This window comes from Sturnus vulgaris, chromosome 3 (genome assembly GCF_052056855.1).
Source record: "Sturnus vulgaris isolate bStuVul1 chromosome 3, bStuVul1.hap1, whole genome shotgun sequence".
Taxonomy (NCBI): domain Eukaryota; kingdom Metazoa; phylum Chordata; class Aves; order Passeriformes; family Sturnidae; genus Sturnus; species Sturnus vulgaris.
The window spans coordinates 43898817-44042995 of record NC_142245.1 but is presented as its reverse complement, the minus strand read 5'-3'; the positions used below and the strand labels follow the sequence as shown (position 1 = coordinate 44042995).

The 144179-nt window shown below is 42.1% G+C and overlaps 4 protein-coding genes across 4 annotated transcripts; 1 reads left to right on the top strand and 3 right to left on the bottom strand.

The window, feature by feature from the left end:
- Nucleotides 1-52003: 52003 nt before the first annotated feature.
- On the top strand, nt 52004-70789 carry RAB4A (RAB4A, member RAS oncogene family). Its single transcript, XM_014875153.2, has 8 exons — nt 52004-52156; nt 60798-60878; nt 62026-62140; nt 63330-63392; nt 64591-64745; nt 65626-65721; nt 67198-67358; nt 68609-70789. The coding sequence occupies exons 1-7, from the start codon at nt 52126-52128 to the stop codon at nt 67311-67313; spliced, it is 657 nt and encodes a 218-aa protein (XP_014730639.1). The 5' UTR covers nt 52004-52125; the 3' UTR covers nt 67314-67358; nt 68609-70789.
- A 753-nt stretch (nt 70790-71542) lies between these two features.
- CCSAP (centriole, cilia and spindle associated protein) lies at nt 71543-85451 on the bottom strand. Its single transcript, XM_088161497.1, has 3 exons — nt 85120-85451; nt 77433-77716; nt 71543-75592 (listed from the first exon to the last, which is right to left on the bottom strand). The coding sequence occupies exons 1-3, from the start codon at nt 85421-85423 to the stop codon at nt 75419-75421; spliced, it is 762 nt and encodes a 253-aa protein (XP_088017623.1). The 5' UTR covers nt 85424-85451; the 3' UTR covers nt 71543-75418.
- Nucleotides 85452-105290: 19839 nt separating this feature from the next.
- Nucleotides 105291-107670, bottom strand: ACTA1 (actin alpha 1, skeletal muscle). Its single transcript, XM_014875165.2, has 7 exons — nt 107551-107670; nt 107328-107470; nt 106842-107166; nt 106537-106698; nt 106132-106323; nt 105840-106021; nt 105291-105708 (listed from the first exon to the last, which is right to left on the bottom strand). The coding sequence occupies exons 2-7, from the start codon at nt 107454-107456 to the stop codon at nt 105565-105567; spliced, it is 1134 nt and encodes a 377-aa protein (XP_014730651.1). The 5' UTR covers nt 107457-107470; nt 107551-107670; the 3' UTR covers nt 105291-105564.
- A 3892-nt stretch (nt 107671-111562) lies between these two features.
- Nucleotides 111563-141645, bottom strand: NUP133 (nucleoporin 133). Its single transcript, XM_014875179.2, has 26 exons — nt 141402-141645; nt 140122-140240; nt 139217-139320; nt 138081-138188; nt 136409-136540; nt 135849-136019; nt 135079-135234; nt 134912-134982; nt 134252-134399; nt 133259-133406; nt 132475-132632; nt 131646-131737; nt 129271-129434; nt 127713-127807; nt 127375-127599; nt 126261-126383; nt 125701-125800; nt 124495-124737; nt 123159-123292; nt 121411-121569; nt 119884-120019; nt 117958-118076; nt 116388-116468; nt 115288-115352; nt 112908-112996; nt 111563-111916 (listed from the first exon to the last, which is right to left on the bottom strand). The coding sequence occupies exons 1-26, from the start codon at nt 141584-141586 to the stop codon at nt 111780-111782; spliced, it is 3462 nt and encodes a 1153-aa protein (XP_014730665.1). The 5' UTR covers nt 141587-141645; the 3' UTR covers nt 111563-111779.
- Between the last annotated feature and the right edge of the window lie 2534 nt (nt 141646-144179).

Sequence of the window (144179 nt, the reverse complement as noted above, 5' to 3'; positions counted from 1 at the left end):
AAACATCTCTCTGCAAGAGCCTCCCGCAGCCCTGAATTCCAAGGGTTACAATGACAGTGCTGCCTGAAGCAGTATTTCCTTTTCCACTGTTCTGCATTTGCCAGCTGTTAACTTCATCAAGATCCTGTATTGTGAGAGTCTTAAAAAAGGGGGCAGCTCGGTTTTCTCCATAGCCTTTGTGTGAAGGCTGCCAGGCCAGATTCGACCCTGGAAACCAATGAATTCAATGGGGTGCCATGACATGGCAGGCAAGGCAGAGAAGAATTCTGCTGTAATCTTGAAAAAAAAATCTGCTCTCCGTTCAGGAAAAATTCCCAGTTGCTTCTGGCTTTTTAATGTCAGCTTTCCTGGTAAACAGAGAGAGTAGGTATCACCTCCTCCTTTCTGAAATAATGATCATTTGTCTTAAATATCAACAGCACTGGAAAAGCAGCATCAGGCAAGGTTGCTGGCCTGGATTTCACTGCTCTCCCGAGACAATAGTAGATCTATAGGACAGCCTTCGCCTGTGGGATGACTCAACTCACAACTATCCCTCCTACCCAGTCACAGAAGTGATAGCTTTGACCTTTTGCTCATGGAAGAAATGACAGGGAAGGAAGGTACTCCACATCTTTAGTACAAACTGCAGTGTCACTTTACCAGGGGGTAGCAAGGCTCTGGGAACAATTTGGGATAGGAAGTGAGGAGGGCCTTTGCATTGACTGGGATAGCAGGTGACATTTCAAAAAGGCAGGACAGGATTAAGCAAAGTGGAAGAGGGACAGGATGCAGGCATGAAGAGTTCTTTAATGTCATACATACCCTTAGAACATTTCGTATGCAGCACATCATAAAACTGGAGCATCCCTCTTTTGTCCCTTTCCTGGAGCAGTGGCTATTTGTGGAGCACCCCAAGTCTTCTGCTGTTTCCTAGGGTTCTCCTGTCTAGGTGTGCCCCAAAACTGACTTTGCTTCATGTAGGGAAGCAGATAGAACCTGTGCAGCTGCAGATCTTCCATGAGTTGCATTGGAATCCAAGATCACTGCCTTTTCCCATCATATCTGCTAAAGGATTTCAGAATGAAGGTAAGTTCTCTGAAGGTTTTTGCTCTGCTTGAAAGTGCCAGTACAACACCTGAATACCCTTGGTAAGAGCATAGTTAGGGCAAGGCTGAGCACTTGAAGATCCTGCCCCAAAACTATGAAAGGATCTTAATTTAATTAATAAGTCTAGTGTCATTTTGTTTTAGCTAATCCTTTTACTGGGAACACAGCCAACACACAGCAATTCCTCAGAGCTGTCAGGGTCCCCAGGCTACTGTTATTATGCAGACTCCCAAAGTGGGGGATCCACAAGTACTGATTCCAGGCCTGTGTATTCCCAGCTCTCCTGGATTTGATGTGAATCACATGTGAGCCCACGCAGGAGTGTTTCTATTGAATTAACTAGAGGATGCATCAAGTGTTTGTGTCTAGGTGCACTGCGTGCAGGTTTATTGCCTGCCAATCTGCCTTCCACTCCACTTCCCAGTGTTTGCTTTGTGGGAATCCTGTAGGTAGCTCCCCAAAGAGAGCATCTCTTTGTTTATCATCATCTGCAACCACTCCAGAAAAATAAATCAGCCAAAGTATGGTGTGGCACTAGGATGCCATTTTGGCAGCACAAGGGGTACACGCCTCCACGCAGCTCCATTTTCTGGAGGGCTTTGGCCAGGCTATGGTCCTGTGACAGGCAATGCACATGCCTACAAAAGGAATAAGGAATATGATTTTCTGATTACCAGAGGCCACACACATGGAGACAGAGCCCAGGTGGAACCAGAGGCAGCAAGTACATTGGCCACATGGGTAGCTGTCCTTTCTGCTGACACAGGTGTGAGGGTGTAAAGCCCATGGAGCACCCACATCCCTGCAAAAGCAATGCAGTGCTGGCAGGGATCCATCTCCAAAGTGTCTTCTCTAACACTTTTTCAATATCTGGTCTAGCAAGTTCCAAGAGCCATCTGTCTCTACAAAACTTGCCTGACCAAAGCTGTGTAGATAAGCCAGAGTGGCCATGGTTTTCAGCCTGTGTCAGTAGCATTGATATCTCTAACTCTGATGGAGAAGACAGAAACCACTATGAGAAAGAGGAAAGAGAACAGATCACCTACCTCCAGTACCTTTCCTGAAAGGACCAGAAGTGAAATTATCTATTCTCAAAAAAGCAGAGATGTGGAGTAACACACAAACTCCCAAAAGCTCTTGGGTTTATTTGGAACAGAACTTGATTCTGCAGAATACGGCCTCATCTTTAAGTCTATGTAAGTACAGATCCCTTTTCAACCATCTGGGCTTTTTATTGTTTAACTGGACAATGGCAAGCTTTTACCAGCCTTTATTTAGACTATTTCAGACAGCGTCCAGTGATGCAAGTTTTTCTCATAAAAACACACCTAACAATCACACAAGACAATTGGAGTCATACAAAGACATCTGAGGGGTCAAATGTGTAAAAAGAACAAAACAAACAAACAAAAAAAAAGAAGCATGCAGCTTTTCTCTTCCTTGTCTATTCTTTCTCTCAATTCTTACCTATCCTCTGTTCACATAACAGTGGGCAAATCTTCCTATCCTCTCATTCAGTCAGCAGGTTCCAGCCAATGTAGCCACACCTTCTAGGGAGTGTTAAAATCAGAGCTGCAAACGCCTAATTCTGACTTCCCCTGCATTTTATTGTTGTTCACACAGTTCCTGTCTGAGTATCACGATGTGCTGCTGCTCCTTTACACCTCTGCTGCCACAGGGGAAAGCCCTCAGCAGGTGGATGTCAGACCCTGTCAGTACATGAGAGGGTTGCAGAGATGAACTGTGTGGGATGGCAGCCTGCATAACCTCCTCGTCTTCACAGTGAGCAGGAACTGAAGAGCAGAGGAGGAAGGAAGGCTAGGGTGGATAAAGTGAGGTATTAAATAGCACTTGCTGGATCTCTGCTTGGCAGGGATTCACATGTCCCTCTTTCTAAATCTTCTCTTCCTGGGGAAGGCTAGAAATGAGGAAGCAGGAGCAAGCACAGATGAACTGGTGGGTGCAAAGTATGCAACACCTAACACAGGCTCCTGTGCCTCAATGCAGATGAGGGAATCTACAGAGCTCCCAGCAGGAAGAAAACTGGGCATCAGCACCTGGCCCAAATTCCTAGAAGACATGCATGCAATGATGGCATAAATATCCTGTCCAGGATCCCACCTACAACATTTGGGATCAGATGTACTGAAGAGCCCCACTAATCCCTTGCAATCCTTGGCACAGGGCAGCCCTCTCCCCTTGTCCAAGAGGGCTTTGCTTCTACCTTGTTTTCCTACAGGCAGTGGGAAAAAGGCTGATCTCCATCACCCTGCACTTCTCATCTTTGTAATGAATAAGGGAAGAAATAAAAATACATGGTGCCAGTCCTTATGCTCTCTAGGATTGTTGCTAGAGCAAAGAGTATTTCCTTCTGCAGGGAATTACTGGCTGAAATGCTGTGGTCTGCATTATAACAGCAGCCATTCCAGACAGCAAAGTTGGAATTAGAAAGGTCCCAGGATAAGCTCAGTCTACCACAACCACAGGAAGATGGTTAGTCCTGACTGGTTTCCAGAGCACCCACCCCACAGCCTGTGGCCACAAAATGCTCCCCAGGGCTCTGTAATAAGCCTGAGACCAACAGCAGAGAACAAAAGCCACAGCTTTTGTGTGTCACAGGAAGAGAGCAGCAGCAATCACAGGCAGCCCCAGTGTCCTCAGTGCCTGCTGTAAAACTCCCAGATGAGCTTTGAAAATTGGCCAGGCCTCACATTACAAAGAGTAAAGGGAAAAACCCAGTGTCCCGTGGTACCTCCCCACTTGACCTAAAGAGGCAATTGCAAAGGTCAGCTTGATCCCAGGAGCATGAACAAGATGCACAACACAGGACGACGTAAAGACCATCCTGCCACTAAGACAACCTTCTCCTTTGGTTTAGCCACTATTCTGAGCTTCTACTGATGAGGAAGGGAGACCTGGGGGACAAATTGTCCTGTAGGTTGGGGGAAAAAATCTTTATCAGCTTTTTTTTGCCTTTCTTTCTGGCCTTAGAAAGAGTCTATGTCTGACGGAGGCCTGTTTATTTGCCAAGGAATTAGGGAGTTTTGTGCCTCCCTTTATTCTTATGAAAAGATAATGGCCTTCTTCTGGGAAGATCCAAGCATTGCCAAGAAATATGTTTTGGAAGCTTTTCAGAGTCAATGAGTTAGAGGCAAACTGATTCCCTGGAGAATAAAGGGGCAGATGGAGCTATACGACCCTGGACTTCAGTTTAGGCTTGACAAATTCTTTGGATCTGTGAATCTGTATCATAATCAGGGGCGTTTGCCTCCTATTTGAGAGAAATTAGCAGCAAGGACACCACAGCACCAGCCATGTAGTGGGGTGTGTCTGAAAGGCATCACTGTATTTTGTACATGCATCCTCAGCTGGAGTTGTTGCCTTTTTCCCAACCTGGAAATGAAACTTGAGATAATTTTAGTAAGGAGGTAATATAAAAGGGATCTTTATTTGAAGGCCTTTAGAGGCAATTATGGAAAGATGTCCACAAAATCCCATCCCCCCAGGGATGAGTACATTTTCATAGATTTTAGGAAATTAGCATAATTTATAAAAAGTACCAATTAGGAGGACAAGTGGTGATGCAATTCCCCCCCAGGTCAAGCCCCTCCTCTGGAGCCCCCCTTCTGCACCAGTTGTACTTTGTCCATGAGAGTTGTTCTCGACCTTGGTTCCCAGGTGGAACCAAGATAGCACTGGAGTCTTGTACCCCCCGGGACTTGGAGCTCTGGAATTTGTTGTCTTTCTGCTTAAGGAAAGACCATGGAAAAGTACTGGGAAAACCAGTCACTAACACAATAAGTGACAGAGTTACATATGTGTGAAGAATACAGAGAACATATAAAAGGGAAAATAAAAGACAAAATCCAAACAACATCAGAGTGAAATTAGCTCAGGCACTCCTATACCTGGCAACATGGCTCCAAGCCAGCTGCAAAACTCACACAGAAGCTCATTGGTGCCTGGCTATCACTGAGCTCTGCCTTGCTGTGACTCCCAGGTAGTTCACACACAGCCTCCACATGGCTCCGTGAGCTGTGGGCACACCTTTCCACTGTTGCACAGGCACAGCTTGCCAACACCTTACAGTCAGTCACCCTGGCCCGGGGGAGTTCACAGAGTGCCTGAGACTGGCTGGGCTTTCTGCTGCTCCTCACCATCCTCAGGAGGTCCTGCTCAGATCCTAGTTCAAGGTCCATCTCTGGATGCAAGAGTTGCCAAGAGATTCATGTATTGTTCCCCCATCGGGACCGTGAACTTATATTTAAATGGTAAGAGGCATCTGTTTCCCCATCAGCACTCATGGTTGACATTTTCACTCCTGCCAGTTTCCCAAGTGCAGCTGAGAGCAAGGGTAATCACAATGGACAATGGTTCTCTCTTTAACAGACCGTGACCTGGGCTGCTTCCTGGAGGAGCATATGGCTCAGCACGCTCCTGCTTCCAGGGATCCCCAGAGATCCCAGAGAGCTGCTGGAAATGTCAGTCATTCCCTGAAATTCAGCCTGCAGGCTTCACCACAGGAAGTGAAGTTATTTTGCTCAGCCCTCATGCATCTTTATCCAGCAATTTCACATGGAAGTACAGGACAGTTGGTGATGGACTTACCCCCTGCCTTTGGTCAAAGAACAAAGGCCAAGCAAGTACCAGGTTACTGCAGTGAGTGACACATAATCAGCTGTAAAGAGGTGTAAGGATTATATCCTGAGACACCTGGGCTGCCTCAGCTCTAACCAATTGCTTTCACTCATAGCCCATTTTAAAAGCTTTACAAGCTCTCAGCAGTCACAGATCAGTTAGCTAAACTCTGTTTTCTGAACTTTTCCTGCTATTTTTGGACACCTGGGTCTGTGAAATTGCCTATTAACAGAGAAATTCTGCTAATCTCAGAAGAGTACATGTGAATCTAATGGCCAGATATAATGCCTTGACAGATCAATAAGGCACATTCCAACTTCACAGAGTCTAGCCTTCCTGGGGCTGGGTGGAGGGATTTTTATAGTTGCCAAAAAGTTATGCCTGTGCTTGTGCAAGAGGGAAAGGAGAGAAGCAGAGAAAGGGTGATGTATTCAGCCACAAAATATTTTGAAGAGCCTTGAAGAAGTTTTGGGTTGGATGGAGAGATCCTAGATAGCCCAGTGTAATTGCTTCTCCTCTCTAATTTCAGAGGAGCTATACTTCTGTGGAGCAGAAAGGCTTTCTAGATCCAGGCTGAGTGGGTACAGGAATCTGGACATACCTGTGCATAAGCCTGTGTTGCAAGCACCTAGGCATGCATGCCACACTGTGGGGGGGCTTGCTGTAAGCACAGGTGACAACATTTGGACTCACTGATGTCCCTGGGACAAAGGGGCATGCAGAGGTAGCTGCATGCTGTGATCGATTGATGATTCAGAGATGGCTGATGGACACCTGCATCACCTGTGTGTACTTCAGCAGAGAAGAGAGGCCATAACACACTGACTGGCACCTCTATTGTCACTCTGCTGCCTATCCCAGCAATGTGACTGCTCTCAAAGAGCATGCCCATTTCTGTAAATAAACTCTGGCAAGGGCCTAGCCCACAGCTGGTGTAACAGAAGACCATGCAGCGGTGCTAATTTGCAGCAGCTGAGAATTCGCCTCAATGTCTCCCAGCCCAAAACAAAACTCTATTAAAAGATGGTTTCTCAAGTTCAAGTGTAGTGCAAAAAGCCCTGTTCCTATAAGAGGTGGCTAACTGGGTGACTTGCAGCAGCAATGCTCCTGCTGATGTGCTCAAGAGATGGTATCAGCCTGCAGTCCAGCCTTCTCCCCCCTCTCCTCTCCCAGAGTCCAGGTGCAGCTGACCATGACATGCTGATGGTAATTCTGGCAGCACTTTGACCCAATGGATTTGCTCTGGCCAACCCTGAAAAAAAATGAGTCTGAGAAATTCTCTGCATACAGAAAGCTCTCCCTGCAGACATCTGAAAGCTGTGTCCTCCTTGTAATATCTTCTGTTTTCCTCGCCTCCCTCTCTTGTTACCATCATATTTGCCCAGAGGTTTGCCACAATGTACAGCAGAAGATGATATGCCACTTCGTGGTAGAAAACCCTGGCAGCTCCACTGCCTACAGGAAGCTTGGTTTGGTCTATCACTACCTGGGCACAAATCACTTATTTGCTCTGCTTCTGCAGACCCTGCAAAGCTTCATGCTTTACCCTCCAAGTCACTCGGTGTACACTTAGCAGCAGGGATGAAAGAGGCTTCAGGAAATAGCATGCTGAGAAGTGAGGCCTCCCAGGACTCCAATCAACCCCCCTGAAGGGGAAAAGCCTAGGGCTAGAGAGCAAATTCTAATTATAACAACAGACCTGCAGTCATTCCCAATTATGTCAAGCTCTTCAATGAGGAATTAAACAAGTTATAAAATGGGTGCACTGTCTTATTCTTCCCTCTAGCATTAGCAGTGTTATGTTGTAAAAAAACCTGTCCATATCTAAACAACATGTGAAGGGACCATTAACGTGGCATATGACTGACAGAAAAAAACAATATTAGTGTGATAGACACATCCTTTCTTGCTCCACAGACATGATTTACTACTGAATTACAGTAGGTTTAAGCTACAATAACACCTCAGACTGAAGTGGGGATAATTCTTACATGAAGCCAACAAAAGCCTAACAAAATCTGATTGCTTGAATCTGGAAAACTGCAAACATCACAATGTGAAGTAAAATAATTTGTGCTGAAGAGCAAGAATCACTGATTATGTTACCAGCAAGCAAGTAGGTCAATTTGCATCTTTGAATCAAGGCTGAGGAACTTTCCAGGATGCAGAACTTGAAAGTGTACCTCAAACACAATTTTCATGCTCAGAATCAAAACTGCTGCGAAAAAAACAGTGACAGCTAAATTATAATAAAATCATAGTTATCCATTGCAGGCTGAGAATTCATTAAACCAGTAAAGAATTAGCACCACAGAGGTGAAATGAGACAGGTCATAATTGCATGAGCACGGATTGAGTCCTGCAGTCTCAACAGCTGTTTCTCCAGAAGCCTTTGCTAGCACTTTCACATCTGCACATCTCGGTGTGAAGGTCTTCGGGTTAACTATACACGGGTGATACCTCCCTCCCTGTAGCCTGATTCCTTCACTGCCTTCCCCATTACATGCAGTAATTTCCACCCATGCAAAGTGGGTGGCATTTTACACTTATTTCACTTTCTCTTCGGTCAGGTGTAAATGGCTGCAAGAAGTGAAAAACAGAGTAGAGCTGGGGGATGATTAAGAAAAATAGGCTGTGAGAAGATTATCTCTCTCCATAAAATCTGCATCTTGCCTCTAGCATTGTAGTTGGAATATGACTGAGAAAGTGAATACTCCTTGAATTCTATAGGAATATTTCTACTAGTTCAATATGTTTTCGTACAGTATCTAGCACAGTAGAATGGTAATAAACAATATTTGTAACACTGTATCCATAAGATCCTCTGAATGTGGTTTGTAAAGTGATACTAATTCAAAAAGGCAAATAATTCAGGCTGAGGAAAATGTCTCAAATGTGTGCAAAACACAGAGCATGGGATTACAATGGAAAAAATTGCAGTATTTTAACTGCAGTAGCAACAGCAAAATGCAAAGGATGGAGCACTTTGCTTAACATACATCAATTCTTTTTGCAGTTAACCTCTTTTACCAACTGTCGATTGAAGGGATTTGTCACCTCTGCTCACATATCCATTTCACATAATCTTCCCTCTCAGGCACTTTTTACCATGCAAAGTATTTCACAGAGCTGTGCAACTGACAACATACAAGTTTGCAGTGAATATTTTTCTTTTTTGAATGTCTCAAAAAGCCAGTAAAGCATTTCTTTTTAGTATCTCAAGCGGGAGCAGACAAACCTTGACAACACACTATATGAGTGAGCATTACTCTACCTGCATTCCTGAGTGACTGAGATATCCAGGGGGCTGCACTGACATACTGTGCCTTCTGCAGCTTCCTCCAGAACACAAAATGAGTCAGAATGTGGCCCACTGGGTCTGCACTGCCCGTCACCATCATCTGTTCTCCCCCTGCCTGCTCCAGATGCATGCATGGGACTCATTGTTCCTTCTACTTCCCCTTTTTTACTGTCTAATAGATGTCCAAAGGAATCAAAGTGTTTGAGATGCTTTGGTCTTGATATTGGGGCAGATTCTTATGCTGCAGTGCAACTGGAAGGGTGCCTTTAAAACATTTCTTACCCAGACAAGAGGTTGCACTGAATAAGGAGTTACTTGGGGGCAAAAGGGTCTGCAATGACAGCTTAATCAAACTGAGACCTGTCCCTAGCTGCCCTTCCTTCCCAGGAGACTCACAGGGATTATGGGGTGGATTCAGTATTTTATCCATGAATTACTCCCTGGAGCCAGCTTAGGGCAGCTTATATGCAGAGTCAGGCCCCCTGTGCCTGCAGGAGCTCGACCCCCCTCACTTGGGCTGTGTGTGATGGGTGACACTGAGTGAGGGGCACACACACCTGCCTGCCTCCAGGGGCTCACCCAGCCAGCTGGGAGCACTGCCTTTATTTTCACAGGAAATAAAAAATATAAATGTATTTATCTATAGAACCTGTACAAGACCAGATTTATCTCTCAGGTTTGCATGGCCTACGAATTAAGGCCAGAAGGGACTATCAGACAGAGTGGTCTGGCACCTTGGGTATCTATCACAGGTCATTGAATTTTAGCCACTTTTCCCTGCACTGAACCCAAGAGCTTGCGTATTTAAAAGACAGTTCAGCCTTGATCTGAGCCATTAAAACACGGAGAATTCATCACATTCGTCAGCCATCCTCTCTTTTAAAAATGTGAGCCTTCTGTCAGGTGCATTGCTCTGCCTTTAATTCCCAGCCACTCTTTCTCATTTTGTTCTGCACTGCCAGGATAAGTAAGCCTTTAGGGTCTGCCATTTTAGCCCTGTAAATTTACTTATAAATTTTAATTCAGGCACTATTCCATCTCTTTTCTGACAAGCTAACCTCCAAGTTTTCTTCCTTCAAGGCATTTCCTCCAGCCTAGAAATATTTTCAAGCTGCTTTCTCCACACTCCAATTTTAAAACATTAATTTTAAAACTTGGACACTAGAAGTATACACTTTTCTGTTTGCATTTCCCACATGTTAAGAGGTATGAATTATACTCCCCTGCTTCCTCTGTTCTTATCACCTGAATCACATATCAGCTTTTCCATTCTTTCACTCCAGCCAAATGTCAGGCTAAGCAGCACCAAGAAACACAACTCATCCATTCCTCTTTTCAAGGCTACTGGCATAAAAGTGGCCTTTGTCCTGTTTCACAGGGGACTTCCAGGTAATGGAAATTGCTCAGCATTGATACCGATGGGCCTTGTGACCCCTGCAGCTAGGTCCTTTATAGTCCTGGCCTGTACCTTCCCTGAAGATAAGAATATAAATTTCCTTTTCTCTCTTGAAAGTTTTTCAACAGTGGCTCTGCTTACTAATGGAAACTATTTTCTCATTTAAAACAAGGATATAACTGATTTGTTTCCAACTGCAAAACAGAAATGTTTATCCAACACATCTGTCTTCTCCCGTCACTGATGATTTCCTCATCCCACCTAATAAGATATCCCATCACCAGAGGCTCTCTTCTTTCCGTAGGAGCAAACTGTTTTGATTTTAATGATCTTTTTTTCCTTTATATTTTTCATTACCATAAGCAACCTCCTGCATTTCATGCCTCTCAGTTACTATTTCTTGAAGTCTCTCTCCTTGTTTTTCCACTTGTTATACACCAGAGAGAAGAGAATACTTCTACACATGGCTTTTACCTCACCTCTGATCCAGCATTTGAGGTCTTTTCACATCTTCCGGAGTTCAAAATGTTCAGACACAAAGAATCATGAGTAAAAAGAATAATATTCTGTTCAGAAGACTACAGAGGATATAAATCATAATCAGACTGATTATTAACATTCAATTACTTCTGTTATTTAGTTACACTATTGCTTGCTGGTTTTTAATCATTTGATGTTGAATAATTTTACACTGCAGCTCAGTATTTTCATTTTTCTCCTCAGTACTTTCATTTTTCTCAGCTGAACCTTGACTTTCTGAAGTAGTTAATTCTAGCTCCAAGTGCCACTCTGTCAATTTTGGTCACACCCCCTGTTAACGCCCAATTACCCACGGGCTAGAACAAACTTGTCACCCTTGTTGACGGGAATAAAACCTCCTCAATCAGTGAAATAAGGCTGTCAGTGGCACACCCATGTACCGAGGAGATGCTCAGATGAGGAGTGTTTTCCTCTTAGGGCTCTGAGGATGCTGTGAAGCCAGGGAAGCTCCCCATGGGTGTCCATTAGGAGAGAGCTTGGCACAGAGGGCATGGACAGGAGCAGGCCAGCCAGACACACCAGGGCACCCCAGCCATGGGCATGGGCCAGGCAGAGCAGGGCTGTGGGCAGCTGGAGCCCAGCATTGCTGGGGCTGACATGGACTCCTGGAATCTGAGCAAGGTGGGACACATAGCCTGCCCAGAAGACAATTTTATTTTTTTATAATAACAGTTGATTACAGCAATGAGCAGAGCATTGCTTCCCCACAGGCTGGATCACGGAGTGGCAGATCACACTGCAACAGCAGTGATGCCAGTGGTGCCATGGCAAGCTGTGCTAGCCTGGGCTGGGAGAGCTTCACAGAGCCTCCCTGGCAACACCCAAACATCAAGTTGCTTAATTTTCACTGGAGTGAGTTAAAAATGGTTCAGTAGATTCCTGGTAGATGAGAGTGTTTATTTTTAGCTTGGATGACCAAGCCTCAATAGTCAAGATGCCTTAGCCAATCTTTCCGAAACAGCGGGGAATTTCAGGCTTGAGGGTTTTGCTTAGAGTCATCTCTGGTGCTCCCTGTTTTCAGAAATTTCTGCTCAGTCACTCCTGTGAGGAAAAGCTGGGGCAGCCAAGTACTTTTTCAGGAATAAACCAGCCATTATCACAACACATGACAGGCAAGCCCTGAGGCCACAGGGCTTTGTTATGAAATCAGAAATGAAATAGGCACATTTTTTGATTAAATTAAAAACCAAAACAAAACACATACACAAACCCCAAATTTCCACATCAGTAAATTATTCATTCCTTATTTATAAAAGAAGCTTTTCTGAAAACTCATGGAGATGATTCTGTTTCAGCATAATTTTGTTTAATCAGGCTTTGAATTAATTAACATAATTAGTCACTATGCGGGGATAACTCAGACTGATTTTATGGAGCCTTTTGTTGTGCTGGTTCAGGTCTTACAGCTTGATTTAAACACGGCTGGAGGGGCTTATTAACATGAGTGATTAACGCTGCATAAAATTGATTGCAAACTAATTTTAGCCTCAAAACCACATTTCTGCAAACTTTCATCATGAGTAACTACGATGACTTTGGACTAAAACCAATTTGGCTGAGGTTGAACGGCAGCAGTGGCACTGGTGGCCTGAAGGTCTCACCACCAGGAATGGCAGAATCCACCCTGGCTCACACTGCTAGAAAGCCTTGAGCCAAACTGGCTTCACTGTGAGGGAACAGCATCTTCCCTGCAGATGGGAATAGAAAAATCAAGCAAAACCTGTTCAGCACTGAGAAATCAGCGTGTAGTTTTAATCATGGAATCATAGAATGGCTAGGGTTGAAATGGACCTTAAAGGTCATCTGGTTCCCACCCCTGCTGCCATGGGGACATGGACACTTCCCTCTAGAGCAGGTTACTCAGAGCTCCATCCAGCTTGAACATGTCCATGTATGAAGGATCCACAGCTTCTCTGGACAGCCTGTTTTATTTAGTTGACTTTTCTACTTAAGCATCTGTTCACTGCTACAGCACTAAACACAGAAAAGGCCTAGCTTTGAAAATTCCCACTCTTAACTTTCCTTATAAATAAAGTCAAAACGATTTCAAACATTGGCAGGGTGCTGAGCTGTCATGGGAATGTAAGTGCATGCAGAATGCATTTATATATGCGTGCAATGGTTGGAAAGAATGTGACAGATCCTACCACAATAAGTAGTACCTGAACCTACAAAAGGTCCCTGCCAATGGGCCTATTTCAGAAACAAGCAACTATGTAAAGTGTCTGGCACTCTGCATTGATCTTTTAGATTATTTATATTTTTCTATTAATAATAATACCATCAAAATACAATAAAAATCTAATTTTGATAGTCTGGCCCTGAGTACTGTTTAATAAAGCAGATGTGAAGTTTCTAAACAAGATATCCTTGAGGTTTGGCTTTGAAAAAAAGGAAGACGTTTCACACAGCCAATGACATGTGATTTTTTCAAAGGCTTACCTCGACACTTCCAAGAAAAACGGTTCTTTCAGATGAAAGGCTGCACAAAAAGAAATGTCATGTGGAAAGGAAGAGTTTGGATTAGTTTGAGGTTTATTTTCATTAAAAGGAAAAAGCAAGGATGTTGGAAAGAAACAAAAAAAATCAAACTTAAAAATTAGAAATATATAGCATGCCTTCATAATGTCTGGCATAAAATTACTACTCATCCATGTCCCTGAAATCAGCTCCTCCAGAAAATACAATACTCCTCCTTTTCCAATAAATTATTTGTAATCCTGCAACCTTCTTGTCTAATAAAAGAGGGTGAGTTGTTGTTTTTTTTTATTTTTCCGTCCATTTATGCTAATTCAAGACAATGGGCATTGCTGCCGCACAATTCAAGTGCAAAGTAATGGGAAAAGTGCTGGCATTCTGCACTGGTAGAGCTTCTGCCCTGACACCCAGAACTACCTACACACAAGAAAGTAAGTGAGGAGCTGGCAAGAAGCTTGTGAGCCAGCAGGCTCCCTTGGTGCCAGCATGCTGGATATCTGCCTCTGGCTGTGGGAATGTGTGTGCAAGTGTGGGGAGCCCAGCCAGGTCACTCACATCGGTACCAACAGGAAAGAAACTCTGTACATTTATTTGTACTGGGGGAGAAGGAGGCAAAGCTGGAAGGATCAGCTCCCTAAGCACTTGCCAAGCTGTCCATGTGTGCCATGTGCTGTCTGCCTTTCTCATTAGGTCGATTAAAACTAGGGCTGGATGAATATTATTTGCCAAATGCATTATTTAGCAAATGTTGATCTTCCGTACTGAGTATACTATCTGACTGATCATTTCTGCAGTAGCCTATGAGCTCTAGCACCATTCAAATACTATTAGTTGAATAATTTATGAGATGAACAAAGACAAAATGCATTGAATAATTTATTCAAAGAAAAATTGCTTCCAGTATTTGGTTAGCTCTAATTAGATCCTCTTTTCGGCTACATTACACACATACATGCACTTGCTTAGGCAGACACACACACAGGCACATGGTCACAGACTCAAGAGAGCCAGATTTGGGAGGCACAGCAGATTAGCACCACTTTACTTCACTGATTTTATTGCTTGAGGCCCACTGGCATAGTCCAGATCAGAACAAAGCCTCATAAATAGACTGAAACACTGAGTCCAGAAATTCTGAATGTGAAACTGAATTCTCCCTGCAAAATGCAGGGTGATATACAATGGGTCAGGACAAAAGGAGCTGGTGATTCATCTAGCAGTTGATTTTAGGATAATTTGAGAAGCAAGAACAAAAAAAATTCTGTCTCAAGTCTCCCATCTTTGACAGAATGCATGCAAAGAAAGAGATGTTGAATGTGTTGCTTTGCATGAACATGAACTTTCCTATTTCACAGTCAAGTGTTGACAGAGAGGGAGATCAGAAGGGAGAGACAGCACGTATTTTATGGCAACTGGAAAAAAGACCCCTGCACCATGATATTAAGACCTATGGAGCAGCAGGCAGTCCCCAGCCATCAAGAGGCCCAGACCATGTTCATATTCTGCAGCACAGCTTTTCCCTTCCACCTTCCTGAAATACTTCCAGATATTCCCTTATAAGTGCAGTTTTTCTTTTCTTTACGACATGTTATGCACGAGTTCCCAGGGCAAGGAGAAGCTTCACTGACCACAGTGAGCTGCTAGACAAAGACATACTGTCATCTTCTGCTGGCTACCTGATTTTTCACAGCTAATTTGGGGGCAGGTATTTCAGGTAAAGTGTCAGCTTTAATTCACAGCCCCTTCAAAGCAACTTTCATATGAAGCCATGTAACCTCTCAGAGTCTGGTACCTCCAGGTCAGGGTTGAGGGCAGCAGAAAGATTGTACTGACAGTGCAGCTGTTTGCACCATAACTAACCACATGGATAAACAAAGAGCCATAATTTAGCTAAGATAACCTCTGCGATAACCTTACAAATGCTGACATAAACCATATGCACTGCCCAAACCCAGGCAAAGACAAACCTTACATAAACTCACAAACTTCATAAAATTTACATGGTGGCATGTCCAGAGCCATTTATAACAGAGAAGGATCCCACATTCAGGCCTAGGTTTTAAAATCTCTGTAGCACAGAGAATAGAAGGTCATCTCCAATAACATGAGATGTGTATTAAATGAGAAAAGTAGCCAAAGCAGACTTGAAGGCATTGTGTACCTCAATGAAGAAAAGCTTTCCTGTTTGTTGTCTGCATCTGCTGTTTAGATAGCTGGACAAGATAAATGCAAGCAAATAAAAAATGCAAAGATGAAACGGAAACCTTTAGTTGGTTGCCTTGAAGGACAAAGCTGCATCTTCCATTGTTAATTTACTCCCAATTATTTTTTTCTCCTGGTTCTATTTTTGTAGAACTCCCAGAGCTGCTCTAATGGTAGAGAAAGAGTAACAGAGATAATTGGGAACATCCTGAATAACCTAATTCCAGAGTCCTTATGGCATGACAAGACACCTAAGGGATGTGTCCAGGACAATGTCAGCCAGCATGAAAGGCTGCAGCAAAGGCATTAGAGTGAGGTGACTCTGTTTAAAAGCTTGTTGGCACTTTCAGTTAATAAAAGCCACTTGGGAAGTATTTTCTTTTATGTCTGACAGGTTTCTCTTTTCACCCTTTATGTATGATGTGTTACCATGAGTGCAGTTCATCCACTGATTAATCATCCTGTCTGTTCTGTTCATGGTGCACGGATAGCATCGTTTTTGTACACAGGACTCAAAGACCTGGGTTTCAGAGAATATCAGTGTCCACAGGCAAGGCTCTGGAGTGGAAAGATGACACCATAGTTAGGCATCTTGCTTAGGAGTTGGCATGTGAGGCTTCTGCTCCTCCTGCAGCACAGGTATATGGACAAAGCAGGAACACACAATTGAGTGCAGTCATAGCCAGGGATGCCAGCTGAAGCATATCACATCGAAGTGCATGGAGAGTGGTGTGGTGAGCCACAGGGAAGTGGGCTGTGGGCATACTATAGTTGTCATCTGTTGTGTATCCAGTACCACTTTATCCCAGTGACTCCCTTGGAGACGAACAGGATTTCATTTTGCTGGGTGCTTTCTGAAAGTAAACACTGACACAGATGTGAAGTGCCTGGATCCACTTCAATGGGGGAACATACCAGTTAATAACAGCAATCTGAGATGACAAATGGTCAGCCCAGGCTGTCCTCAAAGCATGGTCCTAACTGTCTCATCGGGGTGCTCAGTTCTGAAAACCAGCACAAATAAACTAAAGGAAATAGCATTAATTTTAAATTACTGACCTGAAAAGCAGATACTAAAGCCACAGGCTGCTATTACCGTCAGTACCTGCAGGAATTGACAATAACAAACATGTTCAGAGAATATAGGGGCAGGAAAGTTTATTTCTTCAGTAAAGTCTTCTGGCTAGTGTCCTCTTGCAGCACTGAGCAAGGACAGTGCTGTGTCAGCTCCAGGGTAAGATACTCCCTTTTGTCACAGTTCCCTGACCTTGCTAGAGTACAGCATGTTGCCTGGACCCCTTCTTTAACAAATGTTTTCAGTTCTACAGATGAGCACATGTACTTCAGTGCATCACTGTGAGGATTGCCAAGTCAGGTCAGAACTTGACATTTGAATATTTTGTCATAAAGCAAAAGCACTAAAAATTTTAGGCTTGGGTAACTAATCACTGCCCTTTTTTAAAGGAATTTTTTTAAACGAGCATCAAAATGAAAGTGACAGCAGTGGCAGCAAGTAAATTACTGCTGCCTAATTGGACCCAAAGAGAGCTGGGGGCCTAAAATGTCCCTTCACTTAGATTGGCAGAGAAACAAGAAGTGTACTAGACACATGCATATTGACTTTATGAGTCTTTAAATTTCTTTGTTTTCAGCTAGTCTCTGAAGTACAAAAAGTATTACATTTTTCCCTGCTTCTGTTCCCATGTTCACAACTTCATAAAGATTTGCAACAGCAGACCTTCATTCACCATTAAATTGGAAAACAAATTTGACAGGAGCTCTTTGTTGAGTTTGTTGAGTTCCTGTTCTCTCCCCCACCCAGGACCGTGGAGCCAGCCCACTAATTCTGCTACTCTGTGTCTCCTAGGCAATCCTGCTCAGTGCTGACCAACTCCTTGTAAAAAGAGCTGCAAAAATGCCAAGTACCAGCTGCTGCACTTTCAAGTATACCTTGTTCCTTCACACAGGGAGCCGAAAATTTTACAGGGGATCTTGTATATCCTTGCAGAACTGTCCTTCAACTGTCAAGTACAGCCCTTTGATAACGTGCTTTTGGCATCAAAATCAACAAAATAAAATGCCTTTAATTATTTCACTAAGAAAGCAAAGCTGTCTTCAGCTGCAAGGTAGGGAGAGGATCACCAGGAAATTGTTTTATCTGGGCTATTAAAAATCTAAATTTCCATGGCTTTGAGAATGTGGTCAATAACATTTTAGATCACTGTAATCAATAATGCCTTAAGAATGAACTTCCTTAAGTTAACAATTGAGGGTTCTGTATGTCTCAAAAGATTTGGTTCTAATTTCAGTTTCTTTGGGTTTTTTACGAGATAAGTAGAGATAATTCCCCAAAAATCCTCAATGTAAGAAGGTCTGGGGCTGTCCCATAAGCAGAGTGTGCTCAGGAGCTAGAAGGGGGGAGCAGCAGGCTGACTGCAATGGTCCAGCTAGGTCAGCCCCAGGCAGGGAGTCAGAGCCCCATGGGCAGGGACCCTCACTGTGTCAGCCTCACTGTGGGGCCAAAGTGAGCAAGTGCACTCATATGAATGTCCCTCACCCTCTTTATCCATTCTTGCTTAAAGAAAGACATCTAATTTTCACAAAAAAAACGCTTCACAATAAAAGGTGTGCATTTAAAATATGGAGAAGGAAAAATACAAACCCAGCCACTATATTGGATAAGAATATGAGGCCAAAAAGTATGAGGCCATAGTGGCAGCAAAATTTATCTTACAAGATTCAAAATAGAGAAAATCCATGTCAGGCTCCTATGTTTAAAAAAGCCATGTGGCTGAATTACATGAAAAAAACCCCAATTACAGTAAAAAGTTGAGTTAGCTTAACAGAGAAGCTGTCACTTTTAAAGACATAGAGAGCTGCAAGATCAGATTTGTCATCAGAAGCCAAACTGGTGACACTTGACTTGCTCACTAGCAAAATAGAATATTAAGCATCATTCAAAAGAGAAGCTTTAGAGAAATGCATAATCCTCTTTCTATGGAATTTTATTTCAGAAAAGAGCAATTCTGCACATAATCTGTTAATAAATTTGTTAAGTCTGAGGAGGTGGAGTCCCATATGGTCCCAAATTCAGATAGCATGATATGCAGCTGTGAGATCTGTTAATATGCAGTAGAGATACAACACAATTACATCAAGTCTTTTCTGAAGGATTGCAAATCCAGTAAGAATGGTCAACTTCAATCTTTTGTTAACTCTGGTTACTGATTTCTCTGGCATTTTAAATGGAAGGGGAGAACCAGAAGCAATGTGTGATAGAAAGCTTGTTTACTCAAAACTGAATTTAATCCCAAAATCCTATTGATGTTGGTGAGTTTGGAGTACAGATCAAATGGAGGAAATTCCCAGCACCCACAAAATCAGGCTTTGAGGTAAAGACTGTAGAGCTGAAAAAAGCAAGACAATACTTGCACTTACTTACTGAAACCTATGATCTGGCATAACACCTACAATATTTGGGCTGTTTTTCACCACGAGTTTTGCAGGGTACAGGGACTCCCGTGTGTGTTTTAACAGAAATCTGTGACCTGTACCTGACCTACTCTCACATTACCTCCAGCATGCATAGAGAGCAAGTGACCTTCTCTGCTGCTCCAGTGAAAATTGTTAAAGATTATTGTTGTCTCTGGGGAAGTCTTCAGGCATGCTTTGCTATGCCTAGTGAAATATGCTGTGGCTTTACCATTGATCACCAGAGGGCAAAAAGGAAAATTTCATCCCTCTGGAAAGAACTGCTCTCCTGCAATTTTCTTTTTTTTTATTTATAGGTGTATGTTCTTTCATCTAATTTACTGAAATAATTCTGGTTTTCTTTGTGAAATGCTTTTACTCAATAAAATTTAATTCCCTTTCAGCTGCTTTTCTGTTTGCTTGGCCTTGATTTTATTGCTGTGCTGGCTGGCAGCAGGGTCTGAACTCCCTTAGCAGTCTCTCACTGTGCAGTGAAACACTCAAACATACACTTCGAGGTATTGTGGCATAATACTGCTTGGGCTTGACAAGGACATCCTGTGCTGAGCTGAGAGGCTGGGTCAGGTATCTGTTGGATTTAGCAAGGTTAATTCACCAAAAGCATTACAGGCAAAGGAGGCATCTCCTAGCTCAGCTAAGCATATAAAATAAATATGCTCTGAAGATGATGAAAATGGTTTTACACACCAGCTCACACCCTGCAGAGCAGAGAAATCCTGGGCCAAGGCAGAGGCACAGCCAGCCCCATATCCTCGCCATGAGCTGTCCAGGTGTGCAAGCACCTTGGGGAGACGTGAAGGATGCACTCAATCCATGCAGGCAACATCTCCAGGCTACAGCCACAGTGACTGCAGGATTTACTGAGCTGGTGGTTACATCCAAGCCATTGTGCATCCAGCATTCTCCCAGAGAAACTGGATGGTGATGGCTTGAAAGGGTGCACACGTTGCTGGGTAGAAAATTGGCTGAACAGCTGGGCCCAGAGACTGGTGGTGAATTTAAATCCAGCTGGTGGCTGGTCACCAGTGGTGTCCCCAGGGCTCAGTATTGGAGCCAGGCCTGGTTTTTTAATCTTACAAGATTCAAAACAGAGAAAGTCCATGTCAGGTTCCTATGTTTAAAAAAGCCTCGTGACTGAATTGCATGAAAAAAATATTCGATCACAATAGAAGGTTGAGTTAGTTTAACAGAGAAGCTCTCACTTTTTAAGATATAGTGGGTTTCAACTTCAGATTTGGCATCGGAAGCCGAACTATGAGGAGTGGCTGAGGGAGCTGTAGGTGTTTAGCCTGGAGAAAAGGAGAATCACAGTGGACCTTAATTCTGCTATAGCTTCTGAAAGGAAGGTGTAGCCAGGTGTGGGTTGTTCTCTTCTCCAAAGTCACAAATGGTATGATAAGAGGAAATAGCCTCAAGTTGCATCAGGGAGCTTTAGCCTGGGTATTAGGAAAAATTTCTTCTGAAAGTGCAGTCAATAATTGGAACAAACTGCCCAGGGAAGGAGTGGAATCACCATCTCTGAAACTGTTTGAAAGGCATGTGTATGTGGTTTAATGGTGAACATGCTTAATGGCTGGGCTAGATAATCTTGAATGTCTATTCCAGCCTAAATGATTCTACTATTCTCTGTTTAATAAGCACAGCCTGAACATTAATCATGTTGCCCTGTTTCAGGCAGGGTGCTACATGTGGGCCTCTCATAGTTAATCTTCTTGTGCTGCTATAGGAAAGGGAACGCGTGCTTGACACCAACAGTGGAGCCCTTGGGTGCAATTAAACATCAGGAATTACTCAAATGTTTGTAAGGTTTCCTTTTTATGCACATCTGTTTGTTGACCTTTGGGAGAGAGACCCTTTCGTGGCCAGTTTTCAGTGATAAGAAGCTGCTATCACAAAAAGCCACTGTCACAGCTGGCACAACACCAAGACAGAGCAGGGACACTGAATTTTTGCTGGAAGGGGTTTGTCCCAGCCTGCATGGGGCAACGTGGGGAAGTTTGCTCTCCCGTCACCCTTGTTTTATCTGTTCAGTGGATAAATAAAGGGCTTCAGTCTCTGCAGCTGCAAGCTCAGCAGCTTTCTCCACCACACATCATTCACTCAAAGATAAAAACAATTGTGGAGAGTCCCAGATCTCTGGTGCAAGCTGTTATTTGATTTATTTATTGGCACTAGGTTCTAAGACACGGTAGGTGCTTTTCTGCAGACAGGAGGAGACAATTCCCAGGCTTTGAAGGGCTGACAGGAAAGATGCAGCATCCATAAATACACTAATACAGAAACAGAGAGACAGAAAGAAAAGTTGCAACATTAAATTAAGTGATTGTTTCTGGTTGTTACACAAGTTTTGGCTGTTTAGACACAGAGTTGCATAGGCACATGTATTCCTTATGCACATACCCATTTACTGAATATCTCATACGTATAAACAATGAAATCAAGACTCACAGATTTATCCAAGTGAAATTAGGAAAAAATCCAGCATTTCCTGGCCAAGGTGCCAGATGTACTCATGTCTTTAAACAATTATAGTGCTCAAAATACTATAAAGGGCTGCAATAGTCTCTGTAGAAAGCAATTGGAGTGCAAGGGACTGAACAGGCACTGCTCTAAATAAAAAACTGTCTTCCATTCTCCCATGAACAGTGTCTGCATGGGAAAGAGCAAATCACTGCTCAGGGAGCAGACTCGTGCAGGGAAGGTGTGCAAAGCTCCAGCTGACTGCAGTCACTGCTGGCTGAGTTACTTCTGATGAAACTTCTGCTCTGTAGACAGTCCCTTTTTGAAGCAGAGACTTTACCACAACTGGCTCACCTGCATGATCTCAACCAGCTCCTCTACTAAGTCTGGTTATGACTCAGTGCATTGGCTGCCTGATTTTAATCCCTGCCCAGCACTGCAACAGCAAAGGGTGTCCTCCTTCCTCTCTCCCTGGGAGAAGTTGCCATGGTGGATGTGAACTTTTCCTGATGCAAGAGTATTTTGTCAAGAGTTTCTTCTGGCCTGTACTTTGTTTAGTTACATTTTAGAATGGTGTATGTTCTCTTTAATTAAAAAAAAAAAAAAAAAGGCAAGAAATTAATAATATTATATAAAGAGATGTAAAATAATTAAATGGGTACCCTGTTTCTCATCTAAGTGGACCAGTGGTGTCAAAGAGGTGTTTGAGGTTATTTCTCAAGGGTCATGACATTAGCTGCAATCACTGAGAAGGCAGTCTGAGTTACAGGCTATTATTTAAGACTTTGGACCATGTAATTGTTTCCTTTCTTCCTGAGATTAAAGATAGAAAAGCAATACTGTCTTTTTAGACAAGACTAATCACATTCAAAGCCTTTTCTGACACTTGGGCAGAAAAGCCAGACTTTTAATGACTAGATCCTATAAGTGAGTGAGAAGAGATGCTGTTCTGCCCTGTCAAAATGCCACAGTCATAGCACTGCTGACCATTTGCAGCATATGGACTAAGTGACTGAACATGAGCTAACGATGGCAAATCCTAAGGTAAGAGGGCAGCCATACAAAGTCACCTTTGTGGTTTGCTCAAGTGAAAGCCTTAGAGATGTCTCTGGAGTTTGTGGCTTTTGTCTGACAGCAAATGCACATTCGTCACTTTGACTTAATATTCAAGCTGGGTTTGCTCTTTCTCCCCCACTGCCCCTTCCTTCCCTGGAGGCTGAGGTCACACAGCAAGCAGTGACTCCCGGTGCCTGACACCAGGGAGCACCTTGCACTGACTCAGCCAGGAGCAGCTCCAACTGCAACTCCAGGGCAGAGGGGAAATCTGCAGGGAGGGTGAGAGGCACTCTTCCAGCACTATTCAGCACTACCATCTTTCATCAGCCGAGCACTCCTCTTCCTCCCCCTTGCAGTGAACTCTTGGGTGCCAGTGAAGTCAGAGGGAGCTGTGCCTGTAGCCTCAGTGGAGAACAGGATTTGGCCTGAAGCTGCAATACTGCCAACTGAAATTTTAACCAAAGGTAAATATACCCAGCCCTCCAGTAGCTTAGTTTCCCTCTAACTTCTGACATCTTCTTGTTGATATCAACTGACACCCAGCCTGGCCACCACTGGACCCCTGAACCTCCTCCTCACCACCTTCCCTCCTGGTCCTTTCACATCCCTCCTGCAAACAGCAGAGCCTGCACTCCCTGCCAGACCCACAGGTCAGGGCCAGGCTCAGGGCTTTGTGATAGCACACACACCCTTTTTCCAGACCATATCAAGGATTTAACCTTTGCTTTCTTCTCTCATTCCCAGATTTTTCTCCAAAACTTTGTCATTTGGAGTCTGGATTACCTCTGCACCCCTGTTTCCCAGGAGCAGTAGCCTTTTCTGCTGCAAGTTGTCTTAGAAGGTCTTTGTCCTGCCTTACCCCACTTTGGATGTCACGCCTCTGTGTCACCAAAGGCTGGAAATAACGTGGCTGTGTGTCAGTGCTTTGGTATGACTGACCTCCATCTTTGTTGCACACATGGCCATGTTTTCTTCTAAGTAGCTTCCCTCACATTCATCATTTTATTTATATTTATTTCTATTTCTCTTTTTCAGAGAAGGAGAAATGAAGACAGAGGAGTTTCCATAACAACTTGGCCTTGTGCTTCTGCAGTGCTCCCTGGACTGGAGGTCCTACCTGCTGGACATGGGAAGGCACGAGGTGAGCAGTGTCCCACTGCTCTCAGTGCAAAGCTCAGTGCTGCCCCACTCCTTCATCTTGACACATACAGGCATCTGTACGACCTCTCTTCACAGCACATCCCAGTGTGGTTTTGCAGGGGCTGTACTTTCTTTCCCACCCCACATTCATCACACCCTGTAGAATGCACATTCTGGACCTCGTGTTGCTGGGGCAGCTGTACAGCAGCACAGCCCCCTTTCCCTGAACTACACTGGCACTGTACCCACCTCTGGACCTGGCACAGTATCCACAGAGACTCTCAATCACTTCTGACTCTTCCCAACACCATTTCTCACGTGGCAGAGTCACTAGCTCTGCAAGAAAATCACTCCAATGATTTCCCAGCATGTGCTCAGGTGCCCAAGGAGCACGGCTCTCCTGAACTCATTTCCCTCTTGTATTTTACCTTGCTGCCACATGTTCTCTTTATCCATCATCCATTTTTGCACTTTGCCCTTATTACCTCAGCTCCTTCAGCCCTCTCCATCTATCCTGATCATGTGATGGGTGTATAACATTACTAAAGGGTTCGTTTCCTTTTGCAGATAACCTGTCCATAGTTCATCTGAGTCAAATTTAGGCATGACAGTGAGGACTTCGTCAAAGCCTGGAGAAAAAGACCTGGAGGAAAAACAGGTCATGACCAACAGTCTACTGTCAGTCCTCAGACATTTTTATGAGCTTCACTGGAGGTTAAATGCCCTATGCAGATATGCCTTTCTATAGATGTTTCTTACAGCACAATATTTTTAAATTTAAAAAGAAAAATACTGCCCTGAAGAAAATAACCCTTCATGTGGCACAAAATAGAATTCTGAGCAACAACCAGATCTACATACATTTGATACTTTTGCACAATGTCTTATGTCACCTTCCTCCCTTCTCTAGAAAATGCACAATGAAATACAAGCTAGTATATATGTTTTATTTTTGTTGTGAAACACTTCATCTCATGAGAGATAGAAAACCCAGAGAGTATTTCAGACTCTCTTTTATAGTTCCTGTAGCTATAAGTAAACACGTTTTCAACATAAATCAGAGTGATATAACTATTTACACATCTTATACACTGCCTTTTTGTTCTTCCTATGCAAAATTCTCACAGGATCCAAAGGAAATTACTCTTTTCCATTCAGCTTCACATTCGCATTTATAGCAAACGTTCTCATTTCTTGGGGGAAAAAAAAAAGAACAGATGATGAAGAAGGAAGCTGGGAGATTTAGGGTATTTGGGAGTTTTCCCTCTGTGCAACACACCCATTTTGGGGAGGTTGTGAAACCATTTCATTACAAGGTGCCAACGGAAGTGCGTGTTCCAGATTTACCCAGCTGGGTCACTGGAAGCCAGGGTGCAAATCCCCAGGTTATACTGCAGAGACTTTGGCATGAGCCTGGTGAAGCCTGCTCCCATTGCTGTGAAGGGAGAAAGGGCTGGCAACTCAGATGTTGCAGGAAGGAGAAGCAGAAGTCATTGAAGAGTCTCTCTGATCAACTTTGCTGCACTACCCAGGGACCCTGTTCTCTCCAGCTGAGTGATAAGGGAGGCAGGTTTTGGAAAAGGTGGCTGTGATGGTACAAACACCCTCTGACTGCTCCTTTCACTGCAGGGGTGAAACCTCACTGCAAGCAGACACAGCCACAGTGAGAAAGGGGAGTGTAGGGGCCACACAACCTGGGCTTGGGGCAGAGGAGCTGACTCCTGTAACAGGCACTGAGAGTGGGATTGTCCCACGAAGCTGAAGCACAGCACTGCCTGGAAATGCATGACCACAAGGTGAACTGGGAGGAGCTGTCAGCAACAAGAATGGCAAGAGGAGGTGGGGCTGTTTGACTTGGCTCTGGGATACTACAAACAGAAGGAAATGTCAGCAAATGTAAAAATGTCACTCCTGTAGCAGTAATGGACATTGTTGCTCCCTCTTTCACCAGAAATCCCAAACACTTGGAGGAGTGATAGGATGAACATTGTTTAACCCACCAGGAGCAGGCGGACAATTGTGAAACAACAGCATAGGAAGTCTGGACACAGAAACATTTTGGCTATCAGTGCAGAGCCCACAAGAAAACACTAGAAACACCAGTCTCACCTTCATTTTCAACAACCAGCAGCAGGATAGTTTGAGACATGCAAAAAGGCAGAATGCAATTTTGGGTCTAGCCCAAAAGAGTCTCTTCAGAGAAAAAGGATCAAGAATTTTATTATTGGTTTTTGTGAGGCAATAAGAACATAACCTTGTCCAATCCATCCACATTTAATGTGAAACAGTGTTTTTCTATCACTAGCTGATGAAATTGCACATCAACAGAACAACAATCACCTGTGCTAAAGGTTTTGTTTCCTTGCTTTTTAGGCCATATTGATCCTTTTCCCAAAATCGTACTGTCATATTTGACTGCTGCACATGGTGAAAGCTACAGCATGGCAATGTCAAAAGTGTCTCTGTGAAAGACCTGTTCTGAAATGATGCCTGGGCACCATTTTAGCAGCAAGTGCCAGTCACACCCACAGAGCTGCCAGGACACCTGGGGACAGTGGCACTAACAGGGCAGTGTGCCATGGCACAGCTGCTCCTGTCCCCTGGCCTGCAGCACATTCTGCATTTGGCTGCCCTCTGTGTGGAAGCAAAAACCTTCTGAGCACCCTCAGTTTGCTGTACCCAGAAGGAAGACTTCCTGCATTGTGGGCGCTCAGCAATTCTAAAAAACAAATGCACAGCCAGGAAAGTACCTACATTGTTTTTCATGTGTTTTTTCCCCTCAGACAGGTCCTCTGGATGTTTCAGGTCCAGTAGATGTGACACTTTATGACAGGACCAGAACTGAGAGGTACAGCTAGCATGCACTTGTTAGAGATAGCCATACTTCTGGCCCTGTGTAAGTGCTAATATTCAGAGCTATTATTCTGAGCAGTCAGCACAGAGGCAGCTTGCACCTCTGAGAGATACTCTTAGACAGCAAGGAGTTTATAGGCTGCTTACACTTGAAAGGATTTTCTTTGCAACCTCCACAGATACAAGCCTGCATATGTATGAAAGGTTGAGAAGTAGCTGTATGAATCTTCAATGATGAAAGACACTAGGCCAGCAGGCTCTGAAGTTTGCCAGCCAAACTCAGTCAGGCCTTTTTCTTCCTTTGTTCCTGCTCCCCACATATCTTGCACTGCATGATTTATTTATTAAGAATATTATGTTTCATTCAGTATATACACAGAGAGTGCTGAAAAAGGGGAAGGCTGCTCCCCCCTGTTGTGTCTGCAGATTGCTATTAGGACAAATGCATGTAAGAAGAAAAGCTCTGTGAGCAGTGTCAAACAATAAAGTTCTATTAGAGCGAAAGCAATGCCACTGTGCACATTGAAATCAATGTTAATAGCTTCCTTGGAAGGAGCTTGCAAGGTAAATGTTCCTGAGAAGTGCCTAGCAGACATCCTGACTCACAGGAGCAGGCTGAATGCTTTATGACTCCCAGGTACTTATTGATAATACTTGGATGAGACAAGCAGAGGTTTATTGTTTACTGAGCTAAATATTCGTTCCAAAGTTTTCAGTGCTCACAATTTAGTTCTGAATCTTACAATATATTTTTCCCTCCCTTAAAACCCATTCACTTGTAGTCCTGGGAACATATCAGAGGCAAGGCTTTCCTTTCTTGCAAGGAGGAAGTTTGCAGTTCTCATGTTTTATGGGGGAAATCTTTAAAAGATAACCCATCAGCTAAAACCCCCAATCAAACAAAACCCAAACAAGTGCACCAAACAAATCAAGTAAAGTCCAATAATCACTTTCATCTGACAAGACTGAAGCTGTATACACACACCTTTTTGTCTATATGAAACAACTGATAGAGCTCTGATCTGAACATCACAATCACTCTGGTTCAGAGTAGCAAAAACGATCTGAATTTGTGGAAAAGATTACTCCAAACTTTTCTTTTGCTTCAGCCCATTTTCCCATTGAACATCTAGGTGAAATTTGAGGTTTTGTCTCCTGCACCTCCCCTCCAGCCTGCTAAGGTTTCCCTGGTGCTGACCTGCAGCAGCCTGGTCCTCCCCTTGCTGTTCTGGTACTGCTCCCACTGCTGTCTCCCAGCTGGATGTACTGGCAGCTGTACCCAGGGATGGTCCTCTCCAAGACAGGGAAAGCTGAAAGAGGAGTGCCAAGCCTGGCAGAGCAACAAAATGTCAAGGGGCCCAAATTCATTCCTCTCAGGCATAGAACACCTAGCCCTCTGATTGGCATCTTTAAAAACGTCCTGCACAATTACACTCCCAGGAACCAAAGCATCTGATGGAGGCACATGAAGGATGTCACCACCCTGTGCCTTTTAACTTCTTCAAGGTTCCCTAAAACACAACAGAAACATCCTTCTAAGTGCAGCAGCAAAGTTTTCTTTGGTCCTACTCTAGGACCGAAGGGACTCGAGACTTCACAAATTTATTATCTTACTTTCATACACTCTTAATTTTTAGTAGAATAGAGATTCTGGAAAAAAAGCACAAAAGCACTACTACATATTCTGAAAAGATGGTTTTGTATGCTGGGAGTGGGCTTAGTGCAGCAACCGTCTCTGGTGCCCTGTGAGCATGGCTCCTGGTGCTCTGGAAATTTGGATATACTAAAAAATGAGGATTTTGACACACTGGTCTGCACAGTCTCATCGAAAAACTTGTTCTCTGCCTAGGTCTTTCATGTCAAAGGAAGCTATCTTTTCCTCAGGGACCATGAGAATAGGCCCAGCTCTGTCTCCTAGTCCTTTGGGTATGATTCATGACAGCTTCCCTGGGTAATCATCAAGAGCATTTAATTTTTCTTCTCTGGTGACATCATATCCCATTGCTTGGAAAATTATTGTTTCTGATGGATTAAGGCAGTTAGACATCTAAGAGCAGAGAGCTGTGCTCTGTCACTTTGTAGCACCAGCAGAATTTTGCATTGTGAGTTAGAACTATGTCTCCACTCAAGGACTAAGGAATTGTCTTAAGGACAATACAGGAATACCTGAAAAATTCTGGAGTCTGCACATAATGCAGGTCCCAGGGGCCTTGTTATCCTCATCAGAGTGAGGTTTGCTAAAACACATCATCTGCTGCTGGTGGACAGACAGCAATGGCAAAAAAAGTGGAGTCCCACTCCAGCTGCTTGACTCAAAAGTTTGGGAGCAGGAATTGTAGCAACACCATTTAGCCTTTAGCCACTACCTGCTGAACTACTGGCTGATGCCAAAGACTGTCATCCAGAAAAATAAAAACAACATAGCAGTGTATTACTCAGTTGGTGTTAATGAGCCTTGAATAATCAAAATTTTCAAGTTAATTAGGCTGTCTCCATCTCTGGGCTTGTACCACAGCATCCTGCCACTACAAAACTGAAATACAGTCTTGTCCTGTGTTACCCATGGGATTCCCAGCTTATTTTGTAAAGACACCAACAACGGGACAGGAGAGAAATCTCTGTGATTCCTATTTACATAGTGCTATGTTCCTAAGTTATGGTCATCAGGTCCATATCCAGACTAGTAAACAAAGAGATCAAGGACTGCTCTCTGGCACTGAGGACAGGGCCCAATGCAGCCCATGCTTTCCTGGCCAAACTCCCTTTTCCAGGACAGCAGAAGAGCTGCCTCCAAATTTCCTGTTGGGAATGACCTGGGACACACAGCATTTAATTATGCCTCCTTTTTTCTAACAAGCCTCTTGGATCTAAATCCCCTTTCATAATGGTGTAAACTGATACCTTAGAGCATGAACAGAGGAAACAATGAATAAAGCCTTGTTCTCTTATGGCAAAAGCCAGTTTGTCTTCTTCAGGAAAAAGATTTTTATTTCATTTTGACTTCTTCTCAATTCTTTTTTCAGTTTTGCAATTAGCAAAAATCATTAGCATTATTAAAATGCAATGCACAGAGTGCTTTCAAATGAGTGATGACTGGTTGTATATGTATCCACCCTAACATCGTGCCCTTGCTTTCTGTTACAAGACAGCATAAATCAGCAAAATCACTATATAAAACCAGTGTGAGATCAGAATCGAGTCTGTGTGTGGGGAACATTATTAAAGGGGTAAGAGTTTAAAAAAAAATCTTCCTTCCCATCATATCACACAACATCATTTGCCAAACAGCATGCCATGCTGCCTTCAGGCATATGATGAATGCCAATGCAGTTCCAATAAAGCTTACAAAGCGCACAGCCCGGGTCTCCCTGGAGAGTTAACAACAACAACGAGTAAAGCCTAAATGATGCTGTTCTTCATTTTTCAGTCACCAGAGACTTCCAGCCTTTTCCTCATTTCTGAGCATTAATCTTTATTTCTTTTCCAGAGCAATGATATTTCTCAGCAGTGCATAATTTTATCAGCTGGCTATATCCACAAGGCACAGAGTATTGATATCAGCTGTCCTATTGAAAGGATTTTGCCTTGAAGTGCCACTTCCATTTCCTTTTTTTCAAATTGCTTATTGTCTTATTTGCATATTGTTTTACAATTTGTTGTGGTCTGGGTTTGCTCCTTTGCTGGAGCTAAGGGCTTTGTTTCAAAGTTGTCTAAGGTGTTCTAAGGTGTGTGTCTTTCATGCACAGCACTAGGTGTAAGTCCCTTTGTTTCTGGGATAGCAACTAATCAGGGTTAGAACCCTGAAACATTCATTTTCAATACAGAGAGGAGCAAGAGTGAGCCTAAATGTATATTGAAACACGGGTTAGATTCAAATACTTTAACAGTGACAGAACTCCCAGGGCCCAAATTCTCAGTACAATGGATGTAATTGTAATGTCTCTGAAGTCTGAAGGACAAGAAGTAAAAAAATGTATTTTCCCTCTGAATTTTTGGGGGGTGTGTGAGGGCATTAATAATATGCTTTCTTTGAGTCAATGAAATATGTTTCAATAACCATTGACTAAATCATGTGTGGCTTTTCTTGTTTTTTTACCCGTTCTTCAACATGCTTATAAGAAAACACTCATGACCTTGCAAGAAGTGGTTCTTACAAAGGCTTCTAATAAAAATCTCCTAGCTGTTCTTTCCTGGGGAGCCCTGGAGACCAGTGAAGAACCAGGTACTTAAATCTTTGGTGGTACAGCTCCATGGAAATTAATACAAATTCAGTATGTTTTGTACTGTCAGCAAGATCTGACTTGATGCAAGACACTGGAAGTGCAGTGAAGCTTAATGCGTTAGGGCATTAATTGAGCATATGCAGGTGGTGAGACAAATATCCTTGTTTCACAGGATACATTAATTTTAAAAGAGCAAGTGAACTGCTGTTTTTTACAGTACTATTCACTGTCCATCCCTAGAGGCAGAAAACAAGATGTGATGAGCCAAAAGTCTGATCTGGGGTGACAGATCCATCTTTACCATGGGAAAAACAGACACTTCACTATGAAATGACATCATCTTTAATAGCGTGGGATCTGTCACCAGCAGTTGTAAACAGAAAATGATTTACAAGTTAAACAGCCTCCTCAGCCAGCAAGACTTGATTCACATTTGCAATCCTAGACCGTTTTAGAAGAGATCTTACAGTACCCTGACTTTTTGCTCCTCCTTTACTCAAGGCTACCCAGCAAAGAACTTCTGCATACTCAGCATATGTGACCTCCTCACCAGGAGATTTCTACTTTAAAATAAGTTACTTAAGAAAATTTCCCTGATGCTGGGGTCTTTAAAATGAAGGATCACAAGGTGGGGGCCAGTCCTTCAGCACCTAAGGCTCCTGCTCATTGCAAGCTATGCCATATGTAGGACTATAGCATGACCCTGTAACACGTGGTGACAAATTTTGAACCGTGAGCACAGATTTGAGTTCCAGCAGTTGAAGTCTGTGCTGTGGACTCGGGCCTCACACCTCCCTGGGGCTGGGAGCACAGCTTACACATTCAGTGCCCGTGACACAGCCTCTCTCCAGCTGCAGGGCTCTGCTGTCAGGCTGTGCTGACGTGGTCTGCCAACCCCTGGTGTCTCTGCTGCACAGTCACAAAGGGAGAGACCAACAGGGATGCTGCCTTGCAATTACAAGGACTGCCCCATAAATTATCCTACGAGTCATCCTGAAAATCACCCTACAAGCCAGCTTGCCCCCAAGGGGCCACCAAGAGCTATTGGCCCTTTGAACCGGAGCTGTCTGATGTATCTCCCGCTGTGATGCCCCATACACTGCTATCTCACAGAGCACCGAGGGTGATGCTCAAGACAAATGTGTTACAGCATCTCTCTGAGAATGTGGCAGTGTGCAGATATGAGAAAATTTTTGTCATAAGACAAGCTGCCGATTATATCAATGTTTTATTGTACTGGAGCCTTCCAACTGAGAAATCATAGTGCTGTAGGAGTGGCTTTATTTGTCTTAGCTTAAGTTCCTCTAAATTTGACATGAGAAAAAACAGCATAGGCCTTCTTATATTAAAATAGCTTACATTACTAGACTACCATAAACTTTCACCTGAAATTATAGCAAATATATTTACATTAAAAGAAGACTCCATAATCAGATATTTTTAGAGACTATTCCCACAAAGAGGCTTATTAAATAAACTCGAAGGAAAACCAGAAGGCAGATGACCCTTTACAGAAGGTTGTTACTGATGATCTCTACCCGATAGGAGGATACAAGTGGAGAGCTCGAGCAGTGCTGGTGCTGCAGTTGAATTTTGAAATACTGCCACCTCATGTTAGTTTAGTAAGAAGGTACAACCCAGACCAGCTTCCCAGTGCTTTTCCCTCTGCTGTTTGCCTGGCAGCATAAAGTAGAGCAGCCTCACTCCCAGAGGCACTGTTGTCCACATTATTGCTGTTATTCTTTAATTGAAATTTAACTTTATGTTCTTAACACTAGCGGCAACGTTAGTTTATGCTCACTTTAGGATGTATAATTCCCTCTTCACCTTATGTAGTCACCTGCTTGGTTCAGTGTTCAGGCTCTCTGAGACAGCCTGGCGCCTGCAGAGCCCACAAACCTGACATGCAAGGAGAACAGAGAGCCCTGAAGTGTTTCTCTGGCTGCTGTGAGCAGTGGGGACACCTCCTTTGCTGGCTGGCTCATTCCCTGCCCTGGGGACAGCAGCAATGCCCAAGTGCCAGCCCATTGCACGTAAACAGTAAGTGGCTCGTGGGTACAGGAACAGAGAAATCCATCCAAAGAGAAATGGGCAAAGTATCGGTAAATAAAACCTGCAGGAGGCATGAGACAGCTCTGGGAAACAGCACAGCACACAGAAAAGTCGGCAGAGCAGGATGTAATCTAAAAAAACAACCTCAGGCTCTGTCCCAGACCTAACATCCCTAACTAGGCAACAAACCCAGAATAAAAGTGTACATAAACAGCCTTGAAAGTTTTGTCAACAAAAGGTTGACATTAAGGTTGACAAAAGATGGGCATTAAGGGGAAAGCAGCATCTTAATGCTGAAGAGAGAGGTTTTTTTAAACTGCCTTAAATTAGAAAGATGGTTATACAATTCCAAGATCAGGTACTGGACAGCCTCACCTCACTTTTCAGAGGGTCCCCATAGATGGGACTCCCTCACTCTCAGACTGATGGAGACTCCTGCATGAAATGGTAAGTCTAGCTGAAGGTGATTCTCTGCTGTCTTTTTGACAGTAGATGGTCAGAAAAAGCAGAACAAAAACTAAAACCTAACTACCAGAATGGTGGCTTGTGGATACTCACATTTGAAATCCTATGGCTGCATATATATTTAGGTGTAGTTAATACCTTGCCTGGACAAACAGGTTTCCCTGCTGTAAAGAAACAGGCCTCCCGTGCAGGTGTGTAGAAATTCCTTTTGTACAGTGGAAACATCTGGTAGTAGGTGTATTAATTATGCCAGAAACTGAGCTGGGAGGAGAGGAAGGAGACAAGCATAGGAAGGAAACAAAGCCAGCAATTAGGCCCAGAGAGATGAAGTGGGAGGAGAGGGAATGAAACTGTTTGTTTGGATTGTCACAAAGAAGAGAAAATAGAAGCCATGGCAGAGGGGGAAGGACAATACATATAGATGAGTTAAAGTAGTCTGTGTACCAGTTTTGAGATTGAAAAAGCTCATGTCAGACATATCATAACTTCTCTATCAAGTCATCATGGTGCCATCCTATTTTCAAAGACAGGAGAAGAGTGATAATCCCTGCTTCAAGGTGAGTCCTGGTGCTCTGTTGGCTGTGCATACACATCTGTGTGCACCATGCACACACAAGGGCACAACAAACACACACAGGCACATCCTGTGATGGGAAAATGGTCAGAATTGCATCCAGCACTTCAAGGAACCAAGGGATTACAGACTCAACTGTGAAAATGAACCTGTACAGCCTGCACTGGCAGCCACCAGTCCTTGCTACTGCATACCAAGCAGAGGTGCTGTATATTTACCTGCTCAATTGCAATTCTGCTCACCTTAAGTTTGGGACAAGCAGCAAACGTCACCAGAATGAGAAGCTGACAGCAACAATACAACAATATGCTGTGGGAGAAGAAAAAGGGAAAGGTAAGGGATTTCCAAAAGAGATCAAGACATGATGTTGGTGTTATCACACCACAGGGTGAGGACTGAAATCATACAACTTATTTCATTTAAAAACCTAAGGTTCATTCACATTTCCATACACAAAGGTAAGCAGGCAATTTTCTTTCTCCACAAATAATTCAGCTTTGCTGTGTATTTACTATTGCATATATCCTCTCCACCTTAGTGTGTAACAGTTCATTTGGGGCAATATTTCCTAAACATTCTGTAAAATATATTTCTCTTTCCATTACAAAACATTTGCAAATTTCTTAGGTTTCTAGATCAAAGCTGTTGGAGTGAGTCCAGGAAAACTGTGGCTTTTTTTTTAGCCAGTGGCTGTATATCCATCAGCAGGTTACCAGAGGTTTCTGAATGAAATGTTATCGCTGCTTGGGAGGACATCCATAAGTAATCAAACATTTCAGCACAGGAAGAAGGAAGCAAAGAGTGACTCAAATCAAATTCAGGATTCCTTGTTTTTAGTAAGAGAGAACCAAATTTCTTCACAACTTTGCCAAAACCCTTGACTGAAGGCACATGGCAACACATGTCATAGCTTAATGTAAGCTGTCCCTGAAGTCCATGAAGACATCCTCGTAAGGTGTTTGTGGTCTTTGGCTTAGACACAAAACCCATACAAATCCACACTGATCAGAAAAAAATACTGTGCAGAATTCAATAGAGAAATTAAACCCTACCAGGGCAGGATAATAGGTCAGTCAAGCTAAACTGGGTGCAAAATTCTTCAAAATGTAGATTGAAGGGAAGTTTTTTCTTAAAGAAAAAGGCTCTGAAAACTTTGGGGCCAGGTCCAACTTACCTCAACATTTGTGAGACATTTGTGTTTAGGATTCTGTCTCACATCATCCTAAGTAGAAGTAAGGGAAGTACCAAGAGAAAGAGTCCTTTCAGTAGTCTAGTCAGTGATGCTGAGCACAACTTAAAGCAAACTAGAAATGTGAACCAAATAGCACATTTTGTGTTCAAGCTTGAAATTAAATTTCTCCCATGCTAAGTTTTAGCATCCAGATCTTCACAGTGTGAAATAAACTAAATTAACCGAACCAAGAAATCCAAAAGAAGATGCCCTTCTCCTGCCAGGCTGGTACTGACAATATGAGAAATTGGTTGCATAGAACACCTTTGCTTTGTACACTCTCTGCAACTAATAGAATAAAGGCCTAGCTATACCAGCATTTGAGGTAAAATTCCCAAAGCTGTAGTTGAAGAATGTCTTTCTCTTTTTATGGTAGGTCTAAGTTGGCCTTATAGAAACCAAGCTGGAACTTGTTGGAACTCCATCTATGACCGGACCCAAATGCTTTTCCCCCACCCAGTTCATAGGAGTTCAGATAAGAATCTGCTCTTTCTGTCTTTAAGCCTAGAGCTGACTGCTGTCAGTCTCATTAAATGTGCAACATGCTTGGGAACTTGTTCAGGGCAGAGTTTTGCCATAGGGGAAAATCTGGACAAGGGTATAAAAGCTCCAAACATCCAGGGCAGGGGAAAGCAGGCCTTGTGGTGAGGGAGCCCTGAAAGCAGTAATGAAAAGGTAATCTTCCTTCCTTCCTTCCTTCCTTCCTTCCTTCCTTCCTTCCTTCCTTCCTTCCTTCCTTCCTTCCTTCCTTCCTTCCTTCCTTCCTTCCTTCCTTCCTTCCTTCCTTCCTTCCTTCCTTCCTTCCTTCCTTCCTTCCTTCCTTCCTTCCTTCCTTCCTTCCTTCCTTCCTTCCTTCCTTCCTTCCTTCCTTCCTTCCCATAAAATAAAACAATAAATGGTATCCGCAGTGCTGACAGAACTTGCTGTTTGCCAAGGCTGAGATGTAGCCACTGGCTGTTTATCTAATGCAGATAAATAATCAGATATCAGATTAAGGTCAATGAAGTATTTGTCCTCTCCCTAAATTACACAAGAGTGTGTCCTCAAGCAGATCAATGTCGTTTGTGTCTTAGCTCATTCCTTTCATCCCAGAAGTGAACATTCCTGTTTTTGACATGTAGGGTAGTGAATAAAGTTCAAGTGGAGCTGCACAGAGGGAGAGCTCCCTAATGTTGTCATGGGAAAAGGGCTGCTGGCCAAAACAGTGGTGTCAGCAGCATGTGTGCATATTCCAAAAGTACATTTTACAAATCTGTGGGTTTGTATTCAGAGAATGTCAGAAAGCAAACACAGAAAACCCCTCCACAGAGTTCACTCAAATATGTGGCCTGGCATACTCCAGGAGGAGGGAGAGCTGGGAAGGAGGAGATTTACGTGACTGAAAAAGTTTGGTTTTTTTCATTTTGTGGCCATACGAAATACAAAAATAATGAGTAAGAGGCATGGGAAAATATGAAGAAATCCCTTTGGAGCAGTTAGAGGTCAAACCCTGTTTCTTTGGACACAAATCCAAATGCAGGATGCACACGAGTGAACATGCATGTGGATGTGGTCCCCTGGCTCTGCATCAGCCAGGACAAATGTGGCTGGGCACAAATTCCAGTGTGTCACTCACACCTCTTTGAGAGTCCTCGTGGGCTACCACAGCACATTGCTCTGTTTCTTCTTCACATCACAGGGAAGGCTTCTGGGAATATCCCTACATTGATAGGACATGGAAAAACTTGTTCTTAGTTTTTATTTGACAAGTGTCATTGTGCCCTGAGGTCTGACTTGCAGCTGGAGCTCTGCCATGCAAAGCATCACGCCACATAGAACAAATACCCATTCTGGCTTCTGGCATCACTCTCTACCTCGGAGGAAGAGTCCCTCCCAGACTCTCATGCTCCCCCTGCTCAAGATGAGAGGCCTCAGGAAGGCTCAGCACTCCAGCACAAGCCCTGCTCCAGGACATGTATTTGTGACCCTATATTTTGGATTTGCCTCTTCTCTGTTCAGCATCTGTGACTTCCCAGGCCCTTATCAAAAAACGAAGAGTAGCTGCTTCTTGCCTCACTGACTTTACGCAGTGAATTTCCTCCTGCAACTGGCTCCATTCCTTGTATTACATCACTAGAAGGCGGGATAATACAAGAATAGTCTATCTTCATGTGCTGTAAAGACATTTGGAACAGTTTTCCAAACCTCCTCCACTCATCTTTAGGAACTCCAAGCCTTGGAAAATCAGATGCTCAGGTGTATAATTCAGGCACAAGGCTGCTGCAGTGAATTAAAATCAGTGCAGGAAAGAATCCTGACTCTTATTACAATGAATGAGAGAAAGCTGAAAACTGTGGCTCAAATCCTCAAGCATTTGTGCTCTGATATAACTGAAACCTCGTAGGACATTCTGGATCAAAATAGAAGAAATAGATAATTTATGGCATTCCTGACATGTCCACATCCTCCCACAGCACATACTTGTCATTTATATTTGTTGTGGACTTTACTCAGACAAATAATTTTTCCTTACAAGATGCTATGATGCTTTCTTTTTCTTTGCATGAGAAATAAGGATACACCCAACAATAGAAATATCAGATAGGAATTGATAGAGACAAAAATAGAATTCATTAAAAGTGATTATGTACTCACAGCAAGAAATTATCACAGACCAATAACTTCAGCTAGGGTGAAAATGGTAGAGCAGTTACATGTGCCAGCTGAACAGATGTAGTTGTTCTAAGAACCAAAATCTGCAAGACACACCAGAACCGTTAAAATAACACCTTCTGACAACTAACAGTGTTCTCCCCTAAGAAAGAAGATGAGAAATCACATGGTACTTTTTTCTGTAAAAGGTCCTACTACAGAAACACCCACATTTCAGAGGCATTCTGGTGGCATCAGGCCAGCAGGATCTGCAGGTGTCAGGCGATGTCTGTGTGGTGGATGCACTAAGGTGCTGTGTTCTTCCAGCAGCTGGGATGCTCAGCATGTGCCGTGGTCAAGAAAATACAACTTCCATCAGAAAACAAGTGTGTAAAGTGAGGAGCTTGCCCTTTCTGCCTGTCTGACCCACGCCCAGATCTTGAAACAGTTATCTGTCAAAAGCCACAGCGCTTCTTCCTCTGCTTTGCTGCAAATGACCCATCCTCTGCCTCAAGTATCTGCTTGGATTATTCAGATCGCTTACAGTGCCCAAGAGTGCCCAGTATCCCAAAGATGGCCTTGTTGTGCCCCAGCAGTACCTCTTGCAGGCTCTTGTGAGAGCAAGTCATCCCTCAGTCCCCAAAGAGGAAGGCTGTGCTCATGGGCTGTCAGGAACACATCTCTCATACAGCAGAGCAGAAAATAACCCGCTAGAAAATCACAGCTTTTGTTTTACCAATTAATACTTCCCACTATAGCTGATACGAGACAATTGCTGAGTTATTTGTGGAAGTTTTTTTTTAATCTCTGCACTGTGGCAGCTGCCGCTTCTTTACTTTTTCCAAGTCTGATTTCTGGTCCCCATTCATCAGCTGCCCAGCCAAGGAGTGGGGAGATGCTGGAGGAGCAGGTTTCATGTGCTTTGCCACAGCCTCACTTCTGAAGAATTACTAGCATTGACTAAATACAAACACTTTGTGGATTTCACAGATACATATTCTGTATATGCTTTCACAAAGGCTAAAAAGATTTACTCCTAGGAATCTCACAACTTTCTCTTAATTAGTAAAATTGCATGCAAGAAGAGGTAGATAGTAGTTCAAGGTTTTCTTCCGTTTGCACATGAAGAAGTTATTAATTAGGTACAATCAAAAAATATCTTTACATTTCTTAAGTTTCCATATACCTTTCAGAAAGCAAGACCCAGCAGGTTTGTGAAGGACATTCTGTTTCAGACACTTATATTTAACAAGAGATTGAGGTAGCAGAATTTTTATAATGTTGCTTAAGATGCATTTTTGTAATGCTTGTTAATAAATGTGATGTCATTAGATATTTTTCAGTTCATTAGGATGCTAATGAAGTTTTACTAAGTTGATCATATACTTACAATTTTTCTTCTTGAAAATGAAGTGTTGTCAGAAGAGATGCATAATTACATGCATCCACACAGGGAGTTCTGTATGTTTTATACATAGACAAGGCAAGCCTGGCCTTTAAAAGCACCTTCTGGCCATAGTGAAGGCATTGTTGGAACAAAAGCTTGGGAGCATTTTTAGGGGTATTTGAGGAACTTAACTTTAGGGGTGACAATAATGATTCCTGATTCTCACCACAGTGACCAGAGGCCTGAAACTACTGGAAGCCCGGTATAAATTATTTGTTTTCTATGAACCTTATTTTTCCAAAGGATGGATCAAATTAATCATATTATTCAAATAATGGTGAGGAAACAAATGACTGCAAGCACAGGGTATTGGTCCAGGGACAGTGAGATGATTAATTGCAGTTGCTATAATCTGACTTGAGCACACCTGCTAAACCTGAGAAGCCAAAGCAATATTTATTTTGACATATTTTTGTGGAGGAATGCTTGGAAAGCTAAGGATTTGTAACATTACCAGTTTATGTAGTTTGATATATGAAATATCCACAAATTATTGAATTTCACTGAGTTAATACATGAGACATACATGTATCCAATTAAGGCTATTAGAAGTAAGCCTTATGGATATAGTTTCCAGTGTTAATTAATTGAAATAGTATCAGTTGGAGAATGCCCCTCTCAGAAGCTGCCTCAGCCAGCCCAGCCCCTATGCACTATGATTTATAGCCACTTGGCCTAGAGGTGTGGAAATTTTGAAGAGTGAATTACTGCTGCAAACTTATTTTTTAGCAGTGAAATGAGACTATAATTTTATACAATTTGTTAGGAATGAAATAAAGAAATATTTTTCTTTTAATAATGATGTTGGTTTAGAATGTTGTAAGGAGTTGCAAGTTGAAGCCCAAAGGATTTCTGTGATGATTACTTGAAGCAATCAGTGGGTAGCCTAAGTTTATTTAATCATAGAATAGCTTGGGTTGGAAGGGACTTTTGAATATTATCTAGTCCAACTCCCTTGTTCAATAATTGCTGCTAAGATCAAAGTCTTCACAGTCCCAAGGGGAAAAAAAAAGAATCTAGACTTTGGAATGTACATGTTCAGCATGAGCTGGGGCAAGGGATGGGCTTCCTACATTTTGCCAAATACAAAGAATATGTATTAAGAGCCTACACATTGTGAAATACTTGAAAGAGCCTGAAATAGGAAAAAGATGCTCATTATTGGAAAACCTGAGGGGCAGGTTTTCTTTTAACCCTACAGAAGTTTTGAGGCAAAACCTCCAAGACATCCAGTAGGTGCTCTTTGAACACAATTCTCCTTTTAGATTGGTTTTGAGTTATACAATCCACTTATCTGAAAATATTTTTAGATAGGAGAACCTGTTGCATACATTTCTGTTCAAGAAGAACCTTTCCTGGAAATTATTCAGCAAAGTTTTATGTGTAAAATATCTTAGTCACTAAAGACTGTAATGGATTCCGTTTATAATACACCATCTGAATAATGAAAGGAGATTGGAATAATTACTCAGCCAAATATAAATGGACAGGGAAATAAATCATTTACTTAGTTGATAGTAGCTAAGATAACTTACTAAAGTTTTACAACTTAAGAATGAAAGATTGTTTTCTAATTTTATTATTTATTTGAATAATTTAAAATTTAAAATGTAATTTTAAAAATGTAATTACACTCACACAGTTTTATTATCGGCCATGTTGTTGCAGCTCATAATTTTAGAATTATTTGCATTTTGGCAACCCTTCTACTTTATACAAACATGATTCTTGCTGTTGGGACAAGAAGATCCTGTCTGTGATGTTCTGGAGTTTCTACGTGTTCATGAGATGCTGACAATTATGCATAATCATCCATTTATGGTCGTTTTGAAACCAGCCTATTTAAGACCAAGGACTAATCCAATGCCTCTCTTTTAAGTGAATAGCAGGAAGATACAAGCATTGCTCTCCAGCTTGAATTTTACATAAATGTACTGGGTTTTGAGGGGCAACTAAAAGACAAGCTGTTCAAGCTAAGAGAAAAACAACAATAAGAAAATTTAATTTCTTACTTAAGAAGAGTTCTGGTCAACAGTGTGTGATATACCTCCCAAAAAAAGCTGGTAAAGAAAAAGACCCAAAAAAAGATGCCATTAGAATACTTGTTTAAAATACAGAAAAGCCCAACAGAAAGGTTCAGCAATTGCTATAAGTTTTCACTGAAATTTTTAGTAACCCCTAAGTGTACTGTGCCTGCAGAAGTTATGATTTAAATTGGAATATTAACAACAGGTTGAATAGAAATACTGTGGTAATAGAGATTAATAGTGACATGCCACTAGAAAATATGATTACTATTACAGGACTGAAGTTATTACCAACAGTATCAAAGATGTACTGAAGATGTACTAAAATTTAATTCCAAATAAAGGTTGCCTATCAGTGTGCAATCTTATTATCAGCCTAGCCAAGAATCTCACAACCCTGAAGGAATATTCTGATTTTTCAGAAATGCAAGTTGGTAATATTCGGAGTTGAGACATTAACCTAATCTCAGTGAATTTTAATGCAAAGTGTGCAAGTATGTTACTCAGAAAAGTCAAAAGAAACCATTTCCCTAGCTAAGAAGGAAAATTCATAGGTGCTGGTCTTACAGGTTTACTGGAATTCCTTTTGATTAGTCACAAAGACAAGATAATATGAAAATACGGTCATGATTTATATTTTGTGGAAACCATTTGGAGAGCGATAAGGCATTAATCACCTTGACTGATGTTAATTTGAAAGGAGCAGTGTAAAATCAAGAAAGCAGGGCCTAAACATATTTAGGAGCAGGGGTCTTTTAAACCCTCCTAACAATGACACTTCTGAACTGCTCGGCACTGCCTGGTTGCATTGGAGTAGCCCAGGCAAACAAACACCTTGCAAATAGCAATAAAGAATATAAAGAACTCTATATTTGCATTTTAATGAATCCTAGAAGTTTCTCTAATAATTTTTCAGTGATGAATCAGAAATTAAGCTGGCAAAGGCAAGACATGTTAATTGGCTGGGTTTTTAATCTGAGAATGATCCAGTGCAATTTTTGCTAATGTATCCAACAGAGAAAGCTTCAGTATCCTGGCTCTGGACTTCTGCCTGATTTTTGTCTGGAATTTTTAAAGTATCTACAAATTGTTTATTCAGATGCAAGACCTTTTCCTATCACTATGGACCATGAGCATCATTTGAGTTATCATATTAGATCACAGCTGGAAGTCCAGACTAAGAACTTAAATCTTGTTAGAAGCTTTTCAATATAATTTTAGTGTTGACAGGCTATAGGCAAATCTCCGAAAATCTCCTTTTACAATATCAGATGGAGTGACATTTTAACTACTACTAGCAGAAATATTCTGAGCCCTTCTGCAGAGGAAAGGTACCCAATCATGCACAAGATGCAAAAGATGAAAGAACACAGTATAAAGCATCCCAGCTGTGGAGATTTCCCCCATGAGAAACAAGAGCAAGCTTGTACTATGTACCCTTATCCCATCATGCAAACTATCTTCTTATATGTATGCAGCAGAAACGACCTAGGAGAGTGTCCAAAACAACTTTGCATTGGTCTCCAAAGGAGGGATTGAAATCAGCCTTCTGTCTGATTCACTGTGAATCTCCTTGATGTACAAGGTGCTTAAACACTGCTGTAAAGGACACATTACAAAATATAAAGTCAAGTATGCTGGATCAACTGTAGCTTCTGTACAGCTAACCCTTGTTACTGCTTCAGGAAATAAATCCACTGGATTTATGCATTTATAGGATTTCTATTAAGTCCTATGCTGTTTATGTTAGTTTTAGATTTAAGGACCTTATACAGACCTAAATCTGATTTCTGGAACTGAGAGAGGGATTGTAAATTTCAGCAGCAGTAAAATTTAATCCTGAGCCAAAATATTAAGCAAAGTCAGTGATATGTAGAGCATGGGCATCACCCCATCAGCAAAGTAATGTCAGAAAATTATCCTCTTTGGTCTCCCAGAAGAAGCTGACCTACCTTGCTTCTGTTACATTGACTTGTTTTAATTGGCTTTTTCCATCTAGACACTGTTGAAATCAAGACACAGAGCTTTCATGCCTTAACAGGCAGAGGCCTGCAAATACTTATTTGTATAGCTTTAAAGGATGATGATGTTCCTGTAGACAATCAATTGCAATTGGTATTTTCAGGTGTGATTAAATTTTTTTCCATTCCATTTCTTTTTCGTTTTACTTTCCAGCACAGAAAACCTCTTCTGTTCTTTTGCTTATGGACAAGAACATCTATATTCTCGGGCAACAATTCATCCTCACAGCAATCCAAGAGTTCCATTTGTGCTTTCAACTCAGCATGATTCTCTCCTTTTGGTTTTTAAAGTAACTGTTTTCCTGTTGCTGTGGACTGACAGTGGCATGAACCTTCCTTGGAAAGGCCCAAGGCCTTTACTGGCAAATGCTACCTGTCCCTTAAAAAATAAAGCTTGTGAGAGTTTTCAAGCTGCCTACTGCAAGGTAATGCATGGATCTGGCAAATGGCCCATCAGTACTCACTGCAGGGGAGGTCAGGGAAAGCGTGGTCAGGAGTGAAAAGACATTGTTCAGATAGGAATGTGGTAGCTGTTTGAGGAGTCACTTGCCTGGTTACGGAGGTCAGGTACCAAACACCACGTCTGGCACAGCAGCAGCACCCACGAAGAGGATCCAGCTGTTCTGGGCTCGCTGCCATCCTGCCAGATGGGCACATGTGCAAGTATCCAAGCAGATGTAGGCAGGTATATGTTTTGGGAGGCCTTAATGGGAATCTGGTCTGAATTTCTTTGCTCATAACTGAACGAAAGCACCACTCCTGATCCCACATGGTGTACAGCTGCAGAAAAACTACAAGCTGAATTCTGGACTCTGAGTTTTACACCTATGCTTGCTTCCAGAATAATCATATTTCCAGAGTGATCCAAAAGGACCTTAATACAAAAGAATCAGGCTTAAACACATGATTTTAAGCAGAAGGAAAGACTGCAGAATATACCTGCCCCCATGGCTGTAAGGGTTTAGTCCCAGCCAACCACCAAGCACCACACAGCCACTCACTCACTCCCCAACCAGTGAGACTGGGGAGAGAACAGGAAGGGTAAAAGCTGGAAAACTCATAGGTTGAGATAAAGACAATTTATTAGGGAAAGCAAAAAGTGCAAAAGCACACAAGCAAAGCAAAACAAGGAATTAATTCCCTGCTTCTCATGGCCAGGCAGGTGTTGAGCCATCCCCAGCAGAGCAGGACCCCATCACACATAGCAGTTGTGTGGGAAGGCAAATGCCATCAACCCAAACATCCCCTCACCTTCCTCTTCTTCCCCTCACTTTATATACTGAGCAGGATGTCACATGGTCTGGAATATTCCTTTAGTCATTTGGGGTCACCTGCCCTGGACATGTCTCCTCCCAGACTCTCAGGCACCGCCTCCCTCACTAGCGTCACAGCATGAAAAGTAGAAAACTTGGCTCTGTGTAAGCCCTGCTCAGCAACAACAAAACATCTTGATATTATCAACCCTGTGTTCAGCACAAAGCCAAAACACAGCCCCATACCAGCCACTGTGAAGAAAATTAACTCTACCCCAGCAAAAACTAGTACAGCCCTTCTGGGGCACTGGTACCAGCAAGAGTCATTTGTGAAGAGCTGGTGCCTCTGATGTACCCGTTTGTAGGCATTGCTGTAGATAAAACGCACTTGAAAGACTACAGGGAACAAAAACATTGAGCTGACTTTGAAAGAGAAACACAGTGAGGGTCAAGTCTCAAGACAGACTTAAAAATTCTGTAGCATCTGCTGAAAAACGTATCTGTCTCGTTTGTCTTCAAACTCTCCTCTAACTGGTGATAACAGATCTGTGTGGTTTTTGTGTGACAGCAACAACCTAGAAGCTAGACAAGATCATGAAACACCTTTTATATAAGCCATCAATAGCAATATTCAGCCACTAGCACTGGTAGGCTGATGGAAATCCATGCCCATTCATTTCAATCAACGTGTCAGAATTTCTTTTCTTAAAAAAAAAGAAGAAATTAAAGAAGTGTCTTCATAAGACACAAATATTTTCAAATGTTTATTTTCAAAAAAGTACTATGGAAAAGAATAACTACAAGGGAAAACTAGCTACAAGGTTATCTACAAGTGAAAGTAAACCAGGCAGAAACACAGTCATGAAAAATGACATGCAGTACCAGGGACAGAATTGCATTTTGGGAACTGAGACTCATTTCCTACACAGATATCATTATATTTGGGCACAAATTCTTCCTTAAGACACTCATGAACATGTCTGGTGGTCCTTTTTGTAGCACAAGGGAGTTTGCACACCTCATTCATATGGAGCAGCTCAATTACTTCTGTCCTAGTAAATGCAAGGTGAATACATTTATTTTATGCAAAAATTGTTGTGTATAAAAAATCCACTTTAGACCTCAGGTATTCTGAATTTTATGTGTGCCTAAAAAATAAATAATACAAAGTCTGATCCAACAAAATGTATCAGTTACTAAGAGGTTTTTTTTGTAGTGGAAAGCTTTACAAGTATATAACAGTAACTTGGAAAACTTTGATCTTGTTTTGCAGCTTTTGGAACAGAAATATTCTGTGGCTTTGGAGAAATTTATCACATATTTAGCAATGAAAGCCTTAACACTGCACTGCAGACTAGTCTTCTCAAACCACCTTGGCACAGATCACATCTTCAGGCTCAGGAAAAACCACAGCAAATTTTTGGCCATAGGGACATCCCCTCACACACGACTGCCTTCTCTTCTTCCAGCCCCCTCCCAGCTGCTGAGCTCTCCTTACATCCATGACAGATGTGCAGTGTGGCATTCTTTGGCCTCTTTACATGGAAGCTGGCCTGTCCCAAGATGCATGGCTGCTTTCATGGCTGCATATCACTACCCCCAGGAGAGGGAGCAGTATCAGGAAAGCATTACATGCAGTTGCAAGTTATTTTAATAACACTGAGGCTGAAAAGCACAGAAACTTGTGACCAGAAAACTCTTTTGCTGGTCAGAGAGCTCTCTCCACTGAGCACAGTTTAGCACTGCCAGCCTGTGTCCCACCGGGTCTCCCTCTAATCACATCTATGCACAAAACAAAACAAACATATTCCAAGAGCTTCACAGTCTGTTTAGATTGTTTAATGAAAACAGCTTTCACAGGCAAGGATGCCTCTACATGCTGCATATATCATGGAATGTAACAGTTTAGAGAGGAAGATAAGCATATTGAAATTTGGCTTTACTCACCAAACCTGAACAAAAGGTTGCCCATTTTAATCCCAACGGAATGATGAACTGCCAGTAGCAAGCCTAAAAGCTGCAAAAGAATGCAACATCTGTCAAATAAACACACTTCCTGGCTGCTTCCAAAACCAGGTGCAAGCAGAAGATGCTGAGAGCATGTTGGCAGCAATGGGCCACCAGGGAGGCAGAAAGGCAGGGGACAGACAAAGGGCACAGCTCATGAAATTCCATGGGTCTTCCCCTCCAGTCTGGTGCCCCATCACTGGGCTTTCTCCATTGGCACAAGCAAGGCCTGGAGAAAGGAAGATGAAATCAAACCCCCTGGGGTAGGGTTTGATAGTTCCTACTTTTAGGTGTCTGTGTTAGTTTTCCAAAGCTTGCATTGGGCTCCCACTTGAAAAAGAGGCAGTGGAGAGAAGGTGCTCCATTCTATCCTCAGACTGAGAATGGTGATCCTTGGGCTGAAGACATCTCCAGAGGTGCCTCCCATTCTGCACTGATACAGATGGTGCCCAGAAAGCTTTGACTGCTTCCTGGTGCTGCATCCCATGAGACCAAAGAGTCAGAATTGAATCCAGACTGCTGTCTTGTGTCTTCAAGGATATTCACCTGAGAAACAGGTGAAACCCAAATGAGAGACCTTTTCCTTATATAGGAGCTCTTCTGAACAGGGAGAACCAATTTGAGCATGAAAGGGAGAACATGAGCATGACCTCATGTGTCCCTGAGAAATCTGTTAAAACATCTTCTAGTTCAAGTGCATGGTATTAAAAATATCAAACCTCTCAGCCATTTCCTATTGCTAAAAGTGAACATATGAAGCCAATTATATTCCATTATCATCATTTCACCAACAGAGAAGTTAATTGGTGAAACCATGAGGCTAACTTCATAAAACATGCGTGTCAAATCAATCTGCCTGTATTCTAGACACTGCCAACAACTTATGTAAGCTAATAACATGTCCCAAATTTCTGTTGTCTTCATTTCCCTGTACATCCCTTGACAGGTTGAAATAAGAATTTAGGCCTTTTCACTCTATTTGTGTGATTCTTGAAAAATTAAATCACTAACTGTTTTTAAAAGCTGTGGCCTATAGTCTGATTTGCTGTATTTTTTTTTTCCTATTTTGTGCATTTCTTTTCTAAATATAGCATATCTATATAGCTTTATGTTAGTAAAAGTGCCTCCCTGGACATAACACCTAAAGCAGGGTTCTGCATGAAAAGAAAAGACATAGTATTCATTCCAACATCAGGGCAAATTTGTAAATCTGTGCTATAGCATAAAGCTATCCTAAAATGAGCTTATCTCATCTTGTGGTAATTTTTCACAATATCGGGTTGCACAGTGTGGCTCCTCCTACCTACACCTACTGGTGAAAAGAGCATGGTGAAAGAATAAAGCAGATGTTTAGCACGCAGCATGGCATTCTATAGCTGCCACCAACTTCCAGTAGCTTGTGGTCTTCATATTTATTCTTGGAAAAGTTCACCACAGAGCAAGATAAAGGAGTTCAATTACAGAACCACTATACCTTTGCAGTCTCCTTCATCAGTTCTCATCTCTCTGGGCTATCAGTGGAGGGATGAGCCCATGATTTTAGAAGTATCCAACTCATAAATTTCCATACATAACTACAATTATATATTTCTCTGGCTGTGATATTTCTAGTGGTGTAACATGGAGTACATGTAAGTCTTTAAAGACTGCCCTGGTAACCCCAGCAGGGTGATTTCCTGGTATCAGATTGGTTTGATAGTTCCCTTCTTGTGCCTCGGGATGGCCATGAGCAGGTGACAGCCTTGGTACAATGGGAGGTGAGCCTCTCCCTGGTGAGGTGCAGAACCTTGTCCCTTCAGCACTGCTGTGGCAATTGGGACTGAACCAGTTTACACCTTTTAGGTGCTTGATCCCTTGAGGATCCTCAGACTCTCCTTGGATCCCTGAGGAACAGGAATTCAGATTACCTACACACCATGTGCAGTGGGTTGAGGTCCTTCTAAAAGCAAGGTTCTAATCTAACAAGAAAGACTGCTACATCTCTTTTTATTTAAAATAGATATATGTCACTTTTGTATTGAAAGAGAGTGCTGCAATGTCTGCCTAATGCTGATTTCAGTGCTAGTAGTTCTTAGGTGTGAGCTGCATATGCTCACACTGACAAACGTTCACAGATGGAGAGACGTTCCTGCGGAGGCTGAAGATGACAATGTTCAGATGATCCCAGCTGTTTTCAGATGAAGTCAGCTGGCCAATAGCACTGTGTACAAGGAAGTCGTGGCAGTCTCAGAGGGTCCTCAGAGTATCAATCACTTGTCTTCAGATTTCTTTTGGGTTGCTGGAGTCTCATTCATTGCTGCTTCAGATGAAGCTGAAGCCAGTGTCTTCCACGTATGCTGGGTTGCTTTCCATGCTCAGCTTGCAAGGAGCAGGGAAGAGCAGCAGAATACATCATTCCCCGTTTTACCTGAGCGTGCCAGGTTGGACTTTGTGCCACACAGCCCAACTAACAGAGACAGCAGCAGCGCTCAGCCGCTGCAGAGCCCTCCACACACAGCCTTGGAGTGCCACCTGCAGCCCAGAGCGAGGCATCCCTACCACTCCCGCAAGGAAAAGCCCATCCCACCTGCAGCTGCGCTCCGGTCCCAGAAAGCAGCGTACAGTGAAGACAAAACCAGCCCAGATTCAATTACAAACTGAACTTTGTTCCCTTATATTAAAAGAGAAAGGAAAGGCAAAAGAAAACAAAAGGATCTGGCCCCTTGTGGTGCTAGGTCATAAAAAGCTGTGTCCAAATCCTCAAAGTCCTGAGTACTGTTATTTTATCTTGGCAGAGATTTCACAGAATACCCCACCCTGAGTCTGGCTCCCATGAGATCTTGTAGGTCCTCTTCCACTCCTATTATGGTACACTGGTTAGTAAAAAATAGTAAAAAATGAGATTAGCACATTTAGAGAAACCTTAACATGACCTCCTGAGCAGCAATTTTACAACCACAACCAGTTATAGGCACAATAACTGTGGTGAAAGTAATTTGAGGAAGTGCATGATGTGCAGATCCAGTTTGACATAATACATCTTTTTTTACATAAGCCAAAAGTTTCTAACAGATGTAATCAACAGAAATCATAAATCAAGTGAATTAAACATTTGGCTTTGGGGTTTTTTTTCACCTTTGTATTTAAGATAGACACTGGTAAGGCCAATGCTGGCTAGTTATTGTTTATTACTCAGAAAGAATGGTTTTATTAACATACAGGCCTGAGGTGTCAGCATATATTTTCTAGCCTAGTGCAGTCTTTATTATCTCTGAATTTTACTATTTGTTCTAATTTATTCTTCAAGGCAAAATTTCTAAAACACCAAATCCTATTCATCTCTCACATTATCCTGTCTTTGCTTTAACATTCTTCCAACCTCCACCTTCCTCTTCACTACTAAACTAATAGCTTTTATGGAAACATTTACAGCTTCAATGTACTTTATTGGTAGGTGCATGTAAACTTATCAGGAGTGACTGGAAGCAAAGGAATGTGGTATTAACACAATGATACATTTATCAAATATAAACTCCATAAAACAAAGTCACCTTGCAAAATACACAGAATAAAAAACCAAGACTACTTTACCCTTTAACCTAAAGTTTATACAGTGCAAGAGGTCTAAATCTCCTTGTTCTCGCACATACCATGGATATAATATGACATATTTTTAATAATCTAGTAAAATCTGTTTACTTCAGTATCTTTGGGGATTGTTTTGGTTAAAACATTCAGTTTGTTTTTTGGGTTTGGTGGGGGGTTTTATGATTTGTTGGGTTTGTTTTCTGGGAGTGGGGACGGGGAGGTTGAGCAAAAATAACCAACATCTATCAGGGATTTGTTGATGTTAGACCAAATTTCTTTAAAGCCCAACCTGAGCCTCAGAATGTACCATTTTGGGGGACAGCTTTCAGAGACAAAGCTCACATCTGTGACATTCTGGGGTCCGTGCAGCTCATATGAAGGCTCTTCAGCTCTCCATAGCATTTTGGAGAGCAGATGCCCCAGAGAAACGTTCACATGTGACATTTTTAAGCCTCAATATCCTTTGTGCACCAGGGCAGTGCTAGCTTTGGGGACCTGTTTATACAACCTCCAATTACTGTTAATAATATGTACTCATTAAAGGGTTGGTTTTTGTAAACGGTGTCAAGTTTCTTTGTCTGTATGTACCCACAACAAGAATAATAATCAGCAGATTCTCTGAGGGGTTTTTGGTGCTGGCTCAGCACATGTTGTTCCACGAATTAGAGATGGAAACTTCAAACAAAGCTGACCTCTGACCCGCTAAGGACTTCGCAAGGAGGTGGCTGGGACAGGCAGAGGCAGTTTTTCCTACAGCTTGGGAGATGAAGGAGAAGTGGAAAGGATGGGAAGCTGTGAGTAACAAGATTAAAAAAAAAAAAAAAAAAAAAACAAAGCCAGAAATAATAGAAGAGGAAATAAAAGGAATATTTTTAAGGACTGAAAGAAAGGAGAAAGTGGAGGATACACAGGAAGTATCATTTAGGAATGGCATAGATGGAAAGGCTGTTGTGGTGGGAGCTGTAGTGCCCTTTGCTGCCAGACTAACTAGGATTGGCAGGGGACTTGAGATATCCAGTAAAGAATAATACAAGCCAGGCACTGTTGGCACCGAGACCCCGGAGATTTGCAGACTTAAAGTTGCAAACTTTGCAACTTTATTTGTTGTTATCAGTAGCTATAGCTGCACAGTTACGATTAAGCAATTGCACTACGAACATTGTATGCTCGGCTAATCTTTTATTATAAGGAAAAGGGAAGACTATCCCAGGATAGACGACAGCCGCCAGGAGTGAAGTCAGGAGGACTGAGCAGCAGCTGGGGAAAGGTAATTCGGGCAGTGGGAGATCCCGACCACCGACTCATCGAGCACCTACTCACAACGGACCCCAGACTGGGAAGGAAAGCAGAACTGCGCCTGCAGAATAATTACCATGAGAAAGGAGAGGAATGACGAGCAAACAGGGGTTTGAGCACTAATTAAAAGAAAAGTAGTTTGTAACCAAGGGATGCTGCCACCTTTGTTTGTTAAAATGTAAAAAAGGCGTAGCGTTTTGGTGTCCGAGGAGCCAGCCTTTGGCGGGCCACCGCCCAGCTCACTACTTGGCGCGACATGGAGTAAAACGATGGGAGCTGCGGGAATAGCGCCCCGGTGCATGAATTGGCACCGCTCTCGGGATAAGGAGCCCGCATTCGGGCAACCTCGGGCAACCTCGGGCACCCACCGGCACCACCGTAGGCGCTGGGAGCGCAGTCCAGCCGCTGCCTTCCCAGGGGCGGGAGCGGGGCGGGAGCAGCCCCGGCACGTGCGCCTTGTTTGGAGGGCGGGGCCTCCGGGGGGCGGGGCCGCAGCCGCGAGCAGCCGCGCCTGCGCGGGGAGGTGCCTGCGCGCGGGGTCCTGGCGCGCCTGCGCGGCGGCGCGGGGCGGGGCGGGGCTGGGCTGAACCGAACCGGGCCCGGGCGGCGGGGCCTGTTCGGTTCCCTCCGCCGTCAGCGGGCGGGACGGGCGGCGAGCAGCGGCGGCGGGGGTCACCCCTCCCGGGATGTCGCAGAGTGCCATGTCCGAGACCTACGGTAAGATCCGGGGGCGGGGTGAGGGGATCCCACTCTCCCACCTCCCCGCCGAGGGAGCGGGCCCGGGGCCGGGCAGTGCCCCCCGAAGAGCGGGGAAGGAGCGGGTCTGACGTGAGGGTTCCCCGGGCTCGGGCGGGTCCCTCTGCCGCCGCTGCCCTGAGCTGCCAGCGCCTGCCCCGCCCTTGGCTGCCCGGCCCGCCCGGCGGGAGCGCTCCGAGTTATCCTTCAGGGTGAACAGGGACCGGCTTGGACGCTGCTTGCTGTGGTCCGGGGAGTCCAGAAGGAAACTTGCAGTGCATGTCCGCTGGGAGAAGCTGCCCGTTCCTTTACTTGGAAATGGTGGGTGCTTCTGCGGGTCGAGTTAAGGTTTCGGTCCTGTTGTCTTAGACGTGCAGGCGTGAAAAAGAGTTGACTGTGAGAGTGCGTTGGGGGGAAAAAGGTCGGTGAGTATGTTCGTATGTCCCTGTGTTGGCTCGGGTGTCTGACTGCTAATGGTAGGAAAACATCCGATGGAGTAAGTCGGAGTGCAGGCACTGACAGGGTGTGTCCGTGCGCCGCTGGGAAGCATCAAAGAGACGTGAGGAGTCAAAGAGGCAAGCAGAGCTGGTACTGCTGGATAGGTGGAGATGAGAAGCAACTGAATAGTACTAATTTCTTTTCTTTATCGTTTTACTTGGAATTCTGCTTTGAATAGATTTCTTTTCTACCTTTTTCATACCATACTGTTCTGAAATATTTTCCAATATACAGATGCTGTTGTACATATAAACGTATTCTAAAGCCATGTAATAGGTTCATATTCATAGTTCGCGAGAGCAGGATCAGAATTGAATACGGAATAACTGAATAATTAAAGCAAAATTGGACCAAACAACTCTGGAAACTGTTCTGGAGGCTGGGATGCCATCAGGAGTAGGCCAAGTGATCTGATTGTTTCCACTGTGTGAGTCCTCTTATTTTCTGTGATCATCAGTGCTTGATGTTCTGTCCTACTGGTCCCTGCTTCAGTGTACAGCAAATGCACGGAACTACAGGGCAAAACGAGGCAAGAGTGTGGGGCAGCCTTTGAAGTGTCGACATTAGGAGACTCAGACCCTGCTTCTTTTGTCGATCTGTTCTAGAAACACGTAAAACTTGCATGTAGAAACCAGAGAGGTGTGCTTTGTCCATCTATATTTGAGTTTAATCAAATTCTTCATGCTCTGTACTCCTGTGATCTAGAACTGGGATCACTTTGGCTATGCTTATGGTGGTCTCTGAGCAAAAGAGTTGGTAGAAAACCAGAGATGACAGCATTTCAGTGGTGCTCTTCCTTTGATGCTGTAATACTAGGGAAGGCAAATAGATGATTGGTATCTTAAGCCAAGACATTTAAACATTTTTTACGTTGTTCCAGTGATGCAGAATAGGGACAGTAAGCCCACTGGAGTTGTTAATACTTTCTGATTATTTTGGTATCCTAAAAAAATAGCCCTTGAAATGGAAGGGCGTTGTAGCTGTAGGTTGTTCCTGTTATTTGTTTCATTCTTGTTTGATATGTTAGCTTTTGGAGTTTCTGTGTTTGTCCTATGCGCACGCACCGGCTACAAAATCAGAGCTAGAATGCTTCATTGTCAAGTTCTAGAGAATACAGAAGAATAAAAGCTAAGTTATAGCATAAAATTTAACTAATGGCTCTACAATCTCTACATAACAGTAGTCAGTAACTAATTTTGCAGTGTCCTGTCCACGTATGTAACAGCCCCATTGACAGATCAAAGTTAACAGTACCATGTAATTAAATTATGGATCTTCTATGCTTGATGAACTCTCTGGGTTTAATGTGCTCACTGTCCTAACAAAGAGTGGTGTGTTGCTGACCAGCTGTTACAATGACCATGGAGGATGGGAGAAGGATTAGTTGAGTTTCCCCCTGGTGACTGAGACTAGGGGGTCACTGTATCCCCCTCCTGGGATCCCTATGGCTTATAAATGCTTAGTCATTAATTATATTTTTCTTGTCACCTGAATTATGACCCATTCCAGTTATGTAACCTCAAGTTTTTTATCCCATACAGATAGGCTCAGGTGGTTGGGTTGGTGTTTTTCTTCCCAATGTCATTTTCCTGTCTGATTTTTATATGACTTTAATTTTGCTGTGAGGTGTCAACTTCTCTTTCTGTTGAAAGGGGGGTTATTTTTTTCAATATTTTTCTCAATCCATAGGGAATAAAGAGCCTTTCCTCTGGCCACCACTGTTCATTTCATGCCTCTTGGGTTTTTTCCTCCCTTAGTTTCTCCCTCCATGTCAAATTCTGTGTTCTTTGCAGGCTTTCTGTTCACTCACTTTCCACAACTCCTTCTGTCCGTTATTGAGATTCTTTTTTCTTCCCTCTTTTCAAACAAAGTTCTTCAATTTCTCAGTCTTGACACTAGATTTTGCTTGCAATTCATATTTTCACTCCTGCAGATCTATTACATCAGCTGTGTATCTTCTGTTCTTAGCTTTCTTATCTGTTCAATTATTTATGTATTCAATTCAATATCTATTCAATTCTTATGTGTTTTCAATTTATTTCCTGTAGAAAGTGCCAAAACCAAACAAAACACAAGTACTAGATAACACCATGAATTTTGAGACTAGGTTTAGAAAGGACATTTTCCTGCTGCTTTTGGGAGAAAAGGGTCATTCTTTTAGAAGTTTGACATTTAACTTTGGAAACAGATCTCTTATTCATAGGAAAACTCTTTTAACTCAAGTTTTCTGAGATGTAATGGCCTTTCTATAGATAATTGCCATATGACAACACATGCATGTTTTAGTTTGCTTCCCAGTGCAAAAATACTTTTCTTTTTTTTTTGGTGGTACATACAGCCTGACAGAAAGTCACTTATCCTTAATAAATCAATGCAAAACAACCTTTGGAATTCAAATGTTAAGAAGATGGGAGTTATACAAGCATTTAATAAATGCAATGTGTAAGATTCAAGTCAAATCTCTTCACTCCTTAGTTTTTTCCACCAGCATCTACAAATCCCAATCTGGTCACGTAAATTTACCAATCTCTGTCATTGGATAGTCTTTCCATCCATTTGAAAATGGATTCTTTTTGGTCTGGACGATTTGATTCATCCTTTTCTCGCCATCCCATCCCCTGCCATTTATCTGATGGTATTTGCATTTATCACCCTGCTCTTTAGTTTGTTTCAAATCTGATTTTATTTCTTAGAGAGCATAGCTCTTTTGCTTGTAAGGAAGCAGAATTTCCCTCTTAGGAGCATTCTTTCTGCAGATTGGAATAGAGCCAGGTTGATCTGTTCTACCTGTTTATCTTGTTAACTTTCTGCTAGAGAAAGGAGTAAGCAGTGGGAACAGCTCCTCCTCTCATTTAGAGGCAGGATGTGCCAGTAGGAATTCTTCAGAGCACTCTTTCCTCCTGCCTTATACCATGAATGAGAGAATTTCCAAAGGGTCAGGATTATTGAATATAAATTCTGCTCTATAGCAAGGAGTTGAGAGGATTTCATACTGAGATTGGGGATATAATTTGGTCTCTCCCCTACCCTACTGTATTAGCAGTGTAAAGGAAACAATGTAGTTCTCATTGCATTTTAAAGACTAAGCTACAGCATCTCAGAAGCTGCTTGACTATTTCTTCGCCTAGAGCAGACTTCAGTGAAAGGAGGAGGTTGGATGTCTGGGGGTGGTTGCCACATCAACCATCTGTTTTTGCTGGTGCTTGAGTCAAAGCCCACAATTGTCTCTCTTCTTTCCCCTCAGCTCACACTGCACCACCACCCCCAAAAGAAAAAAACAAACACAAAAGACATGATTAATTTATGTAGTTTAGCAGCTTGTGCTGCTGGTTATCTTTAGGGTGAAGCCACAATTTTATTCATTTTTCCCTGTGCTAGAAAATAAGTTTTATTTTCCTGTATCCCCTACTCAGTTTGGGATCAGGTGATGCATGCAGCTCTCAGAGGGGAGTAAGCTGATTCTTTATGTCTTATTTCGTTAAACAGCCATGCTATGCTGCATTTCATCTCATTATTTCAGTAGTGCATATTTTGTAACCTTTTTTCCCTTTAGCAAAGAGTTCAGTTTTGATCCTAAATCCCTTCTTATAAAGATTATAAAGACGATCTTATATAAAGGCAAAGTGCTTTAACTTTTCTAGACCTTTTCAGTAGCCAGCATGACAGCAAGCATTTTTAACATCTGAATGATGTTGCTTTTCAACTTTTCTATGAAGGAGGAACAACAGAATTCAAAAGAAGAGTTTCTCTAGGGTGACAGCATTGGCAGCTGACTGGAATGCTGGAGCTGTGAACTTCTTTGTCAATTGGAGAAAAAAAAAAAAGCTATGAAATGAAGTGAACTAACTCTTCTGGGAAGAAGACACCAAAAAGAAAAACTAGAGCAATTAAGCAGTAGTGCAAACACTAGAATGTCAGTTGCATTTGCTGAAGTTGCTAAGAACGAATATATAAAGTTTGAGTCCACAGTGGTGGTCTAAAAGAAGCTATCTGCCCAATCTCATATAACTTCTTTGCTTCCAAACTGTGCTAAATTTTACATAAATCTGTACATAATCAGCTTAATCCGTTGGGATTGTTTATGGGTTTATATCTTCAAAAGCAGTTGTTGATTGCTGTAAAGTTGTTTACTGTAAAGGCACATCCATCTCAAAAGGCAGAGTCCAAGGCTATAAAGTCCATGTTAAAGCTTTCTGGCCATAAAGTCCCCATTAAAGCAGAAGCAGCTCTCTGGTACAAGAGGTAGAAGCTGCAGCCTGGTGCAGAGTCTCGGGAGGCAGATGCTCCCTGGCCTTTCTTCTGTTCTTTTCTTGTTCTTCCTCTTCTTCTTTCATGTGGTGGTAGTGATGATGATGGTGGAGGAAGAGAGGGAGCAAGCTAGCTCTCACTCCAATACACAGATTTTTATTTACAAATTACCCAACGAGCTAAAAACATGAACCTGAAGCATTTCTTCTAAACTTACTAGAATTCTGATTCTGTAATGCGAAAGTTTATGTGTAATTTGCACATAAAACCTATCTGTTCTATCTGAAGAATGTAAGCAAGATTCCTACTACATTTTTATTATGTCTAGAGCTATGTTTTTGAGCTCTCATTGCAGCTTGTTTTCGAAACTTGTTTCCTACACTAGATTCTAAGACTTTTGCTCTTTAAGGCACTTAAAATGTATTTTTACTTACTTAAAACTAAGATTTATACGGCTACTTCATATCTATGCAACTTAATAATATTTCTACTTACTTAAATGTAAAGGTAACAACTCTATTTCATGTCTATGTGGCTTAATATATTTTAATTTCTCCAAAAGCTTTAATTCAAACCCTGCATTTTGATCTCTCTCTGAGGAACTCAGAGAGGCCTCTGTTTTCACACTCCAACATGAAAACATTTCATGTCCTAAATCACGTGCTAAAATAAGTAATAAAAATGTAGTTGATGTGGTACCAGTTGTTATACAGAATGACATTTTAAGAAAGAAGTTGCAGAAGAACAAGATGAAAAATGTTCTCCCTGTTCTTACCTGGTATTACCCTATTTGTTAATATGATAGGCTGTGAACTTAAAAGTTTGTTATATCTTGGTTTTTTTAACATTTGGTATTGGCAAAGCCCTTTTCTAGTCCTTCCTTGCAGTTGATTTAATTATGCAGAGTATTCCATATTTCCTGAACCATGTTATCTAGTGCTCACGGATAAACTGATAATGTAAGTCTAAAAGCTTTTTGGTAGTTTGAATAATTTACATAAAATTGGAGTTTAAAATCATAGAAGCATGGTTATATTTGTGGGTGTAACAGTGTCTTTGAGTCTACATGTGTTTGGAAACCTTGCTGCCTCTGGTGCAAAAAGGTTTTAACTTTTTTGTTAGACTGACATTTTCACTTTATGAAGTGGACTAAAAGACATTTCTCTTACTTTCATATTGTGGAAAAAGTGAATTGTAACTAGTTTCAGGTTTCATCTTAAAAAGCCCATTTGCTGCTTTGTCAGATGAAAATTTATTTTTTGTCTTCTAAGTAAGCAGGCATTGAACTGGCATCTGAGTGATTTATTTGTAGGAGAGATTCCCTTTTGTCTAGCACAATAGAATCTCGATAGGAATTAGGAGTCTATTATGAAGTCTGCTAGAATATATTATCAATTTAAAGACATGAATATAAAATCACCAAATAGTACTGTTGCTTTCAGAGCAGAATATAAAGCACCTCAAGTTAAAACACCTCAGGGGAAAATACTGTGCTGTTCTGGTGCTCTTCCAGATCAATCTCTGGCAGTGACTTGGTTGTCCCAAGGCCTGACTGGCCAGCAGCCTGTCTGTGCAGAAGGGAGCAGTGTGTTAAATTCGCTGCTCAGTGGGTTTGTGGGTTGCACAGACATGCCTGCATGAGCCACATTTGACAACCAGTGCTTGCAGTTACAGTGCAAATTAGTGGGGGAATAGAGTTTTGGTTTTAGTCTTTCCCTGGTTTAGGTTTGTAGTTGTACTACTGTCAATAACAAGAGTCTTCTGTGGGGAAAAAAAGGGAGGTAAACTTGAATTTTATAATTGTTTTTAAGGAGAAAATCTGACAAACAGCATTCACCAGATACAAAGTAGAATCAGTTTTAATTGGATTTCAGATTTATGTTTGGAAAAACGACAGAATCAGAAACAGATTATTTTAATTGTGTCTATGTGTATATCTTGCATTTTGAGGTACCCTAAAAGTGATATTATACCAGTGAGATTATACACACACAGAGAGTAGTTTAAATATACAGAATTGTGTAAAAGGCAGCTAACCAGTGATATTTGATCCATAAAAGTTGAAACTTGGCTTTCTTTGAAATGAATTTTTTCTTAACCTAACACTTTGTGCTATTTAGGATATCTACAATTTCATACTAACAGTGAAGACTTAATAGAGTGAAGGGTTCTCTGCTTCAGCATGTTTTGCAGTTGAGATGACATGAAGGGCCCTTCTTTAGAGGAGTTAACATAAAATTTTCACAACCTGAAGGAAAATCCTTTTTGTATCGAATTTTTTTTTAATCCAGAAAGCATGAGCAGTTGGATGGGGGCGTGACAAATGAGAGTATTTTGGAACAGAAAGTCTTGAGCATGTAAATGGTCATATTTGTGAGCAAGAAACAGCCATCTTCTGAGATGGGTAGACTTCAGAATCTATTCCAAGCCTGCTACAGTATTTGAAACAAGAAGGGCAAAATGTAAAAAGGCAAAAATCTTTAGTAAAAAAATCACCTCATTTTAAATATGAATAAAATCCAAAAGACAGGTGAAGAGAAAGAAGAGTAGGCATTTCCAGGACTCATAGCCCTGTCTTTTTAACGGTGGGAATCTTCTTATCATTTGCGAAACTTGCTCGTTGTTTTTGTCCTTGCTAGGGAGTGTTTATGATATACCGTAAGGAGTAACTCCTTCATGAAATGGAATGAGCACACAGACTTGTGTGCATCTGAAATTCGATTTCTGAAGCTAAGTACTTAAATGAGGTCCTGGTAGAGGATTTTATCAGTTCTTTGACTTACTTAGCATAACTTAGTTTTCTTTTTATTCTGCCATTCCCTGGGGCAATACCCACATAGCCCACTTGACAGCTTTGAACACTCCTCACAAAATTAATGTTTTTATTTTTGTTACTATTGCAAACTTAACAATTTTCCTTGCATGCTTACCAGATGTCTTCTCGGGACCTGCTCTGTTTCTTAGAGAAGTTGTGCAATAAAGAGTGAAAAATCTGCTGCTGGTAGAAAAATAAATAGGGACTCTTGCATGAGCTGTAAAGGTTGCCTTGGTGGCAGTGTATTAGGGGAAGCAGTTGTAAGCTTTCTAATCAGTTTATCATTTTTGAAAGCAGTAAAACAGGGAAGCTTTCTTTGGTCTTTAGCAAAACTGAAAGGAGATTTGTGGTGGTAGCACTAAAACATTTTATGTAACTGTTGAAACAATAGAAATGGGCCATAAACCTTGAAAATGTGTATTACCAATGAACATTCATATAAATGGCTCATAAATAGGGAACAGAAATACATGTATATTAATTTAACTTGTGGAGAAAATGTGAAACTAGGCATCCCAGAATAAAAAACTATTTATTCCCTCTAAATTTTGCAGAGAAATACTGTGGTTGTCCCAGCTGTACGAGGATTAAAAACAAAGTATGAGTATTAAACTGTTAATAGAGAAGTTGAAATTAATGTAAATTTTAAACCAACAAAAAACCAAACAAACCAAAACAACCGCCTCTGTCTGGAATTGTAGATTTTGAGAAATTGTATCATTATATATTTGTGTTGACTATAGTTAATAGCTTGCACATTCTTAAAACACATTACTGGAATACAAGCCAACCATTTACCTGTGATTTAGCCTATTTTAACTGAACTCAGATTCAGCTATTTCTGTTTTGTCTTTCTTGCCTGAATTCTTAGTTCTTGCTGTGTAACATCACTATTGCAGACACTGGATAATTCTTCAGATTTATTGCTATTTTGCTAATTTTGTCATCTATTCCCTTAAATAACACCTACATGAGAATACAATGCCTGTGAGCTTGGTCTTGTAACAAAAATGTGAGTCCATACCACAATTTAGCAATTTTCCTTTTTCTTTCAATCTTCAGATTTCCTGTTTAAGTTCTTGGTCATAGGAAATGCTGGAACTGGAAAATCCTGTTTGCTACACCAATTTATTGAAAAGAAATGTAAGTACGTGTGAAGGACAGTAAGAGTTCTCCACTGCCTTGAACGACAGGTAAAGGCTCTGCCTACATGAGTACCTGTTATTGGTATGGAAGCTCCCCTAATTCTCTTATTTGTGTAGGTGAGGATTTTAGTAAAGAAATACGTTCAGAACAGTGCTGTAAAGTCTTCTTGCTCACTGTTTGTCTTTAATCTAAAGCCTAATATGGAGCATTATTTTCTGTTACTCTCAAATAAATATAACTGAATGTTGGTGAAAATTCAGACTTACTTTATATGAGAGATATAATTTGCAACTACAAGATTCCCTAGATACACAGTAGAGACTTGAATCTTTTAGAAAAAATAATGACAGAAAAGTTGAATTGCTTGAGTAGATTTAGAAAGCTTGTAGTATCTTTCAAAATAAATAGTAACTCTGTTTTTTTTAAGTACTGTGGTCTGTGATAAATACTGATAGAGATTCAATTGTGAATGTTACTCAGAGATGAGCAGATAACATAAAAGAAAAGTTTCTGATGGATTGTACATTTGGCATTGAGATTAAACAAAAATAGTGTGCATTTAGAAACTTTTGTAAATCTAAGGTGATTATTGTCTTTCTCAGCCAAAGAGTAATTCACCTTATCTCTTGAGCAAGAGCACTAAGGAACATGGCTTGATTCTGAGTGAACTTGAAACAAGCCCTTGCTTATAGTAAGGGGAGCTGTAAATTGCTGAGGTTCTGTGATGTCAACAGCATACATAGAGCAAGTACTTTGTGCATTAAAGAAGAATTGGCTGTTGCATATTCATGGTCAAGACTGTGTGCATTCTCATTCATTTTAGTTTTAAGTGGTATCAAAATATTAGAAAATACAGTTGGAAAAAGTGTACAAAAAGTATCTTGCTACTTATGAAAGTGAACTGGAAATTATTTAAAGCAGGCCTTTCTAGTAGTAAGTTTGAATTGATTGAACTGTCAAAAATTGTAAGAGCATTCATTTCTGTGTGGTGGCAGTGGCCTTATGACCAGCACTGAATTTTATGGTTCAGGAAGTTTGTGATTTGAACAATGAGGAGTTTTGATAATACCTAATATGTTTTATATAAAAACTATTCACTCTAAATATTCTTTAAATAACTTTTGTTTTCTTTCTATTTTTGTAGTCAAAGATGACTCAAATCATACCATAGGAGTGGAATTCGGTTCAAAGATCATAAATGTTGGTGGGAAATATGTAAAATTGCAGATATGGGATACAGCAGGACAAGAGCGGTTCAGGTACGCTTTTCAGCCACTTTATTAAGTGTTATTATAATTGCTGCTGTGGGTGGTGGATATTATTTATCTCTGCTTGTAAGTAGGCAAAGCTTTTTGGTCAGTGGAATTGTTTGTCTGTAATTGTTTTTCACATTAACCTTCCAACCTGGACACAGTGACACAGATCCATCAACTTCGGTTGAGCAGCAATGCATTGCAGGATCCGAGTTTCTGCCCTTTCTTTCATTTGGTGTTTTCTGTTAAGGTATATGAGTGGAATAGGTGGCTAAAATCTTGCTCATCAGCCAAATTCATAATGGTTTTTTAACCAAGAGTATGCACTTAACTCTATGTTTAGAAGACCTTCTATTGGTTGGAATAAGTAAATGTCAGGAAGCTATAAGCTGGTCAAAATATGCATGAAAACAATTGCACAGCATAATTACATACAGTTTCATTAGAGAAGAAAAAAATCAGTCAAATTCATTGGCATAAATGTATCTCTAGGAAGACTGAGATATCTTAAGTTTCTTAGAGAAAAAGCAACCAATTTGTCAGCTTATAATAATCAGTGTACTTTTAATGCTGTATTTTAACAGTGTTCTACATCTGAGGCATAGATCAAACTCAGTAAAATTATAATGGATTCCTGGGTGCATTCACCATCAAATAGGACATCCTTTTTTTTTTATATATTTTAGCAGGGATGGAGTATGTGTCTGAGGTTTTCCTTGTTTTGGGAGAGGGGTTGGTTAACAAAGGTCAGTATGATGGTAGAAGTCTGAGTAATGGGCAGCAATCCAGGTAAATGTCTTCTATGAGACAAGTCCTTTGGATGTACTTCTGACTAAATAAAGCTGGGCTGTGATATGTAGTCTTCATTAACGAGGTCTCTTCAGTGTGTTGGCCAGATATCAGCCTCCAGTTCTGTGTCTGGTCATGTATTATGATGATTTGTATACCTTCAGCACCACGTGGGTCATAATGGACTTTGAGAATCCTTGTACAGCTATATTTAATCAAAGTGTTTCACCAAAATCCTAGTTGTAATTAGTCTGCTGCTGCACAGCTGATAACATTGTCTAAAAAACATGTTTTGTTTTAAATATGTAAGTAAGAATTCTGTTTCATAATGCAGATTGTGTTATATTAACCCAGATTTTAAGCAGTGAAGGCACCACAGAAATGTATAATTGTAATTCTATTTCAGGTCTGTAACAAGGAGTTACTACAGAGGGGCTGCAGGTGCTTTGCTGGTCTATGATATAACCAGGTAAGAAAGCCAGCAGCTCTTTTGCTCATAGACTGACAGACCCAATTAATGCATAATGATTCCTCCCCAAGTACCTCATGCTCTAATTGAGATTGGGCAGGAAGAAAAGAAAGTAAGTATAAGTACTTCTGTTTCAGTGCATACTTAAGCTTTGGAACTCGCTTACATGAGATATTGTGAATGCCACATGTGAGCAATCCTAAAGGGTTGCACAAATTTGTGGGGATTGGCCCCCTAGTTGCCGATCTAATAATGGTGGACTACGCGTAGCCACTGGCTCAGCAAGCCTTGCCACAGAAACAAGAGCAGACTTCAGCCACCCTTAAGCAAGGTGGTGCACCCTTATCTTGTGGAAACTGCTCATTAGTGTGCTGGGATAGAAGATCATCCTCTGGAGAATCTAGCTCTGCCTACACATTCTTTAACTGTAGGCCAAAATTCTGTTAATCTGTCTCTTTCAATATTTCAATATTCTAAGCAGCCAATAAAACACCTTACCATTACACATGTTCACATTTTTCCTGCCACCATTGGCTGATATTAGTCAGATGAGTTTTGGGTTGGTTAACAGTGATTTACTAGGTTGTTGCTTGTTGTTCTGTGAGTGAAGGGTTCTCTCAGCAGGCTTTGAAATCTATGTTCTGTATTTAAGGTCAGCTGGAGTCATCTGTCAGTCTTACTGCTTGAAAGCTTTCTCCCTGGCCACTGCTACAACGGCAAGTGGTGTGTGTAGGGTGACTGCCTGCAGTGTAGGTCTCACACCAGTGTGAAAGTTCAGGCATGCACATCTACACAAGCCTTGTAAATTCTTACAATCCTACTGGTAATTTAGGTATTGGTTGAATTCCAGCTGGAACAATATCTCATTCTGTTATCCTAAAATGTCATGCACAAAAGGTTGAAACTATATAAGAGCTTAAAATTTTAGCTTTTCACATTAACATGGTATTTTATAATTGTGTTTATATAGTGTGATTAATTTAATTTTGATTTTTTAAAATTCAAGCATTTAAATAATTTCATGAAGGAATTTGATACTCTTCCCAGTTCATCACTGACACACTGAGATGTGTAGGTGCCTTGCCTGATACCAGCAGTTTGTTTGCCACAAAAACAGATTTGCTGTTGGCATTTTGGTTCAGTGATCTGTTCACGAGAAATGAGTGTGTCCTAATAAAGGATTTTATTTCCTGCTCAGCCGGGAAACCTACAATGCACTTACTAATTGGTTGACGGATGCAAGAATGTTAGCAAGTCAAAATATTGTGATAATACTGTGTGGAAACAAAAAGGATCTTGATGCAGATCGTGAAGTCACTTTTTTAGAAGCATCCCGGTTTGCACAGGAAAATGGTAAGTAGTACAAAACCTTCATGTAACATTCAAAGAAGCATAATACTTCAAATCATTTACATTTTTGTGCAGTTAGGCTGTACTTTGTACCCTGTCTACAGAAGAGAGTTCTGTCAGTACTTGAAGCCCAGAGAGGTAGTGCCTGCATTGAAAATTACATGTACTACTTAAGTGTCATTACCAGTGGTTCTTCTACTCACAGCTGCTCCTTTAAGAGCACCCTCGATGTGGAGATATATTCTGTAGGAAATGTAATACAACTTCAGGTGTTGTCTTGCCTCCAAACAGCTAGGCAGGAAACGAAGGACATGAATTCCCATTTTTCAGCATCTTAAAGACTCTGTAGATAATAGACAAAGTTGTATGGGGTGTGCTGCAGTTTGAAGCAATGAGTTTTACTTATTGAAAACTGAGTCCAGTGCAGGGCATGGACCCAGACAACTATTACCTGGTCTGTAATACTCAGAATTTCCAGTCTGAGGACATGATTGTGTGTCAGCTAATGCCAGTCTTGGTCTGAGCTTCTGTGCTGCAGTCCTGCCATCAGCAAAATCTGGGTTTGGTTTTATAAATCAGTTAAAGTCTTTCTACCAACTCTAGTTATTGGCTTTTGCATATAACCTCTATTAATAGGAAGCTGTATGAAGTTTGGTTTCAAGCGCAGTTTTGCATGCACAGCCCGGGTTATCTTTGGTTTCTAGTCTTCTACGGTCCCTAAGTAAATTTTAGAGGATGTTTTTTGTGGTTTTGCCATCAAAAGTTAGTTTTTCATGCTTTTTGACTGTAAAAGTATTTTTATTGCTCCTAAATTTCATGCTTTGAATTACTATACTTGGTATTCCAGACTCATATTGATGATGTTTTTTTATATCAAATGCAGAGCTGATGTTCTTGGAGACAAGTGCTCTAACGGGGGAAAATGTTGAGGAGGCCTTTGTACAATGTGCAAGGAAAATACTCAATAAAATTGAATCAGGTAAATTAAGCTTTATATTTATAAAATTTTTTTTCTTTTACCTGAAAACTAATAAAAGTGCACATGGAAATATCACCATTCAAAGTCCTCTAATAGAATAAAAAAATAATTTCATTTTGGTAAAACAACATATTTGTTTTATAGCTCCTTCTCATATAGTTTAATAGGAATGGATGTCTAAGTGAGATCTGTATATCCAAAAAGGGTTGGAACTGTGGGTTGCTGTATCCCTACAAATACCGAGCCTGACATTGGCCAGTTTTTGTAGTCCAGAACAAAAACCTAATATCAAGTCAGTCATAACTTTAAATTCTGCTTCTCATATGTAACAGGAAATACAGTCAAGAGAGTATGAACAGTAATACTAAAAATTTCAGGGATGTTTCCTAGCAACTGTTTCTCAGAAGTGACCTTCCTGCCTCTCAGCTGAAATCATTTTTACTTTTGCAGATCTAGAAATATACCAGAAGCTTCTTAACACAAGTGGGCAGGTTTCTGCAGGAGACAGGCTCCTGTGTGTTAGATGTCATTACAGCTAATTTGCATTCCAATTTTTTCTCTTTTTCTAGCTGCTTGCTATCTTTATAGCTTTAAGTACTGGCCATATTGAAAAGTCTGTCTCGGATTCTAATTACATGTTTCCAATGCCAAACACAAATTTTTAGATGAAAATAATATGATATTTTCATAGGAAGTTTTTGATTACTGCATCAAGTCAATGCCAAACAGCAACTTTCATTTTAAACAAACAAACAAACAAAACGAACCTAAACACACCCAAAACCCAAATGAAAAAACAATGTATAGCTGGTTTCTCATGATACTGTAGTTTGATGACTGCTTTAAAGAGGCGCTGCTACCACAGAATTAAGTATTATTTTCTGTGAACTGCTCCTGACTTTTTCTGTGCCAGCACACATCCATTGAATCATGTGAAAATGGAGACTGTAAGGAGCTTAGGGAAGTCTCTCTTGGCCACACCACCATACAGCCATAAGAAAAGTTCTGAAGGCAGAGGGTATGAAGTAGGCAGAAATGGATACCAGAAGTTGGAAAGGTTGATCGTTTTCCCTGGGGGGCAGTTCTTTTTGGAATCCTTTTATCAGATTGATTCATTTTTGTTTGGCTTGGTATCTACAGTACTATTTTCTTTGCTTATGAGCCTCTGAAAGCAGGAAGTTTTTAACTGTATTTGCAAAAAACATTTTAGACCTTTCTTTTGTTCAAAGTAGTGCACATGCATTTCTTGTTTGTGGCCTAACTCTGGGGCAAATTGCTTTGTCATCATGATCAAGGGCATATGGTTAAATTAGAGGGTAAAATGATTCAGATTTGAAATTGAGAATTGAGATAATCTCTCCATAAATAGATCAGAATATAATTATGCATTTTTTTAAAATCTAATGTTTATGGTTAATTTGGAATATATTATTTGCACATGATCTATGTTCTTGTGACCTTTGTGTTTCTCATCAGGAGAACTGGATCCAGAAAGAATGGGCTCAGGTATTCAGTATGGAGATGCTGCCTTGAGACAGCTGAGGTCACCACGCAGAGCACAAGCACAAAGTGCTCAAGAATGTGGGTGTTAGAGAAACAAAACACAAGATCCCAAATACTTACTTTAGATACAGAAGGTAAGGCTACAAAAATCTTGGGGTGGTGGGCAAATTAGCATATTTCATGAATGTACTGTATTGGGTGCTTGGCTTTTTCACAGTTAGCCTGTAAAGTTACAGAGAATCGCTTGAAGTAATGCACATCTGCTGGGGAGACTAGTGCGAACTGAAGTATTTCTAAATCTTAGCTTATTCTGAGTAATGCTGTGGAAAACATTTTAAAATTCTCTATTCCTGAGATGCATTATAGGCCTAATAGCTGCCTAATGCACTGTAGAGAAAGTGAATCAGTTCTGTTGCATTGGAAACAAACATTAGTAGAAGTAAGCATTCACAAAATGTATGGTACAGTATCTTGTCCTAAGCTATTAAAAAGTCTTGTGTGAAACTGAGGGTTAAACACTGAGATTTGAAAATTAAAGATAACACTGAATTTCAAACTTCCACTGACTTTTTTGCCCCTACTTAAAAGGACTCTGAAGTGATTCTGATTCCTGTCTGCCATTACCAGAAATGTAAACAAGAGAATAGCAGTATTTGCTGCTTAAGCGGTGTTGCCATCCAAAGTAGTTCTTCTGGGGCTGTTCCAGCCTAGGAAATAGGTGTGCAGTGTTCTAAAGTTATTTTAAAGATGTTGTTCAGAGAAAATGAGGAAAGAATTTTTCCCTTTAGCAGTTGTAGGGGAAGAGAAATAAAAGTCACATAATCTCCTAGGAACAGCTCAGTGGTTAGTCTTTCTTATAAACAGTTGTCCTTAAGACACTTCTCAACAGTCACTGGATTTCACATCACTCCTTGCAGCATGCAGTGGCTTTCAGGACAGTCTTTTCTCCCTGTGCAGTTAATTATTCTTCTATAATGAATCCTTTTTTCTCTAATACAAGGACAGTGATAGCAAGTACTGCAGGCATAGTTACTGCATCACTTTTACTGTATTCATTCATCAGCTTGAGCAGTGCACACAGCAGAAGCTTCATGGAACATTAAATAAGGCAACACATAATTCTACATTCTGATATTTTTTCCTATGATCTAAGAGCTTAGCTCCAAATTAAAGCCCAGAGTTTTAATAATGAATAGGAATCCTTGAACTGCTTTCCTCCTATAAAATGCCATTCTTCAACTAATAGACTGCTAGAAAAAGGCTTTAATTTAGTTCAGCTTTGTATGACTCTACAGAAATGAATATTTATTGATCTTATTTCAAGAGCTCAGTTTTCAGATTGATCAGATATGGATAATTAATGGAGTTCTTACATATTTTACAGCTGTCCTTGCAAATGGTGTTTGAAGAAACAGAAAAGCTTGAAGGCTATGCAGTTTTTAAAAACATCTTTCCACTATCTAAAGACAGAGCTGACCACTGCTGACAGAAAGGTGTCCTGTGATAGGGAGCAGGAATATGCACAACACACAAGTCTGCAAAGTGAACTGGATAGTTTGTGGACAATATTAAGGCTCATACCTGTATGTAAATGTTTTCCATTACCTGTTTTTGTTCTTTCACCTCTAGTTTAAAGCATTGCAATGTACTGTAAATAATGTAACAGTAAATTTACAAAGCATGGTATACTTATGTATGCTATTAGAATGTTGCACTATAAGCAGTTTAATATTTTATTTTTTTATTGTATAAACGAATTTAACTGAAGTAGGCTTTGTCACGTTTGTTTGTTGCATAATAGTTTGTATTTACAACCTGAGTTATAAAACCACTGGCAACTGTCAGTGAGAGGTTGTTGGTTTATTTTTTCCTATTCAGTTGCCACATTCTAACAAACTGTTGACAGGATCAATTCTTAATGTGTGGTTATGACCCATAGTTCTGTATCCTGATATGTCAAGTTGGAAAAGGCAAGTTAAAGCACAAGAGCAGAGCAAGAATGCTACACTGAGCTATATCATCTTTCATGAAATTAGAGTTCTGTTTATTCCCTTTGTCCTGACATTTTTGGTTCAAATGGATGCTTATCTGAAAAGTATGCACTTTAGGTTATCTCTGAATTAAATGGAATTAAGCATGCTTTGTACTTGAAAAGCCTGGGTTTAGGTTTAAAAAGGCTGTTGGGTCCAAAAATTTTCATGTTATGTCACTCCTCTCTGATTGTTGTATTTAGGATTGGATTTGTTGCAGAACTGATAACAATTATTCCCAATGCTATTCTCTTCCTGGTAAGAGTGTGAAGTGTTTTTTGAAGCAGCATAACTGTATTTTCAAGAACATCAGAGAACTCCAAAGAAACTTACCTGTCTTAATCCTTGTTCAGTTCAGTTTGGCTGTCAGAACTGCAAAATGCTTACCAGATCTCTGGAGTAGGACGTTGGATGGAGCTGTCTCCTCCACCAGTCCACATAGCCAGTTATTAACTGGGACATGTTATCTGCCAGAGCTGCAGAGAGTGTTGGTTCCAAAACCGCAAACCAGTTCTGGAATGCTGGGAAAAGATGTGGTACTGGGTAGTCTGTTCCACCACACACCATTCCACAACCCAATCAGGACAAAAGCTGAGCACTGACACAGCACAAGCAGAACTAAAGGTTGCTCTCCTGGCACTGTTAGAGTGGTGGAAGAGGTGTTGGCTATTGATCAAAACCTCTTTCCCATATTACAGAAGCAGTTGGAAGGAGGAGAGGACTGTTGCTTATAAATAGAAATTTCAGGGGTTTCACAGGGATTTTCTTCTACTTCTTTCTGTCTCTTTTACATACAAGGCCTCTTTTATACTTGGTTCTTACGATCATTTTGGTCAAGTGTCTCTGGTTTAAAAAGCAGTAAGCAATTTTATTCTTTCAGTAACTGTCTTAAAGCTGTCTCCTTCCTCTCTGGAAGGAAAGAATAGTGTCATTATAATGAGTTTGGACATTTTTTTACCATTTTCTAATGTATACTCTCACTGTATACACATTAACCTGGTTAATGTGCATGTTTTGTAGTATCTCAGCCTTTTATGCTGCATATTTTGCTGACATTCTAAAAAAATTTTCTAAAATTGCAACTCCTTAGAGAAATACTGTTGGAAGCAATAGCTCTCAGCAGTGCAAACTCTTATTGTTTACTATTGCTCCTCTGAGGGTCTTTTATTTCTAAAAATAAACATCATGCCAATATCAGCCCTGGAGCAGATTTCCTTTAGCATTATAGTTGACACAGCAAATCAAACCTAGCTCACCTGAACAGTAAGTCATAAATAGGCTATGTATGTTTCTAGGGTAAAATTCTTACTTTACCAAAGCAAGAGTGGTGGGAGTTTTACATGAAATACCACCAGGTACCTATATCTGAGGTTTCATTAGATGTGGAGCTTTAGCTGTTCAGCCCATTAAGAAATTTAAATGTCTTATTAAAGCCTGTGTCTTGCCTTTTAATGAGTCTATTGGCCTACACTATTTCATTTAATGCTTGTATCTAGCACCAAATAAAGATTCTTCCTTGATTTTCTTCCAGCAAATCCTGTTTACTTGTGCAAGTTTTGTCCGTTAAGTGAAGTCGATAACATGACTATTCAGCAACTCACACAGAATTCACAGTTGCCTCATCTTATCCATTCTTTGTATTCAAATAGGTATGCAGTATGGCTCAAGAGTTCCCTTAAGACCTATAAAAAGTGAATGCCATAGAAAAACCTGATTAGACTGTGCACCTCATTTCCATTAGATTTTATGTACTGGAAGAATCAACGCTATAAAAATCTCAAGAAATACATTATAAATTCAGAGTAAAAATAGTCTCATTCCTTTACTGAAGAACCCATAGCATAGAGAACTTCAGTGCAGCCAGCTTTTAAAAGCTTAATTTTTCCTGTTTGCATGAGTATACATGTTATTAGTGATACAGCTTCCTGTTTTTTCTCTGTTATCCTTTTCCATCCAAAGCTTTACATTTATATTCTCAAAGGCATAGCATTTCAGATAGCTAATAGAGCTGGGTTTTTTCTTATCATAGTAGGGAGAAAAAAGTGATTTGAGTTGGAAAAGGATGTTGAGAATCTCAGAGTTACAAGAGGAACATAAGAGGCTGGAATGGTAACTCTAATCTTAAGTTCATACCCAACCTTAGTCATTACAGAAGTCTGTCACATTCCAGGAGAGAATTATCTGGGACAAGTAGAAGCCATAGTTTGCATGCAGGGACTAAAGTACCCAGTAAGTGGGGAAAAAAAAAAAATCTGAGATCCCAAAAAGCACAGTACAAGCAGTCCAGGCACTTTGTGTCACTCATTTTATTCACATATACAAGTTGACACTACACTATTAATAATAGACAATACAGAAGCATTAAAAACAAATACTGTTTAAAAACTTTAAAAAAACACATATTGCTTCAAGCTTAGATGGTATTTCCCTACTGTTTTTAAAGTGAATTCAGTGCTAACAATAGCTGAGGCAGCTTCCCATTCACTTGTACCCCTAATTTCATGGGGCTGCTTGTCAAGGTGTTGAGTCAGCCTCCATTTATGGCTTTGCTGCTGAGTGCACTAACTGAGCTGGAAAAGAAACTGGAACATCCAGGTTACCACACATTAGGCCCTCAGATTGCTAGCATTTGGTCCCTATCACAGTAAAAAAAAAAAAAAAAAAAGTAGTCAGAGAGGCCTTTATAATTCAGTGGCACTACATTATACCATAAAAAATGAGTACAGATACACTACCCTATGTGTTAAAAATCCAATTTAAATTTCCATGTGCTACCTGGATAAAATTCTTACCAGAAACTGTCCCTCGTTTTTGTTAAGGTTGGCTCTAAGTTTAGCTATCACCTTGACTTCTATCTCAGCTTCCTGTGAAAAAGTTTGTATTTCATAGTTGCAAAGATGTGACAGCAGTGACTGAACAGGCATGCTACTGTATTTTACAGTACATTCTTAAGCAGTTTTCATGGTAACATTTTACACTGTAAACACTAGTCTTCACAACACTATAGTTAAACTGCAGCATTACACATTGTAAAACTCTTGCTTCACTTAGCTAAGTACTTTCAGAAACAAAAGAAGAAACAGTCATTTTAATGAAGACTTTGGACAATTAAGTATTTACTGTGTTCCTACCAAAGAATTTTACTTCTAAAACAGGAGTGAGAAGTGTTCACCACTTGGCTAAATTCAAGAGTCCATGCAAGACAAAGTTTAGAAATTCCTTAATTGATAGGGAGACATTCACTAGCTTTTCTACTTTTCAGTGAGTCCAATTTGAAGGAAATGGCCACCTCCTGTAGTAATCTATAGAATACACTTAAAGCTTTTACATCTGAAAAGTTCCGCTTTACAATTTAATTGGTAACTTCAAAACCCAGCAGTTTTCCAGACCAAATACTTTTCGCATAGAGCTTGCAGTGATCAGAACTATACTACTTCATGTAGTCTATGCAAAATAGTAGCTTTTTAGTCAAGTAATGCCCAAATGCAGGAAGGCTACCTGATTTGCAGAATAATTTACCCTCACTTCAGGCATTGTAATTACTTAAACCCAGATAGTACCAACATAGCACCCAGGATTGTTTTGGCTACAGACCATTTGAAAAAGCACAACAATGACTCACAAGACCTTGTTAGTGTCTCTGCTGTCTCTAGCAAGTGGTCTTTGTGGGGAACAGCTCTTGACCAGACAAGGATTAGGACTAGACAATTTCCTCAGTATACAGCAGCCTTGATGCTGTAGAAAAGTCTCATTTGATCACCTGAACAGGCCTGTTGGAGATGGTTTAAGTTTGGTTCCCCTATCCAAGGCAGAAGACACTTAGGCCTCCTATAATTACTGAAAACATCAACACCTAATGGGAGATACATCTTATCCAAACACAGGTACTTAAGACAGGCACATAGTCATCCTGGCTCCTCCATTCCCTGTGGGAAGAGAGAACTGTAGAAGCTATCTTCAAAAGCATGGCAAGATGAATCCTGCCCTGCACAGTCAAGGGAACTGTTGAATGTGACAAAATACACTGAGGGCACAATCCATCTGCTGTGGTTACATAAAGCCTACAAAGCCTGGGGGCGACAGGAACAGGCAAGTTTTTATTGAATAAGGCTGTTAAACACTACTGAGCTGGTGCTTTGACACTGTTGTGCAAAGCTTGGGTGGCTTCTGGAATTGCAACAGCATCAGAAGCAAGCTAAGCATATTTACAGCAGTTATTTAAAGAGGAAAACACAGCATAAAAGGAAATCAAAATAATCTCATATGGAGTAAAGGCATTCCCTGGAGTAGTTTTTGGGCACTGTTCTAAAGTTTCAGGAAGTTCTAGCCTGTCGTTTACTTATAAGTTGAAATACAGTGATTTTGCTGCATATGAAACAATCATGCTGTGCTTTCCCAGACTTAAAAGCTGTAAGATCTTAAATAGGTAGCCTTCAGCAAGAGTTGTCTGTATTTTTATAGCTTTATGCTTAAAAGGCTGGTTAAAAAAATATCATGATTTCATGGATTCTAGGATATTTTAACAAAATTTAAATTGTGTGTGATGAAACCTTTAGTGATGTAATAGACACTAGGAGGCAGCAGTGCTTGGACCCTTTGTGCAATTACTTTCTTCAAGAACACAATCAGACTTTTCGCTAAGCAGTGTACTCTGTTGCAATAGTAATTCTAGAGTCCTCCTTACTCACTGAGATTGTGGAATGAAGCTAAAACTAGTGCAGGTTTCTGCTGCAGAAGTGCAAGTATGCTTCCTGTGGGAATGTGTCCAACCTGTAAAACACAAGCTTCAAAACAATTAAACTGGGATAACCAACATATGTAACTAAAACACAACATATCTGAACAAAACTTTGAAGCTCACAACTACAGCAATCATCTGCCTAAAGCATAGTTAGCAAACTGAAAAAAAGATAATTTACAGCCACCTGAGGGAAACAAAACCACCAAGGATATCACAATGACTGTCTTACTATCTAGAAGTAGGACCTACAAAACAAAAACGTTCAAACTTCATTATATGTTCTTGTTTACTAAAGGATGCATTCCTTTCCCCAGCCCTTACCCCCTCCCCATCCCCCCATAAATGAGGGGTTCTGCACCAATTTCAAGAGGCAGCAAGTTTCTCAGGATGTCATCTACAAGTTCTATCAATACAATTTTCAAGTTTAAACCCTTTAACAATATACTTGTACAATACCTCCAAGCGGAATGCATATTGCACTCTGACCCCCGCTGAGCATTAATAGATACTCTGAAGTGTTAAAAATAGACCTCACCAGAAAGGAGCCAGCCCTCTCCTTCAATAAATGCATTTACATGATTAAGTACAGACTAAGTGTGACCACGAGATTAGTACAGTGGTACAACTCTATATTTGTAGAACAAGTAACTGCTTATTGAGTGGCAGCTATCAGATAATGATTGTCTACATTAGTTATTTGGTACAACAGGAACAGCTACAGCAAAACAATCCTGTAGCTGTTTCTTGCCCTGAAAATGACCGATTTATTCTAATGACTTTAGAAACAGTGACAAAAGTTAGCATCAGCAGGTTCACTAACCAAACAAGGTTGTTTTTGTTTGGGGTCTTTTGCTGCTATTTTTAAAGTTTCTGTGTACAGACAATACTTGGTATTTGCCTGCCTAAAGCATCAACATTTATTAGTGCTAATTACCAGGCACACTGGCTTCCTGTTGCCTGTCTTCATATGCTTATTTTCACAGAAGTGTTAAATATTTTTATAAATACAAAGGCACCTCCATCAGTCCTTTAAAGTCTTTCCCCAATACCATCTCCCCATGACTTGAACTTTAAATAAGGGAAAACAGATTACTTGTAACCCTGATTTAAAAAGTGTTTGCTTTGACACCATATATGCTAAGGTTCTCCCTCCCACCCTCAAAACAAACTAACTGAAGCATTAGAAAAATTCCCAAAAGGGGAATTGTTTAAAAGTTTGGGTAGTTATATCTAAAAGCCTCTTCAATGTTATGGCTCCAAGGATACACCCCACTGTGAGGTAGGTAGCCAAGATAAAAACATTGTAACAAATATTTTAACAGCTGGAAACTCTCTATAAAAACCTTGCATAAGTGGTTTGGTTCCTTGCACCAGTGTCCTGATATGCGTAACTTCTTCTGAGGATGCCTGTGGGAATCCAGGTTCAGAGAGCTCTTGCTGAGTAGCATCTCATGTACTCTGTCATCCAGGGGTTGTCTGCTGGGGAGGGCTTTGTTCGCCAGGTGTTTTCTGCCTCTGCTGACCGCACTCGCCTCTGAGAAAGCTTCCTCTTCTCCACCTGTCTCCTGTTCTTTGCTCGCAGAGCAGATTCGTGGATCTAAAAAGACCAGAGTTAGTACTATGGCAGAACAGCCTAGGAACCCCTCAGGAATGACAAGGAACATTTTTTATGTGTCCCAGTCCCCATCCTGAAGGAACAGGGATTGTGAGCAAGGTTAAATTTTCTTCTCTAATTCGTACCACTAACTGAACATAGATTTCTTTTTCTTCATGGAAAGTGCTTCAAATTCTATTCTGCATTGTCTTTCACACTCCCAACTATTAAATGATTTCAAAAGTCTTGAATGTTTCATAGTCTTACTCAGATATATTCTAAAAACTTCCGTTTTCTATTTCTATAATTTAAAATCCTAAACACCCCTCAATATGCCCAAGCATCCCTTAAAACCTAAGCCATATTAGCAACACCAAACACTTTAGGATTCCTTAGAGACCTAAGATCTTAATTTTGAGCAATGTGCTGAACACACTATTACATACTTTTTATATTAATAAATTATTATATTTCCCCCAAAATTTAATATTAAGAACCAGTTTCTATGTTTGTTTGCTTTTCTGTCCAGATTGAAAACTATCTCCCATCTCAGTTCAGGGAAAGTAACACCTTTCAAACATTCGAAAAAAAGTAACTTCAGCAGATAGTAAATAGTCAGTTGCTACATAAAGAAACATCCTCAGCAACAAAACACTACATAGTTGGCATTGTTTCAGAAATGTCCTGCCTGTTCAGTCCAAATTCAGTACCCGAGCTGAGGTGTTCCATCACTGTTTCTTCCATAAGAAATGTTAGAAGTCTAAGATGAAGTATAATTATATCTGCTCAAATCAGGCTTCAGCCTCTTCTAGGCTTCAAAAAAAAAGCACCAGTCAACTATTTTGAGCTTATCAATTCATCATTAATGTTCATTATCAGGAAAGGCAGCTTCTTTCCAAATCTGTATGGCCCAAGTTCCTCCTTTTGCTCAAAGGTTTGAGCTATCCAGGAAGAAAAAGCCTGGGCTTCACACCCCTTCCAAAACAGCCCATCAAAGGCCAGCTTCATCTTGCACAGCATGACCACTCCCCACCTCAATCCTCATGTATCTTGTGTCACAGATTCAGACTGTACATTAGAGGTAAGATAAGGACAAGACACTGGCAGGGATGCATTAACGATTATGTTTTACCAGCCTAGGAGAATTACAGCCAAGAAAAAATGGATCTAACACTCCCTTGCTGTTTCTAAGCTAGAAAACAGAGCCCCAGTACCACAGAATCCTGGTGCTGTCCATGACCACATGAATTTAATTTGTGCTATCTTGGTAATATTTATACCAGCCCTGTAATCCATCAGCCATCTGATAGACCATTCTGGTGCAAGCAGTATTTCCTACTGGCAAGCTGCCAAAACAGGCTGCTAGACAAGACATCTTAGCAGAAAAGCACTTGTACCATCTCAGTGAGGCTCCTAGTCTAGGAAGTGCCCCAGCAAAAGTCACTCTTTCACAGCACAAGAGCTACTCCAGTGTTCTATACCTGCATGCTGTGGGGTGCCTGGTGCTAACTGCCTGTCCTTCTCTTGTTTTCACCGAGTTCAGAATGCAGAAATACTTTTATAACAGCCAGTCTTGCTGGAAACGCTGTAACAGCCAGAAACAAGACAGCCAGATTTTAATTACAACTTGTAACTATTAGTCAAACCTGGAAGTTTCCAAACCAGCCGTAAAGAACTCTTATTTGGACATTTCAAGAATCTTCAGGTTTATTGCTAGAATCTACTGCTGGAATCTCCATATATTCAAATAAAGGGACCCCTGTGAAGTTTTTACCTAGACATTAAGCCATCTCTAGGCACTAAGTAGTCACTGCCTTTCAATGAAACAGAAGCTCTTACTTACTTCATTCACCGAAGCAGAAGCACAAACATTGTGAGTTTTCTGGCTCCCAGTATCCGTCTGTCGTTCTCCCCACCCATACAGAGCAAATGGATGTTTATTTTCCTTTGGTGCATCTGTCCTTTGGGGACTTTTAGCTGATTTTCGATCATTACGACTGGACAAGGCACTTCGACTTGGACGTCGTCCTGTACGGCTGGTTTTGTCTGCTTCCTTCACAGAAGTATGTTCTACAGTTTTCTCTTGCTCTTCCTTCTCCTGCTTTTCTTGATCTTCTTTTTCTTTCTCTAAAGAAAAAAAAAGTTATGCTTTAAATTCCCAATGACAACATATTAATGTTTGATTTGCACAGCCTCTCAAAACATCATTGAAGCTGTGCTTTTTTTAGAAATTCAAGAAGTCATTGCTTCCTTAGCAACAGACATATACCTTGCTTAAATGTCTTCATGCTTTCTTTAGTGACTAAAATACAACTTTCACATACTTAAAAATGCCTTTCAGTGGTGAGGTTACAGATAGCCAACAGCCTCAGGCAGAACTTAAAGACTGTTTCCAGTGATCTACTGTCTTCACTATTTCATCCTTGCATCTCTCAGACAGCAAACAGATGGAACACTGAATGCCACAGATGCTGCTAGCCAGTCAGAGATGAAGTCTGTTAAGAGTATGTGCAATATTAAATCCTTAATATTATCACTTTCCGCTGAACAAGGTGATTCATTCTCAAGCCCCCTGTTCATATGTATATCTCTGCTATGGTTTTCTGCTTATGAAGGAGAGGAGAGTGTGAAGCAAAATCCCACAAAGTGGTAGACATCACCTTTGCTACCTGATTGGTGAATTACACTATACATCTAAAGTACCACACTCTGCAGGCATTACTTTCCAAGGCTCATTTATCCCACACATTTAAGCCTGCATAGCAAGGGGCCAGCAATAGTCCTCCAGGCACTGGATATGGAGAGTAGGGTTTATGAGAGAGAATTTAAAGGCTGAATCACTGCAGTTTTAGATCATCACTGGAGGCTGAATCAGACATTATATAAAATATTAATTAATTAATAAAAACACAAAGAAACAACTGCTCCATGAGAGCAAATCTTCTTGCCCTATAGTGCAAGGAAGAAACTAGTTTTCCTTTGTTTGTGGCACCAGTGATGCCACACCTCAAATCATCTGTTCAGTCCTGGGCTCCCCACTACAAGAATGATGTCAAGGTGCCGGAGCATGTCCAGAGAAGGGCAACAGAGCTGGGGAAGGGACTGGAGCACAAGTCCTGTGAGGAACAGCTGAGGGAGCTGGAGTTGTTTGGCCTGGAGAAAAGGAGGCTCAGGGGGCACCTTGTCATTCTCTACGACTGCCTGAAGGGAGGTTGTAGGTAGAAGTCAGTCTCTTCTTCCAGGTAAGAAGTGACAAGACAAGAGGAAATGGCCTCATATTGCATCAGGGGAAGTTAACACTAGACATGAGGATAAAGTCTTCACTAAAAGCCTTGTCAGGCACTAGAACAGGCTGCCCAGGGAAGTGATTGAGTCCCCATGCACATAGATACTTATAGATATGTACATGAGTCACTTTAAGACATGGCTTAGTGGTGAATTTGACAGTGCTGGGTTAATGGTTGGATTCAATTTTAAAGGTCTTTTCCAACCAAAACAATTCCATTACTCTACAATGTGCAAGTAAATCAAATATATTGCTTACAGTACATAAGTGAAATACGAGTGGAAAAAAGTACAAAGAAAGAACCTGTTTTCATTCTCCAACCACTGGTTGAGAATCCATTTACTCTAGCACTCGCTTCACATTTACAGGGCAAAGATATTAAGGCTTGTTCCATGCCCCAGAATTCCCCTAAGGCAAGCCCTATGCTCTCTTGCAGGCTGTTAGCCTGCCAGCACGGTTTCTATTGCTCCCAAGCAGCACAGAGGCCCTGGTGCTGGGCCCTGTTCAGGCTTGCCTGTACCCATCCTCCAAGATGTGCAGGTGTAGCATTTATCTACAGGTGATACTGAAGTACAGCTGAGTATTTGGTAAAGAGTGGCCAGCAATGTTAAAGTACTTAGAGCTGTATTTGTTAAGAATTCAGTTGAATGACACCACAAAACAACCAAAAAATAATTAGTCAAGGCCAAAATAGTGGCATAATTAGAGTAAAAATGGCTAGATGAATTTCACATATCTAAATATTGGCTGGATTTAGTTTCAGTTATTATAGACAAGGCTGGTAAAAGACAGCAGCAGTGAGCTCAATGTGGTATTAGACTTGTTTTCCCTGGGCTCTGGGACACACAGCTTCACCTCTGAAACAAGGCAGCTCATTCATCATAGCTGCAAACAGGCAGCACAGAGTTATCCCCTTACAAAATATTATCTGAGCATCTCCCTACACAGCCACTCCAAAGCAGGGATTGCCTAGGTCCATTATCAGAAGGAAGCGCTGTTTTGAGAAAATTAAACTCTGAAAGGAAACATATTGCTGTCAATTCTGCAACAAGAGTGCTTTCATTTTGGAAAGCTGTTCCATCTTCCATTCAAGGGAAAATGGCATCTTTCTTCTATGCAAAGGGGGATGGAGCAACACTGACTGCATAAACAGCAGGAGTGGCATTTAGAGACTTAAAAATACAGGAAAGTGGAGGCTCTGCAATTACATGAAGAGTTCAGCTTATAAAAACAAGGCAACAGCCATGCCTGGGGATGCTGCTCACCAGGATACAGCTCCAGCTGGTCCAGAAATGATTGAGCCAGCTTGTCCCAAAATAGCAATTAAAGCATATGGGTAAATGGCACACAGAGTCCTGTGCACAGCCTTACAGTAAATGCTATATGCCAGAGTGTCCTGTAGCACTTATGAGCACCTGCTATTACAGCAGGTATTTCCATGAACCCACTGCTACAGTGCATTTACACAGAACTCAGTGAAGACACAAGACCTCTAACAGTTATTTAAGCCTTTTATTTAAAAAACAGAATTTATATCCAAGCCATTTTCTTAGGCAATACTTCTCACACTAAGTCAGAAGAGCATGACTTAGACTCAGCTTCTCAGGAGGAAGTCCAGGCACCAGCAACTCCTACCCATCTTCTCCTTCCCATGCAGAGCTTCATCTCCAGCAGATACAGGAAACCCAGAACTGGCCTGCTTGCAGCATTACAGGGATTAGACAGGAGAGGGGAAAAGCTAGAAACGTTTAAAAATGCATCATGGATGCTAAGCAGAGCTCACTGGATGGACAGGAGGGGATTAAGTGCTTAACAGGCAGAACAAGTCTGTCAGGCCCACCCAACACGGCTGCTGAAGCTCCTGCCCAGAAGAGGTCACTTAAACCCTGCTGCATCGCCCCGCTTGTGTAACAGCTCCGCTCCTGGATCAGGAGGGAAGAGATCCAGGGAAGCTGCTCTACCCCCATCACTGCACGCCCTGGGGGGCACACAAGACCCCCATTTCAAAGGCCCTGATGGCTTCCTTCAGATATCAACAGCCTTCTGATTAGACCCACGGGCAGGTCACAGGGGTCAGCAGTATTATCTCTGTATAGAGATGCCTCCTTACAGCACTTCCTCAGCATCAGGAGAAGCACTTTGTGCTTGCATTGCTGCCAGCACAACTGGAAGTTTCCTGCTTTTGTACCGACACCTCTCCAAATGGGGCAGGTCTCCCACACCTCTTGAAAGGGCTATATAACCAGCTGTGGGTATCAACAAATTACAGCTGGGTAGAAAGTAAGTTACTGTGGATGAAACAGATTGCAACATCATTTCTTCAAGGCAGATCTTGCGTGAGGCAATACTGGAGCTAGCAGCCACGCAGCAGCTCAGAGCTGATTAGACCCACACAAGCTTCATCTGCAGCAGAGTTTGGAAAGTAATTACTGGATTGGCTTGATAGCAAAGCTTGTTTCCAAAAGGAAAAGAAAAAATGGGAGCAACTTTTAATAACAGTACTATAAACCCTTGAATTGACACTCTTGCCTTCTTCCCCCACGACAAGCTGCTCCTACCCACATACATGGGCCAGCAAATGCACCTGCAACACGATGACAGACAAGATCAGGGAACAAGTTTGAAATTGGATCTTCTGTTTAGCTCCACTAATCCAGATCAGTCACTTTCCAAATACTATTGAGGCAACTCCTTCAATGGCAGCTTGTCACTGCTGTCACTTAAGACCACTGCACAAAAATGCTGAAGGCAAAATGGCAATAAGGATTGAAAGATGCCTTCATCCTGCATGTGTATGCAGCAGTGTCATTTCACAAGCAACAGGTCTGACAGCAGCACTGCTGCCAAGAGCTTCTGTCTTCTACTTACCAGCCCACTGGCTTCTGTTGACAGCTTTGAGGATGTGTCTACACCACAGCTACACCAGTTGATTTAGGTCAAGATTTTGTGGGATTATGTTTAAAGCACATCTGTGCCTGGGCACGTTCCACAGAGCAATCCCACAAACAGCTGCCACAAGTGGAGGGCCACAAGGAATTAACCCAAAGTTGCCCCTGAGCACACCTTGGTATCACTCAGCCATAGCCTCAGTGCAAGACACAGTGACAAAGCATCTTTGTCCTACGTGCTGCGCCAGAGGGTCACACTGTTAGTGCTCTAGACCAACACCACTGAACATTAAAGCCAAGCTGCCTACATCCACTTCGTCTTCACACATCAGAAGCATTCACAACTTTTACAAACACACACAGGCTCATTTCAATGAGACAGAGAGAAAACCAGGGCAGCACATGCCATCATGAGCTATGTTTACCTCAGATATTAAACAACATTAGTGTTGACTAGCCATCTTTGGCAACAAGCACTGTCAAGTACACTCAGTCAGAAATCAGATTCCCCACAAAACAGCAGGAAGCAGCAGTAGCCAGGTAACAGCTAGGATGTTCCAGCATGTGGGTGGATGTCAGATTCAGAAGACAAAAGATGTCATCAACATGAGCACACTCAGCTACTCCCACAGCGCTTCAGTGTAATTAAGTTCTTTCAGAGTTTAAAAAAAAAAAAAAAAAAAAAAGCAGTTTAATAGTAGAAGTTACTAGACTGGTAGTTTCTATCTTATCTCCTCCAGATACCTTAATTAGCCAGCCACTAAGCAGAAGAAAAATGCATCCTTATAATTGTCCAATACTAAATGAGTCACCTCCTTATATATTACATGTGCATTAAGATACAAAAAATATCAACTAAATCCAGCTGCCTAAGCAGAGTTGTTTTCAGTCCTTTTGCTAAAGGCTTAGCAAAGCTCTTAAATACTTGCAGAAGTTTAAAAATGTTTATCCTAAGCCATTTGGCAAAGAAGTGAACATGAAGTACAGATTTTTCTCCCACTACAAATATAAAATAGCAAGGACCTAACAGAACTTTAGGCATTCCCTTACAGCATCCATGGCAAAGGTGTATCAGTTACAGAAGCACAGTTGCCCAAACCTCTGCAGCCTGGCAGGCCACTGGTGCTCCACAGTCCCTTTGCCACTGCTGCGAAGGACACCGTGCACTGAGGACACAGCTGGAGGCACTGGACAGTCACACACACCATCACTGACCACACACAGTGCCTGCACAGCTCCCAAGCTGGTGTTCCCTACCAAATCCCAACCAGAATCAGACTACCAAGTAACTCCAGCCAGATCTTTCCCTAGAGAGGAGTCGGGGAGGGAATCAGGGAGAGGCTAATGTGTGAGCAGAGCACCCTGGCCAGCAGGCTCTAACCTTGGCAACTGCCATTGCCATTAGATTGTAGCAGGTTTATGTGTTCTATCCATAGGCTCTACAAGAAGAATGAAAAGAAATTCAGGTCCCTACCACAACTGCCCCAGGCTTCTACATATTCAAAGTGCATCAGAAAAGTTGGGAATACCAGGTTCTGAGTGCAGCTTCAACAGCTTCCACCTTCTCTCACTAAAAGCCAAGCTTTTAGAGATCATCACCTTTTCCCATGCAACCACTCCCTGATCTTTTGCAATTCCTTAGTTCTTCTCACTCTAGCTCTTCCACACATGCTCCTAGTCAAACTTCCTCAAGGCCTGATTGAGGGAAGCAAAATTAGGCCCACTAATACTCTGTTACATACTGGTGAGCAGGGGTGCTTCCATCTCTGCACAGCTATTGTGATTTAACCTTAGCCAGCAACAAAGTATCACATAGCCACACACTATGAAGGGAAGAATAACACCCAAGAGAAACTAGTGATGCACAGTCAGTGTCTCCTGGGGAACTCTGCCCAGTTTATACTCTGGGCATGACTTTCTGGCTATGGAATATCCCTTTGGCCAGTTTGGGGCAGCTGTCCTGGCTGTGCTTCTTCACAGCTTCTGGTGCACCTGCTGGCTGGCAGAGCTTGGGAAACTGAAGTGTCCTTGATTTAGGGCAAGTACTGCTGAGCAACTACTAAAAACATCAGTGTGTTATCAACATTATTCTCGTACCAAATCCAGCAGACAGGACTGTACCAGCTGCCAGGCATAAAATTGTCCCAGCTAAAATCAGAACAGCTTTGGGGAGGTGGAGTGCGTTACTCCAGCAGCTATGTGCACCCCATGTGACACCTGGGTACCACAGGCCCACCCAGCTGAACCCCACATCACCGATATGCTCTGAAACGCCAAGCATCTGGAACAGATGACAGCCTAGCTACAAGCTTTTGTGTAATGTGGTATTCTTAAGACCAATTAATGCAGTTTAGTCTTGAATATCAGAATACAGATCATGCTGGAAAGCTCAGGCCCCAAAGGGCATTGGATCAGTTTTGTTTCCCCACTCCAAACAAGCGCATCTAACTCCAGGTCAACAAACAAAACAAAACAACCACACAACAAGCTGGTAGCCTGAGGCTTAACTGACCAGTTCTCAAGGATTTCCCCAGCTACCGCACAACAGACAGCAGATTCAAAAGGCATTTCAAAACACCAACCAATGGCTGCCAGACGCAATATTCTTTCACTACAGGTAAGAAACTGTATCTTGTGGGATTAAAAAATACCAGCTTGAGAAGCTTGACCGTGTTATTATCTGCCTAGCCACCCTCTTAGATCGTGAGACTTCAAAAGGGAACATACTCTGTGATAGAAGAGAACAAAATGTTACCAGCTCAGCGCCTGTTCAGACTACAAAGCTGACCACACTCAGCTGCGCACCCGAGATCAAACCTCAGGTGGCATTAAGAACCAAATGTTCAGCCGAGACAGACCACATGTGCAGATCCAGGAAAACAATTGCCTTAAGAGCCAGCCACCGGCCTACAGTCCAACTTGGCGCTGCTTTTGCCGGAGAACCTGCTTATATAATTGCAGAGATGCTCGGCTCCCATGGCAACAGTTTACATAAGTGGCTGTGACTCAGGATGAGAGTTACCAACACTCGGCTCTTTAAAGAGACACCTCCGGTGCCGCAGCCATGGTTTCTCCGCAGGCCTAGCCGGGATCCGGCTGGAGGCAGCGGGTCCCGGCTGATGAGCCCTCCCATCCCCAGGCCAAATCCTGGGGGCGGGTCAGACAGGCCAGGCGGTGGCCGGGTGCCCCCGCACGGTCACCCCGCCGGGCCCGGGAGCTCCTGGGGTCCGGGATCGGTCCCAAGGAGCGGCAGGGCGACCCGGGCAGAGCCATCAGTGCCGACCCCGCCGAGAAGGGCAGGGCAGCACGGCCCCGCCGGACACACGTGTCCCCCCCGCCACCGCCGCGCTCCCTACCGGGGCTCGCCCGTCCCGCCTCGCTCGGCGCTGCCGCTCCCGGCGCTGCCGCCTCCTCCTCCTCCCGTGCGGCCGCGGGGCTGCCGGCGCCCGGCGGCGAAGGAGACCCGGCGGTGCTGCCGCCGCCGCTGCCGCTGTCCTGCTCCCAGCCGTCCCAGAGCCAGGGCCGGTGCGCCTGCTCCAGCAGCCGGCGGCTCAGGCGGTAGTGCAGCAGCTCCAGGTAGCAGGCCCCGCACGACTCCCACTTGGGCTCCTTGAAGCGCTTCATGTACTCCGTCTTCACCCGCCGCGCCGGCACCACCATGGCGGAGCCGGGAGCCGCAGCCCGGAGCCGCAGCCGGGAGCCGGGATCCGCCGGCCGAGCCCGCCCCCTCCCGCTGCTACGTTTAAATCCAAACAGCGGCGTCCGGCCACGCCCCGAGCGGGGAGGGGCGCCTGCAGAGGGGGAACGGGGGCAGGAGGCCGACAGAACGGGATGGGATAGAATGAAAATGAAATCCAGTATAAAATAAATCGTAAATACACCCAAGCACCGCAGCCCTGGGCCCAGCAGTAGAGCCAAGTGAGGCTCCGGGAAAGCCTCCCCACCTCCCGGCTGATAGCCAGCCTGGGTCGGGACACACTGAAACCCGGCGGGTCCGGCCAGCGCGTCAGAATTGATGCAGCAGCAGCGGCAGCGCCTCCTGCGTGCGGCATCCCGGGTAACCGCAGGGGAGCTGCTGCCTCCCGTTCTGCTTCTCTAAGAGCAAAGGATGCGCAGCAGCCGGGGCCGGCCGGAGGGAGGCGAACGCCTCTGCAACAGCAGGGACCTCTCTCCATTTTGCACTAATCTGCTTTAAAAACCCGTCGCCAGAACAGGATTCGCCTAATCCAGCCCTGCGCTGGACGGCCGCCGTCTCTGGGGATACGAAACGCTTTAGAGACAAACACAGAAACCGGGGCGGCCTCTGCATCCTCCCTCCGCCCTCCTGCCTGCCCGCACACGGACACGCACCCTCGGCTCTTCAGCGATTTCTGGATATTTCCTTCTCTCACACACCGTATTTAGGGCAGAGCAGCAAATCGTGCCCCTGTGGGACACCATTGTCCTTGAAATGGTTTGCGGTAGAGCCTTTGTCGCAGCATCGCGCTCACTTCACAGCCCCCCACTGGGAGGGGACGGCGTGACCCCCCCGCTGCCCGATGGGCTGCGAGCGCCCTATTTTGGACACCTGCAAGCCTGACTGCCCCTGCCATGCGCAGGCTCTGCACAGAGGCGCTCCGGCCTCCTCGCCAGCCCCCGCTCCGACACACGGGGGCACTGACGGATTTTCAGAAACGGTCCTAGGAAACTGTTCCTTTTTTTTTTTTTTTTTTTTTTTTTTTTTTTTTACTAATAAGGAAGCAAGCAGTATTTTATTTTTTCTTGCCTCGCCCTGTGCGTCCCCTGACTGACACAAATAAAAAACCACAAGCTGGCAGGGATTCCCGGGATGGTAAACGCTGGCCCAGACTCTTCCAGTGAAACAAAAGTGTTGGTGGCTTTAGAGTGAGGGGGCGAGTGCTACACGCAGCACCTCTGCCTGCGCGGCAGAGTGATGCAATGCTCGATACAGCTAATAAAACCAAATTGACTTCGTTTAATCGATGCTCAGATTGAGCAATATTTAGCCCTGTTTCTGTGTGTACTGGCTCAGGCTTTCCAACCCCGTGGTGCCCAGGCATGAGCGAGGTGGACAGAGATGTTGCCTGACCTTTGCAGAAGCACCTGGATATCTCCCTCCAGCCCTTATAGGCCCCAGCCCTTGCAGTTATGTCAACAGCAACCGTGACAGCAGGATATTGGAGAAATCCAATGGGTCCCTCTGGATTTCTCGATGAAATCCAGTGTGCCCCTCTCGATTCAGGAAAATGCAGTCAGGAGAGGTCAATTGCAGCGACATCCAGTGCCTGGCGCTGCAGGCAGACACGCTGCAGATCTGCATCCATAAACCTGCTAAGTTCCATTTTAAAGCCCGTCCTAACCTCCCCAGCCCCCTTCAGCTCTGCCTGCTGCTCTCAGGGATGGGTGGTGATAGGGCTGCCAGGGAGGAGAGTCTGGGCAGTGTATTTACTGGGAAGAGGGGCACAGAAATAGCAGGGCACCTACCCCTGCTCAACAGCCTCAAAAACGAGAGAGGAGCTCCCTCTGAGAGCTCCTTCTCTCCGCGCCGTGACGCTCACGGTGCCCTGCCCAAGGCAGACACGCAGGAGCCTTGCCCGCATACTTCACTGGAATAAAAGCAGGCAGATGCAGCCGTTTTCTCCCCCACCCAGTGCTATCCTGAGGATTATATTTGGGAGCTGCCTCGCTTATTTACTTTCCCCACTGAGGGCTCCAGTGGCATCTGCGTTGTCCCTGATGCCTTCTCCTTTTGCACTTAGTGGTCCCGCTGGGGTCCAGCCATGTCCTCAGCACCACCTGCTGTAACAGAGGGTGCTTCTTGGAAAATAACAGGGAACAATAGGTTTAAAAACACCTGTAACTGAAGACAGCACTAGAGAAAGCAGCAGAAAGTAGCAGTGCTGTCTAGAGAGGAGAGCAGATTGCTCCCCAATTAACCTGGACTCTGGTTTCTTACTCTGATACTGTGCTCAATCTACACATCTAGTCTAAGTGGATGTCACATAAACAGGCAAGGTCTGGGGAGTGCAGAATTCCTTTCCTTTTATAAAATGTTATTTTGTACAAAATGTCATTTCAAACTAACCTGCACAGTTTTGGCTGATCACTTGTGAGTATGAAAATGCTGCTGTTCTTTCCACGTATTTTATAGTATCAATCTTTCCTTTCCCAAAGGTCTTCTATTCCCTGTTGTCCTGGTTTCAGCCGAGATAATTTTCTTCTAAGTAACTGGTACATTGCTGTGTGTTGGATTCAGTATGACAATAATGTTGGTAATGCACTCATTACTCTAAGTTCAGGACTTTTCCGTTTCCCATGCTCTGCCAGGTGCACCTGAAGCTGGGAGGCAGCATGGCCAAACTGGCCAAAGGGGTATTCCACACCATAGAACATCATGCCCAGTGTATAAACTCGGGGGAGTTGCCCAGGAGCCACTGATCACTGCTCGTGGGTAGGCTGAGCATCAGTCAGTGGATGGTGAGCAATTGTACAGTGCAACACTGGTTTTTCTTGGGTCTCATTTCCTCTCATTTTTATTGTTATAATTGTATGTTATTATTGTTATTATTATAATTGGTACTATTATATTTTACTTTATTTCAATTATTGAGCTGTTCTTATCTCAACCCACAAGTTTTACCTGTTCTTTCCTCCTATTTCTCCTCCCCATCCTACCAAGGAGTGAGGGGATTGGGCAAGGACCGCACAGTACTGAGTTGCCAGCTGGGGTTGAGCCATGACACCAGTTTAAAAAGACACAGTTGTATCAGAGGTATAGGGATGTTCTCTGATGGCTTCTCTATCAGGAAGGAATTGCCTTTTGCAGAAACAAACTTCTTCTGTAGTGCTCATAAACCTACTGCCCAGTCATTAATCCATGTCTCATCCATCACACAGGAAATGCCAGTATGACAGGCTCCAGCTCCTGGCACACAGTCTGAGTTCCCATTTTCTGCATTTTTTTCCCCCTAAACTCTGCACTCCTCAGAGAAGGCACCTAATCTTCACAACAGCCTGCAAAGTGTCAGTGTTTCACGATTAGCACAGTGCTGTTAGCAGCTGCCTCCACCCATCCTCTCCATCGTGCCGCACAGGGTGGTGCTCCTGCTGACCTGACAATGAGCACCCGGCTGCCCGAGTGGTACGGGGTAAGCTGCACCTTCACACTCCTGCTCAAGTTTCTCCTTCACAGTGCAACCCTCCCAGTCCAACAGTTTGCAGGTACATCCCACAGAGCCTGGGGCAGGGGCGGCTGCAAGGCTTGGAGACCGACTGGGACCGCTTGTGTAAGAAGACTGGTGACAGAAGCGAGCAGAGACACCCGCAGAGCTGATGTTGTACTTCACACATTACCTGAGGCCGATGCAAGCAAAAGCCTGGATGTGGCTGCCAGGCACCTTCCCCATGCCCTGCCACAATCTAATCTGGACATGTACAGTGCAGGCAACAGGGCCCGACATCCCAAACCGGCTCCAGAGACATTCCAGCTCCAGGACAGGATGCTGAGACCATCCCGGGTGAAGAGCAACTCCTCCCTCACCCCTGCAGCTACAGCCAAGCAGCTCTGTATGTGCCAGACAAGAATCATTCCCCGTCCTCGACACAGCAGCTCTGGATATTCTCAGTGTAGCTGTATAAACATTATTATTAATTTAATCCTAATGAGTTTTGGCTTCAATACCTCATGGCAGAGACTTCCATGTACTGAGAATAGCCAGTTATTAAATGATTCCTAGATGAGGAAGTACATTTATGAGGCTGATACTAACATTAGAATTTCCTCCCTTGCATACTTTGCTGCATTTTTGCCTTCATTAAAAAATGAAATAAAGACACCATTTGAATCATAACACTGAAATTCTAAACATGCTTTTTCCTTTTAAAGCACTTTTTCCCTGAGGATCTTATTTACTCTTCTTAATCCCTATTACTGCTTTTCTACACGTGGCAAAACAGGTGGCCAGGTAGGTCAAGAGTTTCTGATCCGATCCATGACAGAGGACTGGTGCCAAACCCCAGGAGTCCCAGTTTCCTCCACTACCCCCATTTGAATGGCAGCACCATTACAACAGGGAGGGCAGCAGCCTGGGCTGGGAAACAGCCTGATTTCTGTCTGAAATAACCACAGCAAAGTCGAGAGCAGAGAGATAACCTGAGTTTTATGCAAAAAGTAGCAAGTAGTGAAAAACAAGCATGGATGTTATTTTGCAGAGTATGGTCCAGAAAAACCCTGGATAATCACACGGGTAGTTTACAAGTGGCTTTGACTTGTAGCCTTTTGCCTTGCCCCTCTCCCTAGCTCCAGTCAATAAGGGGAATAGTGGACAGTTTATATGTAGTAGGAGTGAAAAAATTACATGTCAACACACCTTTCAGATCCACAGACTGGCTTCCATCTGGCTTCCATGCTGGATCAGCAGCTGTCAGAGTCTGAAAGTGGGCTGCTGAGTTTGCTTAGGTAAAGTCTGGAGGAGAAAGAAACCAGGGAAAAGTAATTAGTTGCTTCTTAAAGACAAATGGATTTTTAAAATATTTAACAGCATAAACTTCAAATCAGCAATAAAATTTTGCCAGATAGGGAAAACCACAATCTTTCCAGAGCTGTAAACTCTGCTTTCACCTAGATCAGTAAATCTTTGCCAGATACCGGGGTAGCTGTCCCAGTCACATCACAAAACAAGCCATCACGCTGTTAATAGTAGCCTGGTTAACCCTACCAGTGCCGGTTCTTTGGTTTCATGGACTATTATCCATTTTAGGTCGACACCAGCTGCCCACAGGGTAATGCTCTCATGGGAGAAGGATCAGAAGAGCTGCTTCAAATGCTCTTAGGGGCAGGTTAGTCAGCAGTAGTGCACTTAGCTGCAGAAGTCTCCCAGAACTGCCTGATCCTGGTATCCAGAGTTCTGGGAAACTTGACCACAGCTGTTGTGAGTTGCAACCTGCTGGGGAAGCCCTGCAACCCCTCTCTAGCAGCTCTGATCACAAATCTTGTTATTTGTGCAAGTCTCACATTTTACTAGAAGCAGATTGAAGCTTTCTGCTGTTACACCCGAGTGGCTGTGCCTCCAAGCACCGACAGCAGCAGAGTTCACAGCAACCTCAGCAACTCCTCTGAGTCTTGTCAAAGGTCGGTGCTTTCCATCCACCTTGCTAAAAGATGAAAAGAGAGATGTAGCTCCTTGGGTTGTGTGCTAGGAATGTGGCCAGGAGCAGGGAGAGGCATTTCTCACTCCTGAATCCCTTCTGGCTTCTGCAGTTCTGAGTCTTGGACTGGGTACCCAGTGAGGCTGGCTATTCACACCACATATTGTGAAAACAGCTCAGCTCCCGATTTTAAATTGTTGCAGTGGCAAAGAATAAAGTCCATACTGGTATCAGCTCTTTTTCCCCCCCTTTTTTTTTTTTCCTGGCCCCTTAAGGTTGCAAGGTTACATCACTGCTGACTGCTCAAGTGGGTCCTAGCAAGGGAACAGATCTTACAGCCTGCAGCAATGGGGTGCTTGTCAAGGTCAAGGCACTGCCCCCAGCAGCACATCTGCAGGCTGCCTACTCAGTCTGAGAAAACTCCAAGCTTACGTGCCAGCTGAGTAAGAGGCAGGAGACTTGGGAGACATTTCCCTTTTTATCTCCTGCTTGAGCAGCCCCGTGACCCCTGGGTCTCTGCTCAGCTGCTGCCTGTCCCATGGCCAAGGCAAGGAGCTGGCTTACAGATGTGCAGCTCCCCACTCTCAGCCACAGCCTGAGTGTTTTTCATGATGGATGTGGGTTTCCCACAGCTCCTTACAAGCAGTGGGGTGTGGGCACATGTGGAGGTGACTGCTCACCACACTTTTTTTCCCCAAGAGGCTAGTGAGTGGGGAGTAAATCCAAAGCTGGCAGCTCTCTAAAAATCCACATGTATTCCCTCCAACCTAAAGGCTCTGCTAAAGGCTTGAGGCCACTGTGGGCACCTGCATCCACCTCTCCTTCACCACGCTTAAAGGTGGTGGTTCAAAACAAAGAACCCCTCTCTGAAAATGCCTGAGTTTTAAATGTCTGTCAGGAATAACTCCTGTCATTTATGAAGTTCCCCTGAAAGAAAGGATAAACAGAGACTGAGGTAGTCCACCCCATGGTGGGATCTTGCTCTCAAAAAAATCATCAAGGCAGACCTGCATCATGCTCCAAGTGGCAGAGTCCAACACAGCCACTTGCAATGTGTAAGACATTGTTGAGTTTATGGTCTCAGTAACACCTGCAGGATGCCACCTCCACTTGTTGAGGCAGAAGGCAGCCTGAGTGCACCCACTCAGGGAGAGACAGGCAATGGAGAAGTATCTGAGCCCACACACTTTCCTTCAGTCCTGTCTCAAGCTCATATGGCCACCCTCAGCTGCTCTTAGCTCATACTCCCCTTCCCTCTGGAGCTCTGGGGCAGCCATTTGGCCACTGCTCAGGATTACTTCTGCTGCTATTTCTGCTCATATTCCTTTTTCAATCCCAATCTGCACATATTCCTCTCTTTCTTTTGGCCCTGGACAACACCCAAGAGGCTGGTACAGCATTTGTCACGAGAAAGGGATTTAAAATCTCCACCATTTAAAGGTTATTTCTGAGAGCCCATCTGTGACCAAGAGAACATAAATTTTGGGGGCAAAACAGAGACCTGTCTCACAGCAGTGAGGGAGTACTGCTGAAATGATGAGTTCTGAAAGATCAGTCCTTCAGACCATCACTGCTGGGCTAGAGTCAGCCTCTGGGTGATGGGAACAGAAGCTGTTTCTATGGCTTTGGGATATTTCTTCCAGCATAGGAACACACACGCCTCACAATTCCCGATATAGTGGCCCAGTGCCAGTCCTGCATCTAACAGCAGCCTGCACAGTGATGGATCAGTTTCCCAAGCAGTAAATTGATGGGTAATAACAAACGATCTGTAGAAAATAATTTAATGCTTGAGAAACCTTCATAGAATCTGCAATGAGAAGGCTTGGGAACAAGGCTGGATCAAGCTCATATTACCGAATTTGGTTTTAAACGTCAGAAAATATTGGCAGCTCAGTGCTGACTCTGGGCTTATTTCACTGTCAGTTTGTGAAATCTCTGTGACCTAATCTCATTGTTCCTCCCTCTGGAAACAAGTGGGTCTTCACAAAAAAACCCCAAAACCCTCATCTGAACATAAACTCCTTTTATGGATCCCAGTGCCATGACCATGTGCTTTGATATCCTTCACTGAAGGCTGCCACATCTACCTCATTTTTTTCTGAAGCACCTCCAGCACCAGTTCAGAAAAACTAATGTTTTTGAAGTTCTTCCCCAGACCACATAGAGAAGCAGTCCCAAGGGACTCCCTACCTCCTGATGAGCACACAGGGTGGAGGAGGATGCCACAAAGGGGACCAGAGGAAAACTGTGCAGGGAGTTGGTGAGAGGGGGTTTACCTGCGCTCAGCAGTACCCTGCAGGATTCCCAGCCCCTTGGTGGGATCATGCAAAATTTCATCCCAAATAAAGCCAGTCACATCAAGGGTTCACCTCTGAAGAGGAGTAAGGCTCAGCCGCTGAGCTGTTTCTAAACTGCTACCAAAATTGCACAGGGGCAGCAGAAAAAAATGGGAAATGGTGGTGAAGAAGGCAAAGGTGAGCTGGAAAATCACAAGCAATAGGCTGAGCACAGGCTGACAGCTCCCCCTTCTCTCCCCTCTGGCACCTTGGCTTGTGCTCGCTTATACACATTTGAGATTAGTGCTGGCTTGAAGGATGAGCAGTGGGGTCCTGTTGTCTCTGCCTCTCACCCAAAAGATGCTGCCCTTCACTGCCTCTTTAAGGCAGTGCAGGGGGGAACCTTGCAGGGAACCTTCCTATGGGAAACCTGGTGCAAACTCAGTTCAGACTCGGGGAGAGACAGTCCTAATATGGTCTCAGCCATGCTGACTGGCTGGGGGCTCCTGGGGGAGGAATGGAGCCCCTTATAAAAGTACCCAGGTCCTCCCACAAAGGCAAACCTCCCTGGACTTCAGCAGAGCTACAGAGAAGCTTGCTTGATATGGGAATTTCATCCTCTCTTTGGAGATTATCCAAGCTTTCTTGGGTTTCATATGGCATGAGGTGTTGGCCTGGTCTGTCCGTGACCTGGCGGGTGCCAGCAGAGAAAGCCCCTTTTCAAGCAGCACACAGCTCCTGCCAGCATCACTCTGGGAAGGAAACCTGCTGGAATTCCCCTGCCATGGGCTCCTGCCTTGCTCCCTGCTCCCCTCTCCCTGCCAAAGCAGCAGCAACACATGGCTCAAAGGGTGCAGACTGGTGCCACCGTGCCAGCCCCCACTCCTGCTCTTCTCCACAGCACCAGCTCCTCTTTGCTTTTGCTGCTTCTCAACACACTCAGGTGCCTGTTTGTGTGCTATAATCAGCCCACGCACACCCTACGTAGCCTCCTTGGCCCCACGAGCCATGTGTGGGAAATTCCCGACCTGCAGGGCTCACCAAGGCTGGACTCTGCCTGTATCAGGCCCACAGCGTGCCCAGCACACAGCTCAGACCCCTGCCACCAGTGATGGGAGGTGACAGCAGGGACCCGACCCCTGCAGCTCCAAAGGGGTCGGGCCAGGACTGGGGCTCACACGAGCTGGGGTGGCCGGAGCACAGAGCTCCAGCCCCAGGTGTTTCCTATAGCACACGTGGAGGAGGCTTGGAGGAGCACGTGTGCCACATGGCACGCTGCTGGGATGTCCACCCCAAAGGGCAGTGCAGCCATCCCACACGGCCAACATGAACCAGGGGCAGAAAGGATGGCGTTTTTCTAACAGATATTCTCTGGCTTATCCAAAAAAAAAAAAAAAAAAAAAAAAAAAAAAAAAAACCAAACCCCAAAATTAAAAAAACCAACCAACCAACCAAAAAAACCCACCAAAAAACATTTCACTCGTTTAGAGAGCAGCTCCCTGAGTTGCTCAGAAATATAAACCCATTATCTGCTGACTGTGTGTTGGGGCAGGGCTGAGGGAAGAGCACCACAGGCATGCCAGCAATCACACTGCAGTTGCTCGTTCAGAGCAGGGCGGCCAGGGGCAAACGCAGCCCCCCGAAATAGCAATCAGAGTGGGGAGCCAGCCCGGGGAGCCGTGGGCTTAGGAAAGAGAAAGAGCCTTGAACAAAATGTCAGCCCCATGAAGGCATTTGCTCAGGTCTCACGGAGCACTGTTAGGATGGAAATGCATGGCACACCTTTAAATGGACATAAAATGTGCCATCAGCGGGGTGGGATCTATTTTTAACCCCTTGGAGCCTGCAGATGTGCAACCCCCTGAGAGCGGCTCTCGGCAGCTAGAGAGAGGCTTGCGATCAGCCTTTTGGCTACCGGGCTGGGAAATGCCACGGCAGGCAGGGTTCTTTATCCCCTGTGAGGAGGGAGATTAAAGTCTTATCGTGCTCCTTCCTTTGCCTTGGTAGCAACCCCGGCCAGCAGCCTGAGCACACACATACGTGCTAAGCACTACCAACCCCTCACCAGCTTTGCAGTTTTCTTTTTGGAAAAGGGCTTTCTGGGTCTGGGTAAACAACCTCGGCATCCCCCCGGCTCTGCCTGTGGGAGGGAGCAGGAAGAAATGCTGGGAAGGAAGGCGAGGAAAGGCAGGACACCCTGGGGAGGGTGAGCGCATGCCGGTGACCCGCTGGTGGCTGCCGGCGGCAGGACAGCCCTGCGGCGGGGGCTCAGCCCTGCTGTCAGCACGGCTCTGAAGCCATCAGAGCTGGATGTCAGCCATCCCGGCCTGTGGTCTGGCATTGTCCTGCACCCCCCCGGCCCCTGCTGCACGGCCAGCAGGCGACACACACCCGCCTTGCCAAGCCTCCTCCAGCTGTGTAGCTAAACCACCAGGCCACCTTGGCGGGGAGCAGGGGGTGTATCTGCAGCCTCTCACATCACATAGCATCCTGTAAAATCACCCATCATGTCTTAAGGGTTTCCTCATCACTTCCTGAGAGGAAATTCAGCTGTTCAGAAAACCCAGTACTGATTTAAAATACAGAAAAGCAAACATTAGAGCCATATCCCCAGGTCTCTCCAGATTAAAATTTTAATACATTTGTCTCCAGGCACCTGTTTATCCCCTCTAGTGCTCTCCATCCTAGCACACTCCAGCAAAGCAGCCTCCTCACAAGGACAGCCACCAAAAAAGGCCAGCTGCAACCAAAAGCAGCTATGGATCCTGCAGCATCCCTACAAGAAGGGTACCTCAGTTCTGCTGTCACATGGCTTGGCACTCAGATTTCAGTTTTCACAGGATGGGGAGCAAGCAAAACATGTGCCCAGTGGGAAAAGCCTCAGTTTGAAACGCAGCATCCCTCTGAGGCACCAGAAATTATCTTGAGAATGGTTTTGACAAATGGATGCTCTTGAAAAGAACCTGTGCACCACTTGTGAGCTGCTCCCCTAGAGAGCGCTGACATCTGCATATATTGTTTATAATGAATTACCCACTTAGCACAGGGAACCTGCTGGTTCTGGAGAGTGGTGTTAGGCTGACTTTCATCTCCCCAGCCTGCTGGTGGGAATGCAGCCTGAGTCTCCTGTGAATCAGACTTCTCCTTGCAAAAAATCCACCAGTTCCTGCCACCCCACACAAAGTGAGCCATCCACAGCCAGGAACACCCCTATAAGCATCAGCCAGGCTGCTTCTGCAACATTATGTGCTGATTTTGGCACTGAAGGGGCCAAGGATGGTGTAGGGGGCTGTTTCTGGAGCAGAAAAGGAGCTGGTTGTGGAGCTTGTCAAATCCTGCCCCAGCACCAACATTGACCTCCTGCCCCACTTGCCCTGGATCAGAGATGGTGGGCACTGCGAGGAAATTTGGGGGACACAGAACTAAAAAAGCTTCACTGAGCTAAGCTCACAGGAGAAGCTTATTGAGCAGGGTGTTTTGCTGGCAGTGGCTGGTGAGGCAGCTGGCTTTACTCCTGAGAGAGGAGACTGAAAGTTTGGGACTCTGACCTGTGTTCCTGGCATTCTCACAGCTGCGTGGGCATCCTTGTCAACCCCACAATCCTGTTCCCCATTTCCCTGCAATAAAACCACCAGAGAAACACATTCCTCTGGCTCAAATGAATGAAACACTCATTCATTTGTAGTTGTATAGCCCCGTGTGACTGCTTCCAAATGCTGTCCCCATGGTGCTCAGACCCACTGTCTGCTCCAAAACCTCTTTGGAGGAAGGCACTCAGGATAGGTGAATGAACACTACGGCAGTGCTGCCTTGCTGAGCTGGACAGGAGAGAAACTGGCTTCATGTGGAGTCCTTCAGAGCCAAACCATGTCCAGCAGAAAGCAGTTAGCTCCTGTGCACAGAAAGATGTGAGCAGGAATAAAACCAGTTCCTTCAGTCACTAAAGTCTCAGCAAGAGACTCAGGATGTACATGCGTCCCACATTCAGTCCTCATCTTTTATTTGCCCAGTCATTTGCAGATAACCACCATTTCAGATGGAAAAACGACTGACAGGGAAAAAATAGGATCATGCATTCATCCAAACCACTCTTTAAAAGCAATTTGCATGTGTTTGTCCCTCCTTGCCTGTTGTGTGTGAAGAGGAGATGGACAAAATTGGCCAGGACTCTTCCCTCTGCTTTTAGTGGCAACCCTGCTGTGCTTCCCAGTACAATTTCCACTGCATTCCTCATGTCTTTTTGCCTCATCTTCCCTGTCCTGCACCTACTTGATAACCACTATGTTATCAGCATTTGGAAACATGCTTTCTTGCAGCTCCAGCCCCGGGGAGGAGGATGCAGCTCCGGAGATGTTCCCTCCTGCCCTGCACATCTAAGCCCTGTCAGCACCGAGGCTCCCCACAGCCGCAGCCAGCCGGGGGCAGTGACCTGGAAAGGGCTCCCGGGTGTGGCAGGGACCCGGGCAGATTCCAGCAGGGACCCCCACTGAGGCTCCACTCCACTCCATAGCTGCGGCAAGGAGCAGCTCCAGCAGCTCCCCAGCCTCCCTCCAGGCACTGTGCACAGGGAGAAAACCACTGGCTGTAGGGTTTGTTGGCATGCTTCCCTGGAGTAACCTCCCCCTGCTCCTCCACACATCCTGCAGCACCTGCAGGGGCTCAGCTTCACTCTATTCTTCTTTCTCCACCTCGTGCCCAGCAGACTGAAGCCATCCACTCCTGCCTCCTGGACTTTTTCATGGTGAAAAAGCCCAGCAGCACATTTGGTTTGGTCTTCAGAGGGCAGTCAGCATGCAGTGATTTGTCGTGTCCTTTCTAACTTCCCTTACTCCTCCGAATTATTCCCTGGTTCCCACACTATGCCGCTAGAATCCCCTCTACAACTTGAAAGGCTTATTTAGCGAGTCAGATATAGCAAGGCATGACTTTATAAATAGAGAGGGGCATGTTTGGGGACTGTGCAACATGACTCACAAGTCAAACTGCCAGTGAAGAACTTATCAGACATTTGCTTTAAATATTCATTTAGCAATACCAAACCCTCCTTACAGTTACACCTCCCATATAAAAACACCCTTCCCATATGCAGTCAGTGGATTTATGTTACTTTCTCCAAAACTATTCCAAAGCCACTTACCTTTGTGTTGGTCAGAGACAAACCTGAGTTAGAAAGGAAAATACCTCCTTGGAGCTTGAACCTGACATTGCTTCCAGCACTGCAACTCAGCACTCTTTCCCAGCACAAAGTCAATGGCATAACAGTTATGCCATAAAACATTTTCTCTTTTAATGTTTTTTTTTCCCCCATCCATGTATCTTAGTCGTCAAAACTACAGCTCCTACAGAACACCTGTGGTCCAGACTTACTGCTCTTCATTTGCTCAATTGATCCTTAATTCAGACAGATTCTTCCACAGAAAATGGAGAAAAATAGACGTGACGTATAAAATGAACAATAAAATCTCTACAGAACAGGCAACTGGTTCAGTGCATACATCTTATACATTCCATGGCCTCAAGCTATGCCAGGGTTCTGGACCTACAGCAGCAAAATTAGTTATTCCTTCTTTCTCCTTTCTGCTTCCTCTTGTGATTGCTTTTATTGCTATGACTTTTTTACTCAATCTGGGACTTGATCATTCAAGTACTTAAAAATTAACCAAATCTGCTGGTACCCCCTCAACTTCAGTGGGGCTGAATCAACTCCAACACATTTGCATTGCAGCAGAGGGTATCTGAGGCTGGGTACACGGGCTGAAACTTTGCTGCAATGCTGAAATAGAGCCAATCTGACACACATAAATAGTAGAAATGAATACTGAATGTAATGTCACTACAGCACCCCAGAGCCTTCTCCATTACTTCTGTGCTGCAGAACATCCCAGATGCCTCCTCTTTACGTGGCTATGCCTCTATCCCAGTGTTTGTTTTGTCCTTGCCCAAACCCCCTGCCCAGGCATGAGCTCTCCCCCTGCTATCTGCTGGCCTTGCAATATTTTCCGTGTTATTCTTTTCTCTCCCCTTTTTATTTTTAAATGGTGATGTGATGCACATTCAGCAGGTGCACCCCCTGGGCTGCCCGCAGTCCTGCTGCAGCCTTTGCCATGGGAAGCTGAAACTGGTGAAGAAGCCAACCACCTCCAGTTTGGGCAGAGCTACACCTGGTTTCTGGATTCTGATCAAGATTTTGTAACAGGAGTTACATCAGCTTTCTGTAAAACAATTGCTTCTCCACTCAGAAACTTGTGCAGCAGGCACTAAAAAAAAAAATACAGCAAGGTGTCAGCAGAAGCTAAATACCTCAGGGATTAAATTACACCCTTTTAAAGCTGACTTTGGAATTTAGCTCCACGTTCCACTTCATACCATGTTTTGCTGTCTAAGCAGAACCAATCTTCTTTATTAACCTGTCTGGTATTTAACCCATCAAATGTGAACAGAGGAATCATAAGACTTTGACCATGCAGTCTTGGCCAGGATGGGCTATCTTCACAGAAATTAACAGAAATTAAGGAAAGAGAGAATAAATCTCAGGTCTAAAATCAATCACTACGTTTCTCCTAAAAAATTTATTCCCGGAAAGATTTTGCATATGCTCCCTGAGTGGACTGGTTCGAACACTATAATTCTCCTAAATTTGCCACTTCTATTAGGTTTGAAGAATAATCTTATCACAAAGGGCCCTTGGAGGCCCCATATAGAGGCATCACACCCAGAACAAGAAACTGCTGTTGCTTTGGGTTGCTGGTGGGAACATCCTGGGAGGAAGTGGGAGGTCTGGGCTCTCAGCAAGGCAAAGGACTTGCAGGAGGCACATCCAGAGATTCTCAGAGCCACCTGTGGCTACTGCAGCCTCCAGCTTGTGGCTGAAATTGGAAAATGTTCAGATTTCAAGGCTTTCTCTGGTATTTGTGCCAGGAAACTAGGCTGCATGACTTTCAAAGCTAAATTTAGGATCACAAGTATTTCACATTCCCTAAACACCTTCTATGACAACATCTCAAAACCCTTCATGGACATTAGCTGTTCCTCTTTATCTTCCTTTGAGATGGAAAATAGAAAAGCCTCTTTACTGGCAACAGAGCTATGAATGTTGACTTGCTCATGGTCAAGGAGGAAAACTGTGATGTAGGCTTGGTATGGGAAAGGAAAAAGGAGAAAGAAAACCAGCTTTCCAATGCGAACTGCTTGGTTCCTGCAGTCACAGAAACATGGCCTGTCACCTGCTGCAGTGCTGCTGGGATTAGGTAGGAATAAAACCATCACTACTCCACAATGATTGGGATAAGGAATTTCTGGTAGCTCTAAGTAAATTTATTTTTTTTAAATTTTTCTATTGTTGAGGATAAGGAGTTCCAGGATAAGAAACCCTTATAGAGAAAATTCCCTGCTTTTTCCACTGCCCACTTTTCCAAAGTGCCTCAGTCCTCACACACCACTCTGAAAAACTTGTGGCAAGAAAGCGGGCAGCTTTAGCACCTGGACCTCTTAATTTTCAGCGCGGAATGTAGTGCAGGAGGGGCAGAGCTCCATACAGAGATCTCCTTACACACCTGTTCCTGAAGCCTTGCAGCACTTCTGCTTTGGAAAGAGGACAACCCAGCAGAAGTGTGACAAGGCATGACCTCCGCTGCAAATTCAGCCCAGGTCCCCGTGCCTCCGTGAGCCAGGCTCAAGGGCTGATGCCTGCTGATGCTGGCTTTGGGCTGCTCATCTCTGAGCATGTGTCAGAGTCTTCTTACAAGGCCATCTTCCCCCTTTTCCCTCCTCCCTCCAGCAGTAGATTTCTCAATTTTAAAGCCTTGTTTACCCTGGAAGAGTGAGAAGCTGCTGGAAGCCAAGCAGTGAGGGCACAGGGGAGCAGGGAGCGTTTGTTTGGAGTGAGTTATGGGTGGGAGTGATGTGCCAAGGAAGAAAACTGCTTCCAGGGATCTATATTTATGCAGCTCCCTGAGGTGGGGTTACATTGAGGCTCATTCCCGGGCTGCCTGTGGCACTCCCTGAACATCAACAGCCAGAACTGCCTCCAAGCTGCAGCTTTATTTTCAGAGCATGGCCTTGAGCAGCCAAGACAAGACGGGGGTTGGCTGTGGTCCCTGCGAGCACAGAGGAGGAGCTGCCCAGAGCCACCACAGTGCGGGGGGATTGCACACTGCTGCCCCAGCTCTGCACAGGACAGGACACTTTCAAGGCTGACAGGGTGCCCTGGAGAGGGGGAAGAAGGAAAAAAGTGAGGAAATGAAGGATTTCTCCAACATCTGCTCTTCCCCATCACACACAGCACACAGCCCCAGTGGGAGCCAGCAATGCTCCTGCTTTCCCTGCTGCATAGCAATCAGCAGCTGCTTAATTCTTCAGATCCTGGACAAATGAAAAAACAGAGTGTCTGCAAGATGCAAACACAACTACTTCCCAAAGCCTGCAGCCAGAACCTTTTGGTCCCTCCAGAGCATGTTCTGGCCATGAGGGTCTGAAGAGGATCCCCCAAGCTGCCAGCAGTTCCCAGGAAAATGCGCAAGGCTCTGGGATATTTTGAATGCTCCTATTGCTAAAACAGCCCACACTGACAGGTATCTGTCCCACATGGGAGCCCTGCACACCAGCACTGCCTGCAGTTATCCACTGGCTGATCAATAAGTTACAGTCACCCTTGTGCACTCCATTTTCCAGCCCCAGGAGATGAGCCATAAAAATCTATACAACTGCATAGCTTTTAAATTTTTTTTAAGAAAAATGCCTGTTCGGTAAAAAAAAAATAAATAAGCAAATAAACACTAACAATAAATGTTTCATTCAATTATTTTTCCTGTGGTTTAATGAAATAGAAATAGCATAAAATTTTATCAGACAATAAAATTATTTGACTCTTTGAAGGTCTTCATTTTAATGCCTCACTATCAGAAATAAAGATTGCCACAGAATTTTTTGCTTAGGAGTTTCCTGTGAAAAGTGATGATAATTTTCCAGTGGCCTCTATTTTGTCCTCTATTTAGTAAAACATACTGAATAAATATTACTGGCCAAATGTCCATAAGAGACACACAGTGAATAGAGTACACAGTGGGGCTGCACTGATGTCAGGTCTGAGGGGGTGTTCAGGTCCTCTCAGCAATACCAAGCCCAGTAAATACTGTGGGTCAAAGTGCTTTTTGTTTCTGCAGTTTTGGAACCCAAGGGGAGAAGCATGCTGGGGTGCCAGTTCCCTTGGCAAATAACCTTTGTGGGAGGATAGCCCATCCTGGTCCACATTCTGCTCTCTGTTCAAATGCAGATTTCCATTTTAGCAAAATCTGTATCAAAATAAAATTAGGAAACCCCTCTGGTGTGCTCATCTTCTCCAGGATTTCCTTTGCTCTTTTGTTCAGAGGTTCCCTCAAGACTTTCCCTCAGAGCCCAGGTTTTCCCTTAGCTCCTTATATAATTGAGGTAATGGCCCAGACATCTGCCATCTGGGGGAAGTTTACATCAAAACCCAGTCATGGCTGTGCTTCCCAGGCTCATCTAAGCAGCCCCACATAATTTTTGGCCTTTCAAGGACTTCACCTCTCTTGAAACTTTCCATCCTTTGGTGATATTTGCTTCTTGGGTTGCCCACTGGATGTAGACCAAAGTTATGGAGGGTTGTCCAGCACTGGTCCAGCCCAGGACCCAGATGGCTGTGGAGCAAGCAGTGAGCTGCAGCCCCAGAGGATGTTTTTGGCAGGCAAAAGCCATTCCCCTACCTTACCCTCCCTCCCACAGTTTGGGAGTGTCCTGCATCCTTCTATCCCCTTTTACTCCTCTGATGCCCCATTTATCCCTTTGCCTTTCTCAAAACAGAGGATGCTGGTCTTGGGGATCCTTTGGGTCCTGGGGATCCTTTGCCTGCTGCCAACAGCACTGTTAGAGGTGCAGGGAGGGTAATGAAATTATTGAGAACTGCACAACAAAGACCAAACAAAGTCTGCTGTGCACAAGTAAAATTTTCCATAACACCTTCCCTCCAATGGAAGCCATATGAAAATCCAACTCATCTGTTTCCAAACAATCTGTGTCTTCAACTGCTAAAAATATTAAGGAAAACCCCAAGCCCAAATAAAAGGCTCATTTCAGAATAAAGAGAGTGTTTAAGTTTGAAATTAAAACCTGAGCAACCCAAACCAATCTTTTTTTTTTTTTTTTTTTTTTTCCCAGCTGTAAGAATGTAATTTAAGGCATTTATCTTCAAATGGATGAGATTGGCACTGAGGCTGTTGAGCATACCTGATGCTGTGGGTTAGAGTTAGACCAAATGCTGCTGTAATGGGCAGCAGACAATGACATGCCAGTGGTAGTAGCATCAGCCTCTCAGTGTCTGTGCAACACCCTGACTGCTGAAGGACTCACCTCTGCCCACAGCTGTGCACATGAGGGATCCTAAACCCAGCTTTGGCTCTGCAAAATATAGGTCTTCATTCAGAAGGAGTAAGCATCTCCTGATCCTTTTGATGTTGGTCAGGCTGGAGATGAGTGACTGGCTCAGCATCACTCCCCCTTTCAAAAATCAGCCTGTTCCGCTGTGGGTTTAGGACCATAAATTAATATTACAGGTGAAAAAGTGGAGAATGCTAACTCATGAGGCTACTATTCTAAGCTAACTTTTATCTGTGCTTCTCAAACAGTCCTTTAATGAAATTACAGAAGCGGGTCCTAAAATCCGTCTCATAACACCACCTAAGCCACAACTGAACCTGAGATCAGAGGTCAGGTACTGAGGACTTTATGTTAAGCACCTCCCAAGATCCCAGCAGGGAGCTGGCAGATGGAGTATGTGCCAATACACAAATGGCAATAAAAGTTTGTGTTTGCTTTTTGAGAAGCTACTGTTTTTGAGAAGCAACTCGTTTCCATCCTATCCCCAGTCACTGAGAGCCCTTAGGGCCGCCCTACAGCCCTCCCTGCCCTCAGATACCAGGGAAGGACCCGGGCAGCTCCTCCCACAGGCTTTTGCTTTGGGATACTGCTAAACAAAAGCGTGAACTCATGTATGGGTGGCACTTTAACGCAAGTAAAACCAGCCAAAATGCAAAACAAATGTACCCTTAGCATAGCCACAGCAGAGCAACAAAACTTCCTGGGCTGGAAGTTTATCTGAAAATAACCTTTTTTTCCCTAGTACAGCTGTCTCCCACAGCAAAAGGACACCCCAAAACTCAGGAATGGCTTTCATGACAGGGTCCTATGCTCCAGGAATCCTCCTCCTTCAAAGGCTGATGGTCCCTGCACATGTGCCCTGACCCAGGAACATGTGACAAACCTGGTGGGGCTTTAGGATAGCTCCCAGAGAGAGAGGAGCTCCCAGAGGGAACACCTGGGGGATGTGTGTGAATGCTGGATACAAAGGGGAGTCCCAGAGCCCCCTTGCCCCAGTAAGAAAGAAACGAGACAGGCCAGGAGCATCTTTCCCTCCTCCCATTCTGCTCTGCCTCCTCATGGGCAAACAGGGCAGGCAAACGCCCTTGGCAAGGGGAAGCCCCTGGGATTTTCCTTCGGGCTCTCAGGAAGTTCCTGAGTGCAGGACGTGATCCCGGGAAGGGATGGCTCAAGGGGGCAGAGGGGAGGGTGGTCCCTTAGCAGGCAGCTCCTCACGCGTGACCACTGGCAAGGGCAAGCGTGTCAGGCAGGGTGAGGAAGTGGCCCTGGCTGCCCTCAGCCCCCCGGGGACAGCACCATGGCAGGTGGGCTTCCCATAAGTGGAGTGGAAAGCTCTTTATTTAACCTGCGCCCGCCACCTGCCCTCAGCCCCGGCCTTGCCTTCCTCGGGAGCATGCCAGGGCTACTTTTTTGGCAGGCTGAGCCAAAAGAAATATTTTGCAAGCAAAGGCTCCAGGTAACCCTTTCCCGCCTGGGACTGGCGCAGTGCGGAGTGCAGGGCACCCCCCTCGCAGCAGCGTGATGCAACACTCAGCCACCCCGCAGTGCCCCCGAGCATCCTGCATCCCCAGGGAGTCACGGAGTCCTGTCCTGTCCCCTCCTGTCCCAGTCCCCCTCCTGTCCTGGGAGCTCAGCCCCACCACCCACCGCCCTCACGCTGCGCCCACAGGTGACGGAAGAACCCGAGCAAATGACGACAAACAACAGCGTTAGGGGTGTGACAGAATGACTGATGATTTAATGCTTCTTGAAGTTTTTTGTTTCCTTCCACAGGGCGTTGGTTTTAAAAACAAACAAAACGAGATAAAATAAATTAATTTATGTACACTTTACATACACTGTGTCACATGGAGCTTTGCAGCAACAGTAACCAGAAATTGTTACAAAATAGAAAGTTACATGGCTGTTGCAGGCCCTCAGCTGCCTGCAACCTTGAAGGTTGTCATCCTGAGCGTGGTTGGCAAAGTGATCATGTAAACATGTTTAGAAGCATTTACGGTGGACAATGGATGGGCCAGCTTCATCGTATTCCTGCTTTGTGATCCACATCTGCTGGAAGGTGGACAGGGAGGCCAGGATGGAGCCACCGATCCAGACAGAGTACTTACGCTCAGGTGGGGCAATGATCTGGAAAACACCAAGAGAGCCAAGGTCAGCAAACAGGACTCTGCTGTGGGGGGCAGGCGCAGGGCTGTGCACAGCCCCACGCAGGGCGGCCAGAGAAGGCTGCTCCCAGCACCTCCGTGCTCCAGCCTTACCTTGATCTTCATGGTGCTGGGGGCCAGGGCTGTGATCTCCTTCTGCATGCGGTCAGCGATACCTGGGTACATGGTGGTACCCCCAGACATGACGTTGTTGGCGTACAGGTCCTTCCTGATGTCAATGTCACACTTCATGATGCTGTTGTAGGTGGTCTCATGGATACCTGCGGACTCCATACCTGGGGGCAAACAGGCAGGCACAAGTTAAGTGCAAAGCAAGAGCTCTATGTGGTGACTCTGGAGAGAGGGGAGAGCTGCCAAGGGAAGAGAGAGGGAAGGGGGCACACACCAATGAAGGAAGGCTGGAAGAGGGTCTCTGGGCAGCGGAAACGCTCGTTGCCGATGGTGATGACCTGCCCATCAGGCAGCTCGTAGCTCTTTTCCAGGGAGGAGGAAGAGGCAGCGGTGGCCATCTCGTTCTCAAAGTCCAGCGCCACATAGCACAGCTTCTCCTTGATGTCACGGACAATCTCACGTTCAGCTGTCAGGGGGAAGCAAAGGCATCAGTGTTTGCAGAAGAGGAAAAGGGAGCCCTTGCACTGCCTCCACAGCTCTGCTGGGACTCCAGACCCTCAGCCACACATCAGCTCCCGCCAGGGACTGTTTTCGGGACTTGCAACGGGGTGAGAGCCTCTCTAGAAGTGCGAGGGTTGGAAGCGAGAAGGAACTTATTGGAGAAGGGAATGGTGCTTACCTGTGGTGACAAAGGAATAGCCACGCTCAGTCAGGATCTTCATCAGGTAGTCCGTGAGGTCACGGCCGGCAAGATCCAAGCGCATGATGGCATGGGGCAGGGCGTACCCTTCATAGATGGGGACATTGTGTGTCACACCATCCCCGGAGTCCAGCACGATACCTGAGGAGACAAGAAGCAGCCATCTGAGAGATGTGGCCCACAGAGGGTCCTGCCCTGGGGGGCAGAGCGCTTGTCAGAGGTAGGGGACCCAGTCCTGGGTGTCCTTGCTTGGGGAAGAGGGGCCAGCAGGATTTTACACTCACCAGTGGTACGGCCAGAGGCATACAGGGACAGCACAGCCTGGATGGCCACATACATGGCAGGGACGTTGAAGGTCTCAAACATGATTTGGGTCATCTTTTCACGGTTGGCTTTGGGGTTAAGGGGAGCCTCAGTGAGCAGAGTGGGGTGCTCCTCTGGGGCGACACGCAGCTCATTGTAGAAGGTGTGGTGCCAGATCTTCTCCATGTCATCCCAGTTTGTGATGATGCCGTGTTCAATGGGGTACTTCAGGGTCAGGATACCTCTCTTGCTCTGGGCTTCATCTCCTACGTAGGAGTCCTTCTGACCCATACCCACCATGACGCCCTGCAGGGGAGGAAAGCGGGGGCTCAGCAACCTCTCCACGGGCAGCAGCACGGGGCTCCCCAGCAAGGCAGGAGGATGCGGAGGGCTGGAAGGCAGCAGGGATCCGCAGCCACGGCTGTGGCAGGGCGTGCGGGGAGGCTCGGAGGGGGAGTGCGCCGTACCTGATGGCGGGGGCGGCCAACGATGGAGGGGAACACGGCCCTGGGGGCATCGTCCCCGGCGAAGCCAGCCTTCACCAGGCCGGAGCCGTTGTCGCACACGAGCGCGGTGGTCTCGTCCTCGTCACACATGGTCTCGGCTGTGTCTGCGGGGGCACAGGGCACCGGGGCTGAGCCTCACGGCCGGCCGGCAGCCGCGGGCGGTGGCGGCGGGGCCGGGGCTTACCTGGGCTGGCTGCGCGTCGGGCAGAGAGAGAGGCTCCCGCTCCTCGCCGGGTCACTCGTGGCCGCCGCGGCCGCCGCGGAGCCTTTTATCACGGCGGGCGGCGGCAGCGACCGGCCCCCAGGAATGCGGCCCCGGCCGTCCCCATATTTGGGCGTCGGGCCCGGCGCGGCCCCGGCCCGGCGGTGCCCAAAGAAGGCGCTCCTGGCCCCGGCCCAGGTGAGCCGGGCCCGGCCGTATAAGGCTCGTCTGCCGAGCCCCCCCCGCCACCGCCCGCGGCCGGGGCCGAAATAATCCCCCGGCAGCACCGGCCCCGTTAAGGGCAAAGCAGGTGGGGGCGGCCGGGAGCCCCTCGGGGCTCAGTGGGGCGGGAGGCGAGCGGCCATCGGCTCCGCGGCCACCACGTGCCAAAGCTTGGGGCTGCGAAGGAAAACGAGTCTCACCCGGGTCTTTCCCATAGCTATAGGTGAGCCCAGCGGGACAAAGAGAATTGGGAGAGAAGAAGTGACAAGGTAGATCCCCGACTTGCAGGGCACACGGCTACAGCTCATGCAAAACCCACAACTTTACACATCAGGTTAAGCCGTGCATCGTTTTCTTGCTGTGATTTAAAAATGGCAAATAAATGCACGGGGTAACATCTGTCAGACAAATGCCTGAAGAGAAGCCCGGTAAAGGATTAATCCTGGTCTGATCCCAGAAGCCTGACGTTGTCGTGAATGCTGATGCCATTACGAGTGCCCATTGCTGGCCGCTGAGCTCGGCCAGGGAACACGGGAACCCTTCAGCTATCCCTGTGGCTCACCCTTTCCAAAAGGAGTGCGGTCTCACAGGCAAGTCATGTCTGACGAGCTGAAGGTACTATGCAAGTGAAAAGGAACAGTTCATCTCCTTCAGCTGTGGGTGTTTAGGCAGAGATTCCATGTGGGACACTTGGAAGATTTTACAGATACTTGGTTTCCAACGGAAAGAAGAGGCAATAATGCAAGCAGATTTGCAGCTCTGACACCATGTTTTGATGAAATCAACCTTCGAGATCTTCTCTGAAGGCAAGATCGGACAAACGTAAATCCTTTGAAAATTTAGGGAGTCAGGCAAGAAGGAAGAGGAATGGTGGGCTAGAAGCACTGTGTTGTGAGGAGTGTCCTGCGAGTGAAGGTATTTCTGCAGGTGATTTCCTCCACTGCAAGACAGAGCAGACAGCTCAACAGAGAAGCAGACAACTTCTGCTCTGTTTAACTTCTGCATCCTCCAGGTTGGCAGCATTCCTCTTTACCTCTGGCAGCCATCTAATTCCTCCTGCTATAGATTTTGAATTCCTGTCAAGTTATTATATTAAAATGTGGTCTTTTCTCGCCCTGTTCTTCAGCTTGTATTATTCTTCAGTTCTGTCATCAGCAACTGGCAGTACAAAAATCGGAAGCCTGAAAGCACTTAAAGGCATCACAGCCACTAAATCTATTTACAGAACTGTAGTGCTTCACTGTGGTTTCCAAAATACGAACAGTTGTGTTGAATCAGAAATGAAGTAACAGAAACCCTAACATCGCTGAAAGATAAACATCCTTAATCCTGCAATGAAACATGATGCAAGTATAAACCCACTCTTAAACTCTCTAAACCCTTTTATTTTCTCTCTACCCCAATCTAGTTTACAGCAAAGTGCCCAAATGGCAATGTTAAATTCTCCCACTTCTGAGCAAAATATAATTTTCTGCAGGTAGATCTGATGTTTATCTGGATTCACTGAATGAATGTGGTTTTTGTCTCAAGTCAGAAAGCTGGAGTTAGTTTCCAGTACAGGGCACAAAGAACTCACTATCCACCATGCATAGCTTCTGAAATTGATCACAAATGACAACTGATAAACTTTCCTGCTGATGTGGTGACAACAAAGGATGCAAGTGGGTACCTCCCATACTTTGTGTACTCTCAGTTACTGAGAAAATAACTGTTTAAGAAACAACGTATATCCTTATTCAAGAGGAACTATCCATCCCCCGTAGGCAGTTTTAACCAAAATCTTTTTGTCACAAGTTTGTTTTTGTTACACTTAGAAACAACCTAGAGCTGTGGCATTTACCACCTTCCATATGCAGTGGTAAATGAAGGCATCCTCCTGGAGCAGTAATCTGAGACAGGAGTTCTGCATCAGCACAGCTTATTACATAATGAAGCAGAGGACAGAGAGGAGGAATAACCGTGAATCCCAGGCTCTTTAAACTTTCCAACAGAACTGAGAATCAGTTCAACATTACTGGTACAAGAACATTAAACATCTGTTTATACATGGAAGTTATTTTAATGAGGCTTTGTTTAAGTAAACTCATTGCAAGTAGCCTTCTGTTTTGGCAAAAGGCAGATGGAAAGCCATTGTACAAATGCCAAGTGCCTCCCAACCCAGCAGTAAACAGCTGAAAACCTTACACAGCTCATCCTTTCCCAAAAACCTGGAGAATGCTTTTACACCAGCTACGATAAACATGACCCAGCAGAGAAGCCAGGCACTTTGAAACAATGGATAAGGGTGATCAGAACCGCTTGCACCTGGAGCAAGCTTTCCAGGGCTGAGAGAACACAGAGATCTGGCCAACAGTCTAGGAAGACATGAGATATTCCCAAAGTGATTTATGGTGGACAGACAGTTAAAGAGATTCCTCTTCAGGCAAAGTTTAGGAGTCTAGGAAAAGTTAAGGCAGAACATATTTTGGCAGGGGCAAGCAATCATTTATTCCATTAGTCCCCTTCTCCCAAAACCCTGCTAAGTGTATCGATGTGAAACAACCCTCAAAGTGACATTCAGGCAAACGTGTGGAATTCTTCCAAAGCTTTAAAGGAGCAACTCCTTTGAAGCCAGAGCTGGGAGCTATGCTCACACTTCCCAGCCATGCAAGACTGCAGAAGAGCAAAGTTCGCTGCTTAGAACAATCTTAGAAGATGACTGCTAGTGCATTTCTTTCCCATATTAGTTTGAACCTCTCTGCATAAACCTATTCTTCCAAACATGTTCAGACTCTCAGCCCAGCTTACTGTATTAGTACAGGGAGGAGGGGAAGCCATGGAAGGGGAGCTGTGCTTTTAAAACTAGAAACTGGATTCTCTTCAACCAATTTAACTTCTGACCTTCTCAGCTGTTAGATCAAGTTGTTGCAGCAGGCATGGAGCCAGACAAGTAAAACAGAAGGGCATGCAAGTTGCTCTGCAGTCAGTTTCTAGCTCTTGAGCTACACGCAGAAGAAAGGTGCAACGCATCAGATTGCAGTAACTTTTATTGAAAGACTAAATTCTGCTGTTAATCGGAATAATTGAGAAATTGATTTATTATTCCCATGTCAAAGATAACTAACTGGGGCAGTGGGGTTAAAAAGGAATAAAGGAAATTAGTAGTGCCTACCAGTAGAGACCAAGGCATAGAAGTAAGGAAGATCATGCTGTACTCCCACACTTTCGTAACTGCTTTCGAGGTTTCTTCTGAGCCTAGGCACAAGCAGTTGCTGTGAATGACTGCATGGTGAGCTGCTAATCCCATTTTACACATATGCTAGAAATAGCTTAAAGGGAAGTTAAATGGATAAAATACTAAAATGTTTAGAAAAAGTTTAATTTAACAGATAGAAAACTGAAATGATGGAGTATTTACTGGACCAAAAGGCTTTGAATGAGAGCTCTGCTTTATGCTTTTCTGTCACAGACAAGCTGAGTGATCGGGGACAAGACAGTTGTCCTTTTTGTGCAAGTAACCTTTAATGCAAAACTGAAATTACCTAGTTTCTACAGCCAAAAGTGTTGTACAAAGGAGTGGAGTTATCTGATAGAATAACCTCTTGTTTCTGAAGTAATGTAAGTAGTCACCCTGCATTAACGTGTTCATTATTTTTTCTGAACTGAAATCACAGCCCCAGTGGTGACAACACAAATTTCCCACCCTTTGCAGTGGTTTCCTGCATTTCATCCTGTGTGCCCTCGAGTCTCAGACAGGACACGTTCTAATCAAGATACAGAACAAAACAGCAGGTTTATGAAAGGCACAGAAAATCAAAACTTTATTTTTACTTTGCCTGTAAACACAACTCTGCGTCCCCTGACTAAAGCATCAATGTCTATACATTTAAGACCAAGTATATTACTCAGACTTTACCACAAAGTTTTAGCAAAAATCCAAACAGAATATAAAAAAGTAAACATGAATTCAAAAGTTCTTTGGAAAAAATATTTTAAAACCCCAGTGAGAATCATTCTTGCCCCTGAACGTAGAGTTCATAATTTGCTTTTAACACAAATTCAAAGTAAGCGTTGTATTTCAAGCTGCCAAGTTCCTTTGCTTGAAGCAAGTCCTTCACCTCTGGCAAATACTCACTTAACTGAACTCCTGTAAAACAAAACCATTTATTACAACACTGATTAAAGTACTTTGCATTAGCAGTTAATACCATTTTTAAGTAAACAGCTATGCCTGCCTCACAGCTAATTACTCTTGGAATTGGGACGAACTGATTCTATTATACATGTCAAGAAATACAATAAAGCTTAAGTAGGCTGTAAAACATAGTTGTTTTTTTTTTAATCCAGAGCTCAGTAATTTAATGATTAAACCTAAAATCCAAGTCTTTACATAACACTTCACAAAAAAAAAAAGAGAGAAAAGAAAGCTTAGTCATACAGTAACTATCTATCAGTTGTAGCACTTCCAGCTAGGGTGTGCAAGTCCTACAAATGCAAGCAAATTCACAGGACTGAACACACAAACTGGAACTGTTCTGAAGAACGTAAGTTTTGTCTTTTTCATATGAAGCCTTATGTATTCTGCAAAAAGTTCTATGCAGTAATATTTAAAACAGGCTTTGACTCTCAGTTGCTTCCCTTCTCTCCCTCCCTCCTCCAGCTGTAAATTCCATGGCCATAACATCCTATATTCAGCTTTAAGTGGACAACGGGAGGTGTATTTTTTTGTTTTGGCTTTTGGAGAGGGAAAACAATAGCAAAAAACAAACTTGCCTAAAATAGATTAAGTTCTACTGAGCAACAGTCAACTAGTTATTATCCTGTATCTTATAGAAGAGACATATTTACCTCCAGAAGAACTACTTCACTGTACAATAAGCAACTGCCAAAAATCTATTGAGTGCCCTACTGAGCAAATAACTTAAAGATACTAAGATTATAACGAAGAAATCTGCTCATCTCTTATCCCCCTGAACAGTTTACAGAGATAGAATTAGCTCCAGATGATTTTAACTGCCTAGTGGAATGATATTACTCTGAGAATTTAATAATGCTACTTTTTACATATTAGTGTTGATCTTAAGCAGCTTTTGAAACAACAATTTCAAGACATTCAATTATATTTAAGTATACTTTACCTTCTTTCAACAGCTTTTGTATTATTTTCACAAATATACTATCTTTAGATGCTTCAATTGGATCATCTCCACCATCTGAACAGGTCCATCTGCAAGTCAAAGAATAATTTTGGGAAAGAATTACACAGACAAAATAATAGGAAAGCTAAAAAGAGAAAAAACCCACAGAAAAATTAGATTAATTATCAAAGGTGATTAATACATGTCCATATGGAAGCATTATGTGCTTGGTTTCAGCTCAAAGCATGAGGTTTTTTCCTACCTTGCATTATTTAGTCTTTATTCTAAGAGTAAAACTGGAATGAAACTGCACTACTATAAAGTAGTGTAATTAGAAGGAGAATAGAAATGTTTCCCATCTAAACCATTAAAAAATCCCAACCAAACAACATTATTTCTTCGATAAAAGTATTATCCATTGAGATAAGAACTACCTATTCTCAGTAGTTATCTTTTACAACTGAAGCGATTAAAGTGTAGATTTTTTTTTTGTAGAATAAAGCAAGAGAAGCAATTCTCTAACGTGAAAAAAAATCAAAACATAACAAAAATCAAATACTGAGAAAAGAAATGGGGAAAAAATTTGAAAAATCTGAATTGCAGGCCTGGAACAGCACACACGGTTACAAAACAAATAGTTTATCTACTTTGTGATTAAACGTGAAGACTCATGAATACCAGTCTCATCTACGATACAAAAAAATTGTATTTTTCATCCTTGCAGAGCTTTATACACACCAGTTTGAAGTCAACACCAACCTAACGTGCCTTGCTGTGGTTCTAACCTTTCAGTTGTTAAAATTTCCTCTTCCATGTGCTAAGCTGTCAGACAAAACTGGTTCTCATATCACTCCCTAAACTACCACGGGTCTGTGGGACACGCTTGTAACAGATCTGGACCTGGATCCAGAAGCTATTATTGACAAATCCTCTGTACTTCACTGGTTTTACTCTGGATGTCTCTTCAGCTCCTAAGTGTCTAGGATTACATCCTTAATTCTACTGGGAAGAATGTGACGAAAGGAGGGAGGAAGGGGGATTCTCTCCCCTTGGGCACAGAGGAGGATAGCAGAGCATTAGGAGCACACTCAGCAGGGCTCTCCATCCTGCCCAAGAACCTCACCACCATCTGTGGTCCCCAAGTTAGAAACCACAGGCCATCCTTAAAAGTAGGTACCGTGACTTTTGCACATAGATGAAAGTTAACACCACCTCTCTGTAAGCCTTAGTGAGCCTTGCTGGACTGGAAACTCAGCTGGGACTGAGTTTTCTACCCACTATTCAGTGTAAATATCAAATTGTCCCTGGTTAGCTGCCACAATGGCCAAAATCTTGTCAGCATTTTATATGTTTAACCCGTAAAACACCACAATTCAAAACCCTGTGCTTTTCCAGGGTAGAGAGATCATGAACCAATAAGTGGACTGCTGCTATGTAGGAGTTCTGAATTCTTCTGTCTTTAAAATAACAGGAAGGGAAAACACATGGAATAGTGTGAACCTCTTTCTGCTAGTTATTTGTGTTATATGTGGATATAATTTAGTCATGCAATTAGGAATTATTTCCTAGACACCACTATCCTTTGGAATCTATCCTATGCATAAGTGTGAATCCAAATGCTGCTTATTTCCATTTAAACACAAATGGCACAGTGCATTTGGAATGCATTCTCTCCTCATCATTTCTTCTTTAGGTCCCTCTTGGAATATAGGTGGGAGTTAAAGTCGGAAGACTTCTGAAAGTTAGAAAGGAAAGGGAGGAAATGCCATTTGCGTTATTTAACCTGGGTGAGAACAGTACTACTGTTTTGACGAGAAGATTCTTGTGACCAGCTAGATTCCGCCTGTATTTGGTTTTGAACATCCATAAGAGTGGCTCTTCTAAGTACTCATTTAGGCTTTGATCTTTTACAGCCAAGAATGCAGTTTTGACTCAAAAAGGTCATGAAATTGCCAGTGTGGTTCAATGGCAAAACCCAAGTGAAATAAAAGTTTGCAGGAGTGACCTCTGCCTATGTTACCTTATTAAAAAGCTTTTATTTGAGAAGCTTCAAAGGACAAGGACAAAAGGTTAAAAAAGTTCAGCACTGGTCACTCCTTTTACCTCAGGAAAGGGTTCAAGAACAAAAGCTGCATAGGTTCATTTCTATGTCAGGTGCCAGGACTGCATAGTAGGTTGCCAGTGAGATAAACCAACAAAGTACTGCAGATCTTTTTTGCTGTGGTTTCCCTTTACAAATAAGAATACAGGTTCTGATAAGACACATTATACTTTACTAACCTTATCCTGTGAAATTAAATATTTTCGGTGAATTAGAGAATAGTACATTAGAATACAATTCTGGAAAAGCTGTGTCTCACTAACTTAAATTTATACTCACCCATCTCTTTGGAGAGCCTTACAGAGAATTTTAAGTTTAAGATCATTTACATCCACATCTTCTTCCTTCAATTCATATAAGAGAAAAGACAGGCAAATTAAAATTTTAGAGTTTTTTTGCAAAGAAATAATCACTCTGTCACACAGATGACACCAATGAATTAGATTCTTCAATCACCAAACATAATTTTTATACACTCTGCTTTAGACCTGATTGGACTGAACACCAAACACTGTTTTTTTTCCATTTGAAATAATGGATTCAGACTTTCTACATCACCTCTCGACTGTTGAAGACCAACTAACACAGTTTGTAAAAGAGCACATTTTAAAATTCCAATTTGTAAAACGTTTTATTTTAGGCAAATTTTATTTTACCATGTGCTAAATGATGACTGGAGTCAAAGCCCTTTTTTCAGTATGGCCAAGCTAAATAACATGCATTAGCATCCACACAGGATATATATTTCACGAATATATTAGTAAATGTTTTCAAAGATATATATTTGATTTGAAAAGGGGAGTTTCTTCATTGCACAGAAACCACCACCTCTGATTTGTGCTGAATGGTTCTACACAAGTTATTAGAAACTTCAATATCTGCAGGAAAAAATTTTGGAATTGCATGTGTTTAGAGTAACATTTATTTTATTGAGATGAAAAAAAACAGAGTTGGAAAAAAAGCAGATGGCAAATTTGTCATTTAAAGCTATTTACATGTTAGAAAGTGGGTGACTATCCCACATTACCTCATGACAATCAGTGAAACTGTCAAGAGAGAAGACACAAGAACTAAACTGCTAAAAACAGTTGATCTTTGTCCTGTTTGGAGACAGCCTGTAGGGAACCAAGGCTCTAAAAAGAAACTATAGACTATAAATGGGAAGTGAAGATGAAGAGTGCAATTTTTTTTTAAATTATCTAAACCACATTTGGCATTATGTCTCCAGAGACTTAAAAACAAACTGAAAAAGCACATCAGGGTTTGCTTTAATTACCATGCACTAAGTTAATATGTTAACCAACTACAGATGCACCACCCTAGCTTAAATAATAATAAAGAAGTCTCTAGGTTAGAAATCCTTCAAAAAGTTTTCCTACCTCATCAATATATTCCAGCAGATCAAGTGCTTTCTTGAAGTCATACTCATTGGCTCTTCTGTTCTCATCACATATGAACATCTATGAAATCAGAGATTAACATGGAGAATTATTTTTAGCCTACAAACTAACATAACTGGTATTGGGGACAACCCTTTGTGGGAAGACCACCACGTATTTTCTACTTACATGACCTTCTCATGAAACTATGTCTTGATTCAACTGCTAGTATTTTTATAGTAAGGAATATACTTAAGGTTTTAGAGCAGCATTCCACCAACGTGACAATGGTCTGTGGACAAATGATACTGGATACAAGGCTGCTGGGTTTCAAATTTAAGTGCCATTTAAGGCTGTAACATTCCTGGACTACTGTAGCCAGAGCTCAGTTCCACAAATAAGCTCTCTGAATTATTTTGGTAATTAAGCTCAAAGCAGTACTTCAGCACATGTGCTGCCTTTCACCCCTTAAAAACAACAAGTTCTCCTCAGTATTTCATATCCCCCAACTATAAATTAGTACTTCAAAGAAAACTTAACATTAATACTCTTTTAGTTTACACTTTCTGAGTTTCATTTTTGCATTGCAAATAGCAAGTATTAACACTGGTTTGACAATAAGGGAGAATTCAGAAGGAAAACTGTTGTGGTGCCAGGACTCACCAAGTCCTGACTGATACTTCCTACACTTCCCTAATCCCACAGATTGCCTTACTTAAAGACACCGGTAAGGACTGCACAATCTGCTATTAGCACAGTTCTCAGAAAGTGACTAGAACGTAAACAAGCATGCTTGTTTACATGCTAGCTTTTGATTTCCCACAGGATTACAGAAAAATACAGAAAAATTGACACCCAGACGTAAGTGACTTCTTTTACAATGTATTGCTGTTAGTCATGGAGTATATTTTGTGTGCCTCACTGGATGGTAAAAATATGTGGCAAACAAGGCAGAATCAGCTACTGGTTCCTGGCTGATACCAGAAAGGAGTATGAAAAAGGAGTCAGCACTATTATTTATCCCAGTACTGGAACAGTTCAGATTTTTGTTTCATTACATGTTGGATTTTTGTAAAAGAAAACACAAGTAGAAAGACTTCCGGTGCCTCTTTGCAAAAGGTGACCAAAAGCTTCTTCCTGCTTCTAGAACTTCCTTTTTCTATCTTGCAGCATCCTTCTCCACTAACGTAGAATTGTTTGTTCATTCTGCCTTCCAAGTTCTGCCCTTTACAAGAATGCAAAGGAAGGTAAAAACTGTCTCACATTCAAAAATTGGTTTAGACCAGTAAATCAACTTCTGGCGCTGATCTGATTTGCTTTTTCTTGTAGCAGCACTCCAAAGCACACATTCAACAGAAAAGGACAAAAGACGGGGGCCAAACCCATCATTCTGATGTTTGCTGGTAGAAACTAAGGGTAGTTAAACTAATTCACACATCAGATCTTTAGGTGCTTAGCAAGTCATATAAGGGATAAAGGCAGCTGTGACCTTCTCATTCATTTTACAATACAGGGGCAGAAAATACACTGGAAGTTTACCTGTGCAATGAAGAAAACATGAGACACTTACATCAATGAGCTGAGATGCAGACAGCACTGGCATATCATTGAGGTTCAACTGTTTCTCTGCCAAGAGTTGTTCGGGAAGTGTCTCCTGATGTAACAAAAAGCGCTCCTGCTCTGATATTTCTTGTAGTCATTTAAGGAAATGAATGTTTCATGTTATTAAAATGTAATAATAAATTGTGTGGCACAACAATAACTGTCAAGTCACAATATTATTCAAGCCTACAAGTGTTTGTTATGAAGCTTTCTATTTGGACTCTCATCCACGTTCCCAAAGCACAGAAATACTTCCCCTTCAATACTGCCATCCCAGGGAATTAGTTCTTACTTTCCACTCATTCCCAGTGTAATGAAAATGCAAAACTCTAGTTTTACCCCAAGACTTCAAAATTAATACAGAAGAGGATTAGATGGAAGCTGTTGCACTGTGCAGGAAAATGAGTTGGTTGCAACTTTAAGGAGCTGTGCCATGGACATGCTGCATCTCATGAACTGTTCAATTTTTGACTGTTTTACACTTGCCAGTATGAGCTGCTTTAGGATGAGAAACTTGCTAGTCTGAGACATTAAAAATAGAATAATATCAAACACACTATATAAACCCTGTCTTCTCCACCAACTTCCATTGCATGTTAGAATACAGAAAATAATTCCATGGATTATTTTATCTGTTTAGAGGAATAAGAAAAATGTGGCAGAAATAATTAAGTCTTTCTTTATAAAAAAGAAAGTGGTACATAAAGAGTTTAAGTTTTAAAAACTCCATCATGTGCCACACAGAAGTGTGTAGCAGAATGAAGTCCAGAACAAATTTGGGAGTCCTCTAGTTCATTGAAATAAAGTTTTGATTATCTCATTTGTAATTTTTAACTTTTCCTATTTAAAGGTGAGATTCTTCCCATCAGCATAGGCATTTTCACAGTGATAAAAAAACAAATTTAAAGATTTCATGAAATTCTATACAACTTAAACAGAAGATAATACATTATTATTATGAGCTAAAAATAATCTTTAAAGCCTAGTTAGTTAACCTAATTGTTACCAGGCTTTTCCAACAGGATTTAAGAACTATTCATTACATAGACAGATAAATATGCAGATAAACAGAAGTAAGCTTGAGCAGCAACCCTGAGTCATATTCCAGAGCTTCCCTCTGGTGGCCAGAATCCTTTAACCAGTAGTGCAAAATTGCTTTTTCTCAAACTCACAGCACATGTGCTACACAAACAGTATTTTCCAAAGGGATAGGAATGGCAGAGCAATGGAACCACTGGATTTGATAATGAAGCAGGATAGATATTTGTACTTTTCCTGTTCACATAATTTCAGATAGAGTACAATGAAACACTGTCATGGTAACCTTCCTATATACAGAGAGCAAAACCCTGAGAAAGCACTTCTTGATCACACTGTATATATCTGCAATTGCATTACTGCACTACAACACAGTTACAGGATCTCCTTGTAGAGCCTAAGAGCCTCAGGACTTGAGAAGAATTCAAAAGTGAAAGCCATTCTGTAAATGGGCTCTAAGAAATGAATTAATTTTTACCTTGCATCTCAAATATAAAATGCACATTCATTAAAATACATTCAGTGTGAACAGTTGACAACTTTCAGCCACCTCTCAAAGTACAGGTGCAGCCTGTTATTTTTGCCAGTATTTTAGATGTTAGTAGAAAAAGTGGGAAGGTATAGATTTGCCATGCTCATAGTCCTAACTCACACGTGAAAGTGAATACTGAGGTTACTGCCTCCCGCTGCCTCCCTTGCACTTCCTAAAATGAGCAAAATCACCAGCCCCTTTATCCTTACTACACTAAGTCAGCACCCTCAGCATAAAAAAATCAACAATCTCCAAAATTAATGGGATTCTAATTCAGTAATTTAGTAAGTTTCTTCGTCACTTTGCCTTGTTTCTATTTCTCACCTTCTATTTTCTCTTGTAGTATGTCTTCCGAGAAGTCTGATGCTAGTGCAGCTAATTTGCTCAAGCCAAGAAGTGTTTTCTTCTTTGCAAAATATCTTGTCTCCATATTTGCTAAAGTCTGCAATGTTCTGTGAGCCTAAAATTAATAAAGATGTTAGAAATCAGTTTTGAAAATTAGGATCAGAAGGTTAACAGACAAGAATTTTATCTGAACATAAGTCTCACAGTAATTTATTGTTTGCAATACTGTAACCCTTAATTTTAAAAGTTGTACAATTTGCAAGTGAAACTCTGCATTACACTCTTCAAGAAGAGGCTCTCTCCTTCAACATTTAAAAAATCTTTGCATTGCTAATAAAAAAACCTACCTCATTCTCAAAGGATAATTTGCAACTGCACACATTGTAACTTTAGAATCTAATTCAATACTTTGTAATAAAAGCCAGTCAAATATGTTTTGACAGAACATTTTTGCATGCAGATTGATTTACCAGTTAATTCGAGAATTTGAAAAAACAGAATTGTGTATAACTGCTGCAGTAACCAAATACAGAGGCAAGAATTTGTTTATTAGACAAAGGAACAGTTTCTGAGCACTTACTCAGAAAGAAACCATCAACATTGAATTAACTGTATATTTTAGAATCCTTACCCCGACTTCAAAGTGCTTTGCCATGACACAGAAAACCTCAATTGACACAAATAGAATATTACAATATTCTCAGAGTGGTTTTTGTTTGTTTTGATTGGGGTTGGTGGGTGGGACTTTTCAGTTTAAGAGGGATATGGCACTATGAACCTAGAATTTGCATTAGGATAAATGTTTCCATGGTTTTAATGCTTAACAAATGTGCATGTGGATGGACAGAAGCCGTTTTTAATTTGAAATACTTTAAACTGTTAAATGAAATGTATTTTTAAGACTAGCAGAAGGATGGAAAGACTGACCAGCAAGAAGAGGGGATGTAACTGGAAAGCCCAGAAGGCAATAAATTGTTTAAAAACAATGTCACATTGATCTATCCACATGCCCACTTGCTATTAAAAATACTATAAACTATGAATGTAAGTGATTAAAGTTATCAATAGCTTTTTTACTTCCATGATACCTCCAAATTCCTTACCTTTAAGATGCTAGTCTTGAAAGAGAAGTTTCAGTTTTTCCCTGGCTGGATAATATTATAATGCTGTTGATATTCACTATAAATGCCCAATTCCATCACAGTAGTGATCACGTAGCCAAACCAAACTTCCTCAGCAAAAAGTACTAGCCACTAACCAGGGATGAAATGCAGAACTAATTTCCATTACATGGTGCAGTGGCTTACATGAGATACCAAATGGTGCCTGAAGGGAGGCTTTTGGCACTCCAGAAGTACCAAATCAATCATCTGCCATCTTCCCCCTAACTCACCTGGATAAGCTGTCTTTTGATGGAGTCATAACTCAGTAAATTACCTACTTGAATATGTACTTGACCTATTCAACATATGGTATTTCCATTTGGTCATATTTAAGAAACTGTACCTTTTGCAAATCCTGGCTATTGATGTCATGTAACCAGCTCAGATGTTCATGTGCTTGCAAGAAACTGGCCAGTTGTCCATGCTGAGCAATAGGCTGAGATAACAGCTTTCCTCGCTTTCCTTTTTCCAGATACCAGCGAAACAGAAAATCTGAAAAGTTCTGAACATAACAGAAATATGAACAAATTTTAAAAGTTACATTTTAGTACCCAATTGACCTTCTAAATGCTTTATGAAATACAAATGGTAAGAAAATAGTAATAACCTGCTTGATAAAGCCAGACACACACAACACAAAATACAGTGCTGATAACAATCCCCTAAGAGTCCTGATAGAAAGGGTTTAAAGCATTCATGAGCTCTCTGCAACAGATGCTGATGAACACAGAATCCTTCAATCAAAGTGATGGAAGTGCCAAAAGTAAATACTTCACGTTAATACACAAGAACAGGAATCACATCAATTACAATTCCTCTCATCTCATTTTCAGACCTGCTCCTTTACCTCCCCTCAAAACTCCATGCTTACTATTTCCTTTCATAAACAAGTTCAGCTGTCGCTGTTTGTGAAACATTCCCTCCTACAAAGTAACCTGCAACTTTCCTTCTCTCAGGCATTGTTCAAAAAAATCTGTCTTTTTAAGAGAAAAAACACCCTGTTTTATCCTCAAAAAGTTGAATCTGAAATAACTAATCAAGATTTCTGTTTGAGATTTAATTTAGTCTTTACAGGACAATATTAGAGTAACATGAATTTTTAAATTACATTAACAATTTAAAAAATGAAGTCTGAGGAGGCCATCAGTCTGACAGTCTATCCATTAGACTTATCTATTCAGCTCTACATTTGCCACACTAACTTCTTTTCAGGAAGTTTTACATTTCCCCTTTAAAATAAAGCATGTGAAGAGAGAAAAAAAAAGATAATTTATCCCCTTTGACAGTCAGCCCAAGTATTTAAGATGCACTATTTAAAAAGTTTGCTATAACTCCTGTCTATTACTGATACTTCTGGCTTTTGTTATTAAAACAAACTTTATGTACGACACGTGTAACCTGCAGGATTTCTCTTTCCCCAGTAGTTGTGGAAAGCTAAACAAATTCATCTCACTAATTCTCAAATTAAGACTCTTTCATTCCAGTCCCACACATTTCAAGTAATCTCAATCACCTTTTCCTTAAGCTTTCTAGTATTTCAGCACACTTAGTTTTTATCCTAACAGACAGTGGAAAAAACTGTCCGACAAAGAAGTAGCAGGATAATGCAGAAAACCCCAAAGCAACAGCCCTACCCTCCCACTCTTCCTAACTACTTTCATATTTATACATAAATTACTTTTCTATTTATATATTTAACAATTTCATCTCTTTTGGAAATTATCCTCCATTTTATATTGTGTTTAATAAAACAACAGTGTAATGACAACAGCATCTGAGTGAAGAAGTCACAAAAATGTTAAGAGTGAGAAAATATTGTCTGGGGCACAAAAAAGTCCCATGAAAAGGCACTGCCCATATACGTAGTACCTTTATTTCTGGTGGCTAGCTTTGCCTTCCCAATGTAAAATACTCCACTGAATATTTTACAGTGAATATTGATTTCAATTCTCCACATTCCCCCGTATGTATACATAATTACATATGCGTTAAAAAAACCACGAAAAGAAACTCCAGAAAGAATAACTTTTGCAACATTTCAGGTGCAAACGTATTATAAAACACTGTCTAAAGGAAATAGAAGACACTTGCCTGATCTGCAAACTGAGTCATGTAGCGTTGTAATCTGGCCTGGTTGTCTGTCTGCTCACACATTTGCACCAGGATATCAAAGTCGCAGTACTTCTCTGCTAAAGCAGCTGCCAACTGGTACTGTCCCAGGGAAACTAAGTAACCAAGAAAAATAAGTTTAATCAAACAAGCTCACCTTTGTCTGAGACCAGAAAAATGAAAACAAGTTTCAAGTGTTGCCATCGAGGACATCCTCCACATTCCCAAAGGAACATTCCCCTCCTGCATATATCTCCTGCGCACAAGCACGCTCACAGACCTACCACCTCTGTCCCACAGCACAAGAGGGAAAAAGGGAATATTAAATGGCATCATGTCTTCTATTTCCTCTGGAAGGTAGCATCATCTGCTTTTTGCACTGGGGGAGGGAATTCCACCCATGACTTAACATCTACAATAACAGCTACAAATACACAAAGCAAAAAAGCAGCAGCCATAGGCTTTTGAAAAAGTACAAGACTAATAAGGACAATTGGGCGTGCATTAAAGAGAAGCTACTTAGAATCTTTCTTTTTGTTCAGTTAAATATGTAAGAGTCAGGAGAAAATTTAGTTTTGTTTGTAAGGAAATATGAACCTTAGATTGAACATAATGATAAAAAAATCTATTTATAAGCTAACAGAGACCATGGATGTCAGGAAAATGGACAATGATAATTTTATGAAGCTTTTTCTAAGAATGCTCAAAAATTATCATTAGATTGTTCTACTTATATACTTTACTTCAGTAAAAAAAACAAAACAAAACTTTCCAAAGTTACCAAAATGCATTTACACCAACCTATTTCCATTTTAAAAAGGAACTTTTCTACAGCTTACCCATTCAGGACTTGACTGCATGCAACACATTACACAATGGGTACAATTATTTAATAATCGGGATTCAAAAAGTAACTATTCACTGATAAACACCAAACAAGCTTTCAGGCATATAGGTTTATCTCTACTTGCCACAATATAAATATTTAGAATCCATTTACAGGCTAGTTTCAGCCAGGCAGTGCAAGATAAAATCCTGCCAGAAAAATTTAACAAGTTAGCAGACAACAAAAATTCAAGCACCCAGGTGTCTAATAGGAGGTACACACATGGAGTGCAGTCCTGGATGCTAACTTGTAATCTACTTTTATTTTGTAATTATCTCATTAAATCATAAACCAGTCGTTTGCACTCTGAAAGCAACTGTGTAAAGCAAGCAGAATTCACACACAGATGCCAATTACTCTATCAAATTGGTGCAATTTCCTCATCGAATGGACCATTTAATCTTGGCTTTCAAGAACATGGAGAGCACTCACGGAGAGGGGACAAGAGCTCGGATCTTTTCTGAACATATTCCATTTCCACGCTGCTGTACCGCTCCTGATCAGCCAGGCGATCCACAGACTTCAGCTGAGCCACGTAGCCATCCAGGAAGCAATCCAGGAGTGCCACCAGCTGCTCGGCCACGACGCTGCGGAGGTTGCTGTCCACCTGGGGATACACCACCTTCAGGATGACGCCGTGCTGACGCGTTATTGCTGCGCGAAGGCCGCTGGAGGCTTGGGAAAACAGCATAGGGAACGTTAAAGCAAAAATCCAATCGCCACAGCAAAGCACAAGAAAAACATTACTATGTGCAATTAAAAAAAAAAAACGAGCGTAAAAAGCTAATAGATGTTTTCAGTTTGAAAATCAAAGTAATCCGTCATCACTCCACCCCTGCAATAAACTACTCCCATCTACTTTTACACATTAAACTGGGCCAAGAGGTGGCACACAAAAAGCCTGAGCTATGCAGATCTATGCTGCCAACTACCAACATCAGCTCTTTTTCCAGAAGAAAAGAATTACTTCTACTATTTCTAAGCAAAGTAAGAGCATATACACAAGGAAAAGGCAACTTCTGTTAACATGATTTAAATCCTTCACTATAGTAATCAAAACACAAGAGCAAAAGAGTTTGCATGAGCCCTGCTTTTGTGAGGAGGAATATGGATTGCAAGACTTTTGTCTTGGAAGAACTAAACTAATGTGTTTTACATGTAAAGGCTACAAGGAAGCTTAAGCACCAACTGGAAAGTGCTTGCTTCTGAGAACATTTGTTCTGATAGCTTTTCACACTATTAAACCATCAAAACAAAACATATTTATGCAAGCAGAGAATCATCAGTCCTTTTAAAACAGCTATAGATCGTATTTTATTATTTATTTTAATGTTATGTTACCACACAGATTTGCCAACCAGAATGCATTAATAAAAATTATAAAAATTCTAAAATTAGTTTTGTTTCCCAAACTTGTGGTTTTATAGCCAAATTTGCAATGCAAATTTTAAAAAAAACATCATCAGTATTGGACAAACTAAGTGTTCATTGATTCATCCCATTCCATTCTCCAAATGAAAACTCCATTTTCACTTACTTGCACTGACAGTTCTGTAGCAGCTTTCAACAGTAAGTTTAAAATTCAGACTGAAATTCATGTGTTCTGAAACTTATGAACTCATAATAGTATTTTCTCACCTGTCCATGGAATGTATTCAGGTTCTCTTTCTGGAAGTTCTCCTGTTTTATATAAAGAGGCTCTAGACTGACGATACTGACAGGCAGCTTGTAGCATATCCTATTGAAAGAGAAGGATGTGAGTATTTTAAAGTCTACCTCAGTATACACAGCCCACAAAAGATGTTGCATTTTGTAATTCTGAAATGTTCTTTTAATATCTGCATTCTTTCTACACCACTTGCTCAGTTGAACAAAAAGGGACGTACTGACTGAGCAAGAAACCTCAGTGCGCAAAAACGAGCTCTTCACTCTTTGCTACATACTCATGATTCACAACTTTCAACAAAGCTGCAACTTCTCAAATTATCTTTAATAGTGGCTCAGGAGGAAAAGGAATGCCCCTAATTCTGCCCAAGGCTATCTTTTCCTTCCTGGAATTTCCTTCCTGTATTTGGACAAGTGAAAAGCACATTCTCTTCTCATGCCAGTAACTTGGATGTGCTACACTCCACTTGTTCTGTGCTCTTCAATGTTTATCTTCTCCTCCCACAAACATCTTGGTTATGGCAGTTCTGTACCTTAATGATGTTGTTCACATTGACAACTATCTGGGCCCACTCAATTGATTCAATAGGCATATCTTTCAGGATTTGTTCCTCCTCTTCTAATAAGCATTCAAAGATGGAATCTATCTGGGATACCTTGAAGACAGAAAGAAAAGTTACATTGAACACAAACATGTCCACTATCAGCTGATACCTAAAAGCCAAGAGCTGTTTAGAAAATTAAGTACATTAGTATAAACGACATAAATAACCAAAAATTTAAAAGGTATCAACTACCCTAATGCATAATGAGATCACCAGCTTATAATTCATACAATACTTTAAATAAATTCTTTCTACACTTAAACCTGAGAGGAAAAGGAAAAAAATAATCCTCATTTCTGAAGACAATTCCATACACTTTCATTAAGCATACTCCTCCATCATCTTCTGGAATATTTGGCAGCAGAATCTTTGTTAGATATGGTATACTGGATAACATATCTGCTTTAAAATAGCAGACTATAATTTCTGTTTTCTTTTATATTTATTTTTCGTCCTTAGCAACTATTGTTCTCCGCAATAAAAAACTTCCTAAGAATAGACGTTTTGTGCATAGTTCTTCTCAAGAAGGAAGAAAGAAATAAAGACGGAGCACTTGACTGGAACGCAGCATAAACTGAGAATTAACTTAGCTTGACTAATGTTAGAGAGGACAAAAATTGTAAGCGACTGAATTAATTCAGTTCCATCCAGGACAGCTCATCAAAGCAGCTCTCCTATCTGGAAAGCTTCATGTTCTTCAGTTCATCTCCTAAAAATTATAATTTAGTATGCATCTTCTTATGCGTCAGAGAATTTCAGTTGTCTTTTTCATTGCTTATCCATGTTGGGTAGTTGGAAATTGTAACAGCTTTACTTCTGCTACGTAAAATTTGTCAGAATTCATGTTTCAGCTGCAGATGCAAAAAAATACATACACTGAAGTGAGGAAAATACTAGCACATTATCCCTATTTAAAGGGTAGTTGTGCAAAGTTGAATTGATTTTTACAGTTTTACAGGGAAAAGTTTCAAAGTACATTTCAAAGCACTGTAACATTTATCACATGCAAGGCTACACAGTAATTCAGGAACAGGTTTCTTACCTCCCTGAAGAACACATCAGCAGGGGTAAGGCTTGGTGGAACATCACATTCCCTTTTGTTTAATGCAATCAGTATAGCAGCATTCACCAGCTCAGGCAGCCTAGAGTGGTGATTCTTGAGAACAACAGCTGCTGCCAGTTTCTCTGCGTGCTCACAGAGCAACAGTCGAGTGGCCATCGGCATTCCTCGCACTGGAAAACTGCCCAGACGTTCAAATGCACCAACCTTTTATTAAAAAAAAAAAAAAAAGACCCCATGCACTTTAAACAGTGTTCTAGAGGAATCAAGACAACGTAATAAACTGTGTGTGCTGATACCAAAAGAACAGGAGGACTTACCTGATGAAGAAACTCAATGAAGAAGGAGTGTGCTTTGGTCTTATCCTCTAGCTGATGAAGAAGAATGAGAGATGTGTTGCTGAAACCAGTTGCTTCTGAAAAAAAGTAAAATCTTAGGTCAGAACACTTGATATTTTTATTTCTGGATAATGATGTTTTTTGTCTCCGAGATAAACTGATCTGTCAATTTTTATAGTGGTACCACAGTGGTACTTTTTACAGTATATGCACACACATTTAGACTGCTTACCATGTTCTTTTTAATCTGTTTTTTTAACTCTATCATGGCTGAAGTAAAGCTTTTAGAAGAAATAAAGTATCTTTAGACCAGTACTATTCTGAAATACTCAATTCATTATGCTGCTAAAATAGCAGCTCACGAGCATATTCTAGTTTTAGTGGTATTCAGACTTGTATTTTTATCCTCATGGTAGACTAGCTATTGCTAAATTTATTATGCCCTAGACTACAGCTACTAGAAACTACAGCGTTAACAGGCATTCAGATCTAATTGACTCTGCACCCAGACCTTTTGTATAAACTAAGTGTGCTTATAATATCAAGACAGAAAACTTGGAAGAGCTATCACTAAGCAAAATTAGCAAGACAATTTCCAAGAAGCTATCAATTTTCATTTCTGGCTTTAGTCAGGAATAAACACAGACAGACTGCCAAATTAAAAATAAAGTTGATTCAGAAAATAGCGAGGATCTGATGCCCCACACAAACAACAACAGGAAACATCATCCATCTGTAACTATTTACATGAACTTTCAAATTAAGCCTCTACTCTGTAACTGGCAACTGCCACCTAGAGGTTTGAGGCTACTTTCAAATTAAAACTTGTAAGAGACGCCAAAGCATGAACAAAAGTTTCTTGCTGCAACATGTCTGCTTTAATCCTTTATATACAACAAATACTCATAAACCAATTTCTCTAGTTCTCTTTCAGGCAGACATAAATACCAAAGTCCCAGAGGAAAGGAATACGAGCTCACTTTACCCAGGATCCGAAGTGACCAGAAGCTGTGCAGTCACACTGACAAAAAGGCTAAGAATGAACAAATAAGCTCTCTCTCTTAACACATCTACTCTTCGGAAAATGATTCAAAACTACACAAGGAATCATGGAAATACTAAAGTGACAACACCTGATCCTCACACAAGTACCCTTCTCAGAAATACGCTTTCTTTGCTGTTTGTGCTTACCGTATGAAGTCAACTAATCACAGCAGACTGCAAGTTTAAAGATGCAAAAGATGCATCTTTAAGTCTTTCTGGAAATGTATCTAGTGGTGGTAGACAGTAAGGGACACCTATGCCTTCTTTGCAAAGCTTAAAGTATAATGTTACCTATTACAGATAGGATAGAATATTACAGATACAGATACTATTTCAGAAAACAAAACCCCAAAACTAGAAAAAAAAATCAAACAAAAATACCCCCTAACAAACAAAACCCTGAACAATGACAACAAAAACCCTCAACAAAACAAAGCAAACAAAAAAAACCCAAAAAACAAACCAAAAAGCTCAAAAACCAACACATTACATTTACCTTCAGGTACAGATTCAGCCCATCTTGGATCAGAGGCAGGGTAATCATCCATCAAGTCCACACTGATCTGAGTCACTGCTCTATCCAGTTCAACATCAGAATCCAGATCTGCATTACTTGGAAAGAGCTCAATTACCATGGTTTGTGCATTGACTATATCTTTCCTGAAATAAATGAAACAAAGTATGCTAAATAAAAATCAGCTGACAGGATTATAGAAAAAAGAACCCCTCAGTTAACACCAAGCATTTTTTGCACTCTCTAAACTAACTGTGGATAAAAGGTAATCCAAATCCTTAAAACCAAGTAGGCCGCACAACTTATAAATTAAAAAAGCATGAGCCAGGAGTCAAAGCACACTTTTTTATTACCTCTACTATTATTGTTTAAGAGAAAAGACTCATCACACAGAGCTAAGCCTGGACGTATCTGGTAGTTAAGTCAATAAATTTCTATTACTTACTTTAAAATTATCTCAATCACTCCCACTAATGGCAATAGAGGGGAAGCTGGTAAAAGCTCTCAGGAAAATGCTTCAGCAAATATTATGCATTATTTTTATTTCCTATAATTTCAAAGAATCCTCTCTTATTCATAGCAGCAAGTAAAAGACCAAGAAGCAACCAAACACAGACCTCCAAGGTATGAAGTTGTACTTCTATGTAAGAATTATGCAATATACACAAAACCCAGGGATATGATTTTGTGACTAAAAAATTATAGCATTCCAACTGACATGGGATATTGTGAGTCCAATACTGGAAGTATTTATATTTTTCCTTAAAATTTCAGTGTGAACACTTACATGACCAAGATGTCTACAAAATAATTAAAAAAACCAAACCCAACCCAGCAGTGCATCCAGAAATTGCACAATGGTAAACTAAAGAATACTTTTGAAAAACTGGAATATACTGGATCTTCTATTAAAAAAGAAAGGCCTATCTTTACTACCCAGAAGGATGTGTTTCTAAGGAAATTACTTGGGGCTTTATTAGCTCCTTCAAATCATGATGTGCCTTCAGAGAGGGTCAACTTGATCTTTCCATAGAACTTCCTATCCCCTCTAAAGATCACTAGGTCTGTAAAGCTGCCAGAGCTCCCTTTACACTTCCAGTGGCTGCACAACCTTCCATTATTTGGTCTGCATCAATTCACTGGCCATCTGGACAAGCCACTGCTACATCTGTTCTGTGGAAGACTGCTCCATTCATGTTATCAGACTATTTTTTTCTGGAAAAACATTCAGAATAACTACTATATACATAAAGTTATTATTTTCTTCTAGTTTCATAAATATAACCTAGATTTTTATTGAAATATCTCCCAAGTTTCATGCTGTTTCCTTACTTCCTCCCACTTCCTTCTGTTTCCAACCTCCTTGTACACATCCTGAAGGACATCATGTTTGTTAACTGCTCTCAGACCACAGCTACTCCAGACATCTTCAGCAGCACTTCTGTTTAATGACACTTCGGAACACATGCAGAATTTGTCTAAATTTTTAGAGACAGATCTTGTTTTACAGATCTTTTATTGGTATCCTTCATCCTCTGTGCCTAATCCCCTTTATTATCTTTTACCTCTCATGAAGTTCTATGGCAATAGCACTCTTACCTCTCATTATCTTAAACCTGTTCTTTCCAGGTTTTAAGACTCTTTAGGAGAATAGTCTTAAGAGGGTTTGTGGGTTGTTTGTTTTATTTTTAAATACATAAATATTGAAAACAAACCCCTCTAAATAGAATTAATCTAACCCTACAGATCTGTTTATCTTCTTCTTTCTCCTTTTCCTCCTTTGTTTACATCACACATCTCAACATGAAACTTTCAGGAACACCACATGCCTTCCCACATTCCAAGTATTGTAATCAAGACAGTTTGACAAATAGGGTATTTTTTTTCTACTCATTCTTCCGTATCAGCCAATCTTAAAAAAAAGATAAGTCATCCTGCCAAAAGTCTGTCATACCAGTTAATCTTCGTGGCCATAAATATATTCAAAGGTATTACTGAAAACAGGCAAATAAAAATGAGGATGAAAAAGTTTTTTCAACAACGAAACACCACTTACTAAAGAATAAAGAAATCAAAATACAGTTGAAAGTTGTTTCACTGGCACAAATGTATCCAGAAAATTTACACAGAGTATGTGGCAAGTGATTGAGATTACAGAAGTCTGCTCCTTTCCAGCACATATTCCTCTTCACTAGCCCATGGTGTATTCAAGGCTTTCCTAGTAAAGATGTGTGTCGTTAAAATATCTACAACTGAAATAGCACAGGAATATCCTAACCAAGACAATCTCTTATTCAAATACCAGAGTGCCTCCAAAAACAGCAATTAAAGTCTCAAAAATGAAATGCAACTTCTACCTGCAGTACTGTAGAAAAGCAGCTTTCAGTAATTTGGTTTTATCTTCTTGAGCTACAATTTCTAGCCTACCAGTTGCATCAAATGCAGGACTCTGAAAATGCAAAATAAAAACTTCAGCTGAAAGACAAATATTAATCTTCATTATGAAATGAAAACAAATTTTTTAAGTAGTAATGCCGCAGATTTAAAACAAAATCATCACCTGGAAGCAGATGTGTTTATTAAGTCAAACATAAACCTCTAAGATACGTTACAATCAAAGTCACACAGACGTTTCACCAAAATTCACACCATCTGCAAAGGAACTTAAACCAACTCATTCTACCCATCATATTTTCTAACGATAATTATTTGAAGATTCAAACCCACCCTTTTGGCAGTAACTAGAAGGTATCCCTGAGTACTATCATCCACAAAAACAGTTTAACTGCAAACAAACTTAACTGGAAATTAGTTTGTTAAGAAAAACACAGTTTCATCAGACCAATCACACAAAGGCCTTCCACTAAAATACTAGTTAATAATAACAACTGATTACAGTACTGTATTAGGCCTAGTGATAGACAGCAACACATCTACAAGGAAAAAAATGCAAATTTAGTAGAAACTTCAACTGTGAAACAAAGGAAAACAAAAAAAGCTACCCAAACAGGCAGATGTAAAAATTTTTGTTTTGAAAACTGCCTTCACCACAAGTATTTGAGTCTCTATTTTAAAAAAACTTTAAAACCCAAACAAGCCAGGATTTCCACAGTGAAAATTCATAAGTGACATAAAAAAACACTTTATTTCTACCCTGTTTTCAATTAGGAAGCAAATAACCATTACCTCACTTCTTGGTCCAGCAATAGAAGAGGACAGGGCATCCTCAAGGTCTTCAGGAAGCACAGAAGTATTTTCCCTGGACAAGATAGTGAGAAGTCCACTTTTTTTGGCAAAGAAGATGGGAAGGCTATTACAGGAACCTGCTCCTAAAATACTATCTCCTAAAATAAGAAGATGAAAAAAAAAAGCAGATAATTACCACTTTATTTTAAAACCAAAACATAAAAGTTTCATAATTATTGACTTTTTTCATTAACCAACCAACAGTTATGGATAACTGCACCTGACTTAGAAAAACTGTGGAACTATTTGCTACTCTAGATGTAGACTTCTAGATACTGCAAGTGTTGGGAGGGGGAAAAAAAAGGAAGAAAGGAGAAGAAAAGAAGAAAAAAATTCAAGATTTAGTTAATTCAAATTCTACCTAAGGACCAACGTTCCTGCTGTACTTGAAAACACTTTTGAAGGTCATGGATGACATACTTAGAGACACTGGCACTGAGTTAACTTCAAGGAAAAAAATCAACCCACAGTGAATGTTAAGAAAGAGAAAAACCAAGGAAAAAGCCCCACAAGCAAAACTCCCATCCTTTCATATAGCAAGAAGAGGGATCTGCTTAATTTTAATTTGAAACACTGCAGAGTAACAATACTGGATGTCACATCAGCACTTCTCCATAACTTGAAACATTTAATAAAGGAACACAAGTATGACACTGCTCTCTGAGATATCCAAATACTGTAAAAATATTGAACTAGGAGGTACCAACAAAACATAGCAAGTTACCTTGTATGCCAAATATGATTTTTTCCTGTGGTAAGGAAATTCTGCCAGTTCCAGTGGAACACGCAAACACTTCATCTTCCTTATAGAGGAAAGCAGCATGGCTGAAGTAATCTGGGACTACCAGGCAGCACAACACTTCATCTTCTGACTGAAAGTGTTGAATACAAACAACATCACATATATAATTGATCCCTTAAACATTTAAAATTCTAAATGATAATCCATGCTGCCTGAACTTGTTTGAATTTTTAACAATGAAGTATGGATGTAACTTACAACCTAAAAAAACAAACAAAATCGCTTTTAATTTGCCCTAAAATTTTAGATCCTGGGGATTTTTCCCCTTTCATATGCACTATACTCATGCTAATTTCACATGGAGAGATAAGTAAACAGATCAATTATTCAACAGTTTTCACACTCTTCTTCCATCTTTGAGCTTTAAAATGCCATTGCAGGTAGTGGGGAGAGAGGAAAGAGTGGTACAAGTTTACCAAAGCAATCTAATCCCCAGGTTTATGCTTCCAGAAAACACAGCACAGATAATGTATTCCACAGACAACCAATGTGTCCTCCTCTGCCAGCAAGCCAGCTGCCTGGCAAGGACCAAAAAACAGATCTCATAATTCCTTGTCCTGTAACAAGAGTCTCAGAGTTTGAGATCTGTTCTAAAGGGATTACAAGAGCATATGATTAAAATTACTCAGTAGAAACTTTCACAGACGCACAAAAACTAAAATAAATCAGTAGGAGTCAGATTAGACTTATTTTTGAGGGTTTTATCTTATAACCTAAAATGTAAAGCATAAATTTTACATACAGTTATTAATAAACATTAACAGATGCTGGTACACATTTTCCTCAGAGTATTACAAATACATACTTCCAAGGGAAACTGATTTTCCTTTAGACAAAACCTGACACATGATTTATGTACAGGAATAGTCTGAAACACTGAACTTTAAGTTGGTATCAGAACCTCAATTAGCATACCTGAAAAGATGGATTATATTGTGTGACCTCCACAACAACATCATCAGACATCTGATACCCTTTATCTTCTACTGTTATCAGAGTGTAGTAGACAAGACAGGGACGATCTCCAGGATGCCATGCTGCAGCAAGTATGACCAGTCCATCACTATTCAACAACAGATATCACACCATTGAGAGATGATTATTATATACTTTACTTGCTCAAACACTACCACTCAAAAAAAAAAAATCTAACTACAATCTCAACTAGATATTGTTCAATTTTTTACTCTTTCAGAAAGAAAAAGTATGTTATTTGTTCTTCTTTATTAGCAGTATTCATATTGCAGTACAAATCTGAACCAAGGCAGTTGTAATTTCATGCAATTAAATCAAATGCAAGAGATACTAAATTCCCTGCATCTGCTGGAACAAGTTACAATTGCTTATTTTTTGTCTTTGTAAAATCAAGACAAAACAAATACACAATCCTGATAAAATGACACTAAAAAAAGTAAAGGGAATTATTATCAGGTAAAAGACGATAGCATGAAATACAGGATAACCTAATTACCTAATATAAAGTGCTTATTTTATCAACAGTTCCACACCAGTAAAATGAAATTGAAATTGCAATTACTTATGAAGGTCTTACCAGATGCAAGTGCACTTCCTTACCGATTCTGTTGCAAATCCATGTACTGTATATTTACTCCTCCTTTAATATCTTCATAGTTACTTTCAGATCCCTAAAAAACCGAAATACATCTGTTGTGTAACTGTATATAAACAGGCTATCAATTAAAACAAACACAATAACCCTTTCCAGTTGGGCGGGCTCTTACCCAAATTGCATCTGTAATATGTTCTTTCAGGATCTTGTTGATATCCCAGCTGAGAATGTAACGTTCTGATGAATCATCAATCTCCCATTTGTTTAGATTTGAACTTGTTAGCATGTAAAAGCTTGATCTCTCTCTATCCCAAAGAACATTAGAAATCTGCATTTAAAAAATGAAAAAGCTAAAAAGGTTAAAGGAGAGCCTGAATATTTGGATAGAATAATCTAAATCACTCTCAGTCCACAAAGAGTCACTTCCTTGGGCAATCTACAAAAGCTGAACTCAAGAGGAGCATTATGATAACTTCCAAGAGAAGTCTTATGTTATAGATGAAAAAACATCTGTACTAAATACATTTCTTGTACTTCCTGCCAACTTCTGTGGAGTTCATTGACAAAACCCAATCATCAACCCCTAGCAGTGCTAAATCAGAAGAGAAGAATTACAGGCTGGTTTCTTCAATTAGTAATGAAGTTGTCACTAGAAAGGGATAGGACATGCAACCATTGCACATTCCCCAGGAAGGACTATTAGTGCAAAGTCTCCTTTTGTTCAGAGCTAAAGAGTAAGCCAGCATTTGCCTTCACAAAACATACAGATTTATCTGGTTTCCGTCTTTGTTTCAAATTTCAAAGAAATATAAGTAACAAATGAGCTGAGTGAGTCTTGTCTTTTTTTGTCATCACATATACAACCTTTTCTTATCCCTTTCTTAAACACAGGCTAGAAATTACAAAGAGAAATTAAAGAAGGTGAATCTTTCTCAAGCTTACCACAGCATCATTTCCAGGAGACAATATACCCAGGAGAGAGGAAACCTTTCTACCAATTCCAGAAAACATGCCCTGCCCATGTGGCAGGGCATGTTGATGAATCTTGCCAGAACTATCAGGTATCAACCGGACTAGCTGACCTCTGGAAGATGATAAAATAAAGCTTCCTCCCTAACAAAAAGAGAAAGCAACTACATTAATAATAATTAAAATCACATTCTAGAAAACTCTACTGTCAGCTAAAATTCTTTATGTCAGCTCACACGTGTAAACGCTGAACAAGACACAAGGCATCCTTAGAAAAAGACAAATATCTCACAGGCACTTAGCACTGGCAGAGACTCATTTTCTTAGCTTCATGTGACATTTTTATCCGTTAAACTCAATTTCAGTTAAATAACAGAACTGAACTCTCACATAATCCTTGGAATCTAATGACAGAAAATAGCGTTACCTTCACAACATTTATTACAAATATAAGACTAATAAAGTTGAGCATACTTTTTCATCTTTAGATTAGGAATAAAACCGGTATTTTAATGTAAATGATACTGTTTTACCTTTACTGCTGTGAGGAAACTGCACAGAGAGCCTCCAAAGTCTGTGAAAGTGTCTGTATAGGATCCTTCATGTGCAAGATTGGGCCAGTAGCGCACAGAACCTTCACTGGTAGCAACCATTATTGCTAGAGACTTGAAGTGAAGAAGCAATTAAGAGAACAAGCAAGATGATGATGATAATATTAAATTAGACTGCAGCTTTAACTAAAACATGTCACTTTATACCAAGATTGTGGGTGACAAAGACATGAGAAAGTAGTAAAAAAAGTAGTACATACAGATGCACACTGACAAACTTGAAACTGAATCACAAAAACATTCTGCAGCACAGCTTAATTCGTGCAAGGAATGTTATAATTGTTTATTTTCCTAATGAATATTTTCTATGCTTCTTGTTTCTGATAATTCAGGGTCAAACAAAACCTACAGCTGTAAAACAGAAAAGGGCCGGTGGAGAATTTCAGATGCCAAGAGCTAAAAGCTACTATGGAAGACTTCAAATGCAACTATAATTTAACAAAGAAACTGCTCTAATATCTTTAAGAGAAATATCAAATCACATGATGGCTTTTCTCTTCAAATGCATAGACCTACAGTGTAACTCAGGAAATCACAGATACCAAACTAAAAGTGTGAAGCAAGACACTGTTCAGATAGAGATTTAGAGGAAAGCATTATACTTAATCTACTGGTTGTTAAAAAATATGTTAAAAAAATCACAGAACAACAGAACTGTAGCTGGGAGCTGTTATTGAGCTCCTTGGAGTTTTCAAACTAATTTTTTAGTAGACACTGACTTTCAGTTCACAAGCTAAAGAACAATGAAATTTTAAAATACAATAAATAAAGTATTAGGGTTAGGTGTATTACTTCCTCTTAAACTTCTCTGGATATTACTAAGTCAGAACATTTCGGGTTTTGTGAGATAATCCCAAAATACTAAGATTGCTTTTTATCATCTGGAGGAGTAACACAACAACAAATCAAAAGAAAAGATCCTATTACATATTCTGTCCTGCTCCTTACTTCCAAGGACAGCTTCTTAGCTAGTTTTATCAGAGCACCACACATATTAGCTGAAATCTAAGCTAAAAATGAGAGGTACTTTTCATGATTGATAGCAGTAGGCACATTAACACACTTTCAGAACACAACCGATCTTTGAACCTCACCCACTAGCACAGTAATTTACAAAATCCACTTAGGAAACCAATCAATCAGCATCAGCTTCCTTACAAACGCCAGCCAAGGGAAGGTACTGGGGTTTGCCTCTCCTTTATGGAAACTGGGAATTAATTCACTGAACAACGTTTTCAGCCAGCACTTAAACTGCATTTGGTCAGACCCCACTTTTGATTGCCCTGGTATTTCTTAACACAACACCTCTTAGTTTACTGTATTTTTGTTTGTTATGAAAGCATGTTAAGTAATCCTTGGGAAAACTATTACTTCATCTGATCCTATAAGATGCACATGGTGCAATTTAAAGGGACCAGAAGAAGTCTGTTTGCTTCAAAAGTATTTACTGCTAACTATCAATCCTGACCTTTTGAATAGATAGCATACCACCATATGCTTTCAAATACTTCGAATATATCCTTTTGATTAAAAAGGATATATTCAAAGTTATTCTCAAGGTGCTTTTAAACTCTAAAATTTAAAATTTGATCACCTGAAGAGAAGGTGCTTCACCTGAAGAATTGAGACAAGATATAGCTGCTAAATTAGAGCTCCATTGGAAGTCACTGGGTGGCAGCTGCAATTCCTTGCACAGAGATAACTGGAAGAAAAAAAAAAGATGTCATAATAAATATGAGACTGGAAGAACTTATTCCTCTGCCACAAAATCTTTAGACTTTTGACTCTGCTAAAAATTACATTTCAAATAACCCAGACACTGTGTAAGGAAACAAAAAAAATCACAAAACAATTTCAACAAGGTTGTCACAACCAGCAAACAGCTAAAACACATCTTCAAATTTTCAAATATCACTGGTTTTCTTTATTTCTGAGTGCTTCCCACAACACTACAATATTGGATTATTTCTACTGGAGATTATTTGACTATTCCTTAATACAATATTCTAAAAAAATTAAACTAGAAACGCTTGAGAAAGCTTATTAGGTACTAATAGGGTAGAGAGGGGAAATGCTCCTCACTCCCCTACGCCCTTGAAGTTAAACAACCAGAAAAATTTTAATCCCTTGTAAAATCTTTCCAAGTAGAACGTGTATACATGACACTCCCCTGTAAGTGCAGGACCTGTATAATTAACATGTCCTGATTGAAAGAAACTGATTTTGTAACTACAGATTTTCTGACCAACAATTACTGAAACGATGCTGAAAGAAACACTGTCCAGAGAAGATACAAAAATTCTTGACCTAAGAAATCCAGGTGAAACATATGTATAGTACCTCTAAAACTACCTGTGGTTTTGGGGTATGTTGCAAATTGAAAATTGGTCCCAGAATAATCTAAACCAATCTGTAACACATCAACTAGATTTTAATTATCAAAATAAGCTTTATCAAGACTATCTAACCTAAGAGCCACACACATTAAAATATAAAGAATTAACCTTAGTGTCAAGATGACAAATAAAACTGAAGAGAGGAATATAAAAATTATAAGGTCTCTCAAAAGCTTGAGTTTCAGTTACTGCTATTAGCATGACTTGATATAAATCCTGCTGCTTTTGGGGGAAAATCAGACAAACTCCAGCTGAAAAAAAACCCAATCCCATAACTGCATAACTAGTTGAAATGGCATAAAATACAGACTTTCCATCTTGGTCCTTCCATTACCTTAGCTACTGCAGACTGACCGATCTTCCAAATAATCAGCCTCTCCTTATGAACCAGCCAGGCCCATCCACTTTCATCCACTTGAACGCTCAGCTGGTCATCAGCTACACAAAAAAGTAACTTTTTTAAAGCATTCAGATTTTTAAAACACTTTGATTGCAGAATAACCTTTAAATCAATAAACTTTCATTCTTATATGAAAATAAGAAATATTTTCCATTAAATTAGTTTCCATGTTAGAATTTCCATCTATTTGATTAACATATCGAATTACTATATCTAGTTTAAAAATTGTTTTGATAAACCCTCAATCTCTGAGAATGAAAAGACAACCCTAAAACCCATTTCCATCTATTTAGAGCAGATTACAATAGCTTTGTAAATCGTGCAACAATTTTAACGTTATTTTAAAGATACGTATTTGGTTCCTCTTTTATCTATTACAACAGAAAAACTCATCCACGGAGAAAAAATTGTTTAGGAGACCAATTTCGCGAACTCAGGCAAAGATTTGATCACTATTGCTTTTGGAAGAGGTAACAAATGGGAATTCAAATAAAGAAAAATATTAAGCATCCACTCTAGGACACAGCAAAATCAAAACAAGTAAAAAAGGTGATAAAGAACCAATATGTAAAAGTTACTAAAAATCTACTATTAGCTTTCGTTATACCCTGGGTTTTTTACAATAAACTGCATTAGCAGCACCTGAAGGATATTTCCACGCATTCACACCCACATGGGTATTATTATAATTATTGTTACATAGATAACCAGGTTGGATTCAAAGCAAGGCACAGACATTTTAGCTTCCCTTGCAAAGTCAGTATTTCAACGGCATTAATGACATGTTAAGAATTCTCTCACCTGTCAATTTTCATGGAGAAAACTAACATAATTCTTACCATCAGCCTTCTTCAGGGCTTCCATAACCTTAACAGGCAGAGAGGATCCAAAAGCCTTAACATCATAGTTAATAGTCTCAGTTGCTGTAGGAAGCTGGATAACTCTAGTAGGAGTCGCTCTTAAAATAAAACAAAAAGTTAACTGTAAACTTTTTATTGTTTCTTCATCAGTTTCAGCAGACATTTATTTCATGAGTATCTATTTAGAAAGAGATTTATGTAAAATAAAGATGCTTCCAAAGGGAACACCACCTAAAGCAATAATTTGGTGGCTTCCTTACAAGTTCCTAGCTATCCTCAGATTCTTCATTTTTAAGAACTGAGTTTGAACATGCATTACTCCACCAGCAACAAACTCACTGTTCAGCTTCTCCATACCCTGGTTATCTACAGAATAAAGACATTCGGACTGTCAGAAGAAGCTCAGCAAAAGCTCTTCCCTGACTGCAGGGCCTACTTCCATCCCTAACTCTGGCACTGCTGGGCAGTGTGCACTGCAACACTGTAAACACTCATGGCAGCTTGGATCCAACAGCACTTCCATCACCCTTAGTTGGCTGTGGAGACTGAATTTCCCACCTGCTTCACAGTATCATTTATAAAAGCTGATTTGCATCTTTCCCCACCTTCTCTCTCTGGAACAGTAGAGGTCTGTATTGTCTTTTGAACACAATTAGGTGGGCAAATTTGTCTGCTTTTGGAAGTTACTGCCCTCTTTTTCCTTCTCACAAGTGAAATGATGTCTCAGACCTCCCCGTGTGAAATGGCAGAAGTTGATACAGAGCTAGTAGACAACCCCGACATCCAGTTTGCAAAAATTATTAAACAGACTTGAAAAAAAAGTTCCCCAAAACTGAACATGGGTGATTCTCTTTATCTCAACAACACAACAAATAGCTGCTCCTGAGAAAAGAGATTATGAAGCCTGAAACTGATCTGGGACTCATGCTGTAACTCAGTTTTGATCCATATGAAAGGGAGAAGACAGGGGAAGAAGCTGGGGAGAGGAGAGGGTGTGAAATGCCTGAACTTTGACTATTTTACCTTCTTTTTAAATACAGAAGTTCTTATTATTTTCATACATCATACTTGTATCACACAGGGACATATCTGAGGAACCCGCGAATTCAAAACCCAGTAAGAGGTATGTATTCATAACGCTGAACACGTGGTACCGTATATTTACGGCTTTGCTGTACAGTACTGTAATGTAACCCACACTGGCCCGAGCACCTCACAACTGCTGTTAGGCCGGCTGTGGGGCGAGGGGCGGGACTCACCGCGCCGAGAGGGAGCCGCTCCTCCGCGCCGCCGGCGAGAACAGCACCGGCGAGGCGGCAGCCGCCACGACGGGCAGGCCCTTCTTGCCGCCCGGCCGGGAGAGAGGGCTGGGCGCGGCGCTGCCGAGGTTCCTGCGGGCCGATCCGCCCGGGGTCCGCGGGGAGGCGGGAGCCGACGGGAACATGGCTGTGGATGCGGGAGCGGCGCGGGCGCCGCGCTCCCGCCAGGCGCCCGCTGAGCGCGTCACCGCGGGGCGGGGCCGCGCGGGAACCGAACGGAGCCGAGCGCGACCTGGTGGGGCTGGGAGGAGCCGAACCGCACCGGGTGGAGCCGAACAGAGCCGAGCGCATCCGAGTGCGGCGCGACCCCTGCCGGGGAGCGGCGGAAACCCCGCGGCAGCCGTGCAGGGCAACTGGCCCGGCCCCCAGGGGGTGAATGGCGGCTCGGGCTCCTCCTGGGCGCTGCCCGCCCACAGCGCCAAAGCGAGACACGGGCCTCTCCCTCAGGTGTTCCTGAAGCTGTGCTCGGTCTTTCGGGACCTTCCCAGAAGGATTCACAAGAGTGGATTTGGGTACTTTTCCTCACTGAGTTCATGCGTTCATGAGTTCAGTTAGCTGGCACTAAGCAGCTGGAGCAGGGAAAGGTTGAATATGATCAAAAAGCAGCTGTTAGAGACCATTTGGAATTACTTATTTTTCACTAAGAGTTGCCTTATCTTTAAAACACCCTGTGCATACCTGTGTTTGTCCCCAAATTCTAATTAATTAAATGAATGGATACACAAAACCATAGTCCATGCAAACCTTGGCATGTTTCACATCTCTGGTAAATAACAACCATCCACTATAGCTATTCTATGGTATTAAACTAAATTTTAGCCTTCAAGGGGAACGAAATGCTCAATAGCATTGGTTTACATGAAAAAGCTTTCAAAAGGTAAGTATGTCCCATTCTCTTGGGGAAGGAGTTGAATGTATATTATCAACAAAGCAAATCAGTTAAGATAAAAGTAACTAAGAATATATTTTAAAAATCGCATAACTTTTCAAAAATGTGTTCTTTGATAATAGATTCAAGGCTGTAAGGCTTTCTATGTGGATTGTGGTCCCTAGGATTGAACCCAAATGCAGATGAGATAGACTTGAGACGGTTCATCGGAGGACTGAAGTATCAGGCACCTGTCAGTGTCAGTGCTTTGTCTTCTTCATTCAAGTTAGCTCCTTTGGCTTTGATTTTATGCAAAAAGCAAAATTTAGTGGAGTATCACTATATTGTTACAATAATATAGTATCCTTCTATATTGATTTTTTTACACATATGATGGCAAATCATCATGTTACTGTCACTTCATCAAGACAAACAAACTAAACCAAACCAGGAAATGTACACACAAACAAGCAAATACAGAAAAATCTGGAAGAGAACTCAAGATGACTTCCACATTTCCCAATATTCATGATTGGTGACATTCAAATGATTTTAAAAACGGAAAGCTCCTCTTCACAGCTCGTTCCTAAAATATTGAAAATGATGCAGCATGAACAGTTGTGTTTTGCTGATCGAACCCTATCTATACACAACTACACTTCCTCAGGGAATTAGTCGGCTTCCTTTTGCTGTTTCAGCCCTGAAAGAGCTCCATCTTCAGATGTATCTACAATTCAACATTCAAATCTCATTTTCGACACAGAAATGATTTTTACTGATACCAGTTAGAGACTTAACCAGTTTTTGACTGTCTCATCAATATCCCAAGGAGCTTTTTGAGTGGTTCTGACTCGAATAAAATCTGCTAACCAATGTAGCTGTTATGACAAACATTTGCCTTTTGGTGGACTAGAGCTTTTGTATAGCTTTTCACACTTCTGTTGGCTGCAACACCTGCCAGGACAACTAATGAGCAAAAGACATGAAACACTCATTCAGTTCAGCTGCAAGTAATTCCTGTAACCCGTGTAAATACAGGAATAAAGGGGCTCATTGGATCTCATGTAAGGAGAAATCACATGAGTGAAGATTAAAGATGCAAACCCCTCTAAATACATTAACTAATAGTCAACATTGAAATTAAACATTGGGTCAGGAGTATTTTTTGCATATCTTTAGTACAACATATGCTTCTAGGCAAATTTTATCTGGAGATAAAATCACATCTGGATGTAATTTTATTTCCATTCTCTAATCTTTTCACTATATTCCATAAGGGGCCATTAACGGCACTAACATTTTAAGCATGCCCAGCACTAGGGATGTCAGCTATTGCCAACAAGTTTTCCTAGCACGGATGAGTTTTAATCTGACCTGGGAAGTTTCCAGCTTTTTAAAATATCCTTGTGGGGTTTTGCATCTTCAGAGATTCTTTTGAAAGAGACTCTTCAATCAGAAACATGAGGCAAACTCTTCACTGCCAAACATATCCCCCTGAAGTTATTAAAATTAATGTAACACTGCTATTTTACTAGTCATCCTTGAGAAGGTTATTTCCTAGTTGTTTCTAATAAAGTAGTTAGGCAAAACTCATGATTTCTATCACTGAAATTTTAATTAACAATACAAAACTTACATATGCCTTTAAAAAGAACAAAAACATATATGGACGGTCATGTCCTTTCATATGTCATCTTAGGAAATGAAACTAAAGAAATGGGAAAACAGAAAAGGGAAGAAAACACATGCAAATTTTAGATTTCCCTCTATGACTTCATATAGTAATACACTTCCTTTGTCCTTATGTAAAGTCAGGTTTTTTGTTTGGTTGCCTTTCTTTTTCCGTTGGG

What these genes read in the sequence shown, in the direction of transcription:
- RAB4A (XM_014875153.2), top strand. Translation starts at nt 52,126, where the DNA reads ATGTCGCAGAGTGCCATGTCCGAGACCTACG. An exon ending in TGCCATGTCCGAGACCTACG is followed by an intron (nt 52,157 to 60,797) that starts GTAAGATCCGGG and finishes TTCAATCTTCAG; the next exon opens with ATTTCCTGTTTAAGTTCTTG. An exon ending in CCAATTTATTGAAAAGAAAT is followed by an intron (nt 60,879 to 62,025) that starts GTAAGTACGTGT and finishes CTATTTTTGTAG; the next exon opens with TCAAAGATGACTCAAATCAT.
- CCSAP (XM_088161497.1), bottom strand. Translation starts at nt 85,423, where the DNA reads ATGGTGGTGCCGGCGCGGCGGGTGAAGACGGAGTACATGAAGCGCTTC. An exon ending in GGCGGGACGGGCGAGCCCCG is followed by an intron (nt 77,717 to 85,119) that starts GTAGGGAGCGCG and finishes TTTTTTCTTTAG; the next exon opens with AGAAAGAAAAAGAAGATCAA. An exon ending in CTTCTGCTTCGGTGAATGAA is followed by an intron (nt 75,593 to 77,432) that starts GTAAGTAAGAGC and finishes TGGTCTTTTTAG; the next exon opens with ATCCACGAATCTGCTCTGCG.
- ACTA1 (XM_014875165.2), bottom strand. Translation starts at nt 107,456, where the DNA reads ATGTGTGACGAGGACGAGACCACCGCGCTCGTGTGCGACAACGGCTCC. An exon ending in TGCCTCTGGCCGTACCACTG is followed by an intron (nt 106,699 to 106,841) that starts GTGAGTGTAAAA and finishes TTGTCTCCTCAG; the next exon opens with GTATCGTGCTGGACTCCGGG. An exon ending in CCAGCACCATGAAGATCAAG is followed by an intron (nt 105,709 to 105,839) that starts GTAAGGCTGGAG and finishes GGTGTTTTCCAG; the next exon opens with ATCATTGCCCCACCTGAGCG.
- NUP133 (XM_014875179.2), bottom strand. Translation starts at nt 141,586, where the DNA reads ATGTTCCCGTCGGCTCCCGCCTCCCCGCGGACCCCGGGCGGATCGGCC. An exon ending in ATATTACAGATGCAATTTGG is followed by an intron (nt 134,983 to 135,078) that starts GTAAGAGCCCGC and finishes TCGGTTTTTTAG; the next exon opens with GGATCTGAAAGTAACTATGA. An exon ending in CGAGCTCTTGTCCCCTCTCC is followed by an intron (nt 123,293 to 124,494) that starts GTGAGTGCTCTC and finishes TTGGTTACTTAG; the next exon opens with TTTCCCTGGGACAGTACCAG.